General features: G+C 50.6%; 7 protein-coding genes and 1 long non-coding RNA gene across 17 annotated transcripts; 3 read left to right on the top strand and 5 right to left on the bottom strand.

Annotated features, from left to right (window-relative positions):
• Positions 1-2,372: 2,372 nt before the first annotated feature.
• On the bottom strand, positions 2,373-5,424 carry LOC136024455 (uncharacterized). Its single transcript, XR_010616831.1, has 3 exons — positions 5,370-5,424; positions 3,449-3,680; positions 2,373-2,678 (listed from the first exon to the last, which is right to left on the bottom strand). It is a non-coding gene; the product is annotated as an uncharacterized LOC136024455 (long non-coding RNA).
• A 66-nt stretch (positions 5,425-5,490) lies between these two features.
• On the top strand, positions 5,491-12,227 carry DUS3L (dihydrouridine synthase 3 like). Its single transcript, XM_065699682.1, has 13 exons — positions 5,491-5,577; positions 5,703-5,997; positions 6,630-7,214; positions 7,690-7,731; positions 7,829-7,981; positions 8,259-8,375; positions 8,701-8,766; positions 8,843-8,953; positions 9,405-9,501; positions 10,009-10,084; positions 10,362-10,550; positions 10,630-10,758; positions 12,044-12,227. The coding sequence occupies exons 1-13, from the start codon at positions 5,540-5,542 to the stop codon at positions 12,114-12,116; spliced, it is 1,971 nt and encodes a 656-aa protein (XP_065555754.1). The 5' UTR covers positions 5,491-5,539; the 3' UTR covers positions 12,117-12,227.
• A 1,219-nt stretch (positions 12,228-13,446) lies between these two features.
• Positions 13,447-22,725, bottom strand: TIMM44 (translocase of inner mitochondrial membrane 44). The gene is made up of 13 exons (XM_065699684.1): positions 22,637-22,725; positions 21,707-21,814; positions 21,045-21,215; positions 20,532-20,612; positions 19,496-19,645; positions 18,724-18,863; positions 18,228-18,313; positions 17,859-17,951; positions 17,287-17,411; positions 16,634-16,684; positions 16,128-16,217; positions 15,557-15,667; positions 13,447-14,784 (listed from the first exon to the last, which is right to left on the bottom strand). The coding sequence occupies exons 1-13, from the start codon at positions 22,664-22,666 to the stop codon at positions 14,665-14,667; spliced, it is 1,356 nt and encodes a 451-aa protein (XP_065555756.1). The 5' UTR covers positions 22,667-22,725; the 3' UTR covers positions 13,447-14,664.
• Positions 22,726-23,784: 1,059 nt separating this feature from the next.
• Positions 23,785-36,595, bottom strand: HNRNPM (heterogeneous nuclear ribonucleoprotein M). Of its 7 annotated transcripts, none has more exons than XM_065699561.1 (14): positions 36,505-36,595; positions 36,302-36,419; positions 33,743-33,940; positions 33,457-33,610; positions 32,426-32,475; positions 31,737-31,797; positions 29,703-29,804; positions 29,084-29,128; positions 28,709-28,783; positions 28,267-28,365; positions 26,674-26,745; positions 25,436-26,217; positions 25,131-25,182; positions 23,785-24,326 (listed from the first exon to the last, which is right to left on the bottom strand). In XM_065699561.1, exons 2-14 carry the CDS (start codon positions 36,401-36,403, stop codon positions 24,163-24,165), a joined length of 1,956 nt encoding a protein of 651 aa, XP_065555633.1. In that variant the 5' UTR covers positions 36,404-36,419; positions 36,505-36,595; the 3' UTR covers positions 23,785-24,162. The 7 variants fall into 7 exon arrangements, with proteins under 7 accessions (XP_065555633.1, XP_065555634.1, XP_065555635.1 ...); XM_065699562.1 differs by having other exon boundaries at positions 29,703-29,801; XM_065699563.1 differs by having other exon boundaries at positions 36,326-36,419.
• A 628-nt stretch (positions 36,596-37,223) lies between these two features.
• LOC136024344 (heterogeneous nuclear ribonucleoprotein M-like) lies at positions 37,224-48,598 on the bottom strand. Its single transcript, XM_065699569.1, has 3 exons — positions 48,362-48,598; positions 44,162-44,331; positions 37,224-37,377 (listed from the first exon to the last, which is right to left on the bottom strand). The coding sequence occupies exons 1-3, from the start codon at positions 48,559-48,561 to the stop codon at positions 37,313-37,315; spliced, it is 435 nt and encodes a 144-aa protein (XP_065555641.1). The 5' UTR covers positions 48,562-48,598; the 3' UTR covers positions 37,224-37,312.
• Positions 48,599-60,105: 11,507 nt separating this feature from the next.
• Positions 60,106-80,363, top strand: LMNB2 (lamin B2). Its single transcript, XM_065699739.1, has 12 exons — positions 60,106-60,408; positions 67,605-67,741; positions 69,698-69,854; positions 70,510-70,635; positions 71,441-71,611; positions 72,011-72,136; positions 72,827-73,047; positions 73,822-74,113; positions 74,621-74,728; positions 75,565-75,684; positions 75,969-76,070; positions 76,751-80,363. Exons 1-12 carry the CDS (start codon positions 60,208-60,210, stop codon positions 76,790-76,792), a joined length of 1,803 nt encoding a protein of 600 aa, XP_065555811.1. The 5' UTR covers positions 60,106-60,207; the 3' UTR covers positions 76,793-80,363.
• Positions 80,364-82,649: 2,286 nt separating this feature from the next.
• On the top strand, positions 82,650-83,660 carry TIMM13 (translocase of inner mitochondrial membrane 13). The gene is made up of 3 exons (XM_065699704.1): positions 82,650-82,865; positions 83,274-83,342; positions 83,424-83,660. Exons 1-3 carry the CDS (start codon positions 82,725-82,727, stop codon positions 83,520-83,522), a joined length of 309 nt encoding a protein of 102 aa, XP_065555776.1. The 5' UTR covers positions 82,650-82,724; the 3' UTR covers positions 83,523-83,660.
• Positions 83,661-84,911: 1,251 nt separating this feature from the next.
• On the bottom strand, positions 84,912-103,428 carry TMPRSS9 (transmembrane serine protease 9). Of its 4 annotated transcripts, none has more exons than XM_065699912.1 (20): positions 100,896-100,931; positions 98,395-98,483; positions 97,675-97,826; positions 96,652-96,779; positions 96,351-96,418; positions 95,826-96,007; positions 94,822-94,863; positions 93,460-93,631; positions 93,046-93,320; positions 92,780-92,916; positions 92,185-92,503; positions 91,614-91,785; positions 89,970-90,241; positions 88,883-89,019; positions 87,883-88,228; positions 87,679-87,795; positions 87,034-87,205; positions 86,411-86,676; positions 85,804-85,940; positions 84,912-85,341 (listed from the first exon to the last, which is right to left on the bottom strand). In XM_065699912.1, the coding sequence occupies exons 1-20, from the start codon at positions 100,908-100,910 to the stop codon at positions 85,180-85,182; spliced, it is 3,360 nt and encodes a 1,119-aa protein (XP_065555984.1). In that variant the 5' UTR covers positions 100,911-100,931; the 3' UTR covers positions 84,912-85,179. The 4 variants fall into 4 exon arrangements, with proteins under 4 accessions (XP_065555984.1, XP_065555985.1, XP_065555987.1 ...); XM_065699913.1 differs by having other exon boundaries at positions 95,826-96,004; XM_065699915.1 differs by lacking the exons at positions 98,395-98,483; positions 100,896-100,931 and adding an exon at positions 103,378-103,428.
• Between the last annotated feature and the right edge of the window lie 853 nt (positions 103,429-104,281).

Here is a 104,281-nt window from a genome sequence, read left to right as displayed (position 1 = left end):
GGGATGTAGGTACAGCAAAGTTATATTCCCAGCTGCAGGTGCTTTGGAGCTCTACACGGACTGGCACCACCCAAGACCTCCCTTAAAGAGGGCACAGATTTGGCTACCGAATCCCTATGGAACTTGCAGGAATTCCACCCTTTGGAGACATTTCCTCTCTGCCAAACGCTGCGGACACGAGCCAGAGGATTCAGCTGCTGTCAGCAGCGGGAAGGAGCACGCACTGGTTCAGAGATGCAATCTCACATCAGTGTCGAGCCAGCCTAGAAACCAAGTGTATCAGTCCCTGCTGCGATGGGATATGGAGGCAGAGGAGGAGAACTGAACGGGACGGAAGTTTCTCAGTTCAGGAAGGGGAACGTTAAGGCTGCCCCAGGACAGCGAGTTCTGGTAGCACAGCTCACGTTCACGCTCCCACACCTCAGCCAAAGCCCATTTGCTTCCTTCCGGACTCTCCACATCCAAGACATTGCCAAAGTTTTAGCTGGGAGAAGCCAATGGCTGCTCTCAGTGCTGCTGGTCCTTCCCCCTCCAACAGCATGAGCAGAGCTGCCAGGAGCTCAGAGCGCAGCAGAAAGCCAGAGAGGATGGTTTGTCCTGTATGAGCTCACATATGATATCTATTATCGCTAAACCAAAGCTGCTTCACTCCTGTGAACATCCTACAGCATCCCCTTGGTTTTAAAGTCCTATGGTGAACCTTCCAGAGCAAAGGCTGGAAAGCTGAGACAGCATCACACGGAGACAGGGCAAACCTGGAGGTGGTCCTGTGGTTGCTAAACCTCATTTGCTGCTCCAGGTTCAGATAACATCGCATCTGTCCTCAATACTGGAAAAGATACACCTACATCTGAACACTTCAGCTGCTGAGCAGGGCTTTGGGTAAACTGGGATGTTATTGAACCAAAACTACATGAAACTGCAGGGTTTTTTCTTGTAAATGGGTATTTCCAGCAGGATGCTGAAGAGGGAGGGAAGGAACGCCCCTGCCTGTCCTGAGCAGCATCTGCTTGTCCCACAGTCAAAGGCTCAACAACCAGCTCGTGTAGAAGGGATCAGGAAAGAGGTGATTCAAAGCAGCCCTTTCATCCAGGTGCCTCAGGAAGAGGGGTGAGCAGAATGGGGCCAAAGGATGCTAAGAAACAACTGGCTCCAAAAGGGAGCCAAGGCAAGCCCTGTGCTTGTGGGCAGTGCTGCAGAGCACGCACAGGAGGACAGGGTTGAAGCTCTGCCCCAGCCCTGGATGGAGCAACATCCACCCTGGAGCAGGGCCCACTGGATGGAGCGCACCACGGATGAGGTGAGGTAGGGTCCAAAACTGACCAAGGCAAGAATATGTGCCGGTGAGCATCCAGCGCCGCGCAGCCACGTCCCAGTCACAGACCACGCTGTCACAAGCAAAACAGAACCATCTGGGACCCTAAAACTCGACACACGCTGTTCCCCTCTGAGTCACGCAGGCAGAGCAGAGGCAACAGCAAAGCTTGTTCCCGGCGTGTTCATTGCTCCTGTTCCCCAGCTCATTCCCAGGGCTGAGGAGGCACCATGCGCATGGCAGCCAGGTCGTGGGGAGGATCCAACCCATGTTGTGCCAGCAGCTGGCACAGAGCATCAGCCCCGGTACGGCATGGGGTGCCATGATGGGATAGCACGGATCCTGCTCCATCACCGAGTGGACCAAGGCTCCATGCACGTGTAAGAGACAGAGATGAGCAAAAAGAGAATCACGGAATCAAAAGGGTCGGAAAAGAGCTTCAGGAGCATCAAGACCACCCGTTCCCAGCAGTGCCAAGGCCACCCCTGCCCCATGGCACTGAGGCCTCGGCTCCACGGGGTGTGAGCACTCGCAGGGCCGGTGCCTGCAGCCCTGCCCTGGGCAGCCTGTTCCAATGCCTGAGCACCCTCTGGGGCAGGAATTGTTCCTCAGCTCCATCTAAACCTGCCCTGGGGCAGCTTGAGGCCGGTTCCTCTTGTCCCATCCCTTGTTCCTTGGGAGCAGAGCCCAGCCCCTCCTGGCTCCATCCTCCTGTCAGGCACTTGTAGGGAGCCATCAGGTCCCCCCTGAGCCTTCTCTTCTCCATCCGAACCCCCCAGGTCCCTCAGCCGTTCCCCATCACCGCTGGGCTCCAGGCCCCGCACCAGTGAAGCAAACCTGCAAGGAAAGCCCCTGGTGTGACCAGGAACACGCACCCCACTGGTGAGCAGGGCAGTGATCAAGCCTTTATTCATCAATGATGGGAAAAGACACCAAAATAGAAGCTTGGGAAGGTTCTAAAGCTATTTGGGAAGTGAGGCCAAATTGGACCAATAGCTTCAGCCAAAACAGAGCAAATAATTAGAAAAACATTGAAATCGTGTCATTTTTAGTCCTTCTTTATTTCTTTTTTTTTCTCTAACTCAAACATCTCGCTTCGGAAATGATGAAACCTTTCAGTCCCAGCAGGATCTTGGCGCCTTTGTCCCAGCGAAACAGGAATGTTCGTTGGGTTTGTCCCTTACTGACTGAGTTAAATGTCAGGAGGAAACCTCAGCGGTGCTGCTCCATGTGAAAACACAAATGAGAAACGGACAACGGCTCTTATCTGGCGGCGCAGGGCACTGGAAGGGGCCAGCTAAAGGCTTGAAGGCTCCTTTCCTGTCCAGGTCCCCCGCTCCCCTCAAGTCCCAGCAGAGCCAACCTGCATGGAAGAGCAATGGGAAAGGTCAGGGATGAGGGTCCCCCTCCGGAGCCCAAGGAGCTGCCCTGAGAGCATGCAGGGACATCAAAGGCTGCTGTGGAAGCCCCCCAGAGCTCCCAGCATGGGAGAAGCGGGGCTGTGCCGTGCCCAGGGGCGCCGGGAAGCCACGTCCTGCCTCTCCTGCCCCGCAGAGCAGCCTCTGCCAAGGAACGAGCCTCTCCCGTGGCTGCTGCTTTGGCTTCAGCTTCTTTTAGGGGCCGATGAAAAGACCCGGGGTCTTCTCCAAGCTTCCCTAATGAAGGGCCGAGGGCCACAGCCAAGAGGCTCAGGATCCCACTGCTCCCATCACTTCCACACGAGCACAGATAGCCCAGAGGTTCCCTTCCCTCGCTCCCTCCTCTGTTGGGAATCCCTGCCCACCCAGCCCACAGAGATGGTGCGGATCCAACGGTTTATTAGCACACGTTATCCCTGCCATAGGTAGTGCGAGATCCGCAACAGAGCCTGGGCTCCAGCACACCCACAGCTTGTCCCAAAAGCATGCAGGCCTTGCCCAGACAGTGACCTTTAACTGCTCCATCTTAGCCAAGGGCTAAGTCAGCGCTCTGAGCAGCTCTTAAACCGGCCTAAAGGGAACTACAGCGAGAGCAGTTTGTCTAAATCCATCACACCACTGCCTGCCCGCAGCCTGGCTCAGCCCTTTACAAGCATGAGAGGAGCACAGCCCGTTTCCAAAGCATCCCATCACAGGAGCAGATGTGGCACAGCACCTTTGGGAGTCCTGATGTGGGGTACGGAGACCCCAGCGTGTGTCCACATGGAGCTGCTGGGAGGAGACCGAGACCTGGTGGTTACGGCAGGGAGGGAATTGGGAGCTGGGGCATGAAACTGGAGAGGGGAAATGTTTGAGCTTTCATCTTGGAACCAGCTTCCTGAGAGGAGATTTACGAGCAATGGGAATAGTCTCCTTTGCAGAAGGCTGGGAGCTCTGCTGCACGGGGCCTGAAAAACAAGACTGGATTAACAAGTAGACAGTAGACGTGATGGACGGATTCTGTTTTGACCAGAAGATGGATAGGACCCAACGGTTCCCCTCCAGCTCCCCTGCCCCACACATCAGCAATCCCCCACCTGCCTCCTGTGGCCTTTGCCCCTTCCACAGTTACCCAGCAAAGGGTGTCAGAACATTGCTGCGCTGCTCTAAAGGCATCCAAACAAGCGTGAGCAGCCCAAGTTTCCATCCCAGCTGCGGAGGGGACCTCTCGGGGCTGCTGCAGAGCCTCATTTGTCAGCTCACAAATGGAGTAGCCAGAACCAGGGGCTTGACACATCCCAACCTCGGTGCTGGAGCGCGGGGAAGGGGCAGGTCCGTTAACACACGTGGCTTGTTTAACTTGGACGTCGAAGCTGCCTTAGTTCTCGCTGTTACAGAGCTCACACTTTCCTGTAGCCAACCTTTCCTTTCTTTCCTGCCTCCTTGGCCTTCCCCAGTCACTTCTTGGGTATTGGTTTGCTTCAAAGCTGTTTTAGTGCTGCTGAAGGGGACTGAGGTGACAGCTCCGGTGGTCCAAGCACCACACTCACCCATGAAAGCCGCCCAGCTCCTCACTCCCCGGCCCCTCTTCCACCCTCAGAATGCCCCGAAACCAGCATCACCTGGCACTGAGCACTGAGAGCATCGCCTCTCTGTACCAGACCCCCGGCATCCTTCAGCCACGTCCTGCACCAGCCACGGGTGAACACGGAGCTGCTTGGCTGCGTGCGGCCGAGCCCCTGGCACCTTGGCCTGTGTCCGGCTGGGATTCGGTGCCCAGGAGGCGCTGGCAATCCCGGGGGATCTGTTGGGAAGTTCGCCCAAGGCTCAGCCTCGTGGAGCTGCCCCCGGAAGGGCTCAGATACGAGTCTGCGAGCTCAGCTGAGCGCAGCGAGCCCGAGCGCTCTGACTTCAGCCTTACTGCCCTACAACAGCACTGAAATCACTTCATTAATCCCCAGGGCCTCATCGCCTCCCTTCCTGCCCTCAGCCAAGCCGACGCTCGGAGCAGCACTTCGCAGTCCTCGTGTTTCACTCCCAAACTGGTGAACACCCCATCGGCCCAAAGCTGCTCTCGGCAGCAGCAGCAGCCCGGCTCCATCACGCAACCTGCCCACCCTTGGCAACGGCAGAAGCACCCTGCCAGGCTCCCAGCCCTTCCCAAAGGGCGCTCCTGATGGAGAGCCTGGAGAGAAGAGCACTGAGGCAGCAGGAAACAGGAACACGGGGAAACCGAGGCCCCGTGTGCACACACACACACACACCCCTCCTGTGCTCATAAACCAGCCCAGCGCCGGGGTCATTCCCCAAGGCCACGAGCAGAGCTGCCCTTCACCAGCTCCCAGCAGCGCCTAAGGGCAAGGAGCACACGTTAGCATCGGCCTCCTCTTTCACACGGCGGGGCTGGAAGCACGCTCACGGCAGGGAACGGGGCGTTCCAGGCCCTCAGAGGGGACAGGGAGGGGATGCTCCGTTTGGGCAGCAGGGACGGGCGGCAGCCCCCCTCAGAGCGCAGCCCAAGCGCCGGGGGCAGAGCCGCCTCCTCGTCGCACCCGCGGCAGGGGAAGGTGCCGGGGCAGGGAACGCGGCGCGCTGCCGTGCTCCTGCCGGGCTGAGCCTGGAGACGCGCACCCAGGGCAACCGGAGCCTGGATTTACCGGTCAAACCCCTTCCCGACGCCGCCCGCCCCGCACCACCCGCAGCCGGGCGCACACAGAGCCCCTCTGGGGCCCCACCGCCTCAGCTGCCCCTTTTATACCGCCCGCCAGGCCCCGCCCCCTTCACGTGGTTCCGGCGCACCCCTCGCGCCATCGCCGCGCGCGGCAGCATGGCGGCGGCCCCGGGGGTGGCGCCGGTTCGAGCCCGGTGAGTGCGGGCCCAAGGCCGGGTCCCCCCCCGTAACCCCTCCGGTACGTGCCCGGCCCCCCCGAACCCCCCCCCCGGAGCCCCCGTTCCCCCCGCTGGGGCCTCACGGTGCCGGGTCCCGGCAGGTTCCTCACCTCCAAGGAGCAGTTCCACGCGTTCCTGCGGGACCGGGGCGAGGAGGAGGAGGAGAAGGAGGAAGAGCGAGAGGAGGAGGAGGAGGTCGGCATCGGCCAGGGCGAGCCCCCCGCCAAGCGGGTGAAGGCGGAGGGCACCGGTCGGGATGAGGGGAGCCGAGAGGATGCTGGAGCCGAGGAGAAGGAGCCCGCGGGGCGGAAGCGGGCGCGGGGGCAGAACAAGAGCAGACCCTGCATGAAACCCAACCACTACGAGCAGAACCGGCTCTGCCCGTCGGTAGCGCAGGTGGAGCCACGCAGGGAATGTGGGATCCGGTCCGGGATGCAGGAGGGGGGCTCTTCATCAGGGCTGGAGCGACAGGACAAGGGGTGATGGGGTCAGACTGAAATGGGGGACGTTCAGGTTGGAGATGAGGCAGAAGCTCTGCCCTGTGAGGGTGCTGAGGCGCTGGCACAGGGTGCCCCGAGAAGCTGTGGCTGCCCCATCCCTGGCAGTGCTCAAGGCCAGGTTGGACACAGGGGCTTGGAGCAAGCTGTTCCAGTGGAAGGGGTCCCTGCCCATGGCAGGGGTTGGAGCTGGAGGAGCTTTAAGGTCCCTCCCAACAAAAACCATTCCATGATTCTATGATCCCTTCCTGCTCCATTCCTTTTTAAGCACATTGAAGCTGCCCCGGGGCAGGGATTGGGTAGCAGGGGCTGTGCTGGCTGGGAGGGATGAAGCAGGATGAGCTGAGCAGGACAAGTGAAGTTGTCCCACTAAGACATCCCCATTTGGGTGCATCAGTGCCCTCCTGCAGCATCTCATGGGGCACCCAACATCCCTGGGTGCTCAGAGCAGCTCTGGGCCGGGGCAGACTCAGCTCAGCTGGGTTTGAAGGTGCCTCTGCAGAGGTTTTCACCCCTCGTTCCTGTTGGAAGGGCTCTGCAGACAAGTGCTTCTTCGGGCCGCGGTGCCGGTTCCTGCACGACCTTGGTGAGTACATGGCCCTGAAGCCTCCAGACCTGGGCCGCCGCTGTGTCCTCTTCGAAACCTTCGGCAAGTGCACGTACGGGGTCACTTGCCGCTTCGCCCAGGCCCACCTCGGGGACGGCTTCCGGAACATCATCGACACGGAGCTGGCCAAGCAGTGGGAAGGGAAGGCGCTGGTGAGGAACAGCCTCTCCAAGGAGCTCCAGCACCGGCTGCGCAAGAGGAAGTTCAGCTTCAAGAGGGCTGAGGAGTTCCTGCGTGCTCTGGCCAAGCCCCGTGGTGATGGCAGGAAGGGAGGCAAAGCCACCGGGTGCCCTGCAGAGGAGCAGGAGGAGTCCAACTGCGCAACACCCCCGGAGGGCCATGGGGACGATCCCGTGTGTCCTGTGCTACCGGAGCAGGGAGAAGATCCCAAAGCAGATGGCTTGCAGAGTCCCAGCCCTAGAGAGGATGGGGAGGCTTCCTCCATCCAAACTGCGGGTCCAGTGACAGATGAAGACGTGATAAAACCGCGGCCACGTGAGAAGAAGAAGGTGAGAATTTGGTTGAGGGCTGCTTTCTCTTGTGTACCTGATAAGAGACCTCTTAGGCTGGATGAGAGGCAGGCAAAGGACAGAGCTGCCTGGGAACCACGTTACTGCCGTGAGGGGAAGGATGCAGGGATTTGGTGTTGTCCTCGGAGGGGTACTGCGCAGAGCATTGCCTCCTGCCTCTCCTCCTCGTCACCTCCATCCTTGCATCCATTACCCAGTCTTGCATCCTTCCCTATCTGTAACTGCTTTGAGTTTCCCCCAAGCTGAGCAGGACTGAGTGGCTCAGGTTTCTGGTTCTTCTATCCGAATGGTAGATTCTCAGGGAATAGTTGAGGTTCTCCAATAAAACGGTGTTTTCCTGGGTTACGCACTGAGTTTCACCCAAGGCAAGTGATAGCACTGCTAACAAAGAGCTTCCTGTTTAACCACTGCTGGTTCAGCTCTGCTAACGTGCTCCTCCGTCCTTGTTTTCCAGCTGGAAATCCAAGGCAAGCTCTACTTGGCTCCACTGACCACGGTGGGTGGATAGTTCTGTCCTTTCTTCACAAGTTGGTGTCGCCACGTTTGGAACAGAGCAAAGCTCCTGATGGAGCATCTCTCTGTGTCTCCTGCAGTGCGGTAACCTCCCTTTCCGAAGGATCTGCAAGCGCCTGGGGGCAGATGTCACCTGTGGAGAGATGGCCGTGTGCACCAACCTGCTGCAGGGCCAGGCCTCCGAGTGGGCTCTCCTCAAACGCCATCACACCGAAGACATTTTTGGGGTGCAGGTGAGTGCTGTCATTCTGACAACCAAACGTGTGCTAGATCATGGGATGGGTTGGGTTGAAGGGACCTTAAAGCTCCTCCAGCTCCAACCCCCTGCCATGGGCAGGGACCCCTTCCACTGGAGCAGCTTGCTCCAAGCCCCTGTGTCCAACCTGGCCTTGAGCACTGGGATGGGGCACCCTATGCCAGGGCTTCAGCACCCTCACTCCTTCAAATGATACCTCACTTGTGAGGAGCAGCGCTGCTGCTTGAGCTCCTGCCCCTGTCCCTCTTTGGTAGCTGGAGGGAGCGTTTCCAGACACGATGACCAAATGTGCAGAGCTCCTGAACCAGACAATTGAAGTGGACTTTGTCGACGTCAACGTCGGGTGTCCCATTGACCTGGTCTACAAGAAGGTAAGAAGATGTTCTGCGGCGTGGTTTGCTTCCTTCATTAGATGCTGGTCTTTCGCCTCATTCCTCACTACCTGATCCCATCCAGAGCTCCCAGTTCATTTATGGGCACTAGGCTTCAGCGAATAAACTGTTCAGAGATGGTTGCCTGTCTTTGGCTCAAGCTGGGAGGGAAAAAGGCTGTGGGTTTTTAGTTGAAGAGTCCCCTGTCTCCAAGGCTTGAGATGCTCCATTTGCATCCCTGAGGGCTGCTATGGAGCAACTCCAGGAGGCTCTTCCCTATGGAAGCAGGCAGCAAGTCCTGCCTGTGCCGCGTTGTGTCCCGCAGGGAGGAGGCTGTGCCCTGATGACTCGGTCCAACAAGTTCGAGCAGATCGTCCGGGGGATGAACTCGGTGAGTGGGGGCAGCAGGAGAGGAGCTGATGGAGCCAAGTCCTGCCCCAGCCCGGCCTCATTCTCCTGTGCTGCAGGTGCTGGATGTGCCTCTGACCGTGAAGATCCGGACGGGGGTGCAGGAGAAGATGAACGTGGCTCATAAACTCATCCCCAGGCTCCGGGAGTGGGGAGCAGCCATGGTCACGGTACGGGGATCCTTGCTGCGGTGCATGGGGAACTCTGCTTCCATGTCCCAGAGCACAGTGTGGGGGTGACCTTCCCCTTCCCCACAGCTTTCAAACACCTTTGACCAGCTGCCTCCTGTCTTTTAGCATTTCCTGCTAATAACAGGTTAAAATGGAGGTGCGGAGAGCATCTTCCTGCGTGCTCCTGAGCCTTGTATCCATTACAGGGGGGGATTGTTCTTTGCAGTGCTCTGGAAACAGAGGTTTCCCCCAAATAAGCCTCATTACAGCAGGGCTGGGAAGTGATGGGGATCATCTCGGGTGCATGGGGATGGGCAGATCCTGCCCACAGTGAATATTCCCTTTCACTCCTGGGGTGGGCTGCAGCTCCAGGGGGATCCCTTACCCCAGCCTGTTCCTCTCTGCCTCCTCCTGGCATTCCATGAGGTCTCTCTGTGACTTCCCTCCCCAGCTCCACGGCCGCTCCAGGGAGCAGCGCTACACGAGGAGTGCTGACTGGGACTACATAGCAGAGTGTGCTCAAGTAGCCAGCCCCATGCCTCTTTTTGGTAGGTGATGCTGTTGTGTTGTCTTGTGGACTGAAGGTGCTGTGGGTTTGAGCTTAAAGGAACAAACCAGGGTCCCCCCCTAAGGACATTGGGCCTGGGGGAAAGGCTGGAGCATCCCCGATGGTGGTGATGACAACGGAGTCTTGTGCTGATCTGCCCGTGTGCTTGGGGCTGTGTGTGATGAGCACTGAGCAGAGGAGATGGAGGAGGACAAGGAACAGGCACCAACCATGTGGGTTTTAGCAGATGCTTTCTCCCATGGGCACCATGGCACAGAGAGTCCCAGCTAAACCTTCAGGGTAGGAGTTGGGAGAGGAAGAGGGGAGAAGGCTCTAATGTTCCTCTTACAAGGAAAGGGAATCGGATACATCCCTGAGGTGTTTCTGATTCAGAAACAGGAGCCCCAGAGCCTCTTTGGGCAACCTGGCACTTGGCCCCTGTGGCCATTCTGAGCTTTATCCCATGCCTGGACATCACTTTGACCTCTGGCTTCTCCCTTCTGGACAGGGAATGGCGATATTCTGTCTTACGAAGATGCGAATCGAGCCATGCAGACGGGAGTCTCAGGAATCATGATTGCAAGGCAAGTGCCTGGGTTTCCGCTTTGCTGTTGCTGCAGGAGTCCAAAAGGGATTGAAGAAAAGATACTTTTAAAGCCAAAGCGTGAGAAATTCCCTCTTGGTGAAACTCCTTTGTGGAAATGGGTCAAAGCAGTTTCCATCTGTGGGAGCATCCAGCAGCTTCCTGTTGAAACTGGGAACTGGGCTGGCAGAGAAGTGCTGGAAAGCCTCTTAAATGCGTTGGCGTCTTCAGAAGCATCGGTCGTGGCAATAACGATGCCCCTTGGGTTTTGGCTGCAGAGGGGCACTCATCAAGCCGTGGCTTTTCACTGAAATCAAGGAACAGAGGCACTGGGATATCTCCTCCAGCGAGAGATTGGAGCTCCTCAGAGACTTCACCAACTACGGCCTCGAGCACTGGGGCTCCGATACCCAGGGAGTGGAGAAGACCAGGAAGTTCCTGCTGGAATGGCTCTCGTTCCTGTGCAGGTGACGCCTCCCAGCTGAGAGGGAAGCCTGTGCCACCTGCGCACAGCACACGCTGCCATTGCGTTGCATCCCATTGCAGGTACATTCCCGTTGGCTTGTTGGAATTCCTACCTCAGAAGATTAATGAGCGGCCACCCTACTACATGGGGAGAGACTACCTGGAGACACTGATGGCGAGCCAGAACGTGGATGACTGGATCAGGATAAGGTCAGAAAGCACTGAAGTTCATTTCAGTTCCTACAAGGGACATCGCAGAGCCCTGCAGTGATTTTGTGCATCCTCCAGAAGGGTGGTTAGGAAGCAGCAAGGGTCAACCAGGGCTTTACTTTAAGGCTTGAACTGAGTTTGGAGCTGGCATGAAGAGCCCTGCCAGTCCCTGCATCAGCTTCAGCAGGTCCCGCAGTGCCTCTCGCTGACCTCTCTCGTGCCACATTGCTCATCCCAGGACAGACGTAGGAGCCAAGGGAGGAAGCACAACCATGGGGTGTCTCAGGCTTTCAGCATCAGATCCCTGCGTGCTCTGCCTGGCCAGTCCCACCCTGCCAGGCCCGCATCCTGTTCCCATCCCCAGGTTGGGAGAGCTGAGCACATTCCCCCTTTTTCATGAGCTGAGATCTGAGTCCATGCAGCAGAGAGCAGTGAACGGGTTTACCCCACATCCCCAAGTCCTCAGGCACTGGCTTGAGCTGTCTTTGCAAGCTCAAAACTGAGAGCTGGAGCAGGCAGCTGCTATTCCCCACCTCATGGAAACAGAGAGGAGCAAAACCAGAGCTTGGCTACAGCCTTCCGTGGCTTTGCTGATCTTCATCCACACTCTTAGCACTGGGACCAGCTGCCTAAAGCCACGTTAGGAGCACAGGGAGTTTTGATCAGCACTTCTAAATGCCATTTTCCAAGCAGAACCTGCCCCCGTGAGGCTGCTCAATGTCCCCTCTGGTCTCTGCCGTGCCATTTATAGCCAGAACTCCTCAGCATTTTAAAGCAGTTGAGGTTTATTCATTTAAGCTCATTTTAAGGAGACACTAACCAGAAGCAGGGCTCTCTAGCTCTCTTTTTGCACTGGAGATGGAGGCTCTTGCTGTGCAATGCTGTGCCCTGCTGGGGTACTCTGACATGGCTTATGGAAAGCTTTAGTGATGCTGAAGCATCCAGGAAATAAGTTAAACCTCCTGGACTATAAAGCGAATGACTGCACTGAAAAGGCAACGTGTGAAACAGTTGTTAGTCTTAAGCTAGGCTAAAGCTGAGCGTGGGAGAACTGGTTTCCATCATTTTAGCATCTGCCCTCCAATGCTTTTTGGCTCTAAGAGGGGTTTGGCTCTGCACAAGCACAGTGAGGGGTGGGGAGGAGCTTCTCAGAGGCTGGGGGTGATTTCCAGGTTCATTTGACCCCTGTGGCTGCGCTGAGCATCGCTGCAGAGCCCCCGGGGTACCAGTGCCTCTTGCACTGAACACAAACCTCACCTGCTTTCTGTTTCGCTCTGTCTTCCAGCGAGCTGCTGCTGGGCCGCGTCCCCCCCAGCTTCACCTTCCTGCCTAAGCACAAGGCCAATTCCTACAGATAGGGCTGAGGAGGCCCCTTTCCCATGGCCTGGAGTCAAGAGGAGGCGGCGGGATGATGCGTCCAGGCTCCCGGAGCTGCGCTCTGAAAGGAAATAAAAGCTTTGCTGTTTGTAGCACTGTGGCTGCTTTCACCCCCGGTCCCTGCCCCACGTTGTGCTGCAGCCTCACGAACACAGAACAAGCTGTGAAGTCACCAGGATAGAGGCCAGGAGGGATCTTTGGCCTCCGGTTCCCAGCAGCAGTTGTCCCGACTCCCGCACAGTGCTCAGCGCAGCAGAGAGAGGCCTCTTCCTACCACGATGGCTTTGGTAGTGCCAAATCCTCCCGGTACAAGGAGGGGATGTTCTAACCCAACCCCTGGGGGCCTGTAAAGCGCCAGCATCCCATGAGGGGATGCTGAGCAGGATCCAGTCCATTCCTGGAAGCACACAGCAGTGGGAACGCCTCCTCTGTGTGTCACAGCCCAGGGAAAGCGCAGTCCCCTTCCAAGGGGGATCTACAGCTGCTTGTCTCCTATCAGGAGCCTGAAGGACCTGACAGCACTGCTTGAGGGGGGGTTAGCGACACTGCAGCACCTCCTGTGTGCCCCAGACAATGCAGCACAGGCAATGGGCACAACTGCATTGACCACGTGGCACAAAGAGGGGCAGATGGAGCTGGTCCCCACATGGCTCTGCTGAACCAGATTGTTCTCTTTCCCCCTTAAAATGACTATAATAAAGCACTTGCACTCAGCCCCTGAGGGCACCCCAGGCCCCCTTAGCACTGTAGAGGTGTGGGGAAGCAGGGTTTAGGGAATGGGGGGTGTTAGAGATTTAATGAGTCCGTGCCTGCGTGGGGAGGGAGGGAGCACAGGGGACACCAGGAAATGGTACTGGAGGTGCCAAAGCTCCTCTGAGCCCATCTGAGCTGCTGAAGGGCACTGAGGCACCAGCAGTAGGGAAGGAAATGGTGGGGGCTGCCCTGTCCGCTTCCCTGGGGGAGCCAGGACAGACCCACAGCCATGGGAGCAGCTCCGGAGCTCTGGAAGCTTCCACAGCACCACAGCCAAGACCCCTCCACACACACAGCAATGCCTTGGAGCAGGCCAGCAAGCCCAGGCCTACCTGGTGCTACTGGAACATCCCGATTTACAGCCCCCTGAGCAGTGTTCCAGACCAAGGGAAAATCCTCCTCCTGCTCCTCTCTCCAAACTGTCCGGACCTGCCAGGAGTTTGCTGCTTGTAATTTACTATAAATAAAACATAAGCCCCCAAGCGAATTCATTATCCCAAGAGCTAGAAGCAAAAATGAGGTTCCACTTCAAAGGAACTGATCTGGACACTCAGAAGAGAAGGAAGAACTGGGAATGATTCTCTTTAATGGCAAGGAAGTGCTGTCCTGCATCACCCTGTTCTGTGCAGGGGCAGAACACAGCAGCAGGACACTCCGTTGACTCCCTATTCCCCCAGCAATAATCTCCCCCCCACAACCACGCTTCCCATAAAGAGGCAGTTGAGGAACTGATCCCATCCCCAGCTCCCAAACCCAGTCTCTTGTGAGGGTACCAGCAGCTCATCCCCCAACACCTTCCCATTGCCACCAAGAGGGTGCTGTCCCCATGAAGCACGAGTCCCCCTAGTGACAACAGCCATGCTCAGGACCCACTTCACACAGGAGGTGTGTGGATCACACCCTCTGTTCTCATCCCATGGAATAAATACCTGAGCTCCAGAGGTTACTGCATTTTATTGACTCCTGTGTTGCTGCTCTGTCCATCCCCACCCCTGAGCACCATCCTAGCACCCTGCCTGCTGCCCCCTCTCAGTTACAGCCTGTCCCCCCCCCATCACATTAACCCAGCACAGAAAGGCAGTTGTGCGCTCCTTAGTGGTACCAGTGGACACAAAGAACACAACACCCAAACCAACGTTCCCAGTGCAAAGCTGTGGCTGTATGGATGGTATCACTGCAACCAGCCTCTAGAACCTGCCTGATGATGCCAACCCTTCCACACCAAGATCATTACATGCAAACTTGACTGTATTTGGTTCGATAAAGTGCAAGACACTGCAGCAAGAGAAGGCTTCTTGGTGTGACTCCACAAGACTTAGTCAAGACCAATGTGCCTTAAAAGCACCTCTGAGATCTTCTGGGGGATGCTTTGAGGCCACCAGAGGATGACAGCAGATGGGCATTAGACCTGGCACATCTCACTCTCCAATACCCACTTCTGTGCATCACTGGGAGCACGGAGAAACACACAGGAGTCAAGCAGCCTCCTTCAGCCACGACTAAAAAAGGAGCCAACAGCAGCTGCTCGTGTCTCAGACCTTTCACTGGCTATCTCCCTACACCCTTACAGTGCCACAGCAAAGCAGAAGGCAGGTACTCGTCCAGTTCGTGACTGGGATTGGCACAATGAGGGCACACGGAACAGCCCCCTCTTGCCAAAGGAACCAGTCCAGCCTCTTTCCCTCATCCACAGTCCATCCCACAGCAGCCGGGTGCGAGTGCAGAGATGGAGCCACTTCCAGAGAGGTACAGGAAGGCTCTGGGTTGCAACTGTCCTCAGAGAACCTGCTCAGTGCTCGATGAGGAAATGTCCAGTAGCCTCCATGCAGCGTAGGGGTTGAGCTCATCCTGGTCTCTGCAGAGTGCCCACACGTACAGCATCCGCAGCACCTTGTCCTGGAAGGGAAATCCTGCTGTTAGAGCCTGCGGGATGCTCAGAGACCTCACCCGATGGGGACAGGATCCAACCTCCTCCAGAGACTGCCCTCATGAGTTTGCTCTCTGGTTCTAAGCCTGAAGGTGCTGAGTATGGGCAGTGGCTGGAAACATGTTACAGCCAGGAACAGATAAACCTTTGATTTCCAGACTCTGAATGAAGGTTTCCAACTTAGAATCATAGAATAGTTTGGGTTGGAAAGGACCTTAAGATCATCCTGTTCCAACCCCTTAGCGCTTGGACTAGAGACAGCGGTTGCAAAAAGCCAGGTCTTTATTAAATGCATGTATTAAGCCAGTCATTTTCTCCATCCCCTGCAAATGAGCTGACTCCAGCTCCCACCCTGCCTGCCAAGCATCTTTGTGCTCTCCTCTTACAGCGTCCTTTGTGAAAGGAAGAACAGACCAGGATCAGGTGAAAGCTCTGGGATGGAGTTTCAGTGTACAGCAGGAGAGTTCAGTTCTGTCCCAGAGGGGCAGAACTCATGGTGATAACTGCAGGCAGGGAGTTACTTAATGCTCAGTTAATGGGGTTTAACACGTTGAGAGTCTGACAGGAAGAAACAGCCCACACTGAGCTGCACCAAGGACCTACCCCACAAGGTGCAGTATTATTCCTACCAGTCAATGTGTGACACCCCCTGCTCCAGATGCCCCAAGATGAATCCTAACACCCAGGATGACTAACAAGGGACTAAGAGAGAAAGCACCTCTAGCTGAGAGCATTCCTTACCGGGTCACCTTCCACCACTTCTCCTTTCTGGTTCTTAATTACCAGCACCACCTGAGCCTGGAAAGTGATGATTAAAACTGGTCCCTGCTCCATCATCTTCCCCATGGCCAGCTGCAATGGAAGAAAATTCCATCAGGAAACAATTCCTGCAGATTAGGGTTAAGAACATCAAGTATTTAACACCACTGCTCTGGCCTGACACAGCTAACACTGACAATCCCACCCTCTCCAGGGCTGCACCTGGGTATTCCAATCAGGTTATACCTTCTCCTCAATTCTAATGTCACTCCATTCAGTATTTAAAGAACTTCTTCACTGCAGTGCAGAGAGGAATGGAGAATTGAGGTTTGTTTCCCAAAGCTGTGCTCTTATAACTCTCTTCCTGCCTCTCTTTGTGGGGATGCAGAATACTCCAGAGGATGTTGTTCTTCAGGAACTCTGGAGTTACCTTTTGGGTCACCCAGCCAGTAACTACCTCCAACTTAAGTCAGAGCAAAGAAGAAAACCCCTCCTCAGGTCATGAGTTTCTAATTCATCCCCCTCAGAGTGAAACACAGGAAAGGGCACTCACATCAATGTTGTCAATGTCCAGAATCCTGGAGTGGAACTGGAGCCCCATGGCTTTGGCTTGCTGGATGGGATGAGCAAGCTGACTGTAAGTCTAAATGAAGCAACAAACTTGTGTTATACATTTGAATTTGTTCTGTCACAAAGAAAAAGGGATTTTCTGCTTAGAGAGAACCCCCAGCAATGACAACAAAAGTCAGGTTTTTGCAGACATGCTGAACTCGGAGGTCTTGCCAAGCATCAAAACAGCTACAGCAGATGCTCTGGGCTTCACAGAACCAAAGGCTCACTAAAAACCCCACCCTTCAGCTCACAGCCAGACTATTCCAGAACTCCTGCCCATGTACTTCACTGCATTAGTGTTTCCTAGTATGTTCCCTGGGGAAGCAGCTGGGCAAAGCAGGTAAGCAACATCACAGATCCAACAGCTTGCAAGCAAAGGTGGCACAATACACCTACTTACAAGGGAGAATCATCACCTTTCCAGACAGTCTGAGTAGCTCTACTCACCGCTTCATAGCACCAGTCTTTGAGGATATCAAGCTCTCCAGACATCATAGACTGAAAGAGGAAATGGAATAAAATAGGAATATTTTTCCTTTTAGCTCATCCTATAATGCTACCTCATGACTAGAAGCATTATAAACACTTCTACAGGTGTGTTAGCATATATTAAGTGAGATACACTCATTCCTGCACTGTGTTTTAGGATGAGAAGATCACACTTTGCTCTCTCTTAGCTTCTTTCTCTCTTCAAGCCTCAGATTTTCCAGTCTCATGCAAATCCCAACCAATTTCTGCTGTACTTCAATGCCACTACTTTCACTCTGTCTTTCCTGACGGACTGTTACAGTAAGAGGAACTATATCCGTTACACCTGAAGTCACAGCCTTCAGCAGTGCTGCCCTGAATGGTCCTTAAAAACATGAAGTTCCACAGAACTTCCTTGACTAGGACCATTTCTCATGACCTCCTGTCTTCCGAAGCAGTCACAAATCACTTAGAATCCGGTAGTACCTACACACCACATCCTTCCCTTATCACTATCTGATAGCACCATTTGCCCAGTGCTGTTCATTCATAGAATGCTTTGGGTTTGAAAGGACCTTAAGATCATTCAGTTCCAACCCCCTGCCATGCATCACACTGCAGCCCCTCCTCACCTCCAGGACGTTGGGGATTATATCAAACTCGCACTGCTTTAAGAACCGGTCTTTGTCAAAGGATGGATCCACTTTGAGTATCTCTGTCAAAACCTCCGACATTTCTGTCTTCGAGAACAATCCACCTGAAAAACAACTCAGTGAGACTGGTGGCACAACAACTGCCACAGGGAACAAGGGAAAGATGTTCAGGGAGACAACAGAGGGAAGGAGGAGGCACTTAGGACCAATTGTGGTTTAAAGGTAAGCTTCAGTTTTATCCCATACAAGCACTTGGCACTGCACGTCCGATCCAGCAGCTGCCTGCTACTACATGATACTGGGTAATGATCCATGCCAAATGCTGTACAGCTCCAGGATCATGGAATCATGGCATAGTTTGTGTTGGAAGGGGCCTTAAAGCTCATCCAGTTCCAAACCCTGCCATGGGCAGGGACACCTTCCACTACAACAGCTTGCTCCAAGCCGTGTCCAACCTGGCCTTAGGAACACCTGGAGGACAACAGCAGTAGCAGGCACCAGAGCAGAGCTGCGGCCAGTGATGCTCTTCCACAGCAAGGGTGAAACGTTACCTATTAAGTCCGTGACTTTGTCTGTGACAGCTCTGGAAGCTCGAATGAATGCGTTATCACTCTCATCATACTTCATCTTCATCTCAAAGAACCCTGGAAGGAGAGGAGCTGTGAGCAGCAGTGTCCTTCCACTAAGAAACACCATGCAGTGGACTGCAGAGCAAACCCACTGCTTCCCTTCTAAATCACTTCAGTGATTAACAGCTATCCACTCCAAAAGTTTCTTTTCTCCTCATCTTCCTGCAATGTTCTTAACTACCAATAACTGTAATGAGAAGAATGATGCTTTCTTGTCATTCCCATCTTGTGATTTGCAAGAATCACAACTGGGAAAGTAAGGTGCTTTGCCATTGTCTTTGGAACACTTACTATTGAAGACCACGTTGTTATCCTTGAAATCCTTCCACTGCTGATACCATTTTGAGTCTTTGTGCAGCACCACACCCATGGCCTCCCTAGAAAGGACACAAGACAGGGGTGTTTGTGAACAAGTAACTTACAACTGAGTGAGAGTAAGGAGAACATCCTGAGGAGTATCAATGCAGCATCACTGAAGCTGACACACCACAGAAACATGGCTTAGTGTGGCAAGGCAGCAGAGGAAGCAAAGGAGCTCAGACTTAGTGCTGCCAAATGTTAATTCAACAGCAAGATGTTAGGACTGAGGAAACAGGACACACAGGCCAGTCAGGAGTTTACATCAGAACCTTGTGCACCTACTTTAGCATTTTAAGTGCCCAGTTTTGCTATTGCAAGGTTCAGTATCGGCAGCTTCTGCTGGAAATCTGCTCTTAGACCTGTGCTGCCAGGTCAGGCCTCGCCCCACAGCCATCCTGTATCACCCTAAATGCCATCCCATACTTACTCATTAGCCTCAAATATTCGCTCCTCTTTAATACTCTCTCCTGAGAACTCTGTCCTTTTCCGTAGGCGCTCCGGACGTTTGTAAGGACCGGTCTGTCCTAAAACACTTTCATCTATCTCCTTCTTGACTGTTTCTACTCCCTGAAAGGACGACATCCCCATTAGGTTGATTTACTGTTTCCTCCCATTCCCCAGAAACCGAAAATCACTTCTGCTGAAGGAAGAAATAAATACATAAAGAGGCCACAGGTTACTCTCCTTTCCCTTAGTCACCAAATGCTTCTCTGCTGATGTCTACTGGCATGCACACCAGCACCAAGGCCTTCTGCTGAAGAAGTCAACAGTCTAGAACACCAACTGGATGGTTGTATTGGATCTACCTGAAGAAAAAAGTCCCATAGAGTAGAATCATCAAATGGCTTGGGTTGGAAAAGACATCCAGCTCCAACCCTATTGCTGTGGGCAGGGACACCTCACACTGGACCGTGTCGCCTAAGACACTGTCCAACCTGGCCTTGAACATTGCCAGGGACGGACTTCTTCTTTGGCCAACCTGTTCCAGTGCCTCACCACCCTCACAGGGAAGAGCTTCTTCCTCATACCTAACCTGACCTTCCCCTGTTTCAGTTTGAACTCATCACCCCTTGTCCTATCACTACAGTCCCTGATGAAGAGCCCCTCTTCAGCATCCTTGTAGCCCCCTTCAGATACTGGAAACTGCTCTGAGGTCACCACGCAGCCTTGGACAGTCAAACCTTACAGCTGACAGGTACCTGAGAAATAGCTTTGAAGGCTGCTGTCCTGCCCAGCTTCTCCCCTCCTTTTGTCACTGACTCTGCAGACTGCTTTGCTGTTTTTGCTGCTCCTTCCACACCTTCCTTTATCTTCCGGCCAATATCACTCCTACTGACTTCATCCAAACTCTGCAAGAAAACACAACGTGAAAGAAAAGCTCAGGTCAGGTGAAACTGGTGGAAACTGGCATTGAGTAACTCCTCTTTGGGCATTAGGTCTTCAGCTTCCACACAGGACAAAACTAACCCAACCTAAGGTGAGCACACAGCTACATGTCACAGAGGAGACTGGCTGGGACACTATGGCTTGGCACTGCAGCATCGTCCAACACCTCTTTGCAGAAGAAGAGACTGGGCTGCTCATGGGACCACACGCATTTGTAACAGCTGCTGCCCAGAGGTTTTAACTTTTTTCCCTTGACATCAAAGAGGAGGACCAATGATGCCAGCGTTAAAATAGCCAAGCCCTTCCCCTTGAAACAGTCAGGTGCTTTTTCAGAGCAGCTACAGGAGCAGTGGAGATGGCTCTCTGCTATGCAACTCGTGCTGTACAATCAGGAAACACTCTTCTCAATCCCACACCTTCATATCCATCACTTCAGCTGTGCTTACAAAGCCAGGACCTTGTATACAAGAGGTTAAAAGGACTCTGTCAGTAGCTCGTCGCCCTTTTATTCTGCATTGGCACACGTCAGATCCTCAGGGATCCTGGAATTCTCACCAGCAACAGGCAACCAACCCTGGATGGGTCACAAGCCACAGCTTCAAAGAGAAATGACAGGGTGCCAGTATCAAATGGTTTTCCCTGGTTATCAATGGCATTTGGCTGATGAAGATGCTCACAGCACCTTCAACAGCACTGAAAAGATACCAGTTATGTCCCCCTCAGCAAAGAGCGTTATGTCCAGCTCATAACTACACACAGCTAAGCCACATCAAAGCACATTTACACAGATGGGGAGTGAAGGAGCAGAGCAGAACGTGGGGACCAGGTTCTTCCACAGCTGCCTTTTACCTCTTTCACTGTCCCAGTTATTTCTCCAAGTTTCTTTTTAATCACTTCTGAGGTCTTCACTGTTTCAGATTCAATGGTTTTCTGGGGGGAAAAAAAACATGTTGCAGGTAACTGAGAACAGGAAACACTCAAGCCCAGTTTAGCACACAGCACAGCCCCTTCATGCTGTCACTGAGAGCAAAAGGGCTCCACCATAGGGAGCATCCTCCTCGAGGAACTACCATCAGAGGTTCATGTATGCAACTTGTGCTGTTTATAGTTCTTCAAAGACTGCAAAATAAGGGTTTAAATTCTAATGCCTCGTTCTTTCATCTGCTCATTACTTGGGAAGTCCAGCGAAGGGGCTGCTGGAAAGATTTTCCACTTAATCCCAGTATTTCCAGCCAGGCAGAACTTCCCATGAGAACAGACATGCTGAATTCAGGTCATCTGCACAAAGATTCATATCTGCATTCACAATGGTAACAGCTCAGCGACTGGGCAATGAAAGCACCAAACGAATTCCTGACTTACATATTTCCTCCTTGCTTCTCGAAGAGCATCAGATTCTTCCAGCTTTTTAGCTTCATCTCGGAATTTCTTAATGCTTTCTTTCATCTCCTTGTTTTTCGCTAATTCCTGTTTGATGTTCTCCACAAACCCTGATATAAAACCCTTTCTTCCTCCCGAAGAGTAGCATCTAGACTAAAGAAAAGCATTCCATGTTGTAGGATCCAACAAGACATTAAATCAGACAGGAATCAAAGCCAGCAGGTAGATTTACTTAAGCCAAGCACTAAGTCACTTCTAACAGAGTCAATGTTGTGGGGAATACAAAGCCACCTTGAAAAAGCAGCAGCTTAACCTCAAAAGAGCCAATATCCAACACAGTTCTAATGCGCTGGGAAGCACATCTACACAGCCGTTAGCAAAGATGCTTTTCCAGAGAAAGCTTAACCCCAGAGGTTAGCTCAGGCTTAAATAACTTGGTAGATGAAACTACCAGAGCATCACCCCTGAACTCTGTCACTTGGACTCAGTTACTACGATATTCCTTCATCAAATACATCTTAACAAGTAGAAACTTTCAGCCTATAACTGGGGCTTCTCAGAGATCCATCCCAATCGAGCAGATCAGTGCTCTGATGAGGAAGCACTTTTGACCTGAAATAAGAAGAAATCAGCTGTTAACCAACCTGATGGGTCTCTAAACCAGGCGGGCTCATGCCATACACTGTACCCCTGGGGACTGCAGGAACTGGGTATCTTCTGGATATCAACCATATGCCATTGATGAGACATTTCTGCAACAAAAAGGTAAGGTCTGGTGTACAATACAAGATGACAGAAACCCACAAGAGCTCAAGAAGAAAAGAAAGAACACTGCAAACAGACAGCACTGGCTGTGCTTCTGGGAGAACATCCCATGCGCAGCCAAGAGACACTGGAGGCTGATTGTAAAATCACAGCATCCCAGCCTGGGTTGGGCTGGAAGGGACCTCAAAGCTCCTCCAGCTCCAACCCCTGCCATGGCAGGGACCCCTTCCACTGGAGCAGCTTGCTCCAAGCCCCTGTGTCCAACCTGGCCTTGAGCACTGCCAGGGATGGGGCAGCCACAGCTCCTCTGGGCACCCTGTGCCAGCGCCTCAGCACCCTCACAGGGAAGAGCTTCTGCCTCAGAGCTCAGCTCAGTCTCCCCTACTGAAGTTTAAACTTGGGGCAGGGAACACCAACCACCTCCACAGCCCCTCGCACGGCAAAGCGGCTTTTAAAGCCACAGCCTCCGCACTCAGCTCAACACCGGGGCGAAACCTGTGTAGATTTAAGCTCGGCAAGAGCCGGTAGAGCCGGGTTCCAGCGGCCTGGGCTGGCCCTGCGCTGAACGGCGACCGAGGAGCCACGGCCGGGGTCCACCCGCGCCGCAGCCCTCCCTACGGGCCTGACAGACCCTCGGGCAGGGCCCGAGCCGCAGCTCCGGTACGGGGAGAGAAGGGAGCCGGTAACCGGACCACGGTTCGGCATCCCCGGTTCGGTGCCGCGGCCCAGCGCCGCCTCCCGCCGCCCCTCGGCCCCTCAGCGGAGCCGGACCGAGCCCCCGGCGGAGGCGGCCGCGGTCCCGCTCTCACCCGACAGCCGCCGACCGCCGCCGCCGCCATCTTCCAGCGCAGCGTGTGACCTTCGGGCGGCGCCGCGCACTGACGTCATGGAGCGCGCCGCCCACGTGTACCGGGCAGGAGGCGAGGACGGAGGCGGCGGATCCGTAGGGAGCGATCCCGAGGGGGGGTCCCGCTTGCAGGGTTCCTGGCACGGCTCCGGGGCTCGCAGCGCTGAGTGCGGGCCCGGCGGAAGGACGCGGAGCTGCTGGAGAGAGGCCAGAGGAGGCCACGGGGATGCTGCAAGGGCTGGAGCAGCTCTGCTCTGGAGCCAGGCTGAGAGAGCTGGGCTGGGGCAGCCTGGAGAAGAGAAGGCTCCTGAAGGGGAGACCTGAGAGCAGCTCCAGTGCCTGAAGGGGCTGCAGGGAACCTGGAGAGGAGCTTGGGACAAGGGCCTGTAGGGACAGGCCAAGGGGAATGGCTTGAACCTGCCCGAGGGGAGACTGAGATGAGCTCTTAGGCAGAAGCTCTTCCCTGTGAGGGTGCTGAGGCGCTGGCACAGGGTGCCCAGAGAAGCTGTGGCTGCCCCATCCCTGGCAGTGCTCAAGGCCAGGTTGGACACAGGGGCTTGGAGCAAGCTGCTCCAGTGGAAGGGGTCCCTATCCATGGCAAGGGGTTAGGGAGGAGCTTTAAGGTCCCCTCCAACCCAAACCACTCCATGGTTCTATAAATCCTGTCTTAAGCAAAAAGCTTCATCACTCCTGGCACAAGAATTCCCTCTCAGAAAGACCCTCTTCTGCTATTTGTGTTGTTAAAACTGTGGTTGCTGCAGGTGGTGAAATATTCCACCTTCTGCCTTCTCCCTGCTGCACCTCACCCTGCCTCGGACCTGGGAACCTCCATCATAAGGAGTTGCTTTAAATCCTTTTTCAGTTCAGGCCTTCAGAATGGCACTGACACACCTGAAGATAAGGAATAATGTATTCATTATTCCTTTTGCTTTGAAATCAGCATTCCCACTGGAGCAAAATGAAAGTACCAGCCTTGCACCAACAGCTGGGCATCACTTAGGTCTGAACACAGGACAGGGGGGTCCCCTGCACCCCAAAGCCATCCAAACCCCAACACCAGTGTGCATCAAGTTAAAAGACGCAACGGCGCGGAACAGTCTGTCTTGACACTTCACAGGACACAAGTTCTAGTTTACTGAAGTTACAGAGAGCTTTGCAAGCAGAGGAGGTGCTGCCAGGACCAGATGCTGCATCTGAAATCTTGAGTTTCATTTATTATCAAAGTCATTACTGTTTACATCTGTAATGTCAACGAGATGCCACAACTACAAAAAAAGATTGTGCACGTTGCAGTTCCAATGCAAAAAACCAGTAAAATGGAAATCCATTCGTTAAAAAAAGTAATTAAAATTACTCCAAGAAAGCAACTGAATCTTTTTCTTTAACACCTTTACATCCAGTCAAATTAAAATGGTTAACAAGGGGGAAAAAAAAAAAAAAGTACAAATTCCAAAAGTGTGGAAGCAGTGTTAAAAAGGCAATTCCTGCTTAAGCATTCCTGTCGATTCGCACGTCAATCTCCCTGCCCCGGAGCTGGATCCCATTCATCATGCGGCAGGCGCGCTCTGCCACCTCCGGGGACTCAAACCTCACCACCCCACAGCCTTTGGACTTCCCATTCTCCATCTTGATGTCAGCGTACAGCACGTGGCCTGGGGAGGAGAAGAGAAGGAGTTTGTTGAACCCTCTTCTACCTTTAAATGTGCCCAGTGGTTGATTCTGGTGTCTGAAGAGGGCTACAGGGATGCTGGAAGGGACTCGTCCTCAGGGGTTGGAGCAATAGGACAAGGGGGAATGGCTTTAACCTGCCAGAGGGGAGACTGAGATGAGCTCTGAGGCAGAAGCTCTTCACTGTGAGGGTGCTGAGGTGCTGGCACAGGGTGCCCAGAGAAGCTGTGGCTGCCCCATCCCTGGCAGTGCTCAAGGCCAGGTTGGACACAGGGGCTTGGAGCAAGCTGCTCCAGTGGAAGGGGTCCCTGCCCGTGGCAGGGGTTGGAGCCGGATGAGCTTTAAGGTCCCTTCCACCCAAAGCAGTCTCTGATTCCATGCGCCTATGAGTTAGAACTTCAGGCCGCAGGACAGCTTTACCAAGCTGTTGTTTTAAAGGAGTGGTCTTGGTTTAAGAGATAAATTATTTCAAAGTGGTTCTCTTGATTCTCACTCCAGCAGCAGCAGGTGAATGGAACACCCAACAAAGAGCCTGCTGTGCGATAAACCAGCCCAAGATGGAGAAGGGCAGCAACACTTAAGAGAAAGGAGTGTGTTAATGGATCATCAGCTGCTTCCCAACACTCAGAACAGACATCCTCACATGGCTTGACAATTGTTAAGATCTGGCATTTCAGTAAGTTCTGAGTGAACTGAAGTTTCACAATACTGGTGTTGGGGGCACAGAGAGCCAGGAATTGCCGTTTAATTCCCACTCCAGAGTAATAGCAAGCAATAAACTAACTTACCACATTCATTAAATTTATCTTTCAGCATTTTCCATGTAAAATCAAAAGGCAGCTGTGAAAAGAGAAGAACAGACCATTACTGAGGAGCTCCTGAACAGCTTGCAGGCACTGCCAGTTCTTCAGAACACGTTTTCCATCTTGGGACAGAGCTCTGATCCCATTAAAGAAATGGCTTCAGCTCACAACAGCTTGAACTGCCCCTCTGGCTGCAGTCAGAGGATGTTGTGACTAGAGCACAGAGATGAACGTGTCAGTACTGATCAATTGCACGAAGATGAAGGACAGGTAGGAAAGGGGCTACTCACGTTTCTCACAAATATCTGACATGCTTTCCTGGCCACCCCAGGTGCAGGTCCTCCAGTTCCTCCAAGGGAGCCTGCAAAGTTGGCTGCAAAGTTTCCACGTTCCATGTCCATTGTTCTCTCAAAATTGCTTCCCATGGGCAGTCCCATTCGCTCTATGCCTGCTCCCATGCCCTGCCCCATAGCAGGGCCCATCCTCTCCATATTAGTGGCTCCAATGCGCTCCAAGCCCATTCTCTCCATGCCAGCAGCTCCCATACGATCTATTCCTATTCTTTCCATAGGAGCAGCACCTATGCGATCCAAACCGGCTGGCATCCTCTCTATCACCTGACCCATTCCAGTTCCCATTCCAGCAGGGACCATACGCTCGATGCCTATACCCATTCTATCCATGCCAGAGCCCATCCGTTCTACGCCTGATCCCATTCTGTCCATAGTGGTGCCAACGCGGTCGATGCCAGCCCCCATCCTCTCGATGCCAAAGCCTATGCCAGAGCCCATCCGTTCCATGCCAGATCCCATCCTCTCAATAGCTGGGCCCATCCTCTCGATGTTGGGAGCAATGTGATCTATGCCTAGAGGGGCCATTCGGTCAATTCCTGACCCCATCCTCTCCACGTTGGAGCCCATACGATCTAAAACAAGCCCCATCCTGTCCATTTCTGAGCCTACTCTCTCCATCCCATGCCCCATCCCAGAAGGGATTCTTTCTATTCCTGAGCCCATACGATCAATGCCAGGTGCCATCCTCTCAATCCCAGGAATGCTGGCATTTCCACCACCTGGAACACAACACACAGGTTATCAGTAATCACACAGCGACAAACCACAACCCTAATGCATGCTGAGACAACTGAAATGCTTTAAGCTTCCTCGTCACTCTAAAGCAACTGCCCACCACATGCTCTGCTGCTGCAGGATGTGAAGCAAAGGTTTCTTTTGGATGGTAAGAAGAGCTCTGGTGTTGATTACACACACCCCATAGTGACTACAGCCTGTTCAAGGTCAGGTTGGATGGGGCTTGGAGGAGCCTGGTCTAGTGGAAGGTGTTGGAAGGGGGTTGGAACTGGATGATATTAAGGTCCCTTCCAACCCAAACCATTCCATGATTCTATGATCTTGTCCCAACTGTAGTTTGGACAGAAGAAAGTTTATGTGTTTGCTAAGGAGCTTAACTTGGGTACACACAAAGAAAGCCTTCCCCCCCAAAAAAGAGAATTCTGAAGGCATTTGCAAACCTGGGAGAAGATCAGGTGGCAAAAGCTGTGTTTTAAATATACTCTTAGCTGGTAGCTGTCCTGTGCAGCACACTGCAGAATACACAGCAATAGTGAGTAGTAGCTCAAATTACAGTTCAAATAGAGACTGCTTGGAAGAGGAGTGAAACCACATCCTCCTTGCCATACAGCTCAAAGATTACTTCAGCCAAGCCAGGGAGAGACTTCTACAAGCAAACCTTCCCCAACCCTGAGAGCCCTCCTATCACTAGATCTCAGAGAGAAAGCAAGCCATTCCCTCACTAGACCCACAGCACAATAACTGTTACAGTCACAGAGCATGCTTGGCCTTTTCATGTGCAAAGGAACACAGAAAGGCTGCCTGGGCCATAAAGCATACTCTAAAACTGGGTTCCTGCATCTGCTATATAAAATCCCTTGACTGAGTTGTCCTGACTCTGCTGCAGAGCCTTTGCTGTGATTCCTCCAGTAAAAGGATCACTCCTCTATGGTTCAGGTCATTTTGCTGTTGTATGAAGGCTTTGAGCTTATCTAGCAAATGAAGTTCAGCACTGCAGCACTGTAAGAAGAAAATCATGGAGTGTGATTTCTGTTTGAGAGGAAAAAGCCTTGTAGAAAGTGTGTACTTCAGTTACCTACATATATTTAGTGAAGAGGAACAAGATACACAACTCTGAATTGAGCCTGTGCTCAAGGAAACCAAAGCGTGCACATTTACAAGCAGCACTTGGGCCAATTTTAGAGAGTCAGAGTTGTATCAGAAACTCAATTTCTTTACAAATTCATTTGAAGTTAACAGAGCACAGCAGTGAGAGCATCACCAGAGCTGTGTGTACACATGGGACAGACCCTCACATAAGACATGAAAAATGTTCATGTTCTCAATCTTCCTACAAAGCACCATCAATCCCTTTTCCCATCTCAAAGCTGCTGCAGAGCAGCACTGTGCTGTTCCTGCTCACTTCAAATACCATTTTACACATTCCCTACATTGACAGTCTTCCTTTTCCCACTGGGATTTAACAGGCAAGACAGAAGAACACTAATTTTAGTGCTGCAGATGAGTGTATTCTCTTCAACCAGCTGATGGGTCTGATGGGCTTCCCAAAATGTCTGGGAAGAAGGGAAGGAAATTAAGGTTTTGCCATATTGTCCTTCCTACTACTTAGGCCTCAGGCTCTGTTTTAGTGACAAGATTGGGTCACAGATCACTCAGAACCTTCCTCTTTGCCACGCATGTGTACAAGAGTTTAGCATGAAGCCTCAAGACACAAGACAATGTGTCAAGGCTGTCCAAAGGTTTCCTGTCACATCTGACATTCCATTCACAGCATCACAGATGGATCCAGTGGATCCACCTGCCTCCTGTGCAGCTCTCAGGGGGTTGATCAAAACCAGACTATCACAGCAAAGGCATACAAAATATAGGCTGGTGTCCTGGGTTTACCAGATTTTACCTGGTTTTAGCCAGTAGAAAAATGGCTACAGGTAAAACCAGGACAGCTGGTTTGTTGTAACAATGCACACCCAATTTGTACATATAGTTTGGGTAGGAGAAGGAGGTAGTGGAAGTGTATAGCTCAGTGTACTCACCTATTCCTCTCTCCAAGGTATCTCCAAAACTACGAGACATTCCCATTTCATTTCTTCCAAATTCTCTTTCGAATCCTCCACCCATGGCACGATCCATGTCTGCAAAGATCAAGTTTGAGATGTCCTACATGGCTCCCAAGAGGATGTTTTAATGTGGCATCAGTTTTAAAGATTAAGATTAAGGCAAGGTTGTTCTTAAGTTCTCCTGAGCATTTTACCATGGCTTCTTGAGATGCAAAACCCAACCCAACACAGGACTCATCTCTGCATGGACAAACACATCTGAGGTGGCCACCTTGCTCTGGAGCCACCTTTCTGGTGCATAGAGAGAGCAGTTTCTTCCTAAACTAGGCCTTAAAGACAACCCCAGTGGCCTCTGAGCTGCAAAAAAGCTGTCAGGAACACAGCTCAAGAGTGGGATACAACAAACCCCAATGCCTACCGCTCATTCTGCCCATGTTCATTCCAGCTGGGAAGCGGCCAATGTTCTCAATGCCACCGAAGGGACCTTCCATTCCTGAAAGAGAACATTTTTCAGGGATTCTTTAGCAACGCATTTCAGCTTAACTCCGCACTTTCCCCACCAGCTGCCTTCACAGAACATTCCCATGGGCACCAAGACAACTCTGTACCACAGAGTCACAAAACCCGAAGTTTGGTCAGACTTTGGTCCCAACACACATAACAAACACCGGTTGTGTTTTAGGTGAGGTATGACCCCAGCCCCATACACCTACAAATGCTGGCAGATACATGGCTACATTAACACGACTTGCAGAAAGCCCAAGCTAGAGACGAGCCAAAAAACACAGCTTACCTCCCATTTTATTCATTCCAAAGCCCATGCCTTCCATTCCCATTCCTCAAAATAAAAGAGAAAACTTTATATAGCAGATGTAATTCTACAACACTTAGCCATTAGTAGAAAACAAAGACCATACAACATGTCCACAGCTTACATGGGATAACTCTGAGGAGATTGCAACATTCCTTCTCAGAAAACAAAGCAGCAAAGGGGAAAAAAAACCCATAGGCATTTATCAATTGAAAGCTGAATGTGTGCTACTTTTTAGGTGGCTCTTTCAAACTTGTGCTATTGAAACAGATCCTCAACAAAAGATTTGCAAGCCCACTAATCGGTGTTAAAAGTGAGAGATGGTTTTCAAAGTTTCCTGTATGATTTGCAGTGTCTGCTGCTCATGCTCAAGAGTCAGAAAATGAGAGCTGTGCCTTGACCACAGTGAAAAAAAAAAATGGAGCAGTTGGTTAAATTCAGGTTTTCATTATCAAGCTCATGACTTAGCCCAACAAAAACTCATTTGGCTTTAACACTCCTAATACACTTGGACTTTTTGTGTAGGCAGAACAAAGCTAGCTACCTTCTAACACAGCTTTAAAGCTCTCATGAAACAAAAGCATAGGAGTAATCTTCTTACCTCCAGGTCCCATGTTGCCCATTCCCATGCCTTTGTTTAAATGATTTGCATCAATAGGTTGACCTCCAGGTCCTAATCCCATGCCAATACCACCAAGACCATCTGAAGGAAATATTCAGATATCAAAAAAGCCTTCTTTCCATAGTTTGACAAAACAGCAAGTTTTATTCTTAAGTAATTGACTTCCATTCTCCAAAAAGCTTGCTGTGTTCCCACTTTGGGGCATGTACTTAAAGCATGAAAGTGTAGAGTAAATCAGAGTAGATGTGTCTTGAAATAGACTAAAAACTAGCTCAATTTTTCCTCATCATCCATTTGCCATCTTATTGCTGAGAAAACTTGCTTGGTTGGTTGGGTTTAGGCTGACTCCTGAAAAATAACTGGCTAGAACACTGCTTGTTTTGTGCAACTCCTCGATCTAAGGAGGAAAGAGTGGGCAATTTAGGATAAAGATCTTCTACCCTTCGCACAATGTTACCCTTGGCTGACAATTGGTTTATTTCCACCTTTGCCAAGGTTCTTTCCTTATAGAATTTAACCACAAAGTTCAACCTATGGTTCTGACAGCCACCTATGGAATTCAGAGCACACAGCCAGCCTCTTCTCTGAGCAAACAAAGCATATCATTCCCAGGCAGGATTTGGAATCTTCCTGTACCCGATTGAATTAAGGATTCCCCAGTCCAAAAAGCAAGAAAAAAAAAGCCCTCAGATTTTCCTTCATCAGAAAGGAATAGTTCTCTGCTTGCATTTGCAGCAAACGACACCTTAATGGCACCCTTTGCCTATGAGAAGAGGACTTCCTCATTTCCAGCTCAGCGTAATAAACACGGGACGTGTTGACTCTTATTTTAAAACCAACACAAGATACCCCTTCCCCACCCCAAGAAAGGCCAAGAAACAGTTTTCTATTGGCATTTGTTAAGTTTTATAGAAAGAGAAAGAAACTGAAACCCAGGGACTTGCTCTTGAAGAAGAGGTATATCATTAGAGAGAGTCAAGGCAGCAGTAACCCCACAAACAATACTGCTGCTGAACAGTGCTGTGACAGAGACACAGGAAACTAATTCAGGGATGGGTTGGCTGATGATCACTACAGCTGTGTAAGTGAGCAGCACACCACAGGTTTGGTTCCCATCCCAAAGGAAACAGCAATCAGCTGGATGACACTAACATCCCACTTCACATTTGTGCTGTATTTAAATATGTGAAGCCTGTGCTCTCCTGCCTCTAACTCTTCCCTTCCAACCCAGACTCTTCCTGTTCAATACTTTAAGTATCTCATCACAGCAGGGTTGAAGTTGGAAGTGACCTCTGGAGGTCTTCTACTCCAAGCCCACCAGCTCAAACAAGGCCACCTACAGCTGGTTGCCCAGGACCATCTCCAGAAAGGTCTTGAGTACCTCCAAGGATGGAGACTCCACAGGCTCTCTGGGCAAGCCATGGCTCCAGTACTCAGTCACCCCCACAGAAATGGTTCTTTATATTCAGCTGGAGTCTCCTGTGTTTCAGTTACTGCCTCTTGCCCTGTCACTGGGCACCACTGACAAGGGTCTGGCTCCCTCTTCTTTACACCCTCTATATACACTGAGAAGATCCCCTTTAGAAATGTGAAGACCTGGAAGATTCTCAGGTCCTCAATTCAGCCCTTTCAGCTGAAGGACACCAGACATGAAGAATACCACCCCATATAAGGAGGCACACCTTTCCCTACTGACTAATTACTTTGCCATTAAACCCCACTATTAACAGTGTTTTTACAAGGTATGGGGGTCTCTGAACTGCAACTGAGACATTTGGAAGCCTTAAGCATCCTGTTTAAGACAAGCTTTTAAGTATGAGCTGAAAGGAGTATCCAAAAAGACAAAGCTGAGCAGCTCTTCTTTATCATTTCCCCCTTTCATACTAGTCAGACCATTTGGATCCCAGCTTTCCAAAGTCTGAACCAGAGTCTTACTGGGGCTGGGATCAGGCCCCAGTTGCTGCACAGCAAAATAAAACCAGTAACATGTTCAGTCATGGAGGAGAGACTTACGAGGGAGTTGCTGTGGTCGCTCTGGAGGGAAGAAGTCTCCTTTGGGAAAGGCTCGCTCATCCTGAGGACAATTGAACACATGGGAGTTTGCAAGAAAAGGAAGAAATTAGTTCTTGCCCTCTCCCCCTTTTTTCTTTTAAACTAAAACACAGCAACCTCAAGGTAAAGCAGTCTTCATTCTATTCATGATTGTCCTTTGGCAAAGTAAGCAGAATTAACCTTCCGTGATGGTGTTAAGTTGACATCACTAGGAATTAAGCAAGTCATAGGGTCATGGAATAGTCTGGGTTGGAAAGGAACTTGAAGCTCATTCAGTTCCAACCCCTGCCATGGGCAGGGACATCTTCCACTAGAGCAGGTTGCTCCAAGCCCCATCCAGCCTGGCCTTGAACACTGCCAGGGATGGGGCAGCCACAGCTTCTCTGGGCACCCTGTGCCAGTGCCTCAGCACCCTCACAGGGAAGAACTTTTTCCTTGTATCTATCCTGAATCTCACCTGTTTCAGTTTGAACCCATTGCCCCTTGTCCTACCAGTACAGTCCCTGATGAAGAGCCTCTCTTTGGCATCTGAAGTCACACATACATGTGCCCCACCACAATAATTCGATCCAACCTTGAAACCACCCATTGCCCAAAGCCAGGAGCACATTTACCACTTCAGAAAGCAGGAAGAGTTTGAATGTACTCACCATTTTTACATGCATTGGTCTGTCAAACAGCAGCTGCCCGTTAAACATCGCTGTGGTTTCATTAAGGATCATTACTCAAGACCTAGGACCGAAGTCCTAAAGCTTTAAGCACTGCCTGATGCAGAGAACAAAAGCCCAGTCAGAGAACACTACCTCTTTAGGCCACTTCTTCAGCTATCAGTCACACATTATCAAATATCCTTCTGTTTGTTCTAGAACAAAAAAAGCTTTGAAATCCAGACAACTGAATAGTCAAAGAATAGCTTTTTCAAATTAAAATGGGAGGTAAAACCCACTCTTCTGCTTAAGTTCATCAAGACATCACTCAAAATATTATTCCAAACCAGCCTAGGTGTTCACACATCTCATCAGTAACTTTAGCAGTCTAAAACAGGAAAAAATAGGCAAAAGTTCAAAGTTTCCAATTCAACCAAGAGCCGGATTTGGATGTAAGCCACACTAGTGAATCACATGAAACTGTCTAAGTCTCACTCCCACAACACTTTCCTTATAATGTGCACATGCAGAATGGAATGAACATTTACACAGCACCCTGGAGAGGGAAAAAGAGGGAAATATTTTCTTCCTTTCCATAGCACAGCTCATGCACACAGCAGTATGGTTTGGGGTTTGTGGATTGCTATGTAACACACCAGTCAAACCATCTTACACAGAAAGTGGATTTGGTGTTTCTTTCTTTGCCTCCACCATAGGAACTGAAGACAAATCCTTTCTCAGCAATTGCATTTTAGTACTAGCTACAACCTAGAGAGAGAAATTGACTATTTGGGCTAGATACACATATATTCAGGTACAAAAGAGAATCAGGTTTGTTACTGATTCTGAGCCTATAACAACAATTCTTTCAAGACGAACCTTCTTGTTTTCCAGTTTTCATTTTCCATCCAGTGCAATGGCTTGGCTGTGCCAGGGCAACATCCTCACTTATAATACTACAGTTGAGATTTCCATCCTGCTTTGTTTGCCAAGTTATTTCCCTACTGTTTACCACCATTACTCTTCAAGGATACATATAGCTTGAACGGCCTCTATAGCTTGCTCGAAAGTGACAGTGCCGATGCCACGACTTTTGCCATCTTTATCTTCAAGTATGTCTGCCCGAACCACAACTCCAGCCATGCTGAACACCTCCTTCAGTTTCTTCCAACCAACTTTGTAATCCAACTGGAAGACAAGAAAAATTGGGAATAGGAGACAGATTTCCATCAAAACCCAGTTTTAATGCTCCTTTGTTTCCTTTCCTGCTATGAGGCAGCTTCAGAAACAAAGTCTTCACAGAGATTACACAGCACTTACATTTGCAACAAAGACCGTGCTCCCAAGTCTTCCTGCCTGTAAAGCATGGATGATCTCATTGGGTATGTTGGGGTTGTTGAGGATACTGGGAGGGATATTGATCATGCCGGGGCCACCTGGGCCTGGACCAACCCCCATTCCACTGGCTGCTGCCATGACCTTCTGCATCGCTCTCCTGGCATGCTCCCCATCAGGGTCCTGCAGACACAGAAATAACACACTCTGTTCCCTCTTTACTGCACTAAGTGCCTTGGCACTTACTGGCATGGCTAAGACATGCAAAAGATGGGGTTTCCCTTTACCCATGGCTTCCTGTTCCATACAGCACCCCCCAAGCCAAGCACTTCACCCATTACTGCCACCGCCCCCCCCCAGTTTATTTTCTCCTAACCAACATGCCAGCACCCTTCCAGTTATCCCAACTCCTGCGCTTCCCCCGAGTCTGAAAGTGATTATTATTCTGTCATTCAAGACCAGCAATAAGCCTCAGTTACATCTGTTCCAAAGACTGACAAACCCAGAATGGCATTGGAGAGGCTTCAGAAAACAAATGCCAACTAACTCAACAACTCATAGACCTTGCACCTGGACTTCTTGACAAGCCAGGATAGTGTCAACATCAAGAATATTGGTTTGGGCAACGCTTTCCCCATCCCCACCAGCTTTCTAACCCCAAAACACCTTTTAATGCATCCCCCTATTACTCCATAATTTCATGATTTCAGGACACGCTGGAGAACAAGAAGCAAAGGATGAAGAATTCAAGGAAGGAAATAAGACTCATTTTTGTCACTTTATACTCATGACTGTAAGCACCTTCACAATAAAAGGTGAACTTGTTGCTTAGGTTGGAAACATCACACTGTATTCAGTAAGCAAAATGCATCAGCAGACTGCTGAAGAAGGCAAAATATCAAATAGAACCAGTCAGAAATACAGATTATTATGAGTTAATTTGAGTCTTGATCTGAACTTGAAGACTAAACAACAGCACGTTTTGAGACAGGAGCAAGGACAGCTTCCACAGGAGTGTTTCAGCTACAGGAAATCACAGCAGTGTGAGATGTAGAATACATTAAAGTGAATCAAGTCACTTCTCAAGTTTAATTTCCTATTTCATTGTTAAAATAAGGTATCACTTTATCGTGGTTTAAGCACAGCCGGTAACTCTGAACCACGCAGCCGCTTGCTCACTCCCCCCACTTTTTCCTCCCCCGGCTCCCAGAGGGATGAAGAAGAGAATGTAACTCCCACAGGCTGACACAAGAGCAGTCCAGTAACTAAGGTATAACACAAAACCACTACTGCTGCCTCCATTAACAATAATGATAAGGGAAATAACAAGGGCAGAGAGTACAACCACTCACCACCCTCTGACCGATACCCAACCAGACCTGAGCAGCAATCTAGCCCTTCCAGATAACTGCCCCAGTTTATATAGTGGGCATGACATGCTGTGGTATGGAATACCCCTCTGGCTAGTCTGGGTCAGGTGTCCTGTCCCGGCTTCCTCCCGGCTTCCCCTCCTCCCTGGCAGAGCATGAGATTCAGAAAGTCCTTGGTCAGCGTTAACATTACTGAGCAACAACTAAAAACACCAGTGTTATCAGCATTGCTCCCAGGCTGAAAGTCAAAACCACAGCACTGCACCAGCTACTAAGGAGGAGAAAAATGACTACTAATACAGAACAGGAGGTGGCTTATTCCAGAAGCAGGCTGCTGCTCCCAACTTAGGAAACCTGAGAGATCTGAGAAGTGCTGCCTCTTGTCCCATCCTTGTTCCCAAGTGCTCCTCAGACTATAGCAAGAAGCAGGTTACCAGCGGAAGACCTGCACCCAGTTCTCTGTGTTATACTTGTGTAGATGTCTTTCACCCCACTGTTAAATGGGCAGGGCACAACAGAACGTGAAGTCTGCTTAGCAAAGAGCATAGCTCACATACCCCAAGGCCATGTCAAAGCCAACACCGAAGTAAATCATTTTTACTGTTGTTTAGTTGAACCTTCAACGCAGCTACAAGTTTCAACCTGCTGGAATAAACCTTTAAACTTCTCAACAGTCAAGTATTAACCCATGGCTCAGCTGATCATGTCGTACCGGTTGACAGCGGTGCAGCTGAGCATGTCATAGTAATTGACAATAGCAAAGCCATTAAAATGGAAATAAATCTTGGAAGGATTTCAGAAATCAGCTTGTTCTATGGATTTGTGTGTAGAATACATTCGTTAGGATGCAGAATTAAAAGGGAAGGCAGTTAAGAACAAACAATATTTATGCATACTTCTTCTTAAAACCACTAAATAAGAAAGCAGACCTGCAGTTAAAGCCAAACCCTTGCTCTGTCCAAGCTGTGCCCCATGACCATCAGCACCTACTTTTAAAAATCAAGCTTAGTCTTGATCATGTCCAAACTCAGCCTCAGCAGTAAGTGCCAATGGTAACAAGTGGCTCACTGTGTTTTTTCAATCCTATTCGATGAGTCCTAACTTTTGTCAGTTATTCTTATCTACAAATGCCATAAACCCAAGAACTACCCCTTCACCTTCAAATTCAACATACTGAAAGAACAGATGCACGTCTTACTTCTTTCACTTTCAATGGTCTTCCACCAAGACTATGCTTGTTCAAAACCTCCGCAGCCTTTTTCATGCTTTCTTCCATCTTGAATTCAACAACACTGTGGGGATACAAGATAGCTAAGAACACTGCTGATCTTTGAAGAGTTTCCTCATTTCTTGCTATAAATTCAGAAGTGAACTTACGCGCATCCCTGATGAGGTGATTTCACAGGCGAGGAACAGGGAGGAGGGAAGAAAGAAGAAATCAAGTCAGTAAAAGCACAACACACACAACTCGTTTACTTTGTTTTAAAGTCAAATCACATTAGTCAGCCCTAGTAGCAAAACCAAATGTAATCTTACCCAATAAAGCCTCCAATACTTGAATTCCATAAGATATAATTTGTGTTAATGGGGTTAAACTGTCGATTCTGAAGTTGGAACAAAGAGAACTAAGTCCCGATTCTCCAAGAAGAATACCACACGCTTCACGTGACCTGATCTTCCCTGGCATCCAGCAAAGCCCTCAGCATATTCTCTCACCCTAAATCCATCTCCTTCCATACAGTAAGTGTGCTCCTAACGGGTTTTTCCCTGTGAGATACTGTCACTGGACTAAAGGACTTAAGGACCTATAAAGGCACTATACATTTATGCACAGGAACTAACTTCCTGGCACAGGAAGTATACTTACAGAACCTGCTCTTGCACACTAGCCTTCCAAATTCAGCAAACCACTACAGTGACGTTATCCAAAACACAAGGATTACATTAAATTCCATAACACTATACATACTGCTAGGGTCCCTGGGTCATTCAAACAGCCAACGCCAACTGAACACAGTGGAAAACCACCCTAACGCTGGTTACAAGGCCCCATCCCACCTCCACCCACCCCAAAAGCAGCTTTAAGCAACCCTACGGTGTAGCCACTAACCATACACACTCTCTACCTTCCTGACGCCACCATACAGTTACATTTGGCATGTAGAAAATCCACAGAAGAAAGCTCTCAAACACTTACCCTTGACTTTCCTTCAGCGTCCATTAAGAGCTCCACGTATGTTACCTCACCAACTACAAATCAGATTCCAGACGACACATATACCAAGGGAGAAAAGCCAAGAAAACAATGGGAATTTAGAACAATCAACAACCGTGTATGGAGCCTCTGCCTTATAAGCAAGCCCAGAAACACTCCATGTTCTCTAGACCACAAAACTGGACAATTACAGGTATGCAGTGAAGTCTTAAACCAGTTAAATATGTTCTTGATTTTCCTCCATTTCAAAAGCCAGCTACTGCCACAGTACCTCTTGCCTTGATCTCTCATACTCAATCCTTACTCGAGGCAATCCAAATCCATAGGAAAGTCTGCAAGAGCAAGTCTCCTTCACTTCTCTAGTATGAAACCCTGTCTCCATAGTCCAGGATCTGAAGTTATTTGCTTTTCTCTGGACTTAAAGACCAACTTCAAAGGGAGTCACACTGAATCAACACACAGCTGACTACCTACTATTTATCTCAGCAGGTTGTCAGCCTTTAGTTAAGCCACAATCAAGTCTATTTCCCAGCTTCAATAAGTAGTATGAAACAGCTGAATGTATTTGCTCTCAATACAAAACCATCTACAGTAAAACACACCGAAACACAACATCTGCACCTCTCCTCCCAATATCAGGATTGCCTTTTTATGACCACAGAACCACGTCCTGTACCTCCAGAACACAACTCCAAAGCAGCTGCTGCCTGTGAAGTGACTGGCATACAGAAGGATCAAAGAAGTAAAGAGGTTTTTACTTCTTCTTTGTGGTTTTAGAAAGTCCTAGCTTTTCAGCTTAAGACAGGAAGACTCCAAGTTGCATTAGCTGAAAGGTGGGAAGCAGTCTGTGGAAAACCACTTCCCAGCGTGAATACTGACAGCAAACTTTGAGTAAGGAACTGGAATCTCACATTCAAGAGTCTAGTTCTTAGCAAGGGACAGAGGGAGAAAGAGGTGACCCGACTTCCCACAGGACCAGTCATCTGCAGGACACCCAGTGTCATGATGTAAAATGAACATCTAAAAAGTCTCTGTTAAAGCTGGAAGAAAAGGAATGCTTTGTGGAATCACCACTTTAGCTCCTTGCTTTTTATTTCAATACATAAATAATTGGCAATAGCAGCATTCCAGCCAGAGAATAGTTCACAGAATCACACACTGGTCTGGGTGAGTGGACCTTAAAGCCCATCTAGTTCTAGTCCCCTGCCACAGGCAGGGACACCTTCCACTAGAGCAGCTTGCTCCAAGCCCCTGTGTCCAACCTGGCCTTGAACACTGCCAGGGATGGGGCAGCCACAGCTTCTCTGGGCACCCTGTGCCAGCGCCTCAGCACCCTCACAGGGAAGAGCTTCTGCTTAAGAGCTCATCTCAGTCTCCCCTCTGGCAGATGAAAGCCATTCCCCTTGGCCTGTCCCTACAGGCCCTTGTCCAAAGCCCCCCTCCAGGTTTCCTGTAGCCCTTTAGAAACTGGGAGCTGCTCTAAGGTGTCCCCCAGCTCTCTCAGCCTGTCTCCAGAGCAGAGCTGCTCCAGCCCTTGCAGCAATACCTAGAGTTAACTAGACAGAATAAACAAGCTCTGATCCATTCATGTGTTTGTGAGGATAGCATTTGAGACTGGTAGAGAGTCACAAGTCCCTTTGAAAGGGACAGGGTATATAAGCATCCCATTACTATCCATAGCTCCACTGCCAAAACAATACTCCCTGAAATATAGCCTAACAAAATTAATTCCATCCTATGATCTCATCAGTGTGGGATCTGATCAGTATGGGATCCCACAGTGTACACAGAATTGTTTCCACAGTCTCTGTAGTGAAAGGGGCTGCACTGTAACCAGCCCCCCTGGCCTAGTCCTTGATGGTACAGGGCAGCCAGGCACCAAGCCCAAGCCTTCAGGATTACCAAGATATTCTGAAGCCATCCATTCCAACAGCAGCAGCCAGAAACCAACTCAACTGTGTTCATAGAATGCAAATGTCATTCATCAATGTATGTAGTAAGAAATTCCCTGATCACATGCAACACCAAACCACTCCATCCCACAGAGGCCAGAAGCCCCTAGATTGAGGGCTCTTCTCTCCTAACCACTAATAGAGTTCAGCTACAATTCCTACTTCAGATCCATACAAACACCTCCAAAGGACTTTGCCAAGCTTGAACATAACATTAAATACAGATCTCTGCCCTCTGAGCCACAAGGTTTCAGGAGTCTGTTACAGCAGCACTTGTCCATCATTTGGAAGATCTCTTATGTGCCACTTTTGCTCAGTGCTTCACATTCAAGCCTTATAGACACCTATAGTAAAAACTATGCGTACTTCCTGAAGTAGCTGCTCTCCTTCCAAGGAGATGTGAACTTCATGAAGAGCCAAACTAAGGAAGCAAAAGTGGTACACACAAGTCATGTACCAGCTCAGTACCCAAGACACCAAGTCCAGAGTACAGAACTACTGCAAGAAGAATGCCTTCCCACCACCACCACCTGAAAAAACATATAAAACAATTCAACATGACCCTTGTTCCACGAGACTATTGTTTGAACCTGGCAAAGGAAACTTCTTTAAGAGCTTGTACTGGGTCACATCTGATTTGGCTTTTCCTAGATCCCAAAATATTGGATATGAGGTTACAGCAGCAAGGGCTGTCTACAACAGTGCACAGACAAAGCCATGGAAAAGTACCCAGAGCAGACAGCCTAGTACTAAATCACTTCAGAGGGTAGATGCAGTACCCAGTGATTCAAGCAGGTTTTCCTTCTGCCAGAGAGCAGTTGGCTTTTATCAGGAAACAGATCCTGGATCCACAAGTGAAGGAATTTCATCCAAGCACACGAGACTTACTTAAGGAACTCAGGTTTCTTACTGGAGATGAAACTTGCCTGAACCGGTAGCTGCAAGTCAATGCAAGTATCATTAAGGAACACGTTCCCCATTGTGTCCTTAAAACTTAACTCAGAGCAGACTGATGAGTTTCTTTATTAACCTCACACTTTAGAAAGTTCAGAAGCTCAGTTTCCTGAACAAGGGGCTGAAGTAGAAATCACTGCAAGAACTCAAAGCACAAACCAAAGGAACCTCCAGTGTTACTTACTACAGCAAGTATTCCCCCCCAAAACTTTATATCCATTTCCCAAAGCTTATCTGCACAGAAAGTGAAGCTGTTCAAGCCAGGCTGGTCTGTCAGAACTCAGATACTCTCCAATGACTGCTGAAGTTCAGGTAAGTTTGTCCATATGGCGATTTGAGGCATGGCTCAGATGGCTTTCCCTGGCCCTAAAGACAGGGCAAGTACCTAGGATACAAGCTCAGACACAGATGTCAACCTCAAAAACTCCTAAGTTGGGCAAGACGAGTTGAACCGTGACAAACCAAGCAGCAGTGAAAGGTGTGAAAGGTGCAGAGGAGAGTCTCAGCAAAAGGAGAAGCACAGAACATGAAGAAAGGATAAATACTATCAGTTATGTCTTTGGCCTAGAGGGTCAGAAGTGAATACTAAGTAGAGAAAGAAGACTCTCAAGACATTATCAAAACTATATGGATGTCTCATCCTCTTACGAAGTAAAGAACTACAAGTAGTGTGACTGATTCAAGAGGACCCCATGATCAGGAACCCAGTACTTTCAACATGAGGCAATTCAGAGGTGGTCACAGCTCCTCTTTCATCTATAGTTTAAAGCTCATGATAGGCAACCCCTAAAAACTTATGCGGGGGTTTGGGCTGGGGAGAAAGAAGAGAAACACACTTTATACACTTATAAAGTTGTAGTTAAGTGGGGAGAAGGAAAACCTTCCTCCCAAAGTAGAGACAGAAGAGTTCACAAGCTGTTCTTTTACAGTAGGAGAAGGGAAAACTCTCGCACAAGAACACAGGAAAAACCATGGATAATTTTGGCTCTTTCAGAGCTGAAGCAGGGGAGAGGGAATGAAAAGGCTCATTGCAGCCACTGGTGAAGAACAGCATCTCCTTGAAAAGATAGTTAAGGCCAATGACATTAAAGCAACTCCTCAGCACACATCCTGAAAGTAAGGGGAACAAGTCAGATGGAAGCAGCACTTCCACACTGCTTAACTGTCCCTTTCTCTTTACCCACCTAAAGCTTCAGCTTGCAAGCACACTGCACTAGAATCCTGGGCACCCAAACCCAGGGACTCTCCAGAGCAGGGGTTTGCAGGTACTGCCAGAACAGAAATGCTCTCCAGTGGTAACATCTGGGAGCTGTATCAACCTCTGCATTGAATACAATAGCAAGAGGTACATTTTAGGAAGCCACAAAGGTTCCAAAAATTCCTGGAGATGAAGCAAGAATGAAGGCAGCACACGAAGTCCAGCAGCTGCTGCTCTTCAAAGGAAGTTTAAGCTGGAAAAACTGTGGCTTCTGTTCCTCCCCAGGTTTTGACACGAGGATGGAAGTGTCTGCTCCGTATTCCAGCTCTGCCCTACACAATGGCAGATACAGCCATGCCAACACCAAGACTCTCTGGGGTGTCCTGCATCCTCTGAATTGTTTGAAATACACAGGTCTCTATTTCCTAAAGGAACCAAGAAATCTCTGAATTCAAATACAAGTTCTTTTGTATCACATGGTACCACCTCACTCACCCAGCTGCCATGAAGCATTACCACCTCTCTCCTTAAGACACAGCTGTCTATTGGGGGGACAGATTAAGGCACATTCCCACTCAATTATGTTTAGACTCAGCTTCCAGGCTGCCCCATTCTTCTCCTGAAGCCATTCACCAATTGCCAGCTCTATGCTGATCATGTCACTCTAGTAGAACTTTGTGCTTATTAGCCAATACGAGGGAGTTTCAAACAAGAACATCTTTTAATATCATTAATAACTGTTGTACTGCATACCTGTAATTGAGTTTCACCAACAGATACACTGAAATGCCTGAACCAAGGCATTACTCTTGCGAGATGGCACCTTTGGAAGACTGTACGCATCTGAAGCAACCAGGTTGCAGAAATGTGAGCAGACCTCAAAGCTCACGTCTCCTAACCCATACTTACTGCCACAAACCAGCTGGAGGGGAAGTCCTCCAAGTTCAGCAACCTGCTATGCCAGTGCTGCTAACAGCTGAAGCCTTCACGACTGCCAAGTGCTGGAGCAGTCCTGAAACACCTAGATTTCCCCTTTGTGTACTGTTCCACATGCTCCCCAAACTTGGAATGGTTGGCCTGCAATTCTTACACTTACAAAGCAAGGATTCTAACGTTTAGATTTTACCACAGCCACATTCCTGGTTCTTGGAACTACTATGCCTTGTATCAAGAAGTCACAACTTGAGCAAGTTCAAGCACAGCCCAAGAGCACCAATTTGTTAGAAGTCAATGACTGATTAGAAGGAAATCACAACTACACAGCAGATTTAAACCGGTGGATTTTAACAAGCAGTCCCAAAAACCACGAACAATGCTTCCCAGGCTTTAGCGTAACAAGCCCTGAAGACAGAATGAAGAGGTTTCAACGTTCCCCTAGGAGTATCTGCTGGAATGAGCAGCTGAACAGCAAGGCAGGAAACAATCTCACACCGGACTTTTCCATCCACGTGAACTGGAGAGAAACCACAAGACACTTGGAACGGAATTCAACAGAGTACTTAAAATTAGACATCTACACATACAGATACTCCTATTAACCAATGATCTTGGGCAGCAAAGTGAAAGCATAGTTTGAGGCAAGGGACCATTCATAATTAGGGCCTTGTAAAGCAGTCTTTAATACTGTAATTCTTCATATTAAAGAAAACCATTGCTCAGTCTCAAGCATAGACATTCCACAGCCTCTAATTATGGAATCTTCCCAGGGCTCACATCCGGACTATCCTTACGAGACTCAAGTTCCATTTTACCTCCAAAGACAAAGATTTTCAAACTCTTTGGAAATTTGTTTTCCCCTTCATTAGGCCACACCTTTTAAACACATTAACTCTCATTCCTTCCCTAGTGCAAACACAAGTGAACACTAATCACTCTTCAGGACAGATGCTATGTATTTTAGCAGTGACCCACAAGAGGAATTGTTGCCTTAGTTACTCTTGTTTTGAATCATTTTCATGATGGAGAAGCTACGTATTTTCTTGCCACTCCACTGCATTTCCAAGGTGATTTGAAAATTAAAGAAGTTAGACATCAGCTTAAAGAAGTAGCACTACATTTAGGCTTGCTACAACCCGAGTAGCAGCTCAATGTCTTCATCATCTCCAAAAGATATTGATGATAATGTCAAACTCAGGCAACTCCCATTCCCATGGGACAGTTAAATCCAAGTGGGGAAGGGGGAAACACCATGAACACCATTTCCGAAGCCCTGTCTTGCAGCACATGACAAAGCACAAACCTCCTTTTTCTTTTGTGCAGGTCACCCTTAAATAGATTTTACTGCAATCAGATGGCAGGATGGATCTTTATCTAAGCACAAATCACTACAAAGCTGGGACACAGCTATATATACACACACCAGGGCAGCAGTAAGGAACTACCTTTATTACCCGTAAGACAGTAAATGGCTTCAGGAATTTTGTTGCACATCAAGGCTAAAACCTGATAAATATCTCATTTCCCCCGCTAAGAAAAATACTCTGTTAGATCTCCGATAAAGCACTACCAGCTCTATGCCAACATGACTAGAAGAAGCATCCATCTGGAAGGCTGCCAGGGAGCAGATGCTGTGCAACACCCAAAAAGGCTTCGAGAAGACCTTTTACGAAGCTCATGGCACTAAGTCCACCCAGCACGTCAAGTGGTAAGTTCACAAACAAAGTCAGCCACAAGTAAGATGACAGACATCACTTGGCCACCTGAGTTGTACATTACCTTTCTCTTTGACCAGGTCTTTCAGAGACTGCCACTTCACATCAAAGGGAATATTTGTAATAAAAGCTCGGTATCTCTTAGCAGGATTAGCATATGGCTCAAAGCGATTTCCTCCTCTTTTGACACTTTTCTCTTTCCTTTTTTCATTTTGGCTTGGTCGTTCACCTTCACTGCAAGCAAAGAAAGATAATCACATACATTAACTACTCTGGCATTGGACATGGGTCATACCACCTCTGGGAACAGAACTTGTAACATTCTTACACTACAGCAAAACTTGCAAAATTCCATCCATTCATCCTGGCACAACTGGACACCTCTCAACCAAAGATGGTGCTCACAGCACCAGAGCTACACAGTGGATTGCAACAAAGATTTCCTAATAGCAGACAACTTATGCCTTGAAGACCCACTGGTTCCTCCCACATTTATCCAACGTAACTCAAGGTTGCTATTTCATAAGCTGAATCTTTAAAGCCGACCAAGCCTCAGTCCATCTCCTTGTGACACTCCAGACCAGACAGTCCACCCTACGTATATTCTCCCCAGCCACTCCACTGCTGAAACACCAACTAGGTCAAGTAATTAAACACAATTCAGTCAGGTAAAAACTGACCCACCAGACCTATAGTCTGACCCTGGAAGAATTGTAATAAAATAATCCTGGATCTAACTGAACACTCGGGTCAATGACTCTTACCTAAACCCACCTTTTTCTCTCTAATTAATAAGAGGGTTTGGATGACAAATTCAAAGCCCCTATGCATTCCACCCAACAGACTGAATAGTGTTTTTAGCTACTTCAGAATCCAGCTCCAACAGGTCAAAAACGAAAAAGCATTAGAAATTAAGACTATTTCTCAACCAACCCAGTGACCCTCAGGGCTCAGCAGAACACAAATGCTGAATAACAGTATTTAAAACCCAGGAGAATGAAACACTTTAGCCTCAGCCAGACATAATTTCCTTTACTAATCCAATTCACCTCCTTGTTCACTTTATGCTGGTTGAGGAGATGCAAAAACACACCTTTAGAAAGAATTCAGGAGAACACAGGAGTCAAAAGAGCTAGCCAAGTTTCTAAACTTGTCTGTACATACACTGAGCTTTCGCTCAACTTAAGACCTACAAAGTGCAAACCATGTCAGAAATACTGATGCAAGCACACTCCTGCATCAGCACTGCCCTTAGAACCATTTCAATCACTGCACACATACAACAGCCTGCAGGGGAATTAAGCAAACAGGTACACAGACAGCTACGAAGCTCTCTATCTGAGCAGGTTCCCTGTTTTATCACTTTTCAGCCACAAGGATATGTTACAAGCAAACACACAATAATATTGTATTTTATAGATACAGCCAGAACCACAAACAGAATTTGGCTCCAAGTATGGCGATTGTTTATCACTTTATGCCAAGAACAGGCTCTGTATGCAAGTAATAAGCTGGAAAAAGATGTCTACTCAAATAAAAAGTGCTTTCTAGTTACATACAGTACTTGCTTCACCAAAAAATGACATTTATTAGACCTTCCCTCACTGAACTTCTTAAAAAGAGTCTTGAATAATGAAGTAATTAAAACCCTAAAAATAGATTAAAAATAGGACAATCCTTCCAAGACCTTAACTTCTGTCTGGCTGAACAAACAGCACAACATTTAGTGCTTGTAGGCAAAGCTACACCCCAGGTTTTATGGTTATTCCTCCAACTGGAACTAGTTACAATTCCCCTGGGCTGAAGTGCTGGATAACATGCTCTGAAGTAATGTGGTACAATGCAGGCCTTTTCTGTAGTCCTGCATTAAAGGTTCTCAAGTCAGCTTCAGAACACTTCAAGCTTTGACATACCTGGGAAGAACTGAGACAAACCACAACACCTGCTGTTAAAAACAAGCATTAACCTAGAACACATTGCTTATTTAGCATAACAAACCCCAGCAAGGTCAAAAGGAAACTACTGCAGCTGCAAAGTTGTCTTCTTCTGCAGGATTTCAGGCAACTCCTCCAGGGGTTTCACACACAGGGACAAGGACAGGCACAGACCCACAGAGATTGCTTAGATGTGGTTATCAAGTGCAAAAACAACTGTTTACAGCTTTTTTCAAGGGAGTTGTAAACAGCAGGAAGAAATAAGCCCCACATCACCTCCAAGATACACCACGGGAGTAACCCCAAGTATCCCTATCCTTAAGAAGTGCAAGGGAGATGAAATACAAACAGCAGTTTTGCCCGTCCCAAGAAGAAAGCACTCTGAGTAACAGGGCTCCACTTACACCAAGGCTTACACAAGATCTACAGAAAATAATGTATTTAAGTGGCTCTTTTCAGGAGATATTTTATTTACTGTGGGGTTTTCCCCCGGGTTACAGAACTAAAATGCTTCATCCCCTTTGTGATGTGTGTAGGAGGAACTGAAAGGGGAGCTCTTATCTCCTCTAAAGAAACAAACTGTTATGCACATTCCTCTCCAAATTTTCTTAAACATGCCACCTCCGCCCAACAAATGTCCCAGAAATCACTAGGAATCAAAATCCATATAGGTACAGCCTCCTCCCTGCTCGAGGACACTGAAAATACATTCACGTGAACGTTGGCGTTACCACTGGAGACGTGTCAGCTTTGGCACATGGAGCTCAATGTGACAGATAGAACTGCACCTGGATAAAGGAAAAACTCTCTGGAGAGACTCCGAAAATAATGGGGGCTACGGGTGAGATCAGAACAAAGTAGTAGACATCTTTACTTGTATGAGGAGACTATTCCTGAAGTGTAAGACAATTCTGGAGAAGAGAACATGATGGGAAGATCCTTCTCCAGCCATGGCTAATGTATTACATGTCACCAGAGCACAAGCCCTTGTGGCACTGGGATCAGGACATGCCTGTGCCCGCCTAGCAGAAAGAGTTGCGTATGCTGGTATTGTTTCAGTTGCCGTAAGCACAGTTTAACTATTTTGTGCTGGAAAAGGGAGTTATGAACATTTTACTCCAAAAAGCAGCACCTGGGAAGCTGGTTACCTTCCTGCTCTTGTAAAACAGCACCCACAAGCTCCAGCAGTGAAGGCAGAGGGCCATTTCTCAACTCAAGAAACCACCATCTCCTCTCCATACCCAGTTACTTGGTTACCTACAGACTCCCGAGCTGGTCTCACTCAGATCTGTCAGCTCTGGCCAGGCTATAGGCACGCAACATGCCTGGGTGTAGCAGCCTGCAGCAACCAGCAGCCCAAAGGCACAGAGGTATGTAACACACCTCAGGAACAAACCTGACCTCGAGTCTCAAATGTTACTCACAGGACATCAGGTTCAAAATCCTGATTCTTATCTCCACAGCACTCAAGGCCTGGGGCCAAAAATTAAGTGGAGAAAATACACTCTTCATTCAACAGATTTAGTATCAGCTAACGAATAGCTTTGCTAACTATGAAATTTTCCAGAATTGGGTTACATGAACACAGGATGGCAACAAGCAGTTCCAGCTTTCTCATCTCCACGTTTACAAACCCTCAGCTGTAACCCCTGCAGGTTCCTTTTTAAGCTTCTGTACCATTTATCGACATCAGACAAATAACCTTTACTTAGTGTTTGGCATCCCCTTCATGCTCTCACTCGCGAGGCATTTGTGTTTCAATTCCCAACCCGCTCCACTCATAACCAGGGCACAGAGCACGCTTTGCTCCAAACCCTGCAGCAGGATGAGGCCAGGTCGAGAAGAGCTTGACTATTACACCTTATTACAGGTGAAATAAAAAGTAATGAACTAAGGACAACCCTGCGCCTCCAGGAGAGGGTTGAAGCTGTCCACTGAGGCCCAGCACAAACATCTCCCAAACGGGACAGGCAGAGACCTCCGGGACGTCCCTGGCGGCCCCACACCGGGGCCTGGAGCTGCACAAAGCGCCGAGCCTTGGCACCGGCTCCTTCCCCGCTCCCCCTTCAGGCTCCGGGAGCCCCGGAAGCGCCTTCCCAGCGGGGCGGCCTCGCCCGGGCTGCCAGGGCGCGCCTGGAAGCGAAGAGGGGCTCCAGCCCCAGCAGGGGCTCCGGTCCCCGTGCGCGCCCCGCCGAGGGAAGCCCCTGAGGCGGCGGCGGAGGCCCCGGTTTCCCTCCCCGGGCCCGGCCAGGCAGGGCCGGCGGTGCGGGCAGGCCGCATGCGGCGCCGCAGGCCCAGGCGACAGCGCGGCCTCACAGCGGCCCCCCTACCTCTTAGGGGGCGGCCCCACAGCACCCCCGGCCCCGTTAGGTGGTTGCGGAGCCGCCGCTGTCGCCGCGGCAGCCGCGGGTGCCTCTACTTTGCCGCCGGCGTTCTCCGTGGCCGCCCCGACCGCCGCTGTAGCCGCCATTTTCCCAGCGCTGCGCCTTTGTGTGAGGAGAGCCCGCCCCGCGGGCCGCGCGCGAGGCATGCCGGGACGGAGCCGCGCAGGCGCACTGCGGGTTCCCCGCTTCCCGCGCACGGCTGAGGGGAAGAAGGGGAGGCACCGAGGGTCTGAGGCGGCTCCGCCCGCAGAGCGGGTGTGCCCGTGCCCCGCAGGGACTGGGGAGGTGAAGGGACCTTAAAGCTCCTCCAGCCCCAACCCCTGCCACGGGCAGGGACCCCTTCCACTGCAGCAGCTTGCTCCAAGCCCCTGTGTCCAGCCTGGCCTCGCTCCCTGCAACTGCCTGACGGGAGGATGGAGCAGGAGGGCGCTGGTCTCTGCTCCCAAGTGAGACAAGGGGGGGCACAAAATCACAGAATGGAATCTATAAACCTTTAGAATTAGTTTTAAGTAATGTTAAGTTTGATGGCTTTGTAACAGCAATGGAAAATAACTGAGGTGTAGGATACATAGAAAAAAAAATCGAGTGCGGCTAGAGAACACACTGAGCATTCTTGTACAAGAGAAATCATTATAGTTGACATAGTTTTAAGAAAAACAGTCTAGAAGAACGGGACACAGGGATAAGGAGTATCTGGGAATGGCAGGTGTCCAGGATGGGCTACAGTTAAAGCAACTGATAAGTAGGAGGACAGGAGGATTATTATGTCTCTGGTGCTAACGAACCAATTAAACTGGTATGAGCATCTACTGCGCGTGCTCCAAAGGCTGCCAGAAGTGATGCAGATTGTTGGAAGAAGTAAACGACCCTCAGAGACCACCACCACAATTGCGTAGGCATGCGGGGAACTTTCTGGAAAATGACGTAATATATGTATGCCCAGGGACTATATAAGGATGGCTTGTGTAGCAACACGGGGACACACGTTAGAAGGAGCTATCCCCCGTGTCTCCCAGCGCCGCAATAAAGAATACCTGCTTGTCAGCTTGAAAACTTTGTTGGCGAGTTTGTTCCTGGTGTTTTCTCCGAATCACCAGGAACAAGAGGGAACAGCCACAAACTTACTGGGATGAGATTGTATTGTGTATCAGGCCACTCGTATCTTGGGCTGCATCTCTGTGACCTCTGGACTCACTCCAGCAGCTCCAAGTCCTTGTGCTGCTGCCCCAGAGCTGGGTGAGGACTGCAGGGGGGGTCTCTCCAGAGCGCAGCAGGACCTGTTCCTGCCATGCCAGGCCCGTTGTCCTGACGAGCACACAAAGCCTTGTTGGATGCTGTCACCCAGCTCAAGGCACAAAGTCAAGCAGTGAGGAATATTCATCCCGCAGAGAAACAAGTCCGGCTCTAAGGGCTTTCCTCCACTGGAGGGCAGATCATGCACAGACATGTGCAGGGTGAGGGGGCCTGTCCTGTTCACATGCAAGGAACCCCCAGGCTGCTTCCTGCTGACGTTTCTGAAAGTCAATCAACAAAGTAAGAAATGAGGAATGCCAAATTAGCTCTCTGCACCTCTAGTATCAACCCAGGTTTACTAATGAGAACCATCATATGGGGCAGCCAAAGGTCCAGCCATCCATGAGCACTGGAGGAGCATTCCCATGCCTGGGGCGTGCAAGTTCTGGATGAAATTTAAATGCAAAAGTTAAGAGCATGGAAGAAGGGAGCAGCATTGAGCTACCCGAGAGCCACACACAAGCATTGCACGGACATGCAGGGACAGAACTGGAAAAGCCAAGAGTTCAGCTGCACTTGGCTGAGGACCACAGGAAGAAGGGTAAGTTCAGCATGTGACCACCTTGCCCTTCTCCCATCTGCTGCTGGTTTATAAAGAGCCATTCTCTGCCACAAGGCAGATGGGGTTTATCTTAGTGTCCCTCCTCTTTTCCAAGTACAGAATCGGCACAATCCATGGTCTACCTTGCACAGGCACAGAGCACACAGCTGAGTTAATGACATATTAGACCCCATCATCTTCTGAACCCAAAATTCCTGCTGCTCGCTGCAGAGGTAAGGATCTTTAAGGCACGCAGCCAAATCAGATCCAAACTCATTTCCACCTGCGCATTTCACTGCACCCCTCTTTCAGCCAGCCCACTGCAAGCTGTCATGGCTGAAAAGCCACACACACTTTCTGAGATCCACCACTTGCATCCATGGAAAGGTAGAGCTCCCTTCCTGCTAGAGGAGCCAGCATTCCCAGAGGATCATTTTGGAGCCAATACCCACCAGCAACATCAGGTTGAAGAGGCTCTCACAGGATGCAATCCCGTAGCTGGCACAATGGTGGAGGCCTTTGACCCAGTAATTCCAAGCATGAACTTAACCACCTCCCCAGAAGTGCAGAGAGCATCTAGGAAGCTGTAGCCACCTTCTTATCTTACCCCTCCTTGGGCAAGGCCTTGCAAGATGCAGGTGTTTGCACTTGCCAAGATCCATCCATGTCCTTCTGCCAGATGTTTTCTAGCAAGCAGCATGGCCAGCAGACCCAAGCAGGCTGATATAACCAGGGCCCGGGAAGGTAAGCAGGAGACAGTCAGCTCCATGGTGATATTCAGGCTACTTTACATTCAGAAGCTACTGACTTACATTAATAACAAAACTGCGCATAGCAACCAGCGCGAAAGCACTTGAGCACCATTCCCATAGGTTGCCAGAGGCCTCCCCTTCGAGCTGACACCTTATGGATCTCAATGTAATGGTTTCTTTTGGAAGTGCCTTCCCCAAGGCATCCTGGCTGTCCCACTGGAGGCTTCTGGACTTCAACCACCTGAAAGCCTCACTCACCTCTGCAAGGCTTGGATTCTGCACCAAGGGATGCTCGGTGCTTTGATAGCTCTATTTCCCAGGCTCACACAGGGAGTGTCCCCAAGTGGTGAAGTCTCACACTCTGCCAGGAAATAATGACTCACTACAGCAATCAGCAAAAATCCCTGCCCAGGGCCCTCACAATCAGGGATGGAAATACCCCCATGCACTAAGATAGAACAGAGCTCTGAAAAGAGGATGTGGGGACAGCAGAAATGATAACATCTCTCTCTGCCAGTTAAGAAGGGGCTGTAGCTGTCATACACACACATTTGAGACTATGAGCAAGGCCCTCTCACAGGCACATGGTGCTGTGCTGGCACTACTTGGGCACTTGGTAATAGTTGCCACCAGTGCTCCACTGTGTTCATTTGAGGGGGCAGGAGAGAGGGAGGGAAGGGGTTCATCCAACCACTGTTGGTGGGATGCTGGAGGTGGAGGACTCCGTGGTGTGTAACAGGGCCATCCAGGGAGTGATCAGACCCAAACCAAGGTGCCCACCCCATGCTTAAGCTTCTTGGGAGGGAAGTTAACAGCAGAACCAGGGGAGGTCATGGAGATGCTGCAAGGGCTGGAGCAGCTCTGCTCTGGAGACAGGCTGAGAGAGCTGGGCTGGGGCAGCCTGGAGAAGAGAAGGCTCCTGATGGGGAGACCTTAGAGCAGATCCAGTGCCTAAAGGGGCTACAAGAGACCTGGAGAGGGGCTTTGGACAAGGGCCTGTAGGGACAGGACAGGGGGAATGGCTTTAACCTGCCCGAGGGGAGACTGAGATGAGCTCTTAGGCAGAAGCTCTTCCCTGTGAGGGTGCTGAGGCGCTGGCACAGGGTGCCCAGAGAAGCTGTGGCTGCCCCATTCCTGGCAGTGTTCAAGGCCAGGTTGGATAGGACTTGGAGCAACCTGCTCTAGTGGAAGGTGTCTCTGCCTATGGCAGGGGTTTGGAACTGCATGAGCTTTAAGGTCCCTTCGACCCAAACCAGTCTGGGATTCCATGATGTGAAGGTGCTGCAGAGTCCCCACTGCTACCTCTGTTAATGAAAACAACGCCCCTCCACTGGAATGACTCCACTCCCTGTGGACACTTTCTCTCTCCCACATAGCATTTGCCAAGCAAGTTCCATCACAGTGGAACATGCTGCATCTGTCTCAGCCCAGCCAGGCCAACCTCTGGCTGCCTTCACCTGGCAGTTCCCATGCTGCTCACACAGCTCTAAAGGCCTGCTTTGAGGGAATCAGTGACTCAAACCACTTTGAGGGTTGTTTAGTAGTTAGGTTTAAGCCTATTTTTAAACAAAACACTTTGCATATCATGAGGCAATTTTCACATTGGTCTTTGGTTCCAGCTGAAGTAGTTTGAGCCTGATTTTGAAGATAACCCTGGTCTCGATACATAAAGTGGGGTGCAGACAACATCCCTCATAAGTATTTGGTAACTTGCAAGACCTTCCACAGGAAAATGAGAAACCAACAGCCTCTACCACCAAAACCAGGAGACAAAACAGTAGGCAAAGTCCTTCTCCTACATCAGCCCATACAGGCACCAGCTGCTCCACTCAAGACGTGCTCCCCCTCTGATGCAGCACATGTGCACAGGCAGACACACACACAGAGAACATGGAAACTGCACTCCTGAGAGAGGAAAGGCAGAGGAACATGCAGCAGTTCCCCTATGACTACATGCAACACCAGTGCCCAGGGGAGGGTACATGTATTTCTGACGTTCTGCTCTGTGTAAAGGCTTCTTTCATGACACAGGCATGGTGCTGGAGCTGTCACCCACACTGCCACCGACTGGCATCTGTCCCCAAGTCCATCTGCTCCAGGAAACACTGGGAAACAGCCCCTGTCTGTTCCTCAGAGCTGCTGCTGAACTATGGTCTTCTTCCACCTGACCAGTCCCACCGCCTGCTCTGCCTGAGCATAGGAACCATCTGCAGCTGCCAGTCCTGGCTGCGCCCATCTGCTGAAGGGAAGGATTTAACCCGTCTGGGCCTGCACTGGGGCTTACAATACTTGTGTTCTACAGCCTGGGCTGATCCACTTCTGTTGCCATGCAAAGGAATGCCTTAATTTTGTATTGTGAGGATACGTCACCAGTGATTCTGGTTCAGTGGACACCCACCCAGTTTCCCAGTGGTTGGATCTGCAGGACTGGCTTGAGGCCAGAGGGGAGAACACCTCCACCTCACATCTGGCAAGGATCTGGGAGTCCTTCCAGTGGAGCAACTGGGCTGGAGGTACCCAGAGGTGCTCAGCCAACCTCAAGACATCTTTGGCTGCACGACCAGTAAGGAGGACTTCCACAAAGAGAAAATCCTGTGTGAAGAATCTGCACTTTAGAGTGAATCAGTTACCTTGGAGCACTGTGGCTGCTCAGCCCTTTGCCTTTGCTCTGTCTTTACACGAATCTCTTGAATTCTGTTTACTTTTCATTCATATAGCTTCGTCCTCCCCACCCTGAACATTTCTCCTTTGGTGTCAAGAACAGGCAGCACTTTGACCACACCAATTCATGATCCATTTTCCTGTTTGTTCCTGTAAAAAATGTCTTCTTATGTAAAAGAAAACCAACATTTTCTTTCTGCAGGACTCTCCTGTTGGCATGTGCTCAAGGGAGGACTGACACCTCCTTGGAAGGCGAATACTCCCATTACCTTGCAATCCTTGGCCTGTTGCTGTGTCTTCTTCCAGAAGAACACACTTTGATAAAAACATCCCCTTTGCTGTTCCCCCATCTTCCTCAACCTTTGCATCATTCATGCTGGTTTTTTGCACAGGTCACAGTGGCTCACAGCCACTGTCCTCCCTACTGGCTGTGACTGCTGCTCACATCTCTTGTCCATGCTGCAGACTGAGCACCTCAGCCCCTTTAGGCACTGCAGCTGCTCTAAGGTCTCCCCTTAAGAAGCCTTCTCTTCTCCAGGCTGAACAAGCCCGGAATATACAGACATTCGCTGAGTGACCTTCATGGTCATCTGAATTTTGTTGCAAGATCGTTATAAAGATTGACAAATGATCCTTTGTTAAATACTTTGAGATCCTGGGTGGAGCACCCTTTGCAATGGCAGAAAGTGTTCCTTCCATCCCGTCTCCTTTGTTCCTGATGCAATATGCACAGGAGAGATGGATTCCATGCACATACCTCTTTATCTCCATACACTGTCTTCTCCCCTCTTCTATACATTTACTTTGTAAACTCTGCCTTTGATGGAGGCTGTCTGTTCAGGAATCTCAACACTTCCAGATGCATTCCTCATGATATAATGTGACGGGCTAATGATTTTTCAAAGGGGGACCAAAGGTTTCTGCTTTCACCTTTGCTGCGAACTGAGCTCTGAATGCACTGGGAGAATGAAATAAGAATCTTAACCCATCTGCAGGGAGACCGTGACAGAGGCTGAGCCAGACAGGAGGTACAGAGCAGGTTACTGCAGCTGCTGGAGCAAAATATGTCAACAGCTCTATGGTGATGGGCTCGGAGCCAACCGCAGTTGGTCTGTGGGTTTGAAAATTAGGCGCCAAATGCTTGTTTTGAAAAAGCCACACGAGTTTGTTTGCATTGGCTGGAGACCAGGGCCAGGTTCTATCTAATACCAGTGCGGGAGAAGATCATCCATGCTGCCCTCCCACTGCAGCAGCAGTGATGGAAGAGATGAGCAGAGCAGAGCTGGGATTGCTGCTGGCTGATAAAGCTCAGAGGAGCTGTGGTTCAGAGCCAGTCCCCACCCTCCTCCACTCCAAACTGCCAAATGACTAAAAGATTAGGGGACTGCATGTGGTAGGAAGGAACATGAACCCCATGGAGCTACCCTGGAAGGCTGCACAGGAGTCTTTTATCTTTGAATCACCGAAAGTATAACCAGAATGAGATTCAGCTCTGTATGTGAAAGTCAGAACTCGTAACATTAGAGATTATTTGGTGAACATTCATTAAAAGTGGTATGAATAATCCCTTCCCAGAGACACTGTGGCTGCCCCATCCCTGGCAGTGTTCAAGGCCAGGTTGGATGGGGCTTGGAGCAAGCTGCTCTAGTGGAAGGGGTCCCTGCCCGTGGCAGGGGGTTGGAAGGGAAGGAGCTTTAAGGTCCCTTCCAACCCAAACCATTCTGTGATTCTATGATCCTATGATCTTAGATTGATTTTGCCCTGTACCTAAGTAAATAGCAGCTGGTTATGCACACAAATGCCCCTGGCTCCATCTCCATAGACTCCAGGGCTGCCGGCAGCCTGACTAGAAGTAATGGTGATCCTGTTCTTACCTGGACACCTCATCTGTTTTCAGTGATGTTTTCACAGTATTTTACTGCCAGGAAATCTGCTTTCCTATTACTGTGAAAGAATTCCTTAGCTATGGGGACCCAGTGAGGGGAAGAACTCAGTAGCTAATGCTGGACTAAAGGCTGTGGTGTATCACACACTACAGTGCTCCCTTTGCCTGATGTGAAGGTGTTGTACTGTTGAAAACCTCCCCACTGCTCCTGTGTTACAGCCCTGGCTCTTATTAGCATGTGGTATTATAAGAAAATCACTACGTGGAAAAGATTCAAAGTGGAATTGTGGAAAGTTGAGGTGCCCTGAGCACTGACACACACCACCAAGCCCCCCGACTTCTCCCTAAATTGGGGGGGGAAGAGGGAGTAACATTGGAGGGGTTTTCAATGAGATTCTCATTTCTTTCTGGGCACATGAGACCAAGGTCTGGTTCCAGTACACGAGCCTGTGACCATGGCCCTCCTGACCATGAACGTCGCTTGCCTTCCTGCCACAAAGGAGCAAACATCCCAAGCCCAGACCTGAATTCTCCTCCCCAGACTTGATTAATGCTTCCCCCAGTGTGATACAGGTTTAATTCTGCATCAGTAAGGACGGAAATGCTGTAGCAGAACAATATTATCGTTCAAGGCTCTTGCCAAACATTATATGCCTGGAATTAGAGATAAATATGATCTCTACGCCTTACAGCATGGTGTTTTGTCTTGGAAAACATCCTTTGTCTACATACAGTCTGCTGTCTGTCTGCTTTAACCCACAACTGTGCACTGTATTCCTCTGCTCCTGAAATGAATGAAAACGAGACAATTGATTAAACATTGACACGTTGTTCAGTGAGAAAAGACAGAAATAATCCTGCTAGTAAAGACATACAAATCATAAAGTGTAGGATGAGAAAGGGAAGGACATGACAGCAGCTGCTGAGAAACTACAGCAGTTGAGATGAGAAATACCAGTGGAAATCCTGAACCCCAGATTTGTGAACACATCAGAGTCATTATGAAATCCCAGCCAGCATCCAAAAACTCGTTACACCCAACTGTATACAGGAAACTGGTCAACCACTGAGGAGATGCTCTGCATCAAAGGGTATGTGAGCTTCTCCTTTGTCTTTATTACATACTGTAAGTAGTTTATTCATTTATCTGATGGGAGAAGCACTCCCACTGTCTGTGTTCTCTGATATCCCAAAAACATGCTGATACGTTGCAAGTACCTTTGAGCTAGAGCTCCATTACAGAGCTCAAAGTTCCTGACGTTATATCAGGGTGGAACCTGTGCATGCACAAGCATTCTCATGTTCTCTGCTTTCTACAAAGACTAAACATGGTGAAGTGGGTGAGGCAGGAGCCTTGGTATGCTCTAGACAGGTTCCCAGTCTGAAAAGCCCAGGGAACGTAGCCCCAGGGATTGCCACTCCAGTCAGGTAAGACTGACACATCCCTAGATTGTCCCTCTGTTAAATACTAAATAACTGGGTCACAGAATCCCAGACTGGTTTGGGTTGGAAGAGACCTTAAAGCTCATCCAGTTTCAACCCCTGCCATGGGCAGGGACCCCTTCCACTAGAGCAGCTTGCTCCAAGCTCCTGTGTCCAACCTGGCCCTGAGCACTGCCAGGGATGGGGCAGCCACAGCTGCTCTGGGCACCCTGTGCCAGCACCTCAGCCCCCTCACAGGGAAGAGCTTCTGCCTAAGAGCTCATCTCAATCTCCCTTCTGGAAGGTTAAAGCCATTCCCCTTGGCCTGGGCTTCGGAAAGCAGAGAGGGAGTTTATTACAAAATTGTTTTGGGTAGCACTGAACTCTCAAGGTCCTTAATGAAAACCTAATTGCTAAATACTGAGAGACAAATGACCACATGGACTCTTGTTCAACACTAACCTATATCATCAGAGTGATCCCAGAGGACGAGCATTCGAACAGATGCTAATTCCAGGACTAAAGCAGGCATTGTGCTCCCTGTAAAACACAGTTGTCCACTGGGCTCTCAGCTTTTGCACTTCTGCTCCTCCCCTTGATGCTTTCCTCTCCCTACCCCATTGCTTCCCAAACTGTTCTCTTCTTTTTACCAGAGACAGGAAAAGTGAACAAACAGGTTAACAAGGGAGATGGCTGCCAAGGATGAAAGTGTGCAAGTGTTCTGGTTACTGCTAAAGAAAGGGACCTCCTTAAAACATACAGAATACATCAGGTATTGATATTATTGAGGCAAAAAAAAAAAAAAAACCTCAACTGAAAATGCCCCAAACCACCCTTGAAACACTCAAACTTAACCATTATCTAAAAAATCTGTCAGACAAAATAACGGGGGAGTTTGGGGTGAGCTTCCTGAACAAAAGGGACTTCCATCTGGATTACATTCACAATCAAAATGAGGCGAAAGGTTTAAAAGGTTTTCCAAACTATGACAGATGCACAGAGTATCACATCAAATCACAAGAGATGAAATGAGCTAACTCCAAAATACTTATGCCAAGGCTTGCAGCATTCCTATGATAGTTTTTAATGGCTTAACATTACTGAACTTTCAAACTGGTCTTCCCCGAGGTTGGAATCTGCTTGTTGGGAGGGAACAAGTTCATTCCAAGGGCAGGGCTTCGTGCTCACGCACGGGTTTTTACTGCCGTGCTTTGCTGTGCTTTGCTCGGGGGAAGGCAGCGAGGTTTGAAACGACGCAGATCGCGCACAGGCAGCGCCGGCCAGGGGCTGGGGCTGGGGGCTGGAGCCGCTCCAGGGCTGGGGCTGGAGCCGCTCCAGGAGCAGTTGGTTTCCAGTCTGCAGCCAGGCGCCAAAATTCAAAAAACGCCCCGCACTTCAAATCCAAAGACGCGGCTGAAAACAATGAGGAAGGAGGCGGCTCCAGGGGCTCCTGGGCTGTCCTTGCTGCAGCTTCGTGCCCGGAGCAGGCAGACGGGGCAGGATCTGACCTCCCTGCTCAGCCAGAGAGGCCGCAGCACTCTGGGATTTGTAGTCTCTTCTTTCTGCTGCCTTTTCAGCTAAACTCACGTTAAAAAACCCCAATCCTTGAATTCAATCAGAAAGCAAAGCTTCACCCCAAAGCTGTATATCGGATTATCAGATGGCACTGATAAAGAGCTGATTGCAGGCACCTTCAGATAGGGGGATTGTGTGTATGCCTACAGGCTGAGCACATGGACTGATCCCCAGGCTTACTTTCATACCAGCTCATAACTCCCTCCCGTTAACCCACTGATACCCACGGCTTTGCATACATGGTGTGGAAATCACTGCCCTCAGCTCTCTGCAGGAGATAAAAGTGAAGTAGGAGTCAATGCTGTCCTATGGGAGATGATGCCCAAGCCAGGCGGGGTGGGCACTCTGCTGTCTACAGCACAAGCCAGGACAAGCCTTTCGTATCGGCTGCATACACACCAATGGGAATGGCTTTAGCCTGCCCGAGGGGAGACTGAGATGAGCTCTTAGGCAGAAGCTCTTCCCTGTGAGGGTGCTGAGGCGCTGGCACAGCGTGCCCAGAGAAGCTGTGGCTGCCCCATCCCTGGCAGTGCTCAAGGCCAGGTTGGACACAGGGGCTTGGAGCAAGCTGCTCCAGTGGAAGGGGTCCCTGCCCGGGGCAGGGGGTTAGAGATGGATGAGCTTTAAGGTCCCTTCATCCCAAACCAGGCTGGGAGTCTGAATTCCTGGATTTATTCTGAGGTTTTCCAGTTTGAGGTGTACTTGATGATCCCAGATGTGCTAACACGAGGATCATCTAGCTTCTGCTCTGAGGATAAACCCATTCGCACCTACTGGGTCAGTCTGGCTCCCTAGCTTTCTTTCCATGTACCATGCGCCGTACTTCCCTGCTTGCTTTCCTGATTCTCAGGCTCTGCATTATGCTCACGCCGCTTTTCTTCCTTGCTGTCCATGGATATGGAAAACGGACTCTGAATCTGGTTCTTCTTCTTCTCAGGCAGAAAATCCCCCTTTTCTCAGCCTTCCCTTGTAGCCCAAAGGCGCAACAGCAGGAAGAGCTTTCCAGCCTCTAGAACTGTGGACATGAAGAATGAGTTCACGGGAATCGTAATCCCATTTATGTTAATGCTCAAGAACTGGCAGGACAGGGGTGTACTTGGTCAAAAATATGTTTTGGGATAAAGAATAGTCCCGTTCTTCAGGAATGGGAAATTTCCCGGTGGATTTGAGCTGACAGCAAACAATCAGCTCAAAGCAGCGCTGTATGCGCTCGATAACTAACACGAAGATATGTCAGTTAAACAGTACACACATCCCAGTACCAGCACCCGTCACGGACTAAGTGGCTGCTCCGAGTGAGAGCAGGGCCGGGAGCCCCTGAGGAGCGCATCTTTAGCAGCTCTGGTCCCTCTTGGTTTTATTACCCAACAAATCCTCCCCTGAAGAGCGTCCCCTCTCTTCCCGCACTCACGACAGCCTAAATCAGTATCAGGGCTAAAGAACAGCCCCGGCCTCCGCAACCCCTCACAAAATGGACGGCGGCCGACCTTCTTCCTCCTCCTCCCGGCGCTCCCTGGGGCGCGGCCATCTTGGCCCGAGTACTCCATTTCCCATGCGGCCCCGCGGCGGGGGAAGGCGGTGTCCGCCATCTTGCCGCTCCCTCCTCCCCCGGTGCGGCTGGATTGAATGAGCGCGCTGCCCGCCCGCCCGCGAGCTGAGCGCCATGTCAGGCACCCCGAGCCGCGGCACCCCCGGCGGGACCCCGCTCTCACCCACTCGCATCTCCCGGCTGCAGGAGAAGGAGGAGCTGCGGCAGCTCAATGACCGCCTGGCCGTTTACATCGACCGTGTGCGGGCGCTGGAGTTGGAGAATGACCGGCTGCTGGTGAAGATCTCGGAGAAGGAGGAGGTCACCACACGGGAGGTACGGCCTGCTGGCCCGCGCCTCCGGGGCGGGCGCCCGCGGCCCGCTGGGGCCGTTTTCCGCCGCTCCGTCCCGCACAGGGGGGTCCGCGGCCCGGCCGAGCCGTTCCGTTCCGGCCCGCCCGCCCGGCGAGGGGCGCGCTGTGGCGGCTCCGTGCGGCCGCGGGCTCGGCGGCGCCATTCGCGTCCCGCCTCGCCCCGCCGGGAAGCGGGCTCCGGCCGACCCCAGCCGACGGGCTCGGGGCTGAGGGCGAAAGCGGCGGCGGGGGCGGGGGGGGGGCCGGGCCGAGCGGAGGGTGCGGGAGATGCGGCCCCTCGGGGGCTGTCAGGGGCTGCGCGGCCGCGGAGTGACCCCTCGTAGGCGGCTCAGCGCGGCGTCGGCACCGGTACTCGGAAGGACCCCGGCGGCGGCTGGAGCCGCACGCTGCCCTTCGCGTTCGGGCCGCGCAGGGCCCGCCGCCCCGAGCGCGGTGCTCGGGGTCCGCCGGGGCTGCGTGCGGGTCTCAGCGGCCGCGGGGATGGGTCTTTGCTGTCGTTTGTAGCGTGCTCCCCGTGCGGGCTTCTGGGGGTGCGGTACCCCGTGCCGAGCACGCGTGTCCTGTGTGAGTTGTAGCAAGCTGAGCGTTGCTTTCCCTTTCGGGTCCCTGTCCCGATGGCTGCATCTCGTATGGGATGCGATGAAAAATTTGCTTCTCAGCAGAGGAGATGTGGGAATGAAATCCTCGTAGTTGTGAGTCATCGAGTGGACGGTGTCCCTGCCTGTGGCAGAGGGCTGGAACCGAGAGAGCTTTGAGGTCCCTTCCAACCCATTCTGTGGTTCTATGAACTACTCCCGTGATCTTGGAGGCAAAACTTGGCACATCCTTTTCCCTAAGCCATGTTTTGCTTTTCCCTCTTCTGTTGTATCGGCTTTCCCCCAGGACTCTCCTTCCCGTATAGAGGAAGGATGTAGTCAGTGACACAGCTGGGGGCACTCCCACCCATCCTGTACCAGTCCAAACCCCCTCTACATCATGTGGTGGAGGTAATCTGCAAGGTGAGGTGGCCCACCTCTGAGACGAAGTTAAACTTCTGTGGGAAGCCTGTAGATAGCAGCCTTTACTGCGGCTTGTGCTGTGCCGCTGTGTAGGCTTTTATTTTTTCCTCCCTTTTTCTTTTTCCTCCCCCCTTTAAGGGTCTGATTTGATGCTGCTTGGGCTGGGAGGAGGCTTTGAATTCATTTGGTTTAAGCAGACTGGATATGATAGTGTCTTGTTCTGGGAATAGTTGCCCTACCTGCAGTCTGTGCACCCAGGACTGAAGTTCCTTTGAAGTCCCTTTGTACCACTTAATGATATAATATAACTCCCATGTTTTCAAGATAACTAGATATTGCTAACCATGAAGCATGGCTGCATCACTTATCCTATGTGAAATCGTGCTATAAACAAAATAACCACCTCTGATTCAGGGAGCTTTTAAGTCGTAGATTGCTGGAGGCTGGAAAGAGTTTTACTGCATTTTAAATGCAGGAGGCATTGACAGCACACATAATGAGTAACAACAGGACAAGCAGACAACATAGATACAATCTCATTTGACTTTTAATACAAGCATAGAACAACTCCTAATGGCAGTTCTCTGTGTTAACAATTCTGGATGCAGTAATCAGAAATTAAACTTGATGGTTTTGATAGAAATCCTTTGCTTGCTTTGCCCTTCAGTTTTTCACTATGCAGGCTGGTGAATGGTGGTTTAGGACTGTGGGAGCAGTAGAACTGTCGGACTTGGGGTTTAGTGGAATGGATTCCTTTCACTTTCAGGACCTGTCTAGTAAACTGGATTTTCTGCTGACAAGTCAGTTTTCCTGATGTGCCTGGTACAATTTATTGGAAATCACGTTTATAAAGTGATTAGGCTTAGCATGAAGTAAGATATCAATCAAAACCACCCCCAACCAAACAAAAACCCCCATAAAAATAAATACATCCCAAAGCAACTCTGTGTAGAAGCACAGTTAAGTGTAGTCCCATGATAGTGGCACTGTTCTAACTACATCATTATATATATACACCTTTATATTATTCTGCATGTTTGAAATAGAGTATTTTCCCAGGGTGTTCAAGGTAAATTCCCCTTTGTTGTCCTCAACTGTGTGTAAATTTTATTCTGATTTTTGCTATTTCATTTTTTTTAGCTGTCTAAATATTCTAATACTTTCGGCTTTTTTCTAGTAGTGGCAGGGACCATCATCTGCTACTCTGGTAGATGGAATGATGCATGTTGTGGGATGGCAGACAGGAGTTTGCTCACCAGTGGGCTCTATGTTGGCGCCTGAGCCTTCTGCCTTGAGTGCAGGTGGTGGAACTATAGTCCAAGGCGCATGGGAGGCTGAGGATTGCTATGACCAACAGTAGAAAAGAGCATGGTATCATAAGATGTTTGTCCATTGCTTGTAACTCCAGTATCCCACAGTAACCATGTCTGAGGAAGGGGATGGAATTGGGATCATTTCTGACATGCTCCTTCCCACCCCTGCATGCATGGGAACAAAGGGGTGGCATTTCTGAGCTTGTTCTCAAAGCTCTGGTTTAGGGGAATATCTTTGAGATGAGTGAAGTCCTGCTTGATGCTGTTTGGGCAAGGACCATAGTCACTGTTGTGCCAGACTCTTTAATCATCAGCTGCTTGGAATGTTCTTTTTCCTCATTGTTTTAGTCACCAGTCTGTAGAAGGTAAAAGGAAGCAGCCACTTTCTCCTCTGTTGGGCAATCTCCTTAGACCTACAGACAACAACTGCCTCATGGCTCTTTTTGAGGAACACAAAGCTGCCACCTCTTAACAGCAAAGAAAAGAAACTTTACAGAAGTTGATTCATCTTTAGTCCTCTGCTAATTATAGCCCCTTTTCCTGCTTTTCCTAACTCTGTCCAATGCTCTTCTATCTCTACTTGTGTGCAGTAGGCCTCTAGAGAACTAAAAATGTGTAACAGTAAGTCCTCAGACAAATGCAAAGAGTACTTTGTGTGGCTGGACGAACCTGTGGTTGTACTGATTTCTTGTTTGCTCTCTTGCATGAATCCCCTTAGCTTAGTCTATGACAAGAGAAATTTAGCTCATCCCCTTGCTTTTCTACCTTGCTAGTATATGACTGATGCACTTCTCACTGTGCTGGGGTTACTGTTACAATAACGTCATTTTTGAGGCTGGGAGGGGGAAACATTGGAAGGGCTGAGAGGAAAAAGGTCCTGGAAGTCTCCTCAGTTCCCTTTCTAAGTCCCCCTCTTCCACTGCAATGCTGACGATTGAAGCCCTCCAGAAAAGACTGTTTGATGGGCATGGGAGAGACATCCCACTGTTCTCACCCACAGAAAGGAGGAGTAGAGATGTAGTAGACATAGTGCTGCCACCTGCAAAATACATGTTCAGATGCTGCTGTGGATAGTAGCTCACTCAGTTGTAGCCTCCAAGATGTGGGGTTGAATGGTCTTCTAGCACTGTAGACGCCATCTGGGAGGTGATGGTGGTGGTCCACAACACACATCATGGTTGTTCTTGAGAACTTGACTCATTCTGGGTGAGTCTGAGCTATAGCTGACTGGCAGCCCTTTGTCAATCCAGAACTGGGTGAGTAAGAATATATTGAGCCACACATGGTGGGAATACACTTATGTTTAGCATGTAAATGCAAGTTAGTGGGATTAATGTTTTATTACTGAATTTGTCTGGACTCACTTGCAGTTGGATGGGGCTTCTTGCCTAGCACGTTCATTGCCTTCTTGGCATGTTTCCTGTGTTTTCGTTGAGAAGCCTTTCAGCTTCTCTCAAGATACTGCCATGGGAGAGTGCGTTCTTGTGTCTATCCTTGAGCTGCTGCACAGTGAGCTTGGAGTGCTCCCAGCACAGGTTGATAGGTTGAGGAGCATCAGCCTTTCAGACTCTGCTGTGGAAGCATCTCTAGTTTCTTGTTTCCTTGTTTTGTGTGTGGCCCAATTACAAACTTGCAGGTTCTTTTCCTGGCAAAAGAGGGGAAAAAACGTGGGAGCACCTTCATAGTGCAACTTGTAGGATGCTCAATTTGGCCTCTGTACAGGAAGAGTTGCAGGAAGAGAAGGCCAGGTTGGACGGGGCTTAGAGCAACCCATTCTAGTGGAAAGTCTTCTTGCATGTGGCAGGGGGTTGGAAGTGTATGGGCTCTAAGGTGCCTTCCAACCCAAACGAGGCTGTGATTCTCTGATGGCTGAGCAGATCCTGCAGAGTGACACCGGGTTGTGCGTCTGCTGGTGACAACAGGATTTTGGTTTCTGCCACTGCAGAACTGTCTTTCAGAATTGATGACTGCTTCAAAGAGATAGGATCCACCTGACTAGGCAAACATTTCCTTACCAACAGGGCTGGTCAGCCTGCTAAGAAGAACTTTATATGGGAATGATGGGGTAGGGAGAGATTTGTCTCAGGTGAGGAAGTGGTGGATGGGGAAAGCAAGCAAACAGAAGAGAAAGCAACAGAAAAAGGATGGAATGGGAGCACCCCAGGCATGGGTGCATGAAAAAGGAAGTGCCTATGGAACAGTCCTGTGGGGAAAGCTCTCCTGCCCTGCATGGGGAGTCATCACTTGGGTGCTTCTCTGAAAAACCAGTGTGTGCAGCATGGGGAGCAGACAAGGAGCAAGCAGTCTGTGGGCAGTTGCACATCTGTGGTCTCATTGGGATCAGGGATAGCTCACACAACTAGCGTGCTGGGATGGATGGATACAGGCTTTTCAGGAAGGTGGGGAGGAAGAACAGTGGGAATGCTGAGAGCTCTGCCTGAAGACAGGTTATGAGCTAGCTGGGAACCTGTTGGTCTGCCTACTAATTCTGACCAAGACGGGGTGATGTTGTGATCTGTGTCTGCTACTGACCTGATCAAGAAGAGGTAAATGAGGCTTCCTCAAGTCAACTGGGAGAAGCCTCACATGCCCTAGTTTTAGTGCTCTGCTAGGTATTTTGTGCTACCTAATAGTTAATAAATAAGGAAGGGCAGTGACCATGATGTGGTCGAGTTTGGGATCTGTAGAGGATGAAGCAGTGCAAAAAGCAGGACCACAACTCTGGGTACAAGGAGAGTAGACTTCAGCCGCTTCAGGCCTCTGCTTGGTAGAATCCCATGGGTTACAGCCCTAGAGAGCAAAGGGGGTCCATCAAAGCTGAGTTGATATTCAAGGCTGACCTCCTCCAGGCTCAAGAGTGGTCCATCCCAACAATCAGGAAGTGGAGCAAAGGTGGCAGGAGGCCATATGGATGAGCACGGAGGTCCAGACTAAACTCAGACATAAGGAAGGCTCATGTACTCATTGTCTTCTTATCAGGCCAGTCTTCAGGAATCCCAGACCCCTGTGATCAGAGGAAAAGTCTGGCACAAGGAATAAACCCATCTTCAAGTGTTCTCCAGTTCAGTTTGATAATCTAGACCTTTTATTGGTGTTATCATAAATCCATATTCTCTTTGCATCCTATTGTTAGAGTTCTGGCAAGGTTTTAGCGGGTTTTTCTTTCTTTTTTCCTCTTTTCAGTGATTGAAGGTGTTCCTGCTCATTGCTGTCTGCTGCCTCTGCTGGAAGTTGCACTGTGTCCTTACCTCTCAGTTATTTCTGGCTGTTCAGTGCTTTACCTTAAAATGCCAGTGAAAGTGGCTTTTTGACTAACACTTTGGCCTTGGAATTGGAGCTGTGCATTTCCTTCTAATGTTTGTTACTGGAATAAGAGCCGAGATGAGGTTAACATGAATAAAATCCATACTAAGCTACCGCGCTGGTTATGCCATGAATGAATCAGTTCTTTCTAATTAAGAAGCACAGCCTCTGGTTCTCCTTTTACCAACAGGTTCTGAAACAGCTTTTGTCAGGCAATTTTCAGCTCCAGCTAATGACATTCTCTCTACACAGGAGTTGCGTGAATTGTTTATTCTCTGTTCAGAATAGCATTGTTTTGGTGCTGTATGAAAGAGTTCAGCATAGTTGTGGTACACCTCTTTGTAGAAGTTCCTGTATCTTGTGTCTGATAATATGGGGTAGAGTTGGCTTGTGCCATAGACAACCTTTGACTATCAGCTGTGGAGTAAAAAAAACCCCAAGCTTAAGTAGAATGAGCTTGAAAGAATTAAGTCTTTAAAAAGAAAGTAGTAAGTTTGCATGGGTAGACAGCCAAGTCAGATCTGGTGTGTGGTTTGCTCATAAACTAAGGCTTCTCAGCCCTTACACTGTCATATTTCAGTTAATTTCAGAAGCTTTAGGAGACTATATCAGGAGCTTTCATTATATCCCGACTGCTTTTAATCAGTCTTTTTGAAGACCAGATGGTTGAGTCTGGCATTGGAGCCACTCTGTTGGAATAGGCACTCCGAGGAATAGCACAGTTTGCTTTGTTCCTGTGTTTTATGCTTTGTAATGAAATTTCTCTTCCTAAAGATGGTGCATTCTGCTTTTGGCTCTTCTCACTCCCTGATTGCTCTGTTTTCTGAATTTGCATTAGTAATAGTTGTCCTGGTGTCCTTTCATAGAAGGAGTAGCACAGAGCAGCCCAGAACCCCCACATGTGCTGAACTGCACCCCCAGAGCATGAGCAGCAGGTCAAGGCAGGGGATTCTTCCCCACTGCTGTGCTCTGGGGACACCCCCACTGCAGTCCTCATCCAGCTCTGGGGCAACACCACAAGGGGGGGACATGGAGCTGTTGGAGTGAGTCCAGAGGAGGCCAAGGGGATGCTGCCAGGGCTGGAGCAGCTCTGCTCTGGAGCCAGGCTGAGAGGGCTGGGCTGGGTCAGCCTAGAGAAGAGAAGGCTCCTTAAGGGGGGAGACCTTAGAGCAGCTCCAGTGCCTAAAGGGGCTGCAGGAAACCTGGAGAGGGGCTTTGGACAAGGGCCTGTAGGGACAGGCCAAGGGGAATGGCTTGAACCTGCCCGAGGGGAGACTGAGATGAGCTCTTAGGCAGAAGCTCTTCCCTGTGAGGGTGCTGAGGCACTGGCACAGGGTGCCCAGAGAAGCTGTGGCTGCCCCGAAAAGCTGTGGCTGCCCCATCCCTGGCAGTGTTCAAGGCCAGGTTGGACACAGGAGCTTGGAGCAAGCTGCTCTAGTGGAAGGTGTCCCTACCCATGGCAGGGGGTTGGAACTGCTTTAAGGTCCTTTCTTGGACTGTTAATCTTTGGGTTGTTCTCATATCTGAATACTTTCTTCCCCTTAGGTGAGTGGAATCAAGAGTCTCTATGAATCTGAGCTGGCTGATGCTCGAAGAGTTCTGGATGAAACTGCCAAAGAGAGGGCCAGACTACAGATTGAAATAGGAAAACTGAGAGCAGAACTTGAGGAGTTCAATAAAAAGTAAGGAAAATTTTCCACGAGGCAAGATGATATTTTTTGCATTGGAATGGTCAATTTTTGCAGTGGGAATGATGCTATTGGTTCTTTCTAATGCCTTTTGGATGCATCGCAGATCAGTGAGAAGATAGGGTCTTGTTGGTACAGCTCATCAGGGCAGATAATATGTCCAGTATATTCACGAATGTATTTGTAGAAACAAAATCAATATACTCTGAGTTGGGCAGTTCAGACATCTAGAGGCAGAAAAGATTAATTGTGCCTGTTTCTGTCCTCTTGTATCTCTGGTTATGTGACCATGCACAATGGAAGCTGCTTAGTAAACCAGACGGAGAAACTAAGTTAAAACTGACCCATCCAAGGGAGGTTCACTTTTAAAGGTTATCAGTTTTATAATCTGCTTCACTGCACTGACTCATGACAGAAATGAAGGAAAAGGGTGGCCTTAAGGAATTTGGGAATACGGAAGCAGTGTTGCCTTAAAAACACATGAAGCTAAAATGTAAGTGTGCTGCAAGAAGGTCTTGTATCGACTGTACTTTAAAAACCTGCTGTTCAGTCTGAATCAAAGAGAATTGGCCTGATAAACTGGTTGCTGAAGCCAACTGTAATCCATCATTTCCATTTCCACCAGGGAGTTTTCATAACCAAAACCTGGTCAGCAGTTGAAACTTCATTTTTAAAATTAATATATGGATATAAAATTGGTTTTAAGCTAGTAGTGCCAGTACAGTCTTACTATAAGTCTCCCATCTCCCTTCATTTGCATCTAAGTAGTTATAAAAGGAATCATATAATCATAGACTGGTCTATGATTATATGATACTATGATTCCAGATCTGATTGTCTGCAACGCATTTACAGTGAGTTGTTTTACTGCGTAATGCATGTGATGCAGGGTCCTGTGTCTGGAGACTCTGTTTTAAAGACTTTCTGATTGCTGCTGAATAGCTGTTTTTAAGTAGAAGTTGTGTTTTGTCTATATATTTCCTGCAAGCTGCTGAGCTTGAAGACACTGCACATATGTTGCAGAACAGAATTCACACAAACAGATTGGACTAATGATTAAAAGAATTGGTTACAGGGAAATGAAAACAAATTCAGAGATTGCACCAAGAAAAATGAATTTTAAGATGGTTTAAGAGGAAAAGACAAGAAGTCATTCCCTGTGTTCTTGTGAGATTAGAGCGAGCTTACACTGCAGCAAGAACATATTGCTTCATAGAAAACCCCATGTTTTTAATGACATAATGACATACACTCAGAGAAGCTGCAGAAAGTCAGTATGTTAGAGGAAAAGGCAGACAAGTAATTGGTGGGCAGGAGGAAGATGACCTTGATAGTGTCTGTGAGTTGGACCTAACAGCTCAAATAATCATATTCAAAGTGACCAGAACTGCTTTGCTCATAATGAATACTGCTGAGAAATACTGGTTTATTCCTATGACATTTCCACAGTGAATTACTTTGCTACCTTAGGTGGGAGTACATCTTGAGGAATGGGCTTGGCCCCATCAAGTACAAAACACCGGGAATGCTTGTGTGCCTCTGGGGGAGATGGATGTGCTCTGCTTCTCAGGGGCTGTGGTCCAGAGTGATAGATGTCAGCAATTAAATGTGCTGTGCAGCACTGAGATGACAAAATACTCCACACCTTGTGTGTGAAGCTGCTTTATTGTCATCTTTTAGCTGGCAGAGTTGCCTTCTTGTTTTATTCTTGCCTGCCCATGACATTCTTTACTAGGCAATGCAGTTACAACACATTGGTACAAGTTGAGAGTTTTAAGAGGCGTTTACTATTGCTTTCATTAGCTACGTTTGCAGGTTACTGTAGCAGCCATGTAGTGGTATACTTACCCTAATAAAATGTGTATCATAACAAAATACCTGTAGTAGTAACCAAGGCATGCACCAGACATTAAGACCCACTTAATAAATGTAATGAACTTTTGTTTTTAGCTACAAGAAGAAAGATGCAGATTTGTCTGTGGCTCAGGGTCGCATTAAGGATCTTGAAGTGCTGTTCCATAGAAGTGAAGCAGAACTCAACACTGTCCTGAATGAGAAACGCAGCCTGGAGGCAGAGGTAGCTGATTTGAGAGCCCAGCTTGCTAAGGTATGGCTGTGACTGTTTCCAGGCTCTGTATTGTCACATATGGTGTTCTTTGCAGTTCATTTGTAATCTGATCATAATAGATCTATCTCTCTTACTGGTGAACCTTTGCTTGCTCCTCTTGAATATAAAACTAAATAGTAAGAAATGTCTAAAACAACCAGAGCAACATCATGGTTTAGAAATGTTACTAGTCAAAAGCTTTTATTTAAAACTTTCTGGTAGGTGTTTGTATAGTCATGAGGTATCATGTACTACATGTTGTCCTTAGTAATGTCTTGCATAATTCAAACTTAGGTTGGAGTGCCCAGTAGGGTGGTGCTAGCAGGAAGAACATACAGAATATACTGTGCTTGAGGAATTAATCCTCAACTCCCTTATCATCCTGTATTGAAATAATCCTATGTTTTAAGTAACCGGTCTACAAACACAAAAGCTTGTTTAAATATTTGTAAGCCTGCACACACTTTCTTTTGTTGTGCTGGGTTTTGTTTTGTTTGGGGTTTTCTTGTTGGGCTTTTTGTTTGCTTTAAATGGCTTGCCATTAGATGTGTGAATAATTGGTCCAGAGATGGCAAATGAAAGCCATAAGGGGATTATGGATCAAGAACAGGGGTCCAGACAAAATTAGATCCTTACCTTTAAAACTGTTGCCTAGGCTGAAGATGGTCATGCTGTGGCTAAGAAGCAGTTGGAGAAGGAGACCCTCATGCGTGTGGACCTGGAGAATCGGTGCCAGAGCTTGCAAGAGGATCTGGATTTCAGGAAGAATGTGTTTGAGGAGGTATTGTCAACCTGATAAACTCATCATAGCCTGAAGTTTAGGCAGCTTTTACTCAAACTGACTATAAGCAGTTACCAACTAGTCCAGGTAGGGAAAATCAGTATTACCCTTGCTGTGAATGGGTGGAGTAATAAAATAGTCAAAGGTTTTGCCAGAATTACACAGTAAAGCAGTGGTGGAGTTGAATGACAGAGGTATTGTTCCATGGGCATATGAGCTTATGTAGCAGCTGACTACTGTGGGAAAGGGAATGTCTTGTTCCTTCTCTCTTGACCTCTTTGCATGGCCCTGCTCCTTACTTGCACCAGTTCTAATGAATAGAGGTCATCCAGTATATAGAATGAGATGGGAGATCTGCATGTGCTTAAAAGTGAAACTTGGAGATGCAGATTTTCTCTATAATAAGATGCAGATTTTTCTCTGTATATGCATTCAATATGTGTAATGGTCACAAAAGGGGTTAAATTTTATCTGACTCCTTGTAGACCGCTATTGTACTGTAGGGATGTGTATTGAGAAGGAAAGGGTTTGTAATGCAGCAGATGGGATCTCTTTGCTATGTAAAAAATCATGTTCTCCCCACTTTGCCCTATTTTAACTTCTGTAGATCCCTTAAGAATTAGATCCTGCTAAATGAGAACTGTAATTTGCATCTGTTAGTACGTGGAGCAGTGCTTAGGCTTAAATGCCTTTAGTACTGGAGCTCCTATATACTAATTAGGAATGAAGTAGTTAATTGTTGTCTGAATGGAACTGCTTTTACTGTTTACCCTCATGTGGTAATTTGTCCCCCTTGTGTGTGCAGGAAATAAGGGAGACAAGAAAACGTCACGAACATCGCTTGGTTGAGGTGGACACGAGTCGCCAACAGGAGTATGAATCCAAAATGACTCAGGCCCTGGAGGATCTACGAAATCAACATGATGAACAAGTCAAACTGTACAAAATGGAGCTTGAGCAGACCTATCAGGCCAAGGTAACTCCTGCTACCCACAGTCTGACAGGATGTCCAGTTGCTGAGGTAAAACCATTTCCATCAGCACTGCTGTCTTTAAGGAGACAAGTAATTATAATTGAAAGAAGTTTTGTCCCATTGTTCTAATGCCTGCTCTGGTGCTTGCGCACAGATGCATTTTCAGGGGGGTAATAGCCAGGAATAGCCTTAGCCAAGAAAGGCCTCGTTGTGAGACGAAGCATGGAAGTGTGGGTCACTGCAGAGGACACAGTGGGAATAGTGGATGTCATGCAATGGCCAATGAGACAATGTTTCCTGCTGTAAGGGCTTTTGATGTCAACAGTCCAGTTCTTCCTCCAAAAGGATATTTGCAGGTTATCTAAATCAATGCAAGTGACTTGTCTAAACCTTGCCTTCCAGCTGGAGAATGCCAAACTGTCCTCTGACCAAAATGACAAAGCTGCTGGTGCAGCTCGAGAGGAGTTGAAGGAGGCTCGCATGAGAATAGAAACTCTCAGCTACCAGCTTTCTGGCCTTCAGAAACAGGTAAGGGGACTGAAATTGCTTTCTCCTCTATTACAGAGCACTGTGTTGTTTGGACATATGAACTTCCGCCCCTTAATACTTCCTGGATTTTATGGAGCAAAATCATAGAATGGTTTGGGTTGGAAAGGACCTTAAGACCATCCACTTCCACCCCCCTGCCTCACACTAGACCAGATTGCCCAAGGCTCTGTCCAACCTGGTCTTGAACACTGCCAGGGATGGAGTGTTTACCACTTCTTCGGGCACCCTGTGCCAGTGTCTCACCACCCTCACAGAGAAGAGCTTCTTCTTATATCCAACCTGAAGTTCCCCTGTTTCAGTTTAAACCCATTGCCCCTTTTCCTGTTGCTACAGTCCCTGATGAAAAGCCCCTTTCCAGCATCCTTGTAGCCCCCTCAGACGCTGGAAGCTGCTCTGAGGTCTCCATGCAGCTTCTCTTCTCCAGGCTGAACAGCTCCAGCTTTCTTAGCCTGTATTCATACAGGAGGTGCTCCAGCCCCCTGATCATCCTTGTGGCCTCTGGACTTGCTCCAGCAGCTCCATGCCCTTCTTACGTTGAGGGCACCATAACTGCACACAGTGCTGCAAGTGGGGTCTCATTTTATGTTCCTTTGGGAGGGAGCTGAATTTTTACCTTGTTCCCTGTACCCACATAGATACCAAGCAGGTTTTCCTTTGCTGTCTTCCCAGGCCAGTGCAGCAGAAGATCGTATTCGTGAACTGGAGGAAATGATGGCTGGTGAGCGGGAGAAGTTTAGGAAGATGCTAGATGCAAAAGAGAGGGAAATGACAGACATGAGGGACCAGATGCAGCAGCAGCTTACAGAGTACCAGGAGCTGCTTGATGTTAAATTAGCACTGGACATGGAGATCAGCGCTTACCGCAAGCTCCTGGAAGGAGAAGAGGAAAGGTATATACCGATTCCATGTTCCTTTCTTAAAAGGACTCACAGGAGTTACTTGAATTTCTTATGCTTTTGGTTTCACTAAAGTTATACTGGCTTCACACTACAATGTGTTGTATGGAAGACTTACATAAAACACATGTAAGTATTCTCTGAACACTGTATTTTGGTTTTATAATGGTCTCAGAGTATAGTGCAATATATCATTCCATGCTTGACATTCACAGAAGCACAGAATGGTTTGGGTTGTATGTCAGGTTAAAGCCATTCCCCTTGGCCTGTCCCTGCAGGCCCTTGTCCAAAGCTCCTCTCCAGCTTTCTTGTAGCCCCTTTAGGCACTGGAGCTGCTCTAAGGTCTCCCCTTAAGGAGCCTTCTCGTCTCCAGGCTGAACCAGCCCAGCTCTCTCAAAAGCAGAGCAGACATTCATCTCTTTTTATTCAGGTGCTTATACTTCTAAGTTTTTTAATCATGTGTCTCAAGAACAGTGTGTTTTGTAGTAGATATACTGGAGGGGAGGGTTAAGCGGTCTGTCTTGCTCTCATTAGCACTGCTTTCCACGTCACATTATCATGCTACCAGGCAATTTCTCAGGGATGGATAACCACATCCTGCCCTTACCCTGCTCCTTATATTCAGCCCTCCTGACACACACAGTGAGGCTGCTTTATGCTTTGCTGCTTTGCATATTACAGCCTGGTTCCTGAGTATATTGTGGCATTCCTGCTTTGTGTGCAGTTCCCTGGCTGAGTTCATTAAAATTCTTGCTTCCTTGTGTTAAGGTTGAAGCTCTCTCCAAGTCCCTCCTCCCGTGTGACAGTCTCTCGGGCTACCTCCAGCAGCAGCAGTAGCAGCACTTCACTTGTTCGCTCTTCCCGAGGCAAGAGAAAACGGCTTGAGACAGAGGAGCTTTCAGGCAGTGGAACCAGTGGGATTGGCACTGGAAGCATCAGCGGCAGTAGCAGCAGCAGTAGCTTCCAAATGTCCCAGCAAGCTTCAGCTACAGGGAGTATCAGCATAGAAGAGATAGACCTGGACGGCAAATATGTTCAGCTGAAGAACAACTCGGAGAAGGTGAGTGTCAGCAAAACTCCTGGAGACCAAGGAGGAGATGAATTGAAATGGCACAGCCTTTTGTAGCACAAGTAGGTGGAGTCACTTGGAGAGCAGGAGCAGCATCCCAGGGTGCAGCATCCTGCAGTAATTAACAGGGGCAGGAGTCCGAGTTGAACCTTACAATGTACTAACATGTGTGGTGTTTGCTGCAGGAAGAGAACATAGTTCATGTCCCAAATGTCCCTCTGCTGGTACCTTGCTCATGTGAATAGCCTTGCTGGCTCTAGCAGAATGGTTTTGTCTGAAATTTGTGTCTTTTTAAATTTTGCTGAATGACCTGATGGAATTTACACTTTAGACTATGAGTGGGTATAGAAAAATACTTTCAAGTTAGAATGCAGATGTTTAACAACCATGTAAATTTATATTCACCTTATTTTGATAACAGAGAGACCTAGAGAAAGCTGTGGTGCCTCTTTGCTTGGTTTTGCTCACCCTAAATAACCTAATGACTCTCTCCATTAGGATCAGTCTTTGGGTAACTGGCGACTGAAAAGACAAATTGGAGACGGAGAAGAAATTGCCTACAAATTCACTCCTAAGTATATCCTCAGAGCTGGGCAGACTGTAACAGTAAGTTCTGCTTGCGGTGTGTTAACCACATACTCCTTTTAGCGATACTGTGGCAGTTGTGAAACGTTTGGTACAGCCTGATTTGATGTGAAACTTAGGGTTTCATGGATCTGGTCTTAGAGGAGCAGGATTTCAGTTACAAAAATGCAAACCAGAAATTACTATGTGAAGCATTTCACTATCTAAGACCACTTTGGGCAGGAGAGAAAGTTGAAGAAAAAGGTGATTTTGGGGGTGGGTGTTAGTTTTCAGACACCTTTGCCCAGGTTTGGAACAGGAACCCTGCTCAACCTCTTACTGAAATAGAATGTTTCAGAGCATTCCTTCAGTCTTTAGTTACAACTGGGTGTTCTCAGCCTTAGCTGTAGAACAGCTGCTTTTCTCTGGTGGTGTATTTTGCTTGCATAATATGTTGCAACAGATGCCATTTCAGAGGAAAAAAGATGACTTTCTTTGAATCAATTCCAGCTATTTCTATATGTATCTTACTCGGATACATATAAAAGGTGAAATTGCTACACTATAGAAGCTGCAGTTTGCCTTGGCTCCAGGCAGTGGGCTCATTGAGAGGGGAAGGATGAATTTGTGTGTTAAGAAAAGAATTGATAATTGCAATAGTAGAGAGTTGTTTTTTCTTTGTCTTTTTTCTTATGGCCACTGTTACCTTTTGTTGTAGACAGAATAATATCTTACTACAAGTAATGGTGTAAAACTGCCATTGGAATTCAGAAACAATCAGCGTGCAAAGTAGAAGTAGGAGAATTAGGGGGTTCTGTGAATATATATAAAACTTAAAGGTGCATCACCAGCTAACTACAGAATGCCTTTCTCACTAGATTTGGGGTGCAGATGCAGGAGTATCCCATAGCCCCCCTTCTGTTCTCGTGTGGAAGAATCAAGGCAGCTGGGGCACCGGAGGAAATATCCGCACGTACCTTGTCAACTCCGAAGGAGAGGTAGGAAGAAGCTGTGGGCTGGGTTAGCTCCAAGAGCTCTTCATTTGGAGGGCACTGGGGGATGACAATGCCAAAATCCTGATTTTTAAGGTCTCCCCCCCTATCCAAAATAAGTTTCTAACTGAAAAAAACCCCTTGGGTTTTGGAATTGTTTTTAATGTTAAATCTAGGGCAAGTTGCTTTAAACCTTCCAAAATTTAATAGGGGTATTATACTGTGATGGGATAGCAAAAGCTTGAGGAGCTATAGACTACTGCTATCTCCTCATCTGTCTTTTTGTGTAGGAAGTTGCAGTGAGAAGTGTCACTAAATCAGTAGTTGTGCGAGAGAACGAAGAGGAAGAGGATGAGGCAGAGTTTGGAGAGGAAGACCTTTTCAACCAACAGGTAATAAGATGCAGACCAGATATTTAACTTGTGCCTCATTTGTTGGAGATTTAGTCAGGGACCCTTAAACTTGAGTTTTCTAGTCCAGTTCTCCCAGTGGATGCTTGCAGAGGACACACTTGGAATGCCTTGCAGCATTGTTCCAGTGTACAGAGAGTATAACCTGCGTGACTGCTCCAGGAGTTGCTGCTTGAGCTGTATGAGTACAGTTCCTGTTGCTTCAAGCTTCAGCTTAGTGATTTATTTTTCATAGTATATATCTGCCACGTCTGAAATGAACTTGATTTTCTTAATAACACCTTACGTCTTCATAAGCCTTATTTATATATTCATTATATATGTAAAATATAATATTCATAAGCCTGTGAAATGCCTGACCATCAGTGGCAGAGTATAGAGCAGTTGTGCAGCACAGAGCTCTTTCCAACAGAAACACCTTTGAGTTTGCTGTAAAGCTAATGCCATCTCGACTGTCATTTGCCATCTGTATCAGTGGTGAAAGGATGGAGATTAACCAGCAAACCGCACGGGGACCAGCAGCGTCTCAAGCCTGGCAGTAGGCTGTGATGTACGTGGTGCTTTCTCTGAAGTTGTGATATTACTTCAATATAACCAGAGTCCAGGCTTGCAACATGAAAAGCCAGCAAGAATTGAGTTCGGCTTTGTCTGTCTTATTTTAGGGTGATCCCAGAACAACCTCCAGAGGATGCGCTGTGATGTGAAGAAAGAAACAAAGAAAACTACTATTTGCTTCTTTTCCCCATTTCTTTCTTTTTATTTTGGCTAATTTTTTTCCCTCCAGAGCCACTGAAAACTATTTTTATATGCATCATCTGATTTCTTTGAAGTTTACTCTTGGTACATTTTTATAAAAAGAAAACACAAAAAAAAAAACCTTTTCCTGAACCAAACTGCCAGAGTTTTTAATAGAATTTTTTTTTCCTCCCTCTTTGTTGAAACACTAGAGTGGAATGGTTTTTTCCCATATCCAGAGTTTAAAGTCTTACGTACAGACCTGCAGCAGAAATGGGTTGAGACTCCTGGAGCATCTATAATTGCAGCTACAGCCAGGATAAACTCCAAAAGGAGGTTTAGGAAAGCATGTTCACCTGTAGGGCCCCAGGAGAGATTCCCACAATGTTACTACCATTGCTTAAATCATGGAGGAGTCTTGCCTGGTATCCTCAGCAGTGCCCAGCTTAGGAAAATGAGACCCAATGCTCATGTAAAAGTGCTCCTCCAGGGAAGGAACCAAAGGGAAGTTGTGCTGGAGACCTGGGACCAGAACATCGTGTCCTATCCCAGGGTTTGACACTGGTAGAAACATCTGAGTGTCAACACCTTTAGCTCCATGTCATTATTTTAGAAGATGGAGGATGAAGGCTTCTGCTTACTGAATATACACTACACCTTAAGGTGTGGAAGTGTCAAACCCAGAGTTTTAACTGTTTTGTTTTCGGGGGATTTTGACATTATCACCAATGAGACCTTGTTAAATCATGGATGCAGGTTGTGCTGTGCAGTCGTTACGACATGAAGCATCATGATTTAACACTTTTGACATATTCAGCATTAAGCAGAATGATGACAATTTTAGATGTTGAAAATGTTTTTACTTTTGGCAGTGATAAATATTAGGGATTTTAAAGGTTATCCTGCATAAATGTTCTCTTTTTTTAATTAGAGCTGGATGCAGCTTGTCCGTACTTACAGTCAAAGGGGCATTGTCAGATATCTTAAGGAGCAGCATTTGCAGAATACTACACACACAGTTTAAGAACCTCTTTAAAAAGCTAAGAGGAACTGCTGCTTAGGATGTTAGCATTGCTTTGTGGTGTTCAAATGTTCAAAAGTCAAGTCTAACAGGAAGTGAAGGGACAGTAATGCTTTTTATAATAAATGCTTTCTGTGAGTAGCAGATGGGTTTTGGTTCAGGATGATGCATCCTGTGTCTGACAGTGTCCCTTTGAATTAAGGTTTCTTCTGCTGCACTCCTCTGTGAACTCTCGACTCCTATCAGGGTTAGTATTCCTACAGTAGCACATCTTTAAGCACTTGGAAAAGGCCTTGACTGCTCCAAAGAATGTATTTGCTACTGTACAAGCAAATGTGCTTTTTTTTTCCACTAGTTATTAGCTTTGGATACAGAATTTGGATACCAGTTGATGCCAGCATAGATTCCTGTTTTTACCTGCATTCTTGAACTCTGATCTTGTCCTTCAAGTAGTTTAGATTTCATCAAACAAGCTACAAGGTTTGGATGTTTTCGGTGGCTTTTGGACATTATGTTCTCTGAACATTATTGTGACTGACAGATATAACCTAGAAGGTCAGTTTAGTGGCTTTGACTGATGGCTTTGTAATGCAAGCAGGGTGGGAACAAAAGAGGGGGGGGGTTAAGCTTATGGATTTATTTTGCCATTTAAAAATAAATCAAAGATGCTACTTTCTCTATTTGAGTGGGATGACTGAAGTCCAGAAATTAATGGCTATTTACAATTACATTTTAAACCATTATCAGAGAATCCATTACAGAAAAGCACTATGAAAGTTTGGCTGTTTGGGCTAATGGGATAACTCCATTGATGTACTTGGCTGGTTTTCTAATATAGTTTTCCCACTCTGCTTGAGTAGAAGGTTAAATATGTAGTAAATCACGTCTCTGTCAAATGTATTTAGTGGAATTATGTTTCTCAGACATACTGTGATCAATTACCTTTTCTAAATTTGGTGTTAGACAAATGAATGCAATCAGTGTAAAAGCATTTTTGCGATGCACCTTCCAACCACTGGACAGCATTTCCCTTTCTGACCCACAGCTTCTAGAACATACTTTAAATGATGGTTGAGGGCTTTTTGCCTTCTTTTTTTCTTCTTTTCCCTAAAGATCTGTATTTATGTGGGGTTTTTTTACATTGGCCAGTTTTCAGATTGCTTATTCTGCTTTAAGATTGTCCTGTAAAGTGTTCTGTGATCTTTAAATACTGATGCAGTGAGCGTGTAGTTAGTTCGTATTTTTTCCTGTGATGTTTGTTCTTTTCTCCTGTAAAGAATGGGCTGGGAAAGGCAGCTTCAATGAGGGAAAACCTCTCTGCTACCTGAGCCATAGTTTTCTTAACAGCTACTGTATGGGGAATGTGTCATCTTGCAGCCTTAAGGACTGGTGCTTGCAGATCTTGTGATGGGCACCGTGCCCTTCAGGAACAGTCTGCAGGCTACTGGAAATCTGATCCATGGTTCCAAGCTGTAAATTACAAGACATAGAAAAACTACTGTATTCCATGGACTTCCTTTGTTGCGTGTGTATCTTCTCTGGGTGCCATCGTTTTCCTCTTGCTTTTGACGCTGAGCTTCAGTATAACAGCACTATCCCTTTGGAGCTGGTGCTCCATCCTGGGAGGTTTTTTGGTTTACCACACCAAAAAGCATTGCTTTGATGTGGGTTTGTTTTTTATTTTTTATTATTTTTTTTGTTTTTCAAGAATTTATTTTTTCAGGATAATGAAAGTGCTCCCTTGCCCTACTTCTTCAGTCCTGTGTGTAAACCACTCTTGAAGTTGGAGCATAGTCAGCAGTTCTTCTCCGGGGTCTGATACCTGGTGCAGAGCTTGAAGGAGAAAGATTTGACTTGTCAGGAGACAAAGTATTTTCAGGCTTCTCTGATAAGGGACATTAACCAGTAAAGCTTTTACCAGAATGGTTACTTGAGTGTAACTACCCCTATGGATGTTCTTATTCCAAGAAAAATAAGCAAACAACTTTATTCTGGGTGGAATAGTAAAAATGATTCCTAAATAATTCTCAGTGGTTAAGAGGGGGAAGGAATAACAGAAGAACTGCTGCAGAATAGTTAAGCCAGTTCCTTCATTGTGTAGATCATAAGATCATATAAAATATGATAAGCACACACCACCTAATCCTGAATTGGTAAGTCGGTACTGTATGACAACACTTGTGTCCGAGTAACTCATCCTTCTGCAGAACCATTGGGAACGTGACATCCTGCAGATGGTTATAGAGAGCCTCTGACATTTCATTCCCTTCTTTCTCTCTCACTTCAATATGATACTTTACCTGTTGTGTTGCAGTGATTAATTCCAAGTAACGATGTGGCTGTGATTCCTGTGTGTAGCTTTATTTCCCAGTGTGTCTACTTGGGCTGCTGCTACTCCAGATTTGCCCTGACAGAGCCAATAGTTTACACTGACGCATCGATGGCTCATCTACAGCGCTGTTTTGGCAGTAGATGGGAATTGGCTGGCAGAGTTTGTAGCAGGAACCAAGTCTCAGGAAGAACATCTGCTTCCCATGACCTGTAATGTCAAAGCCAGATAGGCTTGTCTGCAGTTTGCATGGGTCATGACAGTTGTATTGCAGCGTGAAGCAGACTGTACTGTGAAAGGTGATCACATTTATCCTAGAGCAACAGGACACCTCATGGTCAGTTCAGGGATTTTACTGGGGTTTTTTATACACCCTCTTTTCTTTTTATGCTTCTCCTGTATAAAGGCCCTTTAACTGCAACCTGAACAGAGGATGTAGAAGAAGCTTGTAGAAGACCTCTCTACACCCCAGGACATTTGAGAACGTTCCTTCGGTGTGAAAGGTTTTGATGCTGTGTGTTTTCTCTCTCCTGTAGCCACTTCCTCGCTATTAAGCCATTCTATCCCTTCTGTTTGTATTTTCCTTTCCAAGTCTTATCTCTAAACAAAAGCATATCCATATTTGATACTGAATTTCATTGTCACTGTTGGGTCCAACCCCCGTGTGCACAGGAAGCCTTGTTGTAAACCAGTGAGTGGAAGGTGAGATGACGATTGCATTTGGTTCAAAGCATTGTTTTTAGACAAATTCTGTTGGAGAGTTTCTTTTCTCCCTTACAATGGCCTGGGAAACAGAATTTTATTTGCCCTTCAATATGCTTCGCTTTAAACCAATTTAAAATAATTTAAAAGTGGTGTTTTTTTTTATACAAGACCATATTTACATGCAATTATTATTTGTAAGCGTAATGCCTTTCTTGAAATGCTAAGGTCTAGAGAGTGAAAAGGATGCTTAATATTCAAAGACTTGGAAACAATGAATGGACTTGGAGTTCAGTTTGAACTTCCAAACTGGGTTTGAACTTCCAAACTTCCTGCTTTGTTCATAATGACTATTCCGTGTTGATCAAAGGTAGATATGATTGTGTATTCCAGAATCACTACACTAAAGATGAGAAGCAGTAAGCTATCTGAAATGAGTTTAAGCCAAAATGCTACCCATCTGGGCACAAACTACAGTTCAACAGCGATGCCTCGTGACTTTAATTGTGATTTATTGCTTTTTATTCTTTTCCCATGTTTTTAAACACAATCTCTGTTTAGATGGCTGTTGTTCTAGGTCACTGCTGGGCTTCATTGGCTTCTGGATCAGCTACTGCAGAAGAGCGTTTGGAAGTTTCAAGCTGTTAAAAGGAGTTGTGAAAATGGTTGCAAATTGAATTACAACAGGATTAACATGTTCATATGGGATTTATGAAATCTATGGAATGATCTAGACTTTATCATTTCAAAGTGGTTGTTTTTTTTTTCTTTTTAGAATATGCATGCCAAAAGTCTTGTCTTTTTTCAATGATTTGTAATATACATTTTATGACTGGAACCTTTTTGTACAACACACTCAAATAAATGTTTTGCATTTTATTTGCTTCCTTCTTTCATTCGATCAACGCAAAGCCCATATTGGCCATTGGAAATTACTCCTCCTAAGGGAGGGGACCTTCGGTGTGCAGATGGATGGGACAATGGGTGATCTGCACTCCTAAAAGAGATCAGAACCCTCCCAGGGCGTGAGCAGCAGGGTCAGCCTGGAGAAGGCTCCTGAAGGGGAGACCTGAGAGCAGCTCCAGTGCCTGAAGGGGCTGCAGGGAACCTGGAGAGGGGCTTGGGACAAGGGCCTGTAGGGACAGGCCAAGGGGAATGGCTTGAACCTGCCCGAGGGGAGCCTGAGCTGAGCTCTTAGGCAGAAGCTCTTCCCTGTGAGGGTGCTGAGGCGCTGGCACAGGGTGCCCAGAGAAGCTGTGGCTGCCCCATCCCTGGCAGTGCTCAAGGCCAGGTTGGACACAGGGGCTTGGAGCTGCTCCAGTGGAAGGGGTCCCTGTCCGTGGCTGGAGCTGGAGGAGCTTTAAGGTCTCTTCCACTCCAACCCATTCCCTGCTCTGGGCAATGGACAGAAGCGCTGCGCGGTGCAGGGATGGACAACGTGCTCCGCAACGGGCTGCAGCTGCTGAAGATGAGCCCGGTTGCGGCTCCAGCTCTGCGGTCCTGCCCCGCTCTTCCTCTCACGCAGCCCCTCCTGCCCCCTCATCACATTTGCCCTGTGGCGGTCTTGGCTCCGATTTGCTTCTACCTCGTCCCTCAGCGCGCTCTCGTGGCGCAATCCCTGCGGGCCGCACGCCTGTGACGGTTCAGGCCCCGAACCCTGCCCGCAACCAGCGCCGCGGCCCCGCTTCCCCCCTTCGGGCCTCCCCCCCCCGGCCGCAGAGCTCCCCCGGGGCCGCTTCACCTCCGCCGGGCGGAGGGAGACCGGCGCCGCCGCGGTGCACGCCGGGAGCCGTAGTCCCTCCGCGCCGCCATTTCGCCGGCAGCGTGCGGCCCGCGCCGACCCCGCGCCATGGAGAGCGGCTTCGGCTCCGACTTCGGCTCCGACTTCAGCTCCGGGGCTGGCGGCGGGGGGGGGAAGCTGGACCCGGGGCTCATCATGGAGCAGGTGAAGGTGCAAATCGCCGTGGCCAACGCTCAGGAGCTCTTGCAGGTCAGCAGGGGCCAGGGGGGGCGGGCGGGGGTGCCCCGGGCCCGGCCCTGCTCGGAGCCGGGCAGGGAGGGTGTCCCCTGGGGCTCGGGGCGGGCCCGGCCCGGCCCTGCTGCAGTGCGAGCAGGGAGAACGCGATCGCGGTCGGTGCTGCCGGCGCGATCCGGTTGGGCTCGGCCGGGGCCCGTGGCCCCTGTCCCGGTTCTTCCCCCGGCCCCTGGCCCGGTTCTGCCCCCGGCCCGGTTCTGACCCCGGCCCCTGTCTCGGTTCTGCCCCCGGCCCGGTTCTTCCCCCGGCCCGGTTCTGCCCCCGGCCCGGTTCTTACCCCGGCCCCCTGCCCGGTTCTGCCCCTGTCCCGGCTCTTCCCCCGGCCCGGTTCTGCCCCCGGCCGCTCACGGCCGCTCTCCGCAGCGCATGACGGACAAGTGCTTTCGGAAGTGCATCGGGAAGCCCGGCGGAGCCCTGGACAACTCGGAGCAGGTGAGCGCGCTCGGGGCCGGGGGCAGCGGGGTCCGCGGGGCCGAGCCCCGGGGCAGGCGCTGAGGGCCCCGTGTCCCGCAGAAGTGCATCGCCATGTGCATGGACCGGTACATGGACGCCTGGAACACGGTTTCCCGAGCCTACAACTCTCGGCTGCAGCGGGAGAGAGCCAACATGTGAAGAGCCGCCGCTCCTGGCGCAGGGCCGGACCATGCGGGCACGGGACGGGCGGCCAGGCCAGGTGGCTGGGGGTGGAATCCTGCTGCCTTCCCAGCCCCGAGCGTGGCGGAGCAATAAACCCTCCCCGAGCCTTCTGCATCCATTGGCTTTTGTTAGCAACCAGCCCCGGGAGCGAGGGACTTTTCCAGCCTCGAGAGCCACGTGAGCTGCTTGGTTCCAGACTGGCCATGGAGCAGTGGGTAAATCCCTGCCGGAAGGGCTGCAAGAGGCAAGGAGCATCCTATGGACAAGGAGCACCAAGCCCTTGCCCAGGAAGCAAGCATGGACCCAGCCACCACACGGTTAACCCAGGCCCTTCCCATCAGCTGTGAGGCTTGGCTCCTTATTCCCTTGTATTTGGCAGGTTTGGGGCTCACTTTTGGGCTCGTAGGCTTTGACTCAGCTCAAGCAGTGTGTTGGGGAGCAGGGGTGCTTGCAGCACAGCCTTGCCAATACTTGTACAAGTACAGCTGGGGATGGGAAGGGTTGGGAAGTCCTTGGGTTGAGCTCATTCTACAATAAAACCTGTTGTGTGGCTGTGATGTTTTGTAACCTCTGGTTTGCCTTTGGCACAGAAGGTTCCTTCCATCTGGGAGCCTACCTCTTAGGTAAAGCTCTCAGGTTTCTGAGGGAGAAGCGCTTCTGCAGCAGGACGTGGGTCAGCGTGGTTGGTGGCTTCTGCAGCAGGACGTGGGTCAGTGTGGTTGGTGGCTTCTGTGAAGGGACTAAAGCGTTCTCACACAAGGTGAGCCATTAGGGGGTAACTGGGTATTTGGATTGAAACTGGAGTTTGCCATCCAGTCTGGATAGAATGACTGCTGGAAAATGAAGTGCTTTCCAGCCAGGTTTGCTTAGAGGCCTTGTTACTTTTCTTCCTGGCTCTGAGTTTCATGGTACCGCCTGTACAGCAGTGCTGTTTCATTGATCAGAGCATCCCACGGTGTTTGAGCCATGGGTTTGAACCCATCTTGAGCTGAGCTGTGCCTGGAAGCCAGGGCTGCCACCTTGCTAGTGTTCTAGCTGGGGAAGTGGTGGATTTGGGTTGGGAAAGAAGGAACCTGTTGCTGTAGCTAGATGCAGAGTTTGAGTGCTAAAGATTAGGAAGGGGTTTGGGATAGAAGCTGCTGTTCAGTTTTGGTGGTTGGATCTATGAGGAGACGTAGAAGCTGTACGGAGATGTAGCAGCCTTCTGGTACCTAAAGGGCGCCTAGAAGAAAGCTGGAGAGGGGCTTTGGACAAGGGCCTGTAGGGACAGGCCAAGGGGAATGGCTTTAACCTGCCCAAGGGGAGACTGAGATGAGCTCTTAGGCAGGAGATGTTTCAGTCACCCCTTCCACTAGAAAGGCCACGTTTTAATGCATGGGATATTTGGCCAGGTCTTAAGATGGACAGGCCTCCTTTATTTATAGACAACGTCTAGATTTGTACCTTTCTATGCAAAGCACTTATCAAATGCCCTGGTGTCATGGTCGCTGTGGGTCACACAACCCTGGCATTTGCTTGGCCATCATCACTCCTTTGCAGGAACAGAACCAGTGTACAGTAGCTGAGGGGTTAGTGCATCGTCTGACAATGACTCTTCTCATTTGTCTTCTTCCCTGAGTGGTGAAACGCAGCTTCAGAGCTTGAGGTTCTGCGCAATCCAGCCCTGCACAGCCGTGACTTTGGTGTAGACCCCAGGGAAGTATGGCCTGGCACAGCCATAGCCCCAGCTGGTGATTCCTGCTAGAAACCACTTCCCGGAGGGTTCTTTACAAGCCAGGGGCCCGCCTGCATCGCCCTGCAGAAAGAGGAAAAGGGACCTGGATCAAGCCAAAGCAGCAGCCCAGCCCTCCCCATCTGAGGTGTTCCCCCTCCCTGGGACATAGGAGCATTTGCTGTCCTGTTCCCCACCTCCCCCGGAGCCTGCTTCCAAGCTGGAGGGCTCCTCAGTGATTTGCTTGCGTGAGGTTAGGGTTTGGAACATGGAAAAGTGTTGGGAGGCACAAAGAAGGCCGTGCAATGGGCTCCGTGGTGTTCCTGTGGTCTCTGGCTTGGCATTACCTCTGTGCCTCGTTCCCTGACCTGTCCTAGGTTGGTGGGACAGGCAGAATGAGGGACCTGGGTGATTGCGAGTGCCAGTGGGGATGGATGCGCAGAGAGCTGAGCCGGGGGAGGCAGGGCACGGCTCTCCTCAGGGAATACAGCCCGGGGTTGGACTTTGCTCTGTCCCAGCCCCGGTGTTTGCTGTTCTCACACTCACCGAGCAGCTGTCGACGGAGCCCTGCGGGAAGCCGGCGCACAGCATCCTGCTGCTGATCTGCACCGGGTAGAACTTCTTGCAGGCCTGGTCTCCGATCACGTTCACTGCTGCTTTTTGCAGGTGCTTCGCCATGAGACCTGGAGGAGGTAAATCGAGCTCTTAGCTTGGTGCAGAGCATGGGAGGAGGACGTGGAGGGGGGGCTCTGCGGCCGTGCCTGCTTGCCAAGGGGAGAGACCTAACAGGGGAAGTGAATCGGGCCTCGTCCTTCCCGGCAGAGCCAGCCCTGGAAGGTCCCTTTGGTGTGGTTTGTCAGGCAGCTCATTGACCAGGTAGAAATGGTACCGGGGTGGCTCTTGTACTGCAGGAGCCGCTGCCGCAGGGATGGGGAGCACTGTGGCTGGTGTGTAGAAAGCTTGGGAAGGCTGCAGGAGGGCAGAGGTGTAACCAGGTGGAGGAGTAAAATGCACATGGGGAGGAAACTGGGGTGACACCAGGCTTGGCCCAGGTTGGTGTCCCTGGGTGGGGGAGTGCTTGGGACGCTGGAGTGGGAATGGGGATGTTTGGGCTCACAGGGTGGCATGGATGTGAGGGAACCTCAACCAGTACCTCCTTCCTTCGTGGAGCCCCAGCCTGTGATGAAGCATCTGGCTCCTTCGTGGAAGATGTGGGAATTGTGGGGGAGACAGATGGGTTTGATGGTGCTGCTGAACCTGACGGGCGCGCTCAGCTCTAGCAGGGCCACGTCGTAGTCCAGGCTGTAGACGTTGTAGAAAGGGTGCTTGTAGATACGGAATATTTTCTCCATTTTGCCATCAGCGCCATTCAGGATTGGGGTTCCTAGAAAGGCCACCCACATTTTGGGATCACTGTAACTGCAGAAAGACAGCAAACCTGGCTGTTAGGAGCATGGCCTTACAAGGAGGGCTGTTCCTCCACTTGTGGGGCTGCACTGCCCCATCCCTGGCAGTGTTCAAGGCCAGGTTGGATGGGCCTTGGAGCAAGCTGCTCCAGTGGAAGGTTGGAACGGAGGGAGCTTGAAGGTCCCTTCCAACCCAAACCGTTCTGTGGTTTTCTGATTCCTTCCTCTTCACACTTACCCATAGAGGCACATCTGCGATAGCGTGTGCTTCCAGTGGGGCACAGCACCGCAGCCACGGTGCTGGATGCAAGGAACGGGGAGGGCAGGAGGGTTTGTGGGAGTTGGCTTCCCCAGCCCATCTCTGACTTACATATCAAAGCAGTGAGCTGCAGAGAGCAGCCACCGGTCGGCAATGAGCACAGCCCCGCACTTGTGCTCCTTCCGCCGCAGCCAGAGGCTCACTTGCCAGGGCCATTCTCCTCGCGCCGCGGTGCTGCCGCCCACGATCTTGCTGAAGGCCAGAGCAGTTGTGGAGCCGCAATCTGGGACAGAGGAAGAGGCACTATGGTTTTAAACACCAGGAAGTGAAGGGGGTAGCTAACCCTCCTTCCATTCCCCGTGCCATGGGGCCGCCTCCGGGGGAGACATCCGTAGGGCACCCATCTGAGGGAAGGCTTGGTAGACATGGTGTGGTTTGGCAACAAGGAACAGTTCTGGGGATGACAGGACATCTTCTGGACTGCCACACTGAGCAGAGCTGGCTTGCCAGCTTGTCCTTACTGGCTAGAAGGCCTGAGTGCTGGGGAATGGGTCGGGTGGTTCTAACAGAGGGGAAGATGCCACATTTTCTGGCATGGAATTTGATCTCTGCTCATCCATCTTCACCTTGTTACAGGCTTTGGCAGAGCAAGAAGGGGCTGGGGCAGGTACCCAGCATAAAACATGAGGCCCAAGACCCGTGTGAAGCGGGTGAGTTGGGCAGTGTAAAATGAGGCTGGGCAGCAGTTGTGCTCACCACAGTTGCTCTCATCGAAGCCATTGCTGCAGTCCACGATGCCATCACATTCAGGGTTTTCCTTTCCAATACAGACCTTGCTGGAGCACTTGAAGGTGAGGCTGGTACAAGGCACCACTGGAAGGCAATAACCCGTAGCCTGCTCAGTACCCGCTGTGCTGGGGCTGGAGGTCTCGTCCCGGCACGGCAATGAATCAGGTTTACCTGGGGTTCGGGTGGGCTCGGCAGCCTCGCTGGTTTCCAGCGCTGGGGAGGTTTCTTTCATGCCTGTGGTTGTCCTCACCCCCAGCGTGGTTCTGTTGTCTGGACCTGCAGATGCTGGGCTGGGCTGGCGGGTGAGAATGGCTGCAGGAGCTGAACTGGAAGGGCTGCCTGGGCCGGGACTGGGCAAGTGTGAGATGGTGCCCAGGATCCAGTCCTGGAGCTTGGTAACTCTGGAGTACACACCAGGTTTCATAGCCTGGGCACAGCCAATGCCCCAGCTCACGATGCCAGCCAGGTAAAACGTTCCTGGGGTCACCTCACAGGCCAAGGGTCCTCCTGAATCTCCCTGGGGAAGAAGCAGCAAGGCAATGGCTGCTCAATCTGATCTCCCTAATACAGGTCAATGTGGGAGCTGCTGCCCAGCCACACTGGGAGGACTTGGCTAACTCCTCTTTCTCCAGCCCTGCAGGTCTGCAGCGTGGGTGCGAGACGTGAGCGTGCAGAGGCTGGATGTGGGATCAGTGGCTGCATGGCTACAAGTGACATCGGTAGCTCCTGACAGCACCTTTCCACCAGTGCAGGACGGCCACCACCAACTACCACTGCCTCGCTGCCACAGGGGCTGTGCTGCATCCAGACTGCAGTGAGATGCCACAGGGGCTGTGCTGCATCCAGACTGCAGTGAGATGCCGCAGGGGCTGTGCTGCATCCAGACTGCAGTGAGATGCCGCAGGGGCTGTGCTGCATCCAGACTGCAGTGAGATGCCACAGGGGCTGTGCTGCATCCAGACTTCACCCAGCGCAGTGAGATGTTGCTCAGCTCGATGGGGCTTAATTTACTCTTCTAAAGCTCCAAGGCCATGGGCTGGGGCCTTTGAGCTAAGGGACACATGGATTACAGCACCTGAGTTAATACTTCCAAGGACGTGCTGAGGCTGGGAGTTAGCCCAGCTTTCTGGAACCAGCCGTGGAAGAGTAGAGACAAATCCCAGCCTCTTACCTGGCACGAGTCTACCTTCCCCTCCAGGAAGCCAGCGCAGATCATTCGCTCAGTGAGGGAGAAGTTGTAGAGGAAGTCACAGGTTTTCTGGTCTATGATGCCCACAGAGGCTCTCTGCAGGACCTCGGGCTTGGTGGCTGCATGGAAACCACAGCATTAGAGTGGAGCAGAGGGAAGAGGGAACTCATGGCTTTTAGACTGACCCAGCCCGGATTTGAGGAAAGCGGTCCCTAAACCCATAGTCCTACATCAGCTCTCAGCAGTCATAGAATCAGAATGGTTTGGGTTGGAAAGGGCATTAAGACCGTCCAGTTCCAACCCCCTGCCATGGGCAGGGACACCTCACACTAAACCAGGTCACCCAAGGCCCTTCCCAGCCTGGCCTTGAACACTGCCAGGGATGGAGCACTCACAACCTCCCTGGGCAACCCATTCCAGTGCCTCAGCACCCTCACAGTAGGGAACTTCCTCCTTAGATCCAATCTAAACTTCCCCTGTTTCAGTTTGAACCCGTTACCCCTGCCCTATCACTGCAGTCCCTAATGAAGAGTTCCTCCCAGCATCCTGATGCTCCTGGCTTCCCAGCTTGCGGTGTCACCAGGATGCACTTTCCTACCTGTGCAAAGGATACTGCACACAGGCAGCACGTTTCTATTGTCTCCACAGCTTGTGGGCTCCTGGTTAAGTATTGGAGGGACAGTTGGGCTTCTTTGGTAGCTCACGTGCTAAACCCTCTCCTTACAGTGGGATCTTTGCTTTTCTGATTGCGTGGAGCATCTTTGCAACTGAGTGTGGGTGCTGAGGACAGCACAGGGTCCTGGCAGGGCTACAGCAGGGCCCTAAGGCAGTGCCCCACTCTTGCTTAACTGCTGAGAGGAGCCCAGCCTGGTCCCTGCCAAGCTGCTCTCTCTGTTTCCTTTGCTGCTGGCTCCTGAATAACTGTGGGTTAAGGTAGTGCTCTGTGGGCCCTTATCCTTGCATCCCTATTCCTGTCCCCTGTCCTGGGTGGCCTCTGGATTGCCCAGGCTTTGCTGCTGAGGCTGGCACTGCTCGCAAGCGGCTCGGCTGGTGATGGATCGCTGCTCACCATTCCCTTCTTGGAGGTTACCCCATCCAGAAATGACGCACTGCTGGCCAGCAGCAAACTCCTGCGCAGCGAGCGGGAGGCACAGGGGCTGGATGTGTTTGTTGAAGACAAGAGGCCTTGCCAGCTCGAGGACGGCCACATCGAAGTCCAGCATGATAGGGTTGAAGAGGGGATGTGGGATCACTCTCGAGACGTTGACTTTCACCGCACCTCCCTCTGTTCCATTGAGCGATGTTGTCCCCACGTAGGCTTCGATCTCTTCTGGATTTGTCCTGCGAATGCAGAATTCTAAGCACGCAAACGCACACACGTGTGTGCCCAGCAGGAACTCTGACACTTCAACTGCAGACAGCTCCTAATGATCAGCGTCTGAGACCTTGCTTGGCAGAGCAGAGCTCAGCACACAGAGCAGGCCCGAAGAGCTGCTCCCGGTGCCGCACGCTGGATGGCTCCTGAAGAGCAGGTGAACACTCAGCGTTCCCCAAACACTTTGTACCTTTTGGAATTGGATGGTCATAGAATCATAGAACAGTTCGGGTTGGAAAGGACCTCAAGGTCATCCAGTTCCAACCCCCCTGCCATGGGCAGGGACACCTCACACTAAACCATCCCACCCAAGGCTTCATCCAACCTGGCCTTGAACACTGCCAGGGACGGAGCACTCACAACCCCCCTGGGCAACCCATTCCAGTGCCTCAGCACCCTCACAGGAAAGAATTTCCTCCTTAGATCCAATCTTAACCTCCCCTGTTCAAGTTTTAACCCATTACCCCTTGTCCTGTCACTACAGCCCCGATGGTCCCGATCACAAGTTCCCTGTTGTCTCCTTTCCCAAGTCTAGGCTGGTCTACTTCATCATGCTTGTCAGGGATGCTGCACCCAGCTCATCCTTGTGCCTTGGGTTAGCCTTTTCCCAGTGTTATCCCAGTGCTGCATGAAATGTTTGGGAAGTGGGTACGTGCTGGGTTACCAGCAATGTACTGGTGCCCTCTGTTGTTTCTCTAGTGATTTCTAGCATCCCCTTGCTCTCTGATGGCCACTGCCCACAGAACTGCTGTTCCCATGGCAATATCCACAGTATTTCTGACCTCTTGTTCGGAATGGTAAAGCTGATGGAGACCCATAACCACCCAAAGCACTGCTTTTCTGTTACGTGCCTCACTTCACACTTGCCAGCCTTGCTTTTCCCTTGCTGCTTTCTTGCCAGGCTATTTAAAGCATCAGATCATCTTCAAACGCTTCATAGCTTGTCCCCCCCATTTTGTGCCTTCAAACAAGCATTATCCTCTTGCTACACATTTCTTTGTCCAGGCTACCAGTTTGGGCTCTTGCTACGCAGGATTGAACTGAACTGACCATCTTCCCTCTATTCCACATAGAACAGCCAATCTTTAAGGTTCTATTGAGGAAACTCTTGCTCTTGTGGCACCTTTCCACCCATTAGCTGTGTAGTTCTTGCTCCCTGCCCAGGCTACTTTAACCTTTCTCTGCCTCATCCCAACCCCTTTCCCTATGGATCTCTGGCTATAACCACTATTCATGTCCAACGGGTGTCCTTGGTTTTCCCCAGTGCGGCAGTGGTGGGTTTGGCTCCACGGCCATGGGCGGGCGAGCTGGAGCAGCAGCGTGGGGATGGGCTCTTACTCATTGAAGCAGTGAGCTGCTGAGAGCAGCCAGCGGTCCCCTATTACGGTGGCTCCACAGAAGTGCCTCGAGTCCTCTTTGAGGCTGACTTGCCAGGGCACCTCTCCTCTGGAAGCATCGGTTCCTCCCACAATCTTGATGGGTTTCGAGAACCCCGGTCGCTGCCCACACTCTGGACAGAAGGCAAAGCAGTGATGTGAGTGCTCCTAGCAGGAGACAAGGAGACTTTTGGTCTCTCAAAGCAGTGAAGTCCGAGCAGGGACAGGGCAGTCCCTGCGGGTGGTTGTGCACAACCATAGAATCACGGAATCCCAGCCTGGGTTGGGTTGAAGGGACCTTAAAGCTCCTCCAGCTCCAACCCTGCCACGGGCAGGGACCCCTTCCACTGGAGCAGCTTGCTCCAAGCCCCTGTGTCCAACCTGGCCTTGAGCACTGCCAGGGATGGGGCAGCCACAGCTTCTCTGGGCACCCTGTGCCAGCGCCTCAGCACCTTCCCAGGGCAGAGCTCAGCCCAGCAGAAGGGCGATCCTGGCGTTAGGAGCTGGACCTGCCCCAGGCTGGGCGCTCCTACCTGGTGCTCTCGGCGCAGTCACCGCCTTGCTGGCGGCTGGGGCTGGTGCGGAGGTGGGGATGGCTCTGCTCGTGGTGGAGTTGAGCTCTTCAGGGCTGAGTGCGTTGCTGTTGGTGCTGGAGTGGGTTAGCGGGAGGGTGCGGGCCATGGAGGTGGGGAGCTCGGAAACAGCATCCAAGATCCAGTCCCTGAGCTTGGTAACACGAGTGTACACCCCAGGCCGCCTGGCTTCAGCGCATCCAATGCCCCAGCTCACGATTCCCGCCAGGAAGAACTTGCCAGATGGTTCTTGGCACACCAGGGGCCCACCAGAGTCACCCTGCACGAGAAGCCAGAGGGTGAGGGATGCTCGGAACCCCTGCGTGCCCCAGCTCACCTCCGCTTATTCCCTCCAACCCACTGATGCTGAAGCATCTCCTGTGCTGGCCTCTGGCTATCAAGCCTTGTGCCCTTGAGGCGCCAGAACACAAGGATGCCCTCCATAAAACCTAGGGTAACCACTTCGGTCAGATCCTGCTCCTGGAAGTGCTACTTGGTGCATACTGGGAGGGAAGAGACTCTCGTGGGGTCTCTGGCTTCCCCGGGCAAAGCTTACCTGGCAGGAGTCTATTTTCCCCTCCAGGTAGCCGGCACACAGCATCCTGTCGGTGAGCGCATGGCTGTAGAGGCTGGAGCACAGTGTCTGGTCCAGCAGCTCCACTGTTGCTTTCTGCAGGTATTCAGGCTTCACCACTACATGAGCAAGATGCGACCATGAGCTCAGGGCAGGGAGACCCTGTCCCAGCCCTGCAGCATGGCCCCGAGGCCCCTTCCCTGCTGCCTCTTGCCCTGCTCCCACCCCAGCAGCACCACTTTGCTCACAGAAATCCTCCTTGAGGTAGCCCCAGCCAGAGATCAGGCACTTCTTGCTGGTGGGGAAGTGGTGCCCAGCGTCGGGCAGGCACACGGGCTGGATGTACTTGGTGAAGCTCACGGGTCTCTTCAGCTCCAGCACGGCCACGTCGTAGTCGGCCGTGTCAGCGTTGTAGGAGGGATGCGGGATGATCCGTGCGATGCCCATCTTCACGGCGCCGCTGTCCGAGCCTCTGAGCGAGGTGGTGCCGGTGTAAGCTGCCCACATGGCTGGGTCCTGGAACCTGCAAGAGAGGGACAGGCAGGACCCCCGAGCCAGCCCCGCCGGGGCAGCAGCGCCCCACGGCGGCAGCGGGCAGGGGCAGGAAACGGGCCCGGGGGTGCGGCAGGAGCTGGGGGGCTTTTGGGGATGCTGGAGCTTACTCGGTGAAGCAGTGGGCGGCGGACACGAGCCACCTCTCCGTGAGGATGGCGGCCCCGCAGAAGTGCTCGTTGTTCTCCCGCAGGCTCACTTGCCACGGGAACTCGCCTCTGGATGCCTCCGAGCCCCCGACTATCCTGCCGGCGGTCTGCATGGCCGGGCGGCTGCCGCAGTCTGCAAGGGACGGGGAGAGCCGGGGCCTTGGGGCGCTGCGCCCGGCAAAGTGCTCTCGGGACTGAGGGGGAAAACCAGCTCCAGCTGCGGGCAGGCTCCCAGCGCATGGATGGTGGCAGGGACGGCACAGGGATGGCACAGGGATAGCACAGGGGTGGCACGGGGATGGCACAGGGGTGGCACGGGGATGGCACAGGGATGGCACAGGGGTGGCACAGAGATAGCACAGGGGTGGCACAGGGGTGGCACGGGGATGGCACAGGGATAGCACGGGGATGGCACGGGGACGGCACAGGGACGGCACAGAGATAGCACAGGGATGGCACAAGGATGGCACAGGGATAGCCCAGGGATGGCACACGTTAACCTGCAGGCTTGGATAAAGGAGCTGCAGAGCCCTGGCCCACCACAGCGTCCTCCCTGACTTCTAGAGAAGTTCTGCAGAGAACCCCCTTGTTCCGCAGGCCCAGCTTTGCCCTGTGATGTGCCCCCAGCAGCTCGTGGGCGTGTGGTGCTCACCCAGCATTACCCCCCCACACCCCGGACATGGGCTTTGTCCTGACCCTTTGCAGTTGTGGGGGGACCAAGGTGTTTCTAGGCTGCAGCTGCCCTCATCCTGACGCAGACATCGCCATGGCCTGACAACATGTGCTGAGCCCTTGGCTCCCTTCAGTGCCGCAAGCCCAGTGGAGCTTCAGCCGTCAAGGTCTGCAGTGGTGGGTAATGGCCCACGTCCAGGAGCCCCGCTCTGCCCATCCAGCCCCAACCCCTGCCCCGGGCAGGGACCCCTTCCACTGGAGCAGCTTGCTCCAAGCCCCTGTGTCCAACCTGGCCTTGAGCACTGCCAGGGATGGGGCAGCCACAGCTTCTCTGGGCACCCTGTGCCAGCGCCTCAGCACCCTCACAGGGAAGAGCTCCTGCCTAAGAGCTCAGCTCAGTCTCCCCTCGGGCAGGTTCAAGCCATTCCCCTTGGCCTGTCCCTACAGGCCCTTGTCCCAAGCCCCTCTCCAGGTTCCCTGCAGCCCCTTCAGGCACTGGAGCTGCTCTCAGGTCTCCCCTTCAGGAGCCTTCTCCTCCCCAGGCTGAACAGGACGGGGCACAAACCCCGGCTGTACCCGCAGGCGAGCAGCAGGAGCAGGCGGGAGCTGAGGCTGGGCCAAGGCACCGGCTCCTCTGCTGCTGGCTCTTACCTGATCTCAGTGCGGGTCTGCGGGGGGAAACCTCGCTGGGACCTGCGACAAAGTGGAAGGAATGGGGCTCAGTGGGGAATGGGGCTCAGTGGGGAATGAGGCTCAGTGGGGAATGGGGTCACTGGGGAATGGGGCTCAGTGGGGAATGGGGCTCAGTGAGGAATGGGGCTCAGTGGGGAATGGGGCTCAGTGGGGAATGGGGCTCATTGAGGAATGGGGCTCAGTGAGGAAGGGGGCTCCATGGGGGTATCTCAGGAGCTCTGGGTCAGGGGCTGGCAGAGGCTTTGCTTCATCTCCTGCCTGGCAATGGCTTCCCCTGCCCCAGAGCCAGCGGTGAGCTCCTGGCCCCGGTCCCTCCCGCAGCTCCCTGCAGCCCTCAAGGCTTTGGGATGGCCCCGGCTTCGGGGAGAGATTCCTGAGGATTCCCAGGAGCCGGCTCCGAAGCAGGGGCGATGCCCGAAGCAGGGGTACCCCTGCCCGCTCCATGTGCGCTGCACAAGGGCCCCGAATGGAGCATCCGCTCCCTGGTTGCAGGGGTGCGGAGGAACCTCACGTTTTCCAGGCACAAATCTGAGGAACATCTCCCTGCGCAGGAACCATTGCTGCAGCTCCAGGGAATGCCCATGGCCCGCAATCAGCCTCCGGCAGCTCCAGCTTTTATCCCTCAGGCTCTTCCCAGGCACCAAAGCAAAGCCAAAGAAGCTGCAATTTACGCTTCAGGCTCTGTGGTTGCTGCAGGCCCCCAAAGCTGCTCTTGCAGGACCAGATCCGTGTTGGAAGGGGACCTGGGGACTGCCCACAAGCACCAAGGTCCGGGCTTGTTTCTGCTGTCTTGTGAGGCTGGGGGCACTCGGGGGGCAGGGAGAGCATCTCCTATGGGCCTGCTTGGGTGCCTCCGCCTCTGGCACTGCTGCCTCAGCTGCACATCCAGAGCTGGAGCCCCGCGTGCCTGAGCCGTGGGCTCTGGTTGTGCCTTTGGGGCTGGCACCTTGCTCTGCCCCTACCTGTGAGAGAAGCCGAGGATATGGTCCCATAGGCGTCCAGGGAGAGCCCCTGCTTGTGCAGGGCAGCCGCCAGCCCCCGCCGCAGGGCTTCCTCCTCCGCGGTGGAGCTCAGGGGATGCGAGTCCTGGGGAGCGAAGCGGAGGCGGAACCGGACAACCACGGACGAGGAGTTTCCGTTCCTGCTGGGAGGATCAACGGGAACGTTGGCTCCGTGGCCAGGGCAAGGGGCAGGGAAGCAAAACTGGGTCTGAATAAGTCAAGGCGTGGGTTTCGCCGGGTTGAAATGGTCGTTTGCGACGTTCTCGATGGCCCAAAGTGCAGCTTTGCTTGGACAAAGCTGTTTCCCTCTGCCTGTCCGCCTGCCTTGCCAAAGGGAAGAGCCCGGCACATGGGCGTGAGCCTGGAAAACCCAGCCTTGCCCAAGAAGCAGTTTCGATCTGCGCTGGGTTTGGACAAGGACACGGATGGGGTGGAGGGGGAGCTGGACCACGCGCTGCCAGCCTGCAGGGAGCTGCCTCCACTCACCTGTAGCCCAGAATGGTGCAGCCGGTGCACATCCCGTCCAAGCGGGATTCCTGGAAACTGGACAGGAACTGCAAAGCAAAGAGCGATGGTCACGTAGGTACCGGGCACAGGAGCCCTGGCACACGGGGCTGGACGATGCCTGGCAGTTTCAGGGAGCCGAAGCTTCTCCTCCTGCCTGCGGGCGGCAGCGGTGCCTGTGTCTGGCCCATGCGGAGCCCTTTTCCCGAGGCTGCCAAGCCGGGCCCTGGGGACCCAGCGCCGTCCTTCCCGAGCCTTCTCCTGCGAGGCCGGGGGAACTCACCAGCCTCTCGAGAGCGGGCGTCAGCACCCGGTAGTACTCCGAGCTCTCCGTCTGCAGGCTACTGTTGAAGGCGATGCCGCCCAGCTCCACCGTGTGCTCGAAGCTGGTCTCCCCCGCGGGGTGCGCGGCTGCCGGAGAGGGAAGGGGGCTGGCCCAGGCCCGGAGCACCCGCGGGGGTGTGGGGCATTGGCGAGCCCCAGCTTCCCTCACTGCCTGCTCTGGAGCGGGGCTCTCATCGTGTCCTTTAGAGCCCCCCCCCCCTCCACTTTGAGTAGCTTGAGTGTCCCTGACCCCCGCTGCCCGCTTTGGGGGTGCCCCATGGCTGCGCTGGGCTCCCCCGCAGCAGGAGAACCTGGCAAAGAGCCCGTTTGAGCTTGCAAATGGTGGATTCTGTTCCAGCCTGAGACCAACGTCTATGCCCCATCCCTGGCAGTGCTCAAGGCCAGGTTGGACACAGGGGCTTGGAGCAAGCTGCTCCAGTGGAAGGGGTCCCTGCCTGGGGCAGGGGTTGGAGCTGGAGGAGCTTTAAGGTCCCTTCCAACCATTCCGTGATTCTCTGATTCTCCAAAAGGTTCCTCCAGTGAGGTTCAGGGCCAGGAAATGTGGGAGTCACCGGGGGAGATCAGAGAATAGAATCATGGAATGATTTAGCTTGGATAAAAGACCTTTAACGTCATCACGTAACCCAGCACTGCCAGGTCCACCACTACCCCACATCCCCGAGCACCACATCTTGAAATACGCTGTGGGAAACGGTGTCGAACTAAAGCCTGGGTAGACAACATCCACATCCTCATCCTCTGCTTCATCCTGGCATAGAGGCAGTTCAGGTCAGTGGAGCAGGAGGGGAATAGAGCAGAGGTGTCACGCGGCACTGAGGATGAAGGGCAGCCTGTGGGGACCTGACTGCATTTTGGCCTCAGCAGAAGGCTCTGAGGGCCTGCGCTGCGAGGACTGAGCTGTGCAGGCCGTTGGGGTCCTGGAGCCTCGAAACTGGAAGAGCGAATGTGGCTGCGCACTCACCCAGCAGGATGCCCAGGTACAGGGCTGTGACGCTGCCCACCAGAGCAGCAGCAATGGTTCCCTTCCAGCAGCAGGCCCTCAGTGCCCTCCTCTGGGTGCCCAGCTCTGGCTTCACCTGGTCCATGCTTCCTGAGCAGCTCTGCAAGGGGCTCCTGTGATCAAAAAGAGAAGGAAAAGGACAAGCCCGGCACGAAACGTGACAGCGTGGTCACCCCAGGAGCTCCGATCAGTGCATTGGCACAAGAGGCACAGGATGGATGCACACCGCAGCCCCTCCGGGACGTGAATACATCAACCGTGGGGACCACCACTGAGCACGGCCACGCACACAGTGAGTGCAAACCAGGCTGATGCCTCCGTCCCCCTGCTTTGCACGGGCACTTTTGGTGGCGCAAGCTCTGGGTGAGTGCTGAGCCAGTGTCCTGGCATCGCTGGGGTCCAACCAGGCCCCAAATAACACGACTGGGCTGTAGTCACATCCTTAAACGTGAAACTGCAGTCTGAATAGGGAGCTATGGGGGAGACCTGTCTGGACTCGGGCCAGTGAAGGTACCAAAGGCAACTGGGATGGAAAACCTCTGGAATCTTGGCTGTTTCTACTCGATCATTCCAACTTGGCTACTGAAATCCTGGCCCTAGGCTGCCTATATTCCCATGGTGTACATCCTGTACACCAGTGTTTAGCATGGTTGTATGGAGCAATTAATGCGCTTGACTCACAGCTCTGCTGCTATCCTGGTGAGCAGCTCCCCCTCCGCTGCGGTCAGCACCGGTGCTCCCAGTACCTTGCTCCTAGTGGTACAAACAACCTGCAGAGGAATCAAAGTCCCTTCATGGGATTCCCGAGATCAGCTCGATGGTCTCTGCTATACTTGGCTCACTGTGTCGGTGCTTTTCGTGTACTGATGGGATCCAGGACTCCTCTGGATCCTGAAATTGCCCAGAATAGGGCACTGCTCTTGGTTTTCTGTCTGCACTCTTGTAGTAAAGTGAGCCTGTGGTTGGCCTTCCTTTGCATGTCATCAACTGGCTATCGACAGCAGTGAAGGAGCCTGGGCTATCCTGTATCCACAGTCATTCCATCATGCTCACATCATGTTCGTCACTCAGCTTCTCCTTCCTCAGTCACAGGGTCTGTCCTGCTGCGGGACATCTCATATCTCATCCCATCCCATCCCATCCCATCCCATCCCATCTCATCTCATCTCATCCCATCCCATCTCATCTATCCCATCTCATCCCATCCCATCCCATCCCATCCCATCTCATCTCATCTCATCCCATCCCATCTCATCTATCCCATCTCATCTCATCCCATCTCATCCCATCTCATCTCATCTCATCTCATCTCATCTCATCCCATCTCATCCCATCTCATCCCATCCCATCCCATCTCATCCCATCTCATCTCATCTCATCTCATCTCATCCCATCCCATCTCATCTCATCCCATCCCATCCCATCTCATCCCACCTCATTCCATCCCATCTCATCCCATCCCATCACTTCTACACTGCCCACTTGAGAAGATGCCACCTGAGTGGCTGCGCTGCAGCAGCCGATGCTGTCAGCCAGGCTGTGACTCTGGCAAAGAGGGGAGCCGTGGAGGAGCAACCTTTTCTCATGTAAATGCACCAAGCCATGAAAGAGAAAGAGGGAGGAAAGGAACCCAGGGTGCAGGAAGCAGCAGAGCTGTTTCAGGAGAGCTTTTCAGTGGCTTCCAAGAGGCGTCAGCAGCTCTTTAAACTGAAGCTTCTAGATAAGAGATGTGAAAAGGTCACTGCTTTGTGAGGCAGCAGACGGAGGGAAAGGGGGGAGGAAGGGACAGGCTGCCCAAGATGCCTCTGGTTGTGCTAACAGACCTCCAAACACTCTTTTCCAGCTGTAACTGAGCCTGGCACAGGCAGGCACTTGGGCTCGTGCTAACAGCATCTCCATTTGACCCTTCAGCTCTGCCTAAGAGGAGACAGGCAGGAAACATCCTTCTCCATCGCTCCTTGCGACCTGAATGCCTGCAGATGAGTGATCCCTCCTCCACGCTTCCAGTGGGTTTTGGGGTCACTCTTGCAGGGTGGAAGCTCAAAACTCTCATCCAGATGTGCTGACCGGTGGAGCCGTGGGCTTCCTGCCTATGGGGTTTCAAGGTGGGACGACCACATCTGAGAATGAATTAACGTCACAGACGAAACTGGCCAGGGCTGGCTGTCATTTTGACAGTGCAAGTTAGTTTGAACTCGTCTGGGCTGCATACGAAAAGCCATGTTACAATAAAAGGTACTTGGGACCCTAGGAAGAAGTCTGTGTTATTGATTGCACTGATATCTAACTGGGAAAACCAGCGCATTTAGAGACACAGCAGCCTTCTACTTCCCCAAACGGTCCAGGCCTGTCTCCTTTCCTCCCCCTTTTAGCATCAGAAAAGTTCATTTGCCTTTGGTGCGCGTGGTGTTAGAGAAGACGCCAATGGAAACCCCACCTTGCAAGAGCAAAATAGAGACTGGAGTTGTTCCAGTGACTCCTATGGCGGAGCCCCGGCTGCTCTGCAGCCTTTGTGCTGCGTTTCCCCGTTCTAGCATTGTGGGGTGCTTTTCTCCAACGCTGTGGCTGTAAAGCGCATCCGAAACGCCGTGTGTGAAGCACCAAGTGCCAGGGGAACATTTGCTTGATCCCACGTCGAGATGCTGCCGTGACAGGGTTTGAAGGGCCCAGCACAGCGACTGCTGAGCCTTCAGACAGCAGGGCTGTAAAACCCCTCTGCGGTCTCCTCCCCCAGACAGAGCCCTTGCAAAACGGTGCCGTTGGAATGGCAAAAATGTGACTTGCTTGGGGCAAAGGCGATCAGCAGCGACCCCAGGCAGCGAAGAGCATCTGGCCAAAGGTGGGTGAAGGACTCGATCGGGGAGATAAGAGCTGGGGACATCGGAGGAGGAACTGAGCAGGAGCCGAATCGCGCTGCTCCAGAAGGATAAAGCCCGGAATGAAAAAGCAGCCCTCGAGGAGCCTCACTTGGTGCGTTCCCCATTGCAAACCCCATCCGTGCCACCCAGCCGTGAGCTTGGGCACAGCAGAGAAGGCGATCACTTGTGGCAAGTGAAAGCAGAAGCGTGACCAGAGGAGATGAGATGTGGTGTGCAGTTGGCTGGCGCAGCCTGGGAGCGAGGACGAAGAAGCCCAAAAACCTCATTTAAAATGAGGGCAAATCGTGTGATTTTATACTTTACCCTTGGGAATTTCATTGCGTGCAGATGGAGCTCAGCGGCCCCTGACAGGAGGCAGATTCTTCTCCTAGAGGAGTGGATTTAGCAGCAGAGGTATCCGCTGGGTGGGCGTGCAAAGAGGTGTCAGTGTGGAGAGACCAAACCCCTGCGCAGCCGGCCAGTGGGACACAAGAGGAGAGGCCAGAGCTGCTCAGCATCACACCAGCTGGACCAGATGATGCTTCCATAAGCGTCCGCATCACCAGTGTGACACAGACAAGCCGGGTTTGGCTAAGGTGGCCTTTTTGTCCCACGTGGCGCGAGCATCTCCTGCCACCAAACTGGTTCCTTGGGCCACCCAACACCCTTCTGCTTTAACCCATTTCCACCTCCTGCAACCGGAGGTGCAGAGGGGTGCGTGCTCCCCAGCCCTCTGTAGGCTACTGCTTCGTGGGGCTGTGCTGCATTTCGAAGGCCGTGACCTCCTTCCAAGCAGAAAGAAACCCTCCCACCTAAGAGGGTGCAGAGCCCGGGCTGGGGACACCTCTTCTCTATCGAGCAAAGACCCCCCCAGCGCCGTCAGCCTCTAGAACAAGCGTGCTCTGGCTGGCGCCAGCCCCTGCACCCGGTGCAGTGATGCCCTGCGTGGGTGCCTGCTCGCTGGCCTCACTCTTTGGAGGTGCAGCGGGTTCAGCTCTAGTCCTGCTCACACCAGGCCCGTGGCACTGTGCGGGCCTTGTTTATTGTCCCTCTTGGACTTCCAGTGTCTCTCGATTTACAAGTAAGAAGATCCCCTCCCTGCCTGCCAGCTCTGCGGTCGCAGCTGGGACATGAGAGGCGGCTGAGCTCCCACTGCCTGTGTTAGCGCCGGCAGCACAAGCTCAGCATCATTTCCACCTTGGAGATGCTCAGCCCTGAGCTCTCCCTTTGGTAACAGAGAACCAGGCAGATTTGTACCCGTGACTGCTTTCTAGAGCCATGGATTACACTGTAAAATAAAAGCTGCCTTCTCCCCCCCCGAGCCGTGCTGGCCCAAAAGCTCCGTACAGATGCTAGTAAATACAGAATACACATGGGGAGTATCCCGTGAGCAAGGAAGCGCCATTTCTGTCCAGTGGCTTTTCACAACAGAAGCACTTTATCATTTGATCTTTTCCAGCTCATGAATGGCCAAGAAAAACACCCATAACTCCTGGAATCTCCTTTAGAGATAACCACCCTTCTCCCTCGGACACTGCATCTGACCCGGTGCAAAGGCTGTTGGAGACATGTAGGTCCTGATGGAGCTGGTGGAGGCACCGAGACCAGGGGCCCTTGGAAGAGCAGGGGCTGCAGCAGATGCCTTTGTCTTGCAGATAACCACAGTCTTTCCGACCAGCTTCCACACATCAGAAGCAATGTGTGGAGTACCCGGCTTCAGCCGCTGTTACAGCTTGACAGGCATTGATGCGCATGGGCACAAACCCCTCCATGCTGCCCCGAAAGCAGCCGCCTGCAGCGCCTGCTCCCTCAAAGGAGGGTTCACAGAGAGAAACCAGGCAGTGACAAAAGGTCTCAGCCACGCAGGGGACTGCCAGCACCTTTCCGAGGGAAACACAGGAGGAAACCCTGCAGGTACCTCTGTGGGGTGGCATCGTCTGCTGAAGGCAGCTGCTGTGGCTGTGTCCCCAGGCACAGGCTGCAGAACGCTGCGCACGCAAGGCTCCAACCCTGCGCTGCGTTGCTGGTTCCCTTCGCCCCCAGGGACCTCCTTCCCGCAGGATACAGGGCAATATGCCTGAGCTCCACAGGGCAGCCTCATGGCTGGAAGACACGGCAGTGCTCAAGGCCAGGTTGGACGGGGCTTGGAGCAACCTGCTCTAGTGGAAGGTGTCCATCGTAGGGACTTGAAACTGGATTGTCCCATCCTGGGGACACTCAAGGCCAGGCTGGATGTGGTTCTGAGCGGCCTGATCCGGTTGAAGTTGACCTTTGAAGCTCCCTTCCTTCCAACACAAACTATTCTATGGGTTCCGTAACCTTCTAGGTCCTTTCCAGCCCAAACCAGACTGTGACTCTGATTCTCTGGCTTAGCCATGATTAAAGAAGGAAGCACCGGAGTTATTTGTGTCTCTTAGCTTAAATAAAAGGTTTGATGCAATTAAACCTATTAAACCCTATTAGCAATAAATTCAGAAAGAAGCCGCTTCCTTAGAGCCAACAAAGCAATTTCCCCAAGCAGGATGGGACGGGAGGGGGTGTGTGGGGGGGAATATTCAAGCGGGGAGGAGCAATTCCAAATTCGCACTGGTCTGGAAATGTCCGAGTGCGGGAGCAGGGATGCGATGGGACAGGACAGGAGGGATGCGGCTCTGCCTGCGCTCCCCGCAGTCCGCGCTGGACCAGGGGGCGAGAAGCGCCCCGGGACGGGGGCAATGGCCGGGGTAGGGGCAGGTTTCACGCTTCTCTTCCCACCCTTGCCCAGAGCCCGGCAGCTCGAAGGAAGCAGAAGGGAGCAGGAACTCACCCGCTTTGCTCTCCCCGCTGCCACCGAGGTGCTTTCTCCCTTGGAAACCTTCTCCCCCGGAGCGGCGCCTCCCGCCTCCCTCCCCCGGTGACCAGCGACGAGGGTGGGAGGCACACGGGGATTTTGCATACGGAGCTTAAAGGCACAGCAGGAGCCCTGAGGAGCTCGTTCGTTGCCTCTGGCTTTCGGGATGCCCCCGCTCCTGCTCCTCCCCAAGCCGGCAGCGGGGGCTGCAGCTCGCTCGCAGCTCCCGTTCACTTCGGCCGCAAAACCGCTGCCGGCGGCTCCCGTCAGCGGCATTGAATTTACCCTGCACCGGAGTCAGCCCCACGGGGTAAAACCGGTGAAGGGGGGCACGTCAAACCCCCCCCCCCCCACTGCCTCAGTCACATCGACAGCACTCGCAGCCCACGCTCTATTGATCACAGCATCCCAGACGGGGTTGGGTTGGAAGGGACCTTAAAGCTCATCCAGCCCCCACCACCTTCCACTAGAGCAGGCTGCTCCAAGCCCCATCCAACCTGGCTTTAACCACTGGCAACCAAAATCAACGGGCAGCTGGGGCCACCCTGGTCACTGCAGGTTTGCTCTGCACACCATTAGAGCATCCAGATACAACAAACACTGCACTAAAGCAATGTCATCCTCGAAATTCCACAGAACAAGCAGGAAAACGTAGTGATGCATTAGAAGCTACATGCGTGGATCAGGTTGGTCCAGGAGCAATCCACTTCATCATCTGCCCAGGTGAGACCACGAACTGATTTGAGACAACGACTTAACCTGAAAGCAGGAGCTGACTGAAGAGCTTCCCAGGAAAGGATGTGAGGAATTGGTGCAGGAATTTGTGTGCCCTGAAGGCAAGCTTCAGGCATCACCCCTGCAATTCCAGTGCTTAATGGAG

The sequence above is a fragment of the Lathamus discolor genome, chromosome 21 (genome assembly GCF_037157495.1).
Source record: "Lathamus discolor isolate bLatDis1 chromosome 21, bLatDis1.hap1, whole genome shotgun sequence".
NCBI classification, from domain to species: domain Eukaryota; kingdom Metazoa; phylum Chordata; class Aves; order Psittaciformes; family Psittacidae; genus Lathamus; species Lathamus discolor.
Note: the sequence above shows the minus strand (reverse complement) of the source record. Positions and strands in the feature narration are given on the sequence as shown.

Bases quoted from the DNA above. Each gene is read 5' to 3' on its own strand.
- DUS3L (XM_065699682.1), top strand. From the start codon at position 5,540: ATGGCGGCGGCCCCGGGGGTGGCGCCGGTTCGAGCCCG. The intron at 7,215-7,689 runs GTGAGAATTTGG...CTTGTTTTCCAG, and splicing joins GGCCACGTGAGAAGAAGAAG to CTGGAAATCCAAGGCAAGCT. The intron at 8,954-9,404 runs GTACGGGGATCC...TTCCCTCCCCAG, and splicing joins GGGGAGCAGCCATGGTCACG to CTCCACGGCCGCTCCAGGGA.
- TIMM44 (XM_065699684.1), bottom strand. From the start codon at position 22,666: ATGGCGGCGGCGGCGGTCGGCGGCTGTCGG. The intron at 15,668-16,127 runs GTGAGTGCCCTT...CTTCCATTGCAG, and splicing joins TGGACATTGACAACATTGAT to CTGGCCATGGGGAAGATGAT. The intron at 14,785-15,556 runs GTAAGGAATGCT...TTTCCCTTCCAG, and splicing joins AAGTGGTGGAAGGTGACCCG to GACAAGGTGCTGCGGATGCT.
- HNRNPM (XM_065699561.1), bottom strand. From the start codon at position 36,403: ATGGAAGAAAGCATGAAAAAGGCTGCGGAGGTTTTGAACAAGCATAGT. The intron at 31,798-32,425 runs GTGAGTACATTC...AATTGTCCTCAG, and splicing joins GACCAATGCATGTAAAAATG to GATGAGCGAGCCTTTCCCAA. The intron at 29,129-29,702 runs GTAAGAAGATTA...TTTTATTTTGAG, and splicing joins GGGCAACATGGGACCTGGAG to GAATGGGAATGGAAGGCATG.
- LOC136024344 (XM_065699569.1), bottom strand. From the start codon at position 48,561: ATGCCTCGCGCGCGGCCCGCGGGGCGGGCTCTCCTCACACAAAGGCGC. The intron at 44,332-48,361 runs GTAGGGGGGCCG...CTTTGCTTGCAG, and splicing joins GTGGGGCCGCCCCCTAAGAG to TGAAGGTGAACGACCAAGCC. The intron at 37,378-44,161 runs GTAATGTACAAC...TCTGATTTGTAG, and splicing joins AGACCTGGTCAAAGAGAAAG to TTGGTGAGGTAACATACGTG.
- LMNB2 (XM_065699739.1), top strand. From the start codon at position 60,208: ATGTCAGGCACCCCGAGCCGCGGCACCCCCGGCGGGACCCCGCTCTCA. The intron at 72,137-72,826 runs GTAAGGGGACTG...CTGTCTTCCCAG, and splicing joins TTTCTGGCCTTCAGAAACAG to GCCAGTGCAGCAGAAGATCG. The intron at 74,114-74,620 runs GTGAGTGTCAGC...TCTCTCCATTAG, and splicing joins TGAAGAACAACTCGGAGAAG to GATCAGTCTTTGGGTAACTG.
- TIMM13 (XM_065699704.1), top strand. From the start codon at position 82,725: ATGGAGAGCGGCTTCGGCTCCGACTTCGGCTCCGACTTCAGCTCCGGG. The intron at 82,866-83,273 runs GTCAGCAGGGGC...CGCTCTCCGCAG, and splicing joins ACGCTCAGGAGCTCTTGCAG to CGCATGACGGACAAGTGCTT. The intron at 83,343-83,423 runs GTGAGCGCGCTC...CGTGTCCCGCAG, and splicing joins CCCTGGACAACTCGGAGCAG to AAGTGCATCGCCATGTGCAT.
- TMPRSS9 (XM_065699912.1), bottom strand. The intron at 96,008-96,350 runs GTGAGTGGAGGC...TGATCCTCCCAG, and splicing joins TGCACCATTCTGGGCTACAG to CAGGAACGGAAACTCCTCGT. The intron at 89,020-89,969 runs GTGAGCAGCGAT...GTTTCCATGCAG, and splicing joins TAACCTCCAAGAAGGGAATG to CCACCAAGCCCGAGGTCCTG.